The sequence below is a fragment of the Clarias gariepinus genome, chromosome 14 (genome assembly GCF_024256425.1).
Source record: "Clarias gariepinus isolate MV-2021 ecotype Netherlands chromosome 14, CGAR_prim_01v2, whole genome shotgun sequence".
Taxonomy (NCBI): Eukaryota; Metazoa; Chordata; class Actinopteri; order Siluriformes; family Clariidae; genus Clarias; species Clarias gariepinus.
Window position 1 is genome coordinate 5720414 of NC_071113.1, and position 111572 is coordinate 5831985.

The 111572-nt window shown below is 37.9% G+C and overlaps 4 protein-coding genes across 7 annotated transcripts; 3 read left to right on the forward strand and 1 right to left on the reverse strand.

The window, feature by feature from the left end:
* The first annotated feature begins 1659 nt into the window (after positions 1-1659).
* Positions 1660-21558, forward strand: vstm4b (V-set and transmembrane domain containing 4b). Of its 2 annotated transcripts, XM_053510931.1 has the most exons (9): positions 1660-1812; positions 3022-3420; positions 10998-11051; positions 11284-11391; positions 18308-18341; positions 18426-18547; positions 18649-18713; positions 20859-20980; positions 21107-21558. In XM_053510931.1, exons 1-9 carry the CDS (start codon positions 1761-1763, stop codon positions 21327-21329), a joined length of 1179 nt encoding a protein of 392 aa, XP_053366906.1. In that variant the 5' UTR covers positions 1660-1760; the 3' UTR covers positions 21330-21558. The 2 variants fall into 2 exon arrangements, with proteins under 2 accessions (XP_053366906.1, XP_053366907.1); XM_053510932.1 differs by having other exon boundaries at positions 1661-1812; positions 20859-21200.
* A 10575-nt stretch (positions 21559-32133) lies between these two features.
* Positions 32134-33004, forward strand: lrrc18b (leucine rich repeat containing 18b). The gene has a single exon (XM_053512249.1). The coding sequence runs from the start codon at positions 32134-32136 to the stop codon at positions 32899-32901; it is 768 nt and encodes a 255-aa protein (XP_053368224.1). The 3' UTR covers positions 32902-33004.
* A 6583-nt stretch (positions 33005-39587) lies between these two features.
* si:dkey-191m6.4 (rho GTPase-activating protein 22) lies at positions 39588-69048 on the forward strand. Of its 2 annotated transcripts, XM_053510856.1 has the most exons (10): positions 39588-39923; positions 45370-45569; positions 51722-51809; positions 62186-62314; positions 65019-65226; positions 65962-66094; positions 66224-66297; positions 66387-66508; positions 66666-67533; positions 67674-69048. In XM_053510856.1, exons 1-10 carry the CDS (start codon positions 39881-39883, stop codon positions 67894-67896), a joined length of 2088 nt encoding a protein of 695 aa, XP_053366831.1. In that variant the 5' UTR covers positions 39588-39880; the 3' UTR covers positions 67897-69048. The 2 variants fall into 2 exon arrangements, with proteins under 2 accessions (XP_053366831.1, XP_053366832.1); XM_053510857.1 differs by lacking the exons at positions 39588-39923; positions 45370-45569; positions 51722-51809; positions 62186-62314 and adding an exon at positions 64339-64825.
* A 206-nt stretch (positions 69049-69254) lies between these two features.
* mapk8b (mitogen-activated protein kinase 8b) lies at positions 69255-102414 on the reverse strand. Of its 2 annotated transcripts, none has more exons than XM_053511244.1 (12): positions 102264-102414; positions 90928-91107; positions 90700-90829; positions 88979-89037; positions 84662-84800; positions 79615-79780; positions 78017-78088; positions 76407-76589; positions 75959-76083; positions 74928-74991; positions 74549-74626; positions 69255-72464 (listed from the first exon to the last, which is right to left on the reverse strand). In XM_053511244.1, the coding sequence occupies exons 2-12, from the start codon at positions 91047-91049 to the stop codon at positions 72316-72318; spliced, it is 1287 nt and encodes a 428-aa protein (XP_053367219.1). In that variant the 5' UTR covers positions 91050-91107; positions 102264-102414; the 3' UTR covers positions 69255-72315. The 2 variants fall into 2 exon arrangements, with proteins under 2 accessions (XP_053367219.1, XP_053367220.1); XM_053511245.1 differs by having other exon boundaries at positions 72307-72469.
* Positions 102415-111572: the final 9158 nt, after the last annotated feature.

Here is a 111572-nt window from a genome sequence, read left to right on the forward strand (position 1 = left end):
TTTAGCAACAATATATTTCTTATCTTGGCAATACTTCTGAGGTAAAAGAATGCTATCCTGGTAATATTATCTACATGAGCTTCAAATGAAAGGCTGGAATCAATAATTACACCAAGGTCTTTCACTGTTGCATTTGATGGAACAGAAAGGCCATCTAAAGTTACGGTGTGATCTAAAACTTTACTCCTAGCTGTATGCGGTCCTATGACTAAAACTTCTGTCTTATCCGGATTTAGCAGAAGGAAGTTAATTAGCATCCAATTTCTTATGTCCTGCACACATTGCTCAATTTTAGTAAGCTGTTTTTTCTCATCAGGTTTTGCTGAGACATATAACTGTGTATCGTCAGCATAACAATGAAAACTAATACCATGCTTACGGATTATGTTGCCCAGAGGGAGCATGTAAAGGGAAAAAAGCAATGGACCTAAAACTGAACCCTGCGGAACGCCAAACTCCACTAGAGAACATGCAGAATAATTACCATTTAAGTCTACATACTGATAACGATGGGTCAGATAGGATCTGAGCCAGGAGAGGGCTGTACCCTTAATTCCTACTACATTTTCTAATCTGTGAAGAAGAATAGCGTGATCAACGGTGTCAAAAGCTGCACTGAGGTCAAGTAATACAAGCATAGTTACACAACCCTGATCAGAGGCCAATAGGATGTCATTTACTACTTTAACGAGTGCTGTCTCTGTACTGTGATGAGGCCTAAATCCTGACTGATACAGTTCATGTATGCCATTTCTATGTAGATATCTTTTCCAGAATCTTAGAGATAAAGGGGAGGTTTGATATTGGCCTGAAATTGGACAGCTGACAGGGGTCGAGGTCAGGTTTCTTAATTATTGGTTTGATAACTGCTAATTTAAAATATTTTGGAACATAACCAATGCTGAGTGAAGAATTAATTATTCTCAACAGGGGTTCTGTTATTGCTGGTACTATCTGTTTAAGAAAATGTGTCGGTACAGGATCTAATATACAGGTTGATGAATTTGCAGAAGAGATGAGTGAAATTAGTTCATTCTCTTCAAGGGGAGTAAAGTATTCTAGGTTCTGGTCTGACATGGCTAGATTAACATCTGCATCAATTACATTGTTCGGTTTCAAAACCTTAATTTTATGCCTAATATTTACAATTTTATTATTAAAACGTTCATGAAGTCCTCACTATTGCATGATGTTGTTGTGGAGATTTCTGCAGTGGTCTTATTTCTGGTTAATTTGGCTATTAAATATTTGGGTATTAAATAAAAATCTAGGATTTTTAGGGTAAATATTGCCAGGAGCTGTGTCACTGATTACCAACAGTCTTAACTTTCACTGTATGCTACAAGATCTGGAGGTCACAGCGTGATGGTCACTGACAGCAGCAGCAAAGCTGAACTGAGCTTCAACTCTATTCCTGGACTGCTCTCCAAAACCAAAAGTAAGGTAGGCTTTAACTAAACTGCCATGCAAGAGAAAGTCATTGAGGGTTAGTGAGGGCAATCTGTGTGTGCCAAACGTGTGTGTGTGTGTGTGTGTGGTGTGTGTGGGAGAGAGAGAGAGAGAGAAAGAGAGAGAGAGAGAGAGAGAGAGCTGCCTGTGTTTGAGCAATAGGAGGAGGAGCGAGGGTGTACACCAAGAAGAAACAGAACATGCCCTGACTCAGGTTTCAGAGTGAAAAAAGGGAGAAAAGAAAAGAGACTGGACGAGGCGCCTTTCTGTGGCAACGCTGAACTTTTTTATGGAGCCAGTCAGACTGGAGAATGAAGATCTGTGCAGGGTTAACAGTTTTCCTGACTAGCATTTTCTTCAGAGGTAAGTAAATTCTGATAAATAAAAAAATATATACACTTGTGCTAGAGTTTGTAATGAATTTAATGTTTTAATAGCATTAAATGGGCCACTAAATGTTAAATGGGCCCCTACTGAATTAACTAAATATTCTGTGTTTTAGTTTGGTCCTCTAGATCTGTCTGAAGCTGTTTAATTTAAACCTCACTGAAACTCATGAGACTTTAAATATGAACTTTTTTTTAAATACTTCTAAGTTGGCACTGCAGAACTTATTCATATAAACTTTGCAAAAACATGAACAGCTCCGCAGAAAGACTTTCCTGAAGCAGAAAGTGACTCTCTTGCTGTTGACTTTATTGTGGCTTGTGACTCCTCCCTAACCAGAATACTGTATTTACCACACTGTAACACACACGCTCAAGCCAAATTCATACTGGTGTAGGTGTATGTAACCATAATACCTGTTGCTATTAATGGAATCAGAGCATTAGGGCATTTTCAGGATCCTGTGTTTACTTCTTTGACTTAAAAAAAGAAAGTGCCCAGAGTCTGCGGAAAAATTTAAAATAGTTTTTAAATAGAAAAGCCAGATGTCTGAGCACAAAACAGTAGGCAGCCATGACAGGGTGAATGAAACTATTACTTATTTATAATGTTCATGTATGTCTGATGTCCAAGACAAAAAAAAATTTTATATGATCCACCAGTTTGTGTTCATATTTGATATTTTAGAGCATTAAAATGATTTTTCTAGGACAGGAAAGTCCTAGAAAATGATGATGAATGCTGGAGTAAAAAAAAAACAAAAAAAAAACGGATGCTTGGTCGTTGTTTTTTTTTTCTTGTTGTTATTTTTTTTTTTTTTTTGCATTATTCAGTTAATATTGTTATAAACTACAGTATATCCACTGAAATGTTGAGATTTTTTAAAAGGTTATCAAAGTAAATGTGATTTATGGTGTTAATATCAAATACTGGCATATGGTCTGAAAAGTATATAAAAAAGTATTTATTTTTGTTACTGTAATTGTCAAAAATAAATGTATTATATACTCATGAACAATGAACATTTAGCTCTCCTGGGAATAAAATATTTTCTTACATTGAATACCCAACCACACACACACACACACATCATTTCAATTTACAGGCATTTTTTCATTTTCTACTTGTTTCCTCCACTTTAATTTAGCTATTTTCTAACCTAGCTAAACTTTTCCATATCTCCAGATGTTTGCACAGCCATTAATGCCACAGTCACTCCATCTCCGTTCCTGGTGGCTGTTGAGGGTGAAAACGCCACTCTTTCATGTCAGGTGAACCAGCAGCACAAATCAGACACGGCTCTTGCGCTACGCTGGATTTTCCATCCCGCGTCTGGAGGAGACGAGCAGCTCCTTGCCAAAGTGAACACGAGGAAGGCCAAATTCTATGGAAACTACAGCAAGAGTTTCCCCACTCCTAAGATCAAGTTAATAGTAGTGAAGCAGGGCAAGATCTACAACCTCTTGATCATCAACATTACTAGATATGACAGAGGCTTGTACAGCTGCAAAGTGCAGGAGTTTAAGAAGCATCAGGAAAGATGGAAATCGTCAGCCAACTTCACAACAGCTACGGAACTTAAAGGTAAGAGTCTGGAGTTAGTTTTAATTATTTTGCATACACTTTTTGACCAAACTGACTTACAAGTGAGAATGCCCTGATCCTGAAGGTGACAAAGGACCTGCTCAAGAACCTGGCAAGTCTTATAGTTTGAATTTGATGCTTGTTCAGTCAATTTGAAATGAACCTTAGTGTGTTTTAACCCATAGTGTAGTTTTTTTAAAAAGCAAAACAATCACAGTCTGGTATGTTGCTCATGCTGGGACAAGATGATCTCCAAAGGTGAGATGAGGATCTACCCAGCAGTCAGAGTGTCTACAGTAAACGGTGGCAATGGCAGCGGTGGCTAAGAGGGGCACAGAGGTGGCTTAGGGAAGGGGAAAATGGCTCAGACGTTAAGGCACAGAGTTACTGATCAGAAGGTCAATGGTTTGACCCCAGCTCTGCTAGGTTTTTTGGCCCTTGAGCAAGGCCCTTAACCCTATCTGCTCCTGGGGAGCTGTGTCATGGCTGACTCTGATTGACTATGATTTGACCCCAGTTACACTGGGATATGTGACGAAAGAATTTTAATGTGCAGTAATGTATATTTCACAAATAAAACCTTAACTTAATGAGATTGTCTCAATCTGCTTTGATGAAAAATATAATCTTCAATGAAAAAGTGAATTGACCCAATTGTATATATCGGGTATTTGTAGATATGAGACACTAAATGGTTTGGGTTCTTAATCCTTTAGTGATTTTTGTGATTGCTATACACTTTGGACACCCTTTCTAATTCCATGGTCTTTCCTGATTTTTACTTCTTTCTACATTGGTCTTGGTCTTGTTTCTTGGGATGGTCTTTATGAGAGCCAGTTTCAAGTGAAGGAATGTTTCCACTATATATAAACAAAATATATAGTTTAGACTGTCTGAGAGAGAGGCATAAGGCTTTTAAGTCTAAGTTTCCCTATATTCAATTCAAAAACTTGGAAGCCACAAAAACAGTGAAATCTGCCTATATGTGTACTGTATTAAAGGCACAGCATGAAAAGGTGCTGTGAATGTTATAGACTAAACATGCGCCAAAAAACTACTTGTTTTACTCTCGTTAACAATGTTTAAGAAGACTGAACGAACAATGGTGCAATGGTGTACCATACGTCCATGACCTTACATACATAACTGGGTTGGATGTTTGTAATTAAAGAGTCAAATAAAAAAGTGATCTGATCCTGAGTGAGCTGAAGTAGTGTCAAGAAGTTGTAAGAAGTTTGGTGAGGATTTTTTTTTTTTTTTTTTTTTTTTCATGTGTGTGTGTGAGTTTGCTGTGGTATAGAGGATGTGGTTGGGATTTAAGTACATAGTAGCAGAGAGGGTGTAGGAAAGCCCAATAATGTTAGTGGGCAGGGTAACAACACGAGGGGGCGTTCTGTGGAAGAAACCCAGGAAGCAAAGTTAGACCCATCAAAGTTAGACCCTGAATCATCTACACAATATCTATTTTTGAGGTCTACATTTTTGGTTGTACAAGCAAAAAACACCAAGAGCATTTGTGGGCTGGATAACAACACATTGTTGAGAAGGGTTTTAGTGGAAGAATTACCCTAAATTTGTACCTCTAGTACTTTATCCTGTATACGGGGTCATCAGGGGCCTGGAGCCCAGGAAGGGATGCCAATCCATCACACAAAGACATGCTTATACACACACAACTGGCAATTTGGGATTGCCAGTTAGCCTAACCTCCATGTCTTTGTACTGTGGGAGGAAACCAGAGTTGAAATGCGGGAATCAAACCTGGATCCTGGAGGCCTTAAGGCAAAATGCAGAATCAGTGGACAGACTAATAGATCCATCAGCAGTCCACACTACAGAACACTGCTGTATACGTCATACATGACAGAACCAAACGACTACAGAAATCTCCTGAGTTTATTATACAGTAGTTGCCTGTTGTTGATGCAGGATATTGAAGCTTCCTCCTTACTGGTAGAAAACCGCTACTGTATGTACAGATGTACATTTAGTTTCCTCCACCATGCCCATGAATGCAAGGCTTTTTTGCTTAAAACTGAATCTTGAACAATATTTGTAAATAGTAAGGACACCTGAACAGTACTAATAGTGATGGAGGTGGTTGTGTTTTTGGCCAATCCCAGGAATATTTGTGCACAATAAATTGACAGTCATCTTTGCAGAGTATAAATCAAATACTCCCGCTTATGGTGCAGGTTATACTTCAGACAGATACCTAAGTACTGAAAAAGTTGATAAAATTCTGTCCAGCCATCAATGTATGACGTTCCCACAGTCTGATGCATGCACAGAACGCTGTGAAAACTTTTGTTTTTTAATCTGGCACATAACTTCTCATAACTTCACTTCTACTTAACATCTTGATTTAATTCCTGGCATACAGTAGGTTAAACTTCAGTCAAAAACCTGAGTACTGCAAAAGATTCCTTAAATTCTGTCCAGCCAGTTTTGTGTGATGCTGTGACAAAATTTGGCTAAACTGAAAAACTAAATATTTTTTATATCATTAAAAGAGTGAGTACAGACAAAACCTTGCTTTTAGTTATATACAGTAGAAGATGAACATGAAGTATATGCGTAAACATAACAAAATATGTTTTCAAATAGGTTTTAAATTTTTACAAAAACATTTTTTTAAATTTGTTTTGTTGTAATTTTCTATTTAGAAATTAAATTTGGTTGGATTAAAGATATTTTCAATTGTCGAAATGCAATTTTGCAGTGCAGTGCTATACTGTAATATGTAAAAAAATTTTGGTAAGACACAGGTGGTAACCCTTACTTTAACTATCTACTGTATTTGAGTAGCACTGTCTTTGTGTCCCCGATACACTGCAGTGAAACAACGCAGTGCACATAACCTGGAGAATAAAGTGATCATCTAACATCTAAATAGTGAAAATCTAAACTTATTTAAATCCTAAAGAGGGAAAGGGTTGCTCTGATGTACACACACCCACACACACACACACACACATAGACAGAGTGCTGCTGACACTAGACTGTGGGGTGAATGTACAGTAGGCACTTTCCCTGATACTGCATGATACTGCACTGATCTCAGGGATTAATAGACACAAATGCAGTGTAGACAATAAAACCTCCTCTGTTCACCATAATTAATTAATAAAACACAGAATTGAGTTTGAAAAATAACAGAAACAAATCAAACACAATTAAATAGCTGCTATCTGGCTATGACTAGCAAAATGCGATACTAATTCCATAATGAATATACACTTAATCATTATTCAGTTACTAACTTATTTATTTAAATTATAATGCATTACTGAATAATATTTTACATCTAAATGTACATCTAAAAAAAAAAAATCTAAAACCACCTTACACATTACTCATTTGCCCTTTTATTGATTATATTAGACTTCCTCTTTTTTGATTGGCCAGACTGTCAATATTACTGACTGTGTACTGTTACAGCGGTGTCAGTGCAGCCGTGATTTTACAGAACCTCAGGAATATCATATGTGACCCATTACATTAAATCACATATTAAGTCACATTTTTGTTGATTCGACTTCCGGTGTGTATATTTTCAGGTTCCTGGGTCGATTAGTAGATTTAAATGTCAGGTTTATAACTATATCATGTTTGCTGCTGAGATATGGCCAATCTCCCTCATGAACAGTTAAACATCATTCTGTCAATAAATGTATGTGCAAGATTGTGTACAGTACCACAGTGCAATATACTGTATAATACCACAGATTTCAGATATTTACATAATTTATTTAAAAGTATCTTAAACCCTACCCCATTAGATGTCAACCCCCTTTTTTTTGTGTCGTGCTGTTTTGTCTTGTCATTAGTTTTTTGTTCTGGAAGCTTGGTCACTAAAACAAATCCCTTGTACGTACAAGCGTACTTGGCAATAAAACTCCTTCTGATTCTGATTCTAAGTTTTTATACAAGAGAGGATCTGAATTTAAATGAGGATATAGTAAAGACAAAGGTAAGCCTCAGCCTCAGGAGGTGCCTGCAACATTAAAAATTGGTTTTATAAAGAAAAAAGTCTATCACAGTCTACCCAGCTTAAAAAGTTTTCACTGAAGAGCTTTAATCCTTAAAACTCAAGTGGCACAGATATCCACCGGCAATACCGCGTTGAGCTATAATGATTTTAAAAATAAAATGCTACTATGGAAGCCTTTACATTGTGTGTTAATGGCAAAGCTTTAGATTTCAAACTGTATATTTGGGTTTTTGATGATGTCTTAAAAATGTAGAACTCTCAAAAGAAGCATATTATTATTATTATTATTATTATTATTATTATTATTATTATTATTATTATTATTATTATTTTGGTCATAGAGACAACCAAAAAAAACAACAATTAAACATGTGATTATTTTTATCTGTGCTATTTATTTGCCTATAGGACCATTTTTTTTGTTGCCTGTTTTGTGCTGAAAATCATGTCATTCTACTGTACTGTATACTAAACAATCCTAAGCCCTATATATGTTTATATGTTATATTTATATGTTTTTAAAAACACCAAAAAATAATGGCTAAAATGCTTTGAGCTTTAAGAGCTACATTAATGTTTGGATTAAAACTTTTTTAATTCTGTTAAAGGATGAGGAAGATACGTGTTTTTTTTTTTTTTTACTTTTAAAAATGGTGATACTTTAAAAAATTTTTTATAAATTTGACTTGTTGCACTCTGAGTATTGACGAACCTACTGTATGTGATTAAATAACTGACTTGATATGATGGATCACAAATTATAAAAAATACTTAAGATGATTTATGTAAACTACAAATACTTTAGGTGTTTTCTTAAAAATCTATGAATGTAAATTTTAGTTGTTCTTTCTCATGTAGTTTTGTATTGAATTATGCACCAATTATCCATTAAAAGACAGATTCATACTGTCTGTTTACCGAAGCTCTGAATTACATATTTTTTTGCACTTACAACTACAAAGTGGGCCAGAGCCCATGGATGTTTCCATGTTTATCAGTTGCTGTCAGTTAACTGTGATGAATGATGTATATACTGTATTTCTTCCCAGTGACCGACAATGACTCAACAAGCAAATACATACATATTTTAAATCATCTTGAAGCAAATGCCAGCACAGCATGACTTATTTAAAGTGTTTATTAAACAGTGATACTGTACTGTTTCATGGACATTTTCTTTGACTTTTCCCAGTCCGATGTCACAAATTACAACCTTTATTTGAATGCAGCATTATTCTCCTTTAAAAAAAAAAAAAATGATGCAGCTGCATTTACTGATGCGCTTTGAGAGAGACTCTGTCTTACAGAGTGACTTTTGGCATCTCCTTTTTGTTTCCAGACTTCATACTGAATGAATGCTGTGGTAGACCGTTTAGTATCTTGGTCTCATTTCATGCAAATATGTGCTGTGTGACTGAAGAGAAAGAGTCTCTATTCATTTTCCCATTCTGTCACGCATAAATTAAAACCCAAAATAAGTGTATTATTAAGCAGGCCATGAATAGTGACATACATAACAAAAAATGTACCATGGCTTATGATCTCCGTTTTAAGAGAAAGTGCACTGCTCTTTTACATAGTCATTGCTGCATTCAATAATATATCCCTCATACATTATTTAAAAACAAATGACATAAAACGCAACATTAGATGCTGATTTGATACAGTGGGAATAGTGTCAATAGAGGTTATGGGAAGACAGGATGAATTTAATGTGTTTAAAAAGAATTTTAAATTGTATAATGTTGGATTTCAGGCAAATGAGGTCCGAACAAAATGCTACAGTTGGATGTTTGCACACTAATTGGCTTAATTGAATATTGATTGTCAAAGTAAACATGAAATTATTAAGGATACTTTTATAATAATATCAAATATTAAAGTGAAGTATTAATTAACTCATTAATAATAATAATAATAAATGATTAATAATCATAATAATAATAATAATAATAATAATAATAATAATAATTATTATTATTATTATTATTATTTATTAATAGTAGTAAATAAATAATGAAGTTATTTCTGAAGTGCATTCTACTTGTTATTTTTATTTCTTTTTTTTTGTAAACTGGTTAATCAGCTTATATTATTACTCACTCACACACTCACCTTCTATACCGCTTTATCCTATATTCAGGGTCGCGGGGGTATGAAGCCTATTCCAGGAGGCTTAGTGGACAAGGCAGGGTACACCCTGGACAGGGTGCCAATCCACCGCAGGGCATATTTTATTACTGTTTAGGTTTATTCTAGTATTAATTATGTAAGGAATAAAACACTCAATCAATCACAATATTAATGGAAAATAATTAAATCGAGGATTTGGCCCAATGCACAGCAATGTTACCTCCCAAAAAGGAGAACATATCCCAGAATATCCCAAATTATTTTTTTTCTCTTATAATAACAATAGTTTAAGAAATATTTAGCAACAAAATGTCATACGATTTATTAAGTTGTAATTCAGTTACATTTATTGTTATGAAATGTCCATGGTTTATATAATAACTTTCTGCTATAAACACAAAAAAAATCTGATTTTATCCCATAAATTATAATGCGAATCATGTATAGCATAGCATTCACTATGCCAATTTCTGCTATAATATTAATATCAGCTATAATATTAAAACACAAAAGCCCAATATTGTAAAAGTCCCTCTTGAGAGCATGGACCTAACAAGACCTCTGTTGGTGAGCTGTGGTGTTTGGTGCATTCTATCAGTGCTTTATCAGATTTGGAGGCCAGATCAACAACCTTGAACTCTTTCTTGGGAAGCACCGTCTGCAGCAGGCTGTGATGCAGAGTGCTCTGGTACCTTTCTATCAATTCAGTGCTGCATTGGCTTTTCTATGGGGTTGGACTGGATGGGACACCCTTTGGTCCCTGCATGCATGGGTGAGCCTTGGGTTCCCATGATCCTGTAACCAGTTTACTGGTATATAATTGCTAATCAATGTTATTCAATTCACCTGGCAGTGGTGTCAGTCTGGTGTTGAAGAAGTAGAAGAAGTGTACTGCTGTTATATACAGTATTTTTGTATTTATTTGGTATGAGCTGTTTAACACCGCTAGTACTATTGGTAGCAATGTTTACTAAAATTGTAACATTGCTGCCATTATTGTATATTTTATAACAAAGGGTTCAAACCACTAATAATTCAAACAAATCTAAAGCACATTTTAGAACATGATTTATGCTTGTATTATTGTACATTCTATAGAATTGATTCAACAGCGGGGTCATTGCTAAATGGTAAACAGCACATGAGACTGAACTGGCCATACATCAAAGTTTCAGCTTTCTCCCCATTGATGGTGTCAAGCCATCAATGGGGCAGGCTAACCTTGTTATCAGCTGCTGACAGGGCTTAGGAGTATTTCGGAGTCTTCCAGTGGGAGTCGACCATGACAAGCTGCTCGGCCAAGAACGAACGCATCCATAGGAAGGGATAGCCTTCACACGGGCATCTTAGGCACAGGAGCCTGTAATTAACTTAACCACGAGTGCCATGCAATTACCAGGTCTATGGAGCCGCAGTGATGAGTGTACATTTCTCCCTGTTCTTTCTGCAGTGCACTTCCTTCCATCAACCAATGCCAAGGATGGGCTTTGGAGCCTGTTTGAAGGTAAGCCACAGGATTTATTCTTACCCATCCTGTCCTGGACAAAAATAGTGCAGCGCTCCAAATAATATAACACCCATTGAGGTGGACGAAGTTTCTCTTTTGAAACCTGAGAATGTAAATTTTACTCTTTCTCCCCACAGTACTCTAGTTTCAATGCTATGTGAAACTCTTGTGGTCATTGAAAAGTCTCAAGCTACGGTTCATGTTCAAGTTCACTGTGTGTGTGTTTCAGATGTATATCTATGTGCGGTGCTGATTTGCTGTGTTGGGCTTCTGTGCATGTGTATGTTTACCGTGGCTGTAGGCTGCCAGTATGTGCGAAAGAAGAGGCATTTAAAAGGTACAAGCTATTTTTTATTTACAATGTGTATAAATATAAGATGGGATAAAATGGAGAGACAAGAAAAGTCTGAAGTTTGGAAAGTTCAGTTTGAAGTTTTAGGTTTTAGTAAAGTTTAACCTTTTATTCACTTTTTTTAGCTGTACAATCATGGGATTTTAAAACTGCACCTGTGCTTTGTGTTAATACGGTTTACTTTTCCTGAACAGGTTAGCCATAAATACATTAGAACTCTAGTCAATTGGGATATAATGGAAATTAAAATATAAAATCATTTTGACAGTCCATGAAAGTCCTACCATAACTACTCTTACTATAGCTCCTATACCGATACTAGTGAAATAATGATGATATATACATATACAGTACATAAGAAGCCTTTGACTGAATAATTACTGCAGGGATTAATACATTTCAGCTGGCAACACATCTTTAAAGCCCATTGCAGTAAGAAGTTTCTCTTTTCTTAAGTAACCATGTCAGAAGATATATCGTCTCGGGTTACTTTGCTGTAACCCTGTTCCCTGAAAAGGCGGGAACGAGATGCTGCGTGAAAACGCTATGGGAACATCTTGTCATGTTGCCGGTTGTGAAGCATGTGTGTACCAAACACGCCAAATTTTTGGCTTTTATAACCTCGGTCAGGTGACGTCATGTGATAGGACGCACCTGCAGGTTATAAATAGGAGTGAACCGGAAACATTCCTCAGATTGATTTGTCTGAACGGACGTCCGGTCACATAGGCAGTGCGGCATTGGGACGCAGCATCTCGTTCCCGCCTTTTCAGGGAACAGGGTTACAGCAAAGTAACCCGAGACGTTCCCTTTCAAAGGCTACACTCGATGCTGCGTGAAAACGCTATGGGAACGAGAGTGCCAACGCCGCCGCACTGCGAGTGTCTGGACTCCAAGGTTGTGTAGCGTGTGCGCACAAGGCCGAGAAGGTCTCAGAACTATGTCTGGGTAGCTGACTCGAGGACCCGTGAGCCCGGAGTAGCATGAACATCCAAGCTATAAATGTAATTAATGTGTGCGGAGAGGACAACCCTCCGTGTCACACACTTGCTGCAGGGGAATACCTCTTGCTAGTGCAATAGATGAGGTGATCCCCCTGGTTGAATGAGCCCTGATTCCTAGAGGCGAAGTGAGCCCACGCGCCTCATAGGAGAGGGCAATAAGCCCAGTGTAGTGGGGGCCACCCCCCGTTGCGGCCCCAGACCATGTAAAAGCTGCTTTGACTTACGCCACTAGCTGATGCGGTGGACGTAAATCTAAAGAGCACGTACTGGACAAAGTAAGTGAAGTCTTGCTGCAAGGGAATACCTCTTGCTAGTGCAATTGATGAGGCGATTCCCCTGGTTGAATGAACCCTGATTCCTAGAGGCGAAGTGAGCCCACGCGCCTCATAGGAGAGGGCAATAGCATCTCTCACGCCGCTTGCGGCTTCAAAACATGTAAAAGCTGCTCTGACTTACGCCACTGGCTAATGCGGTGGACATAAATCTGAAGAGCACGTACTGGGCACAGTAAGTGAAGTCTCTCCTGCTCCGAAGCTGTAAAGGCGGAGGACAGATGGCTTCAAAACAATAGGATACATATTGGCAAATGTGTGCGGAGAGGACCAACCCTCCGTATTACAGACTTGCTGCAAAGGAATACCTCTTGCTAGTGCAATTAATGAGGCGATTCCCCTGGTTGAATGAACCCTGATTCCTAGAGGCGAAGTGAACCCACGCGCCTCATAGGAGAGGGCAATAGCATCTCTACGTAGCTTGCGGCTTCAAAACATGTAAAAACTGCTCTGACTTACGCCACTGGCTAATGCGGTGGACGTAAATCTGAAGAGCACGTACTGGACACAGTAAGTGAAGTCTCTCCTGCTCCGAAGCTGTAAAGGCGGAGGACAGAAGGCTTCAAAACAATAGGATGCATATTGGCAAATGTGTGCGGAGAGGACCAACTCTCCGCATCACAGACTTGCTGCAAAGGAATACCTCTTGCTAGTGCAATTGATGAGGCGATTCCCGTGGTTGAATGAACCCTGATTCCTAGAGGCGAAGTGAACCCACGCGCCTCATAGGAGAGGGCAATAGCATCTCTCACGCAGCTTGCGGCTTCAAACATGTAAAAGCTGCTCTGACTTACGCCACTGGCTAATGCGGTGGATGTAAATCTGAAGAGCATGTACTGGACACAGTAAGTGATGTCTCTCCTGCTCCGAAGCTGTAAAGGCGGAGGACAGAAGGCTTAAAAACAATAGGATGCATGTTGGCAAATGTGTGTGGAGAGGACCAACCCTCCGTGTCACATACTTGCTGCAAGGGAATACCTCTTGCTAATGCAATTGATGAGGCGATTCCCCTGGTTGAATGAGCCCTGATTCCTAGAGGCGAAGTGAGCCCACGCGCCTCATAGGAGAGGGCAATAGTTGTCCGATCCTCTTAGAGAGGTAACACCACTTAAAATAGTCTTAATTACGCTGGCTGGAAGACCAGCTTGACTTAGAGTCAGAGAGTAGTAAAGGGGACATTTGCTGATCTTGCGAGGCAAAGAGGTCCACCTACGCTACATGAAATTTTCCAAGAATGTAAATCGCCCTGAGGGACAGGAATCTGGTGCGCTAGCTATTTAGCGGCGCGAGCACAGTCCGCCCTGGCGATTAATATACGAGACTGCCATAGTGTTGTCCACCCGCACTAGGACATGGTAGTCTCAACTGCTGGAGGAAGTGCTTTAGGGCCTGAAATAGAGCCATGATTTTGAGGCAATTGAGTGCCGCGCAAAAAGATGGCCTCTCCAGCTCCCTTGGGCTGGACGGTCATTTAAGACTGCACCCCAGCCCATGAGGGAAGCGTCTGTCGTTAGCATCTGCGACGACAAGACGAACTTAGAGTGGGACCCAGAGTCAGAAACCGGGGTCTGAACCACATAGGAAGGGTACGAAGCACCTGGCGCGTAGCCCTTATTGGGGATTGGCCCTAGAGTAAAATCCCCTGGTTCTTAGCCACAACTAAAATGCTCTCATGTGCAGAAGGTCCAAAGGTGTCACCGTGGATACAGCTGCCATGAGAGCTAAGATCTCTAAAAGTGATGGTCACTTTCTGGTCTAGCTTGATTTCCTTGATGGTGTTGAGAATGGATTCGACACGAGCGGGAGACAGCTGTGCCCGCTTACGCTCAAATTCCATGTGACACCCAAAAATGTTGTCCTCTAAACAGGAAAGAGCATGCTTTCATGGCATTGGATCTCAATCCTAGGAAACAAAGATTAGCTAGAACGACATGCTGATGTCGAAGCGCTAGCTACTGAGACTGGGCCGGCCAGTCATGTAATTCAATACGGATGCTCTGGAGTCGTAAGAGCCAGAAATACATCCATGTATTTTGTGTATGTGCGGGTGAAAAAGCTAGACCAAATGGAAGGACCCGATACTGGTAAGCTTCGCCCCCGAAAGCGAACCTCAGGAACCTCCTGTGTTATGGCAATATTTCCATTGATTTATTTTTAGATAGCGGTAAAGCCCGCAAAATCTAAAAAATTGGACGCAGCCCCCCCCCGTTCCTCTTGCACTTTCCGGTTTCATGGAAGTGGAGACCACGCCATTGAAACGCGGAGGGTGATGTGAGAACTGAATCCTGTAGTTTCTCTGTACAGTGCTTAGTGCCCAAGGAGATATACTTGGCAGTAGCTTTCACGCTGCCAGTTTCTCAGAAAGGGGCAAAGCTCAGCGGCTTGGTTAAACGGGGGGGGGGGGGGGGGGGATGTTAGATGTTCGGCATCCTGAAACACGGCAGGAAAAACCCGAAGAACTAACATTTTATTGGAGACTGGAGTTGCCCGAAACACCAGTGGTGGCGGAGCAAGAACACCAACCTCCTGGGGGTGCCAGGGAGAACACTTTATTCTTTAAAAGGAATTCTGCGTGCCTCTCCCCATTGGGGGGCCACCCCCCACGGTCCTGGGCACATGAACCTCAGGGCTTCTTTGTGAAGACAATATAGTCTGACCTCTTTTGAGGCGGATTGCGTGACGCACCCCAATCTTGCGACGGGGTGCCCAGCTCAAAAACACTCTCCTTGTGTGTTTCATGCCTCGCAACAGTCAGACCCGGTCGAGACTGGGTGGCCGACAGTCCCGACTCTTGAGCAAGGCGGGGAAGGAATTTCCCGAAGGCTTGTTATACAAACTTCGCCTCATGAACCTAGTGGCGACCGAGTTAACGACATCGCCAAGTAGGCCGGGAGGCGAGATGGGGCATCGAGGAGGAATACACGATCCTTCTCCTTAATGCCCCTGAGATTCAACCACGAGTGCCTCTCCGCGGAGACCATAGCAGCCATAAAACGGCCGATAGCACGAGCCGTCTGCTTTGTTGCACGAAGAGACAAGTCTGTGGCCCGGCGTAAATCCAATACGCCTTACCTTGCAGAGCCCCGCCAGTACTCAAGTCTCTCAGCAGGTCAGCCTGGTAGGCGTGCAAAACCGCCATGGTGTGCAATGCGCCAACCTGACCTGCTGCCTGAAAAGCTTTTCCCTCCAGGGAAGATAAAAAGTCTACACAACTTGAAAGGAAATAATAGCTTTTCAGGAAGGATGATGTCCCAGAAGAGAGATAGCCTGGAAGCGTCTCTTCTATCTGGGTGTCATCATATAACTCCGCGTTTCTACCTCAATTATATTTAAATAAATAAATAAGTTGATGGCAGGAAAACACGGGATGAATACAGCTTACTCCATGAAAGGGTTAACTTATATGGAGATTGCTAAGAAAAGGGGAGGGAGCGTCGTTGAGGCTCCGCCCCCGGCCACCCGACAGAACCTGCCGTCTATGTTTTTTTTTTTTTATTATTATTTTTAAGTGCTTAGAGCCTATTACCATCTCCGCGGAAGCAAGAGAGGATGTTTATCCTTGCCCATTCACAAAAAGCGCGGCGCGCGCTTGCGAGCGGACAGAGGGATTTCCCGATCCGATGAGAACGCGAAAGAAAGGAGTTTTAAATCCGTCTCTCACTGCTCTGCCGGATGCACGAGTTTAAGCTCCAGGAATGCGCGGCGGCTCGAAGATTCTCAAGGAATGCGAGGCGCGCGCGTAGCACTTAATCGAAGCAGTAAAGTGTAGAGATCGCCCTCCGATATGGTTTATACACACGGAGGGACATCTCGTTTAAACTCTGCCATTATCGGTGAGTTAAACACTTATTTTTGCTGGTTAGACACAACACGCTCACAACTAGACAAGGTGAAGACAAGAATCTGAGGAATGTTTCCGGTTCACTCCTATTTATAACCTGCAGGTGCGTCCTATCAGATGACGTCACCTGACCGAGGTTATAAAAGCCAAAAATTTGGCGTGTTTGGTACACACATGCTTCACAACCGGCAACATGACAAGATGTTCCCATAGCGTTTTCACGCAGCATCGAGTGTAGCCTTTGAAAGGGAACTAATGACTGTATAAAAGACGACACTGTTTTACAAAACGTTCAAAAAACGTGCAAATTATTTTTTTAAAACGTGCAAATTATTGGCCTGCAACAAGCAAAAACTAAGGAGATTGCTGAAATTACTGGAATTGGCTTAAGCACTTTCCATCACATAATTAAAACCTGGAAGAATAGTGCAGGAACATCATCATTGTGTAGGAAATGTGGACTGGAGTGCATTTAGAAGCTTGCTGAAATTATATCATAAAAACTGACTGTATGAATCACATTTGTTGTGGGGTTGGGGATGAATAGGAAACACCTTGTTGGTGGGACCTATTTAAAAAATCCAACACTTCAATTTGGTAGAAGATTGGTCTTTGGAGCCATGAAAAAGGTCATGTGGTCCGATAAGTTCTCCAGAGCGATAGGCACATCAGGATAAAAAGGGAACAACATGAAACAATGCATCCAACTTAGAAAGTGCCCACTGTAAAAGACTGTGGATGTTGTTTCAGTTGGTCAGCAAAGTTATAAAATAAAGTCAGATAACCAGAATCTACTGAATGACCAGGTCATCACATCTATGGAGTTTTTCGTCCCTGATGACAGGCATATTACAGGATTACAGTGTCAAGGATGATTGAGCTCGACTTGTGTAAGAGAGGTTCTGGGAGCATAAGGAATCATTTTCACACATGACTAGACAAATACACAGTCCCACATTGAAAGGTTCTGGGAGGTGCTGAAGAAGACTTTATGGAGTGGTTTATGGAGTGACTGTTATCAATCAAAAGCAGCATTCATTTTGCAGTTAGTGCTCGCATCTCAGAACCCCACTCAAACTCAAACTCAAACGAATTGGTTATAGATAACCTGAAAATATGACCTTCTTAAAAATGTAAGCCTACTCCATTTGTTCTTGCCTGAATATAAATGCAGAACAATCTGACCATGAGAAGTACACCAGGTGATACTTAAGTTTTCTTTGATTTATCAAACCCAGGACTAGTAGATTGTCAATTATTATAATTTTGTTTTGTTTTTTGCACCTCGCTTGACAGAAAGCAGGCGGGCAAAAATGTACAAACTGCTCATGTTTTGTTCTACTATTGATCCTTTGTGATTTGATGTAATAAGAATGTAGATGCCAGGGAAACAGGTTTTTAAACCATTTCATATTCATACTACTTCCATACTGTTATTTTGCAAACTTCTGGCTGTATTTATTATTATTATTATTATTATTATTATTATTATTATTATTGTTGTTGTTGTTGTTGTTGTTGTTATTATTGTTGTTATTATTATTTTTGTTGTTGTTGTTATTGTTGGTGTTGTTGTTATTATTATTATTGTTGTTGTTATTATTATTATTATTGTTGTTATTATTATTATTGTTATTATTATTATTATTATTATTATTATTATTATTGTTGTTGTTGTTGTTGTTGTTGTTATTATTAACTTTATTTGGGTTCTATTTGTTCAGAAAATTATCATTTGGTGAAGAGTCCACAAAACAGGTGAGTTTGTTTAACAGAAGAAATTAATGTGTTAGTTGAAGATCATGAAGCATAATCATTAATGTGATTCTTGTCTCTGCTCAGTTCTGGAGAAACAGTCACTAGTGTGGTTAGCCTATCTCCAGCTCTTCCCAAGAAGCAAAAGAATTACAAGACAAAGAAAAAAATCGAACAGGTGGAAACACCTCCAGAGATCCCAGCTAAAGGTAAACATAGCACTTCTGTCTCTTAATTTATTGTGTAAAGTCTTTTATTTTTGACATCCTTATCCTTTTAACTTACTCATTACCAATACTTTATTTCCCAGCACCCATTGCTGACCGACTGAGAAAGCCAAAACTTTTAAAACCTCAACCAAGAAAGATTGTTTTGGTAAGTTGACTGAAAATAGCTAACCCTTATTCACTTTTTACTCGCAATGGAAGGCAAGTTTCTTTAAAAAAAAAAAAAAAAACCCAATTAACCATGATTATTAGTATATAAATAATCACAACACTACTAACTTACTGAAATCTCAAAACAAAGGGTTTTGATAAAATGTCCATAACAATGGCAATCAAAAGATGAAACTAATTTGCTAATTTTAATGCATTATTATTTCTACCAGTTCCATCAGTGAAATTGTATAAAGTTATGGCTAAGTACCATGTTATCGGTGCCTAACAACTAACATACTGTATTAACGCATGTTAACATCTAACAATAAACATCATGTAACTATTTACGCAGTCAAGCTGTCTGTATGTAGACTTTACAAACTTATCTCCAGTAACAGGTCCTTGTAATAGGCAAAAAGGTTTTCCATCACAGCAAAGTCTTCAGAAAAGAGGATGTTGTAGCTCTAAATGTGTCCTCTCGAGGCGTTGGCTAGCTAAGCATTCAGCCGGTTCAGCCATGCTTCCAAGTTACCATGGCAACTAGCGACTGCCTGTGGTTAGGACAAAAGCTGCATTTGCCATATTAATTAATGCACAAGGCTGGTGAGAAAAATATTGATTAATAGATTGTATCTTGTTTTTGTTGTAAGCAATAACAAGAGTTATCAGCCTCAGACATCACCAACGAACAAAAAGCACCTCAGATTAGAGCCATTATGAAGGATTTACAGAGCAGAAGTAACAGACACAATATTGACTGTCCAAAGGAGATCATTGCAGATTTTGGACGCCTTCAGCATGGCTTTACAGTGTAGAAAGAAAACAACCATGGAGTTAGAAAGTCATCTAAAACTTTTGAGCGGTAGTGATATATATCGAACAACCATTTCTAGGGTTTACAAAGAATGGTGTGAAAAGGAAAAAACATCCAGTATGCGGCAGTCCTGTGGGCGAAAATGCCTTGTTGATGCTAGAGGTCAGAGGAGAATGGGCCGACTGATTCAAGCAGATGGAAGAGCAACTTTGACTGAAATAGTCACTCGTTACAACTGAGGTATGCAGCAAAGCATTTGTGAAGCCACAACACGCACAACCTTGAGGCTGATGGGCTACAACAGCAGAAGACCCCACTGGGTACCACTCATCTCCACTACAAATAGGAAAAAGAGGCTACAATTTGCACTAGCTCACCAAAATTGGACAGTTGAAGACTGGAAAAATGTTGCCTGGTCTGATGAGTCTCGATTTTCTGCTGAGACATTCAAATGGTAGAGTCAGAATTTGGCGTAAACAGAATGAGAACATGGATCCATCATGCCTTGTTACCACTGTGCAGGCTGGTGGTGGTTGTGGTGTAATGGTGTGGGGGATGTTTTCTTGGCACACTTTAGGCCCCTCAGTGCCAATTGGGCATCGTTTAAATGCCACGGGCTACCTGAGCACTGTTTCTGACCACGTCCATCCCTTTATGACCACCATGTACCCATCCTCTGATGGCTACTTTCAGCAGGATAATACACCATGTCACAAAGCTCGAATCATTTCAAATTGGTTTCTTGAACATGACAATGAGTTCACTGTAATAAAATGGCCCCCACAGTCACCAGATCTTAACCCAATAGAGCATCTTTGGGATGTGGTGGAACGGGAGCTTCGTGCCCTGGATGTGCATCCCACAAATCTCCATCAACTGCAAGATGCTATCCTATCAACATGGGCCAACATTTCTAAAGAATGCTTTCAGCACCTTGTTGAATCAATGCCACGTAGAATTAAGGCAGCTCTGAAGGTGAAAGGGGGTCAAACACCGTATTAGTATGGTGTTCCTAATAATCCTTTAGGTAAGAGTATACAGTATATATATATATATATATATATATATATATATATATATATATATATATATATATATATATATATATATACAGATAGATAGATAGATAGATAGATAGATAGATAGATAGATCTTTTATTAATTTAATTGCTGTGGTGAAGAGCCTTCTGTTTTGGGAGAATAAGGTAGTGATACTTCAACTCCCTGTGGTGTTTAATTCCTAACATATTGAATATGACCAATATATTGTACCTGGTTTATAGTTATTGGTTTGTTGATGACATCAGGATTTCTCTGATCTTACAGCCGAAGATTGCAGAGGAGAGCCTAACTTACGCAGAACTCGAACTGGTTAAACCTCTTCCAGATGCCAAAGCTTCAAAGACAGGAACTGTGTATGCCCAAATCCTTTTCGAGGACAAAATGGTGTAGGATGAAATTGCTTTGCGTTACTATTGATTATTTATAATACTTGTTACCAGATTTGTTTCATACAATGTTGAATTATATTTCTTTTTTCACATTTTTGAATTATTTCTATTATTTCTTGAAAGACTCAAGCACTCTGCATTTAGACTGCTACCCAAGATATCCAGCAGACTGATGAAAGATAGTGGTAAAGAACATTCCACTGTGTTTTGTCCGACACATCTCATAGCTGTACTGTATAAACAACCATTTTTAGCCATTGACTGCCCTGTAACTACTCTTGTTATCAGACGCCCCTTTCATCTGTGTGCCAAGATCAAATCCCTGCTCTGGCTATGCACAAATTAGTAAGACAAGGTAGACTTTGATTGCTAGTTGGAGCTGAAGAACCAGACGTAAGCGCAAAATACAAAAAAATAAAAAAGTTTGCTTTAATCACTGTTGGCTAGTGTATGTTTAGTGCATGCTAAGCTAATGTACGAGCAAAATACTGACTAAAATTAAAATGCTGATGACTTTCATATCTGTATCCACCAGTGTTTAGGGACCAGTATCAAAATCGCCTTACATGCCATTGAACATACTGTAGCGTTTTTCACCGCCACGAAGGGATTAGGAGAGACGAGTGAGCTTCCTTGCTGCCCAATGCAAATGGCTGGGAGTATTTTATTCAGCATAGCACATAAACGGCACATTCACAAGTCACACAATCACAAGACACACTTCTAACTCACACACACACACCCTGGCCGAAGCCACTAATCCAACCACCTTTCCTCGACAGGGTGAACACCTAACAACCCCTCCCGCAAAGCATGATGGTTACTAGTCCCAAAACCCCGCCCACGCCACAATACATTTACATTATGTAATATATATATGAAATATGTGTATAACCTGTATATACACTTAGAAGACAGTTTCTTTCATGCTAAATAGAAGGAGCTTGCAAGCTTAAAAATCAAAACATGTGCAGTTGTAACCAATGACAATACAAAACAGGACACTCTCGATTAAAAAGGGTGTTTTTTTGTGGCACTTTGGGGACACCCTTATCATTTTTACTTGAAATGTGCAAATAGTATACCTTCAACTGGAATGTAATGGCCTTTTAAAGTAATGTATTAAAGGTTCCATATTTTACTGTGTTTTTAAAAAGTTAAGTCTTACAGGTCTCCCCAACAGAGCTAAGCAAAAAGCCTTAGCTCCTTATATGAGGTCACGTTAGGGGCAAGTTCTAACTGTTTTTTTTTCCTATCCCTGTCAAAATAAAGGTCCACATTTGAGAATCACCCTGACAAAAAAGAAAGGTACTATTTAGTACCCATATTTTCTGTGAGTGAGTACTGTAACATAGTGTTACAATACAAATTCAAGATTTTGCACAAACATGTACAGTATAACTAGACATTAAATGTGACTGTAAATGACATGTGAAACTTTTGGGATTGACAGATGGGAAGCACTGTTACTGAGTACTTTAACTAGAACTCATCTGCATATTTAGTTTTTCCATGATTTATTATTGAATATGTTTTATTAGTCTATTGGCCTCCACTCTGGAACGACTTCATGCTCCAAACAAACAGAACCCAACATGGAAACTCTCATGAGATGCCGTTAACCCTTTTCATTTAGAAACGAGTACTGACATAGCAAATCTTTTGTCTGGGAAACTTATTTAACTGTGAAAATGAAAAAAACTTCTCCAAACCACACCGAGCGTAATAAAAGACCACTATGTGCACCACTAATAAGTACCAGCTGTAAATTCAGCACAACAAGGCCATCCTCAGCTCACACTAACAGAACGCGTCGTGCCGATCTCTCTCTCACCAGCCTTACACTTACAGGAGAATTTCACAAAATTTTCAAAGAATATGAGATTGTAAATAATGCAAATTGTATAAACTTGTTGACATGGTACCCAGATTAACTTGATTAATGTATATTTTATATGTGTTTGGTATGTATTGTTTCTTATTTGTATTTTTTTTTTTTATGAAAAATGGCTCACTTTTTTAAAGTGAGAAAGATGACTATGGTTGATTTATTGCCAAATGACAACAAATACAGAAAATTGTATCAATTTATTGAATGCAGTTGTATTTATTAAGCATTTCACAATATAAGAACATCCATCCATCAATCCATCCATTGTACTCCTTATCATGTGGGTCACGGGTACATAAAGCTTATCCTAGAGAATTCGAGGCAGGGGGCACGAAATGGAGTGCCAACCCACTGCAAGCACACATGGGGAAACTTGGAAAAACCCACCAATCGCTAGGGGGGAGGGGCTGCAAACTCCACACAAACAGATCGGCAGCAAAATCCTAAACCCCAACCTTGGAGGTGCCAGATGACAGGATTAGCTACTGTCATACTCATTATAAATTCATGATAAAGAAATATAACACATTAACAATTAACACAAGTTAACTCCGTTTACACTAATGCAGCTGTAGAACCACAAAAAGTTCATGAAGAGATAAACAATAAAGGTAAAGTCCATCATGTATACTCATGAATTTTCACCTTAAGGACTGAATTCCTAATTTTTGCCATCTGTCTAAAGTTGTGCACATGTCTAGGAGCCGTTCATTACTTGTTCCATCAGTGGAAAGTGACTTTACACATTTTTTGTGAGTTTTATTTGCATTTTTTGCGAGGTTTGGTGAAGACATAGCACCATGGGTCCCAAGTGTGTTTGCAAGGACGGTAGCAAGAAAAAAACGGAGCCACTTTCAGTCTGGTTTTTTAATCAGCCGGTGCCAAGACGGATTACAAATTAAGGTTAAGTGAGGTTTAATATCTGTTTATTTAATATTTTACTTCATTTACATGTCTTGATATTTAAATGTTTCGATTGTTTTTATATGCAAAAATAGGACTGTGGTGTTGGAAATTGATAATTTTGCAAAAATAAAGATGATCTGCATTTACATTATTACTTATAATAAAGAAAGTGCTGTTGACATGACTCCACCTCATGACTGAAAATCTTCACAGATATTATTTCCTATAGGAAAATGTTGAATGGCTGAAATTCGTAATTCCACTGTGTAAGTCCCAAAATGAGTTCCTAAGAAGTTATGTGTGTTTCAAATGTGGTTGTCATCCTTAAACGTTATTTCCATTGGATTTTGTTCAACCATGAAATTACAGCTGAAATCTGGTTGTAGACACCTGTGCCAATTTAATAACAACATTAAATGTAACTAGATACAGTTGTTTAAAAATGCACGATGTAATATTCATTAATAAATGTAAAACATGTAAGCATTGGTAAATCATTGTGGCATAAGAGGAATAAAAAAAAATCAATATACTGTATGCTGTTTTAGAGAAATGAATCCTCTTCAGGGTGGTAATGGCCTCGAGACCACCCTGATGTGGATTATGTTTCTTTACCAGCAAATGCTGTTGTGTTTTATTCCTTACAATATGAATCATACATTCCATAATAGTATCTTCCAAGATGGTGACATCAGTGTATGAAAGACAGCATGGCACCGTGATGCATGGTGGTGGTAAATCCGTCCACAGAAAGGAAAAACACACACACGCGCTCGCACACACACACACACACATGAATTTTTAGAGTAAACACCAAAAGTAGAATAATGTGTCACGATTGAGTTATTTAAAAATTCCCAAAATAAAACCTTTCAATTTTGACACCAGTAACAGTAATAAAGTAAACAAAGCAGGTGGAGGATGGTTCTGTCTCACTGCATAATTAGAGGGTGTTACAGAGAGAAAGCATGAAACATAAAATCCACATCCTTTTGCTGTCTAAATAAATTCACCCTAACCTCTAAAGCTGCCAGCTTTTAACCAAAATGTCTCAAAGACAAATTTAGTTTTCTACAAACCTGATTTTTTTAAGTTTGAAAAAATATGGGAATTATGGAAGTCATAATAAGCAGCTCAGGAATCGAGGACGACATGCATCTACTGTAGACTGTTCTCTATACTGAACACTTAAAGTGGGTGGTGAGATGAACTTCTTCTAGATGTCTGTACAGCCGTGATGGTTCTTGGTTAGTAACCTAGTAACCCAGTGTAAGGATCTGTCCAATGATGGAAACTTTAAAGCACTTTTGTAAGTCACTCTGCATAAGACCGTCTGTCAAATACCTTAATGTTAATCTAAAGAAAGTGAAAACATTATTTGGTGTGACCCCCCATTGTCTAAAAAACCAAACCTGTTGTCAAATCTTCTAGGTACATTTACACTTATAGTTTTTGATTGGCAAATCGGCAGTTAGATGTTCCAAGCATCTTGGATTACTAACCACAGAGCTTCTGTGGAAAAAGGCAGCCCCAAGTCTTTCTGTCTTTTTAAGTTATCCCAGACAGACTTGATGATGTAGAGATCAGGCTCTGTGAGGGACAAACCATCACTTACAGGACTCCTTGTTCTTCTTTACACAGCAGAAGGTTCTTAATTACTATGGCCGTATGTTTGGGGTCGTAGTCTTGCTGCAGAATCAATTTAAATTGTTTTGCCATTTTTTCCTGCACCCCAGTTCCTATGTACTGGTATGGTCTGGCTTTTGGGCTACAATTCTTCCATGAAGACCATTTCTGGCCAGACTTCTCCAGGCAGATGATGGATGTACCTGGGTCCCAATGGTTTCCACCAGTTCTTTGTTGATAGCACTTATGGACATCTTATGATGTCAAAGGAAATAAGCGTGATGTGTCTTTCATTTGCTGCATTACATTTCCTTGGCCGACCACTTTGTCTACGGTCCTCAACATTGCCTGTTAATTTGTGCTTTTTCAAAATAACTAGAAGAGCACATCTTAAAACCCAAGTCTGCTTTGAAACCATTGCCTGGGAGAGACCTTGATGATGCGGTATATAACATCCTTGTGTCTTCTACAACGTCACCTTAGCAGCAGAGTTTGGCTGTTCCTTACAAGTTTTAAGCCGACTACACAGATGTTTTTCTTTCTGTTTTCTGAATTTGATAATTATTAGAACCTGCTTGGTATAATTGTTAATCATACACTTGATTCTGTCCTACAAAATCTTTAATTTTGCATTTTTTAAATCTAATTTTTTAATCATTCTTACAGCATTTCTTTACACCTGCCTAAATGTTTTTTTTACAGTATATTTTTCACATTCACAGCTGTGGACAAAAAAAACAAAATACGGATCTTTGCTTATGTTATGATTAATTCTCATAAAATTGCACATATTTTTCTGTTTAAATAAAAAAAACTGAATCAGCTGAACACATGAATAAATAAGTACATATCCATAATATTAATGTGTATCAGTACAGTTAACATAAACTGAGTATCGATTCATGAAATGGAATAAGCCTTTGTTTTTATTTGCATAAAAACAGTCATGGTAAATATTTATTAGGATAAGCAAACTGACAAAATTATGTCAGTTTCATAGGCTCAAAGAACATCCCATATCCCAACATTGTCAATGTTTTCCATATGAGTTGATCTGACCGGAGGAGATGAGAGATGGAACATGAAAACCGAGACAATGTAATTGATTCCTCAGTGACAGAAAGAAGAAACCAGATTGTCCAAATCCACTGACATGCAAACCTGAGAGCGAGACTGAGGGAGAAATGAGAAGAGATTCAGTTCACCTTTCATAGATAAGCAACTACACTGAACAATGTACACAGAGTTGTCATACTTAGACACACACACACACACACACACACACACACACACACACACACACACACACACACACATTGTTCCACACATTATTCCACTTATTATTCCACTTATGTCAACTTAATTTATTAATTAATGACTCCTGCTATAACAGTTATACCAGTCGTTTCTTCATTTATTATTTCTTTTTCTTAAATATGATTTTTTTTAAATGCAGCTTATGATGAGAAAAAGGAAAGCTAGCTTAAAGTCTTCGCTCGTGAAGACTCAACTGTGTCTGAAAACCTAATGTTGCACCTCTACTGTACATAGTGCTAACACTGGAGACTCCTTGCAAAAAATAATAAATTACCATCTCATATATCAAAAATAAAATTAATAACCTATATTATTAATTTATATCGTAAATGAATATCAAGATTCATTTTTAAACATGTTTATAAAGTTCACCAGGGCACTCTACGGTACTGTATGTGGACTAAACAGTGGATACTTCTTAATAGTTTAAATATGAAATGCATTTATTCTTCTAAATTATTTTTCTTTTTTTTATTGTTTTCTATTACCAACAAGATTACATTGTGTATTTTCACGAATTTGTAAATGTGTATATACTGTGCCTCAAAATCGATAGAAATTGCATTGACCTGGAATCTGAGCATGGACTGATACCCGATACCAGCACTGGGACCGAGATATACCCTTAGATGTGAAGATGTGGATTTCACAGAAATACTTCTAATATGATGCACATGCTGTATAATAATCATAAGAAGAAGAAGAAGAAGAAGAAAGTATGTAACAATTTATACATTTTAACAGTGGTTATGAATGTACTGTACAAGCAAAGATATTTATTTCATTGTCAAAAATATGCTTAATCATCCCAGCCAAGGACAAAAAACTTTGGAGGGGGGGGGGGGCATTTGTTTTCTTTTCTCACTGAAATAATTATTTTGCAGAATAAAAAAACAATGTTAAATGACATTAAATTAGTAATGAGTTAATAACTAGAAATGATTAAAGTAGGAGAAACCCTCTGATGTTCCTATATGTCATTATTCCAGCGAAGTTTCAGGCCCTAAAAGCTCCAACAAGCCTGAGGACAATAAAACAAGCTTCTTTCAGGTTGCCTGGTTACTAAAGGAAACACGGCCAGCTTAAATTCTGCCACAGCACTGATCTGGATGTCTTGGAAAAAGAGAAGCAGCTAATAGTTTTTATTTTCAGGGTAGTTTGACTAAAACGTGAATAATTTATATGAAGGAACACTCAAGATTAGAGGAAGAGCTTTACAGAGGACACGGCAACTTCTCTGAGCTGGAGACGTGAAGCTGTCTAAAATAAAATCTAGAAGAGCAGGTAAGAATGCAAAATTTGACTTGATTAAAATTTGTTTTTTGTTTTTTTAATTTTTAATTTATTTTTCAATGAAGAAGGTTAAGGACCTTTCTAGTGGTTCAACTATTTCTAAAAATGTTTCCCCTTTTTCGATGCATCTCAGATAGTACAGCCTGCGTGCTCATGACTCACAATAAACAAAATGTCTTTCGGGAAAGCTGTTGAGTCCTCAAACTGAATTCTCAGATTAGTTAGAATGTGTTTATTAATGATCAGCTGCTCTGACAGTAGACTGCCTGCCAGGTTTGCTCTAATACTGTTTCTATAGTAACAGCTCATTCTCAGGGAACCGCATGAAGGACACTTCACATAAACTTATTTTGGATTAAAAATCCAAACCAATATTAAACATTAACTGTAACGATTTAGTGATAAAAAAGTTTTTTTTTTTTTCAAATTTACATGCCAAAATGTTTAATGTCTTTTTATTATTATTAGTAGTAGTAGTAGTATTAAGAATGTAATTCAATTTTACATTTATGCAAATAGGACACTTCAGGAAATGCTGTTATAAGAAAGTAATGTATAGACAATGTATTACAATTTGTTCCAATTATATATTTCTATGTTACAAAAATATCTGACTAGTACAATTAGCATCAGTACCATTAACTACATATAGACAGGTGACGAATGGAAGTAGAAAACGAGGCCTCTCTGATGCTGTGTTTGCCGTATTTATTTTTGTCAGCACGAGCCACATCCACTTGTCCCATTAAAGTGAAGCATCAAATGCAAATCAATACAAAGGTAATCTGACCTTTATCCTTTGATGAAACATCTTAGTATAATTCAATTATATTTATATATTGCTTTTAAAAATACATTATCACGTAGCAGCTTCACAGAAATCGAAACACAGATGTACATTTGAGCGATCCGGGTATATAATGACCAAGCCACTGTTAACAGGAAAACCTCCCTGAGACTGGCTGCAGTCTGGTCCGAATAATTCGATCTCTAAACTCCTTACGTGATTGCTCATGAGGATGTAAACGATGTAAATCATGCTATGCCTTTCATCGCTCCAGTGCAGTCTCAGAGATAGAACTGAAGCTGGTCTTGCTGCTTGTGGCAGATCAACACCTTACACTTTGAGGCTACATTTTATAAATTTTCTTTACATTTTTGATTTGTACCATAACTACTATACAGTGGTACCTCAGCATATGAATTTAATCCATCCTGGAGGCGAGTTCTTACATATTGCAAAAATGCATTTCTTCATAGGAAATAATATAAATGCAGATATTATTACCAATATTCCCCATTTCCAAGACTGTAATCGTATTTTTGCATGTAACAACAATCAAAACATTTAGAAAAGACATGTAAATGAAGTTAAAAATAAAATTAATAAATTTTAAACCTCACTTAACCTTATTTTATAATTACCTTTAAAAAACAAAACTGAAAGTGGCCCCCTTTTCTTCTTGCTACCATCCTTGCTAACTTTTTTAGGACCCATATTGCAATGTCTTCCCAAAAACTTGCATAAAATGAAAAAAATATGCAAAAGAATTATGTAAACCAGCTTTGCTTGGCTTCCAGAAGTACACGCAACTTAGCCAGTGTTCGGTTCAGCTGAGTTCCTTCGCTCGTACTGTACAGTATACCAAAAATGCCTTGCATGCTGAAGCAAATTTCTTGCAAAATCTTTTTTTAATAATTTAATAGAAAAAAAATTTAGGTTTTCATTGCAAAAAAAAAATTGTAAGGCTCATATACCAAGGTACCACTGTAATTTACTTAAAAGTAATAAAAAGAAATTAAGTAATCAATCTTGCATGTATATACATGTGTGTATCTAGACCAAGCAGTAGATCCTTTAAGTCCTTCAATTTGAAAGGTATTGCTCCATGGGAAAGATTTGTTTATTTAGCGCATCCCACAGATGCTTGACACAGATCTGGGAAATTTCGAGGCCAAGTCAACACCTTCAACGCTTTGTCAAGGTTTTACAACCATTTCTGAACACTGTTTGCAGTGTGTCAAGGTCCATTATCTTGCTGAAACATGCCTCTGCCATTAGGAAACGCCGTTGCCATGAAGAGGGGTATACTTGCTCGGCAACAGTGTTTAGGTATACGGTACATGTCAAAGAATTATGGCTCAATGTGCCTGCCATAACTCGGTAAACTTACCAACAGAGAGAGAGATACCACAAACAGCATGCATGATGTCTGATGATCTCTGTTGAGCAAAAAGAACATATTTAATTAGCTTCAGTGGTGATTAGCATGTTCCCAGGCAGAACGAAGAAAGGGAGTCATATGGAGACCTGGAGACTGACAGATGATAGGAAGCACAGTAACATGTTCAGGGTAAAACAAAAGTGTTCTGCAACGAGGAGGTTAATTTATACATATATGCTAGAGGACAAAAAGAGATGTAAAGTTCACAGAATATCAGAAAACCCTAACGCCATGTAATGCATGACTCAAGGTTTCTTAGCAGAATATTTCCCAAAGCAACACACTAACTCCACTAGCTAGCATTCTTCCCATAGTGCATTCTGTCACCAGGTCAAACGTTGTGCTTTAATGGCCCACTTTTGGAAGGTTCTTGCATATCAAAAACACATTATGAGACGCATTGTTTTGGAGATAACATCATCAACATCAAATAGTGAAAGTTTACTTGCTGCCTAATATTTCCGCCTCTAAACAGTTGCAACTGTAACAAGATAATCATATTTATTTTACTTGTCAGTGGATTGAATGATATGCTTGATTTGATATATACACTCACCTAAAGGATTATTAGGAACACCATACTAATACGGTGTTTGACCCCCTTTCACTTTCAGAACTGCCTTAATTCTACGTGGCTTTGATTCAACAAGGTGCTGAAAGCATTCTTTAGAAATGTTGGCCCATATTGATAGAATAGCATCTTGCAGTTGATGGAGGTTTGTGGGATGCACATCCAGGGCACGAAGCTCCCGTTCCACCACATCCCAAAGATGCTCTATTGGGTTGAGATCTGGTGACTGTGGGGGCCATTTTAGTACAGTGAACTCATTGTCATGTTCAAGAAACCAATTTGAAATAATTCGAGCTTTGTGACATGGTGTATTATCCTGCTGGAGGTAGCCATCAGAGGATGGGTACATGGTGGTCATAAATGGATGGACATGGTCAGAAACAATGCTCAGGTAGCCCGTCGCATTTAAACAATGCCCAATTGGCACTGAGGGGCCTAAAGTGTGCCAAGAAAACATCCCCCACACCATTACACCACCACCACCAGCCTGCACAGTGGTAACAAGGCATGATGGATCCATGTTCTCATTCTGTTTACGCCAAATTCTGACTCTATCATTTGAATGTCTCAACAGAAATCGAGACTCATCAGACCAGGCAACATTTTTCCAGTCTTCAACTGTCCAATTTTGGTGAGCTAGTGCAAATTGTAGCCTCTTTTTCCTATTTGTAGTGGAGATGAGTGGTACCCGGTGGGGTCTTCTGCTGTTGTAGCCCATCTGCCTCAAGGTTGTGCGTGTTGTGGCTTTACAAATGCTTTGCTGCATACCTCGATTGTAACTAGTGGTTATTTCAGTCAAAGTTGCTCTTCCATCTGCTTGAACCAGTCGGCCCATTCTCCTCTGACCTCTAGCATCAACAAGGCATTTTCGCCCACAGGACCGCCACATACTGGATGTTTTTCCCTTTTCACACCATTCTTTGTAAACCCTAGAAATGGTTGTGCGTGAAAATCCCAGTAACTGAGCAGATTGTGAAATACTCAGACCTGACACCAACAACCATGCCACGCTCAAAATTGCTTAAATCACCTTTCTTTCCCATTCTGACATTAAGTTTGGAGTTCAGGAGATTGTCTTGACGAGGACCACACCCCTAAATGCGTTGAAGCAACTGCCATGTGATGGGTTGATTAGATAATTGCATTAATGAGAAATTGAACTGGTGTTCCTAATAATCCTTTAAGTGAGTGTATATACTATGTAAATGAACATTTGTAAATTTTCCATTCAGAATTACAGGATGAGAACAAAGAAAGCATGTTTGGATATTAGTACCACATCACCACTGACCTGATGTTATGTTTCTGTTTCTTAAGAAAGATGGCAAAGGGTAAAAAGAAGTCGCACGAACCCAAAGGCCGAAAAATCACGCTTAAGATGGCCAAGAATGCTGTAAAGCTGACAGTTGATGGCAAGCGACGTTTAGACCTCAGCAACATGGGGATCACCACTTTCCCTAAGTGCATCCTTAAACTATGTGATGTTGATGAACTGGACCTGAGCCGCAACATGCTAAAGAAAATTCCGGACACGATCAACAAGTTCATCAACCTGCGTCTGTTAGACCTGCACAGCAACCATCTGGAGCAGCTCCCAGAGAGCGTTGGTCACCTGCAGAAGCTCCAGGACCTTAATGTGTGTAACAACATGCTAACCACCTACGGGATCCCACATACACTGGGCATCCTTAGGAATCTGAAGAAACTCAACCTGGGCATGAACCACATGGAGACGGTTCCACCTTGCATTGCAGGACTGAAAGAGCTTTGTGAGCTTGGGCTCTTTAACAATCTTCTGACTCAGATACCCCTTTGGCTTCAAAATTTACCCAACCTTAACAGGCTCAATGTCAAGTGCAACCCACTACCTTTAGAAAATCCACCAAAACTGGACCCTATTCAAAGGGTAGAATGTCTCTACTTGGTCAGGAAGAACTGCCTCTGTAATGAATGCCTCAAGAACTGTACGGAAGAGAGAGACAGGCTGGACAAAAGACTCAGTGGAAGCTCAGTACAGAGAAAAACCATCATCGCTGGGTTAATTATGACTAACGCCACAGGGCAGGCTGATGAAGCAGTGCACAGATAAAGGCAATGCATAGAAAGCATACTAAATATATCAATGAACATAATTAAATAATTATTATACAAAACATTTTTGGTCAGAATGTGATGATAAAATGTATAGAGTAGCAGCAATAAATGTAAAGTGGTTCTTGGTAGAAGGATAAAAAAAATGCTGTGATTTAACAAATGTATTGCAGTAAATTACAATAATAGATAAGTTTAACACCACTGTAAATGAATGTCCATTTTATATTTTGGCTGGTTTGCCCAGTGGTAACTCTTCAAACCCCCCCCAAAAAAAAAAAAAGGATTTTCCATTTTGTGGCTTAGTGGAATACTGTATATAATTATTTTTCATCCTACCCTTAAGAGAAATTGCAAGAGTGTGTTTGTATTTATGTTTTTTCTGTTATAAGCTGTGAATCATTTTTCACGGATGTTCACAAACATGAGATGCACAAAACTAATAAAAATGCTTTGAAAAAATGAATGCATTTGTTGTGGCTAATTATATTGCATATGCAAAGCTCAGACACATGAAAAATCCAAGGTTAAGATCACATGTGAGATTTGAAAAATGTTTCAACCCAAATTTCCACCTTGACAGGTTTCTAGTTCACATCATGTTTCTTTCCATTGCTCATAGGCACCATCCATCCATCCATCCATCCATCCAGGAACCTCTGTAATCCAACTAGTCACCATGGAGGCCAATAGTGACTATTTTATTTATTCCCATTTTTACCCCAGTCAATATCCACATGCTCATTCACACACTACGGGTAATTTGGGAATGGCAGTTAGCCTAGTTGCATGTCTTTGAACTGTGTGAGGAAACTTTTATCATACATGGTGAGAACATGCAAACTCCACGAGCACAAACCTTGAGGTGGATTTGAATTCAGACCCTAGAGATGCAAGGCGACAGGGCTAAACACTACGCCATTGTGCCTCTACATGCTCACTAGGGATCACATTAATATAGGGGAATCAGGTGTGCCACACTAAACATACCAAACTGCAACTTGTCCCAAACATCACAAACACCACTCTCGCTCTGGAAATCTCCTGATAAACCTCGATACACTGTGACATACAAAGAAAATAGGAAAAGAATCAACCTAAGGGGGGAATATTCGACCCATTGTTATTGTGTTTTTTCTATACTAGCATGCTTAATGTGTAAGAGAAGCAGAGAGAGAGAGAGAGAGAGAGAGAAAATGAAGAGTAAATTGGGGCTTTCACTTTCTCTCACACTTTAAACAGCAGGTACAAAGGCTGCGACAGTTTTGCTGGCACGGTGTGAATGCCAGACAGTAATTATGCATTTACACCCCTGAGCTGATCGGCATTATAACTAAAGCACCATTTATCTGCACTATGATAATGTTTCTCCTTTCTGTCACTGAACTTACTGTGCAAATCAACATGATTACAATTATTTATACTTAAATGTACATACTTACTCCAATCCCATATGTAATTTGTAGGCTTCTGAAAAGCATGAGGGATTTTACTGAGTTTCATACAAACAATCTACTAACTACTTTTTACAGCAAATTTACAGCAAATTTTAACAGGAAAATAATGTTTTATGTTTAGATTATGGTTTAATGTACTAAACTATATATCATTTTAATGATGAACAATGATACGTGATTCAATAAAATTTTATTTGTATATTATTATTCATAATAAAAATTAAAAAAAACGACTTATTCATCTGAAATATTATTTTATCTTGATTACTTTCAAAATACAGACTGAGCGGTGACAATCATATCACAGTGTTTGATTTCACTTAAAGTAATAAGGATGGCATTATTGGTGCTTACAGCTTGGAAAAAAATTGCACTCCAGAACACTGCACTGATTGAGTGATGGGAATTATAGAGACCCAACTGAAAGCGAAATGCCGTCAAATTCTTATGAAGCGAACCCCTGGCCATTGTAACATTTATGTATGTTGCCCTTTTAAGAGTTGTTGTCCCTCCCCCAGTGTGAGGAGGTGTGTGTCTCTCTGTGAAGGAGAGAACGAAGTTGGAGCTCAGGTGTTCTGCTCACCCCGAAACGCTCCATTCTCTTACCCTTTTCTTTACTTTTACTTTGTTTTGTATTATAATTCGTGACGCTGAAAGAGGCCGAAAAAGGTTTTATGCTGAACGTTATTCTTGGCTCTGAGCTCTTTTTTTCCCTCGGCTATCCGGCGCAAAGTGTCACACCATATTTAAGCGACCACTTTGATCAACAGCTTTATTATGCAAAGATAGTTTGAGTTTTATATCCGCTTTTTTTTTTTTTTAACTACACTGGAATCCCACATCCCACCTCCACTGTTAAAAAGGAACTCAGTAACTTTTACTCTAAATACTTTTTTAATGAGCTACTTTTTACTTTTACTCTGAGTAGATTTTATACTGGTAACAGTACTGGTACTTTATGTACAAAAGTTTATTATTCTTTCCACTTCTGCTAATTATGTGCCGTTTTAGATTGGAAATTTACAACAGGTCACTGGAAAAACACTGATTAATGGTGCATTAATTACACAAGAGTTATTACTGGTGTTATTATTATTATTATTATTATTATTATTATTAGACTTTTGTCGACATTAACTTTCTAGCAATGTAGCAACTCTTAAATGTCTGTTCTGTAAAAAATATATATATAATTGTGCAAACTTTGATAAATGACCTTTAAAATAAACTGGTAGAAATTACTCAAACAAAACCTCACCCATGAACAGATAAAGAACTTATCATTGGGTTTCTGCCTGCAAAACTGCTCTTCACTGGATATTTCTTTGTTTTGCTCATCATTCTGTTTATACTCCAGTATTAAACTGTTGTGTGTCAGCAGTTTTGGAAATACTTAAGCTAGCCCATCTGGCACTAATGCCACAGTCACAGTCACTAAGATCACTTTATCCCCATTTCAAAATTCTGATGTGAACGATAACTGAAGCTCTTGAGCCGCATCTAATTTAGTTCATGCACTAAACAAAAGTATAGTCTAAAGGTCTAATTTAGCAACTTTAATTGGTTGATTAGATAAGTGCATGACATGCGTGAAGAACAGGTTAGTGTATTTGTTATTTGTATATCTATATGTACTGTATGTGTTTAAAATTGTTTTATTAAAAAAACACTGAAACAAAATGATATAAAACTGTTTTTTTTTTAACTATTTAGTAAACTGCTGATACAGTTAAAACGGATATCACAGAAAATTTTAGAACAATTTAAATAAATAAATATTATTATGTGAATTATGGCTCTATGGCTTCCTCCAAAACCACAAATAAAGACAAACTAAGTAAAAAAAAAAAAAAAGAAAGACAATTAGGAATAATTACGGTTGACATTCTTTTAATGATACTCTTTAGATTCGCTGTCATGCCCATGACCCCTGCGTGATGATGTAAAGACTCGGGACCCTTTTTTCGCCCCTTAGAAGGGCCCAGACGAGCCATGACACCAGAATGGTCTTACAGAACTACATTCTTTCAAAGGTGAATCCAACTTGTTGACTGAATGCCAATGTATTTTGAGTGGGCTAGTTCACAGTACCAGCATGATGGCAAAAGCAAAACCTGGCAAAAGCACAAGGTGATGACAAAGTTGCGGCAGCACAAATCTCCATTAAGACCACTCGTCTAATTTAGCAACCTCGTCTAATTTAGCATTGCCCAAGAGGAGTCCACACTTCAAGGTCACCTGCCATGTAGCACAAATGGTAGCAGCCTTCCTGTTAAGGTGTCTGTATGCATCCTCCACAGAGTCAATATTCAGCCTTACTTCTAACAACCATCCCCCAGAGCATAATCTACAGAATGAAACAAAGCTCAAGATATACAGTACCTACACATGCAACACAAGGGCCAACTATTCCCATAAAACTAACTTCAATGGCTTCTCTACAGAGCAATAAAGGACACCTTGTTTTAACCTCTACTGTAGCTTCACCAACCACACCAAGTGCTATAACCCTGATATAACACAACGTTTTAGGCCCCATGTATCATATTATTCAACAAACAAATATATTCAAGCTGGGGAGACAAAATCCAATGCAAGGCAAAGATTTCAAGGTTGTTGATCCGACCTCCAAATTTCCCAGATTTCGGTCCAACCAAGCATCCATGGAATGCCATTTCACACACACACAATGTGATGACAACATGGGACTAAACAGCTGTGTGGTCATGAGAAAACCACTTGCTTTAAAATGCTCTTATTTGCTATGAACCATAAAGACTAGACTTTTTAGCAAAGGAAAAAGGTCATGTGGTCTGATGAGACAACTAAACCTATTGCAGAACAATGGACACGTCAGGGTAAGAAAGAAATCGCATGGGGCGATGCACACTGTACAAGAATGCAGTGTTATGAGTTATGTGGTAATGAAACGAAGTCAGCTGACAACCTGAATGTACTGAATGACCAGATTACCCCTGAAGGCATGGGCCTATTTCAGGATGACAATGCCAAGATTCATTATGTTTAAACTGTGGAAAAATTGTTCTGGAAGGAATGAACAATCATTTTCACACATGAATTGGTGTACAGACTGGTTCCAATACAATAACTCAGGCAACAATTAATGCAGGGTTTGTAAAAAAAACAATGCCATCGCAAATGCACATTCAAATCAAAGGCCAAGGTCGTCCAATGAAAAATATGAGAATACATTTATTATTTTACACTAAATTGAACATCTTCTACAGTATGTAGTTATCTTAATTTCCTTGTTTTTCTGTATGTGTGTCATAATATAATAAGTTTTGTATAATGTTTGGTTCAAAAGAAACGTAGACCTAGTCATGACCAAGACCATAGCCAGTAGTGTCCAAGTCAGGACTGAATGGAAAAGGCAGGCAAGGTCAAGACAAGATCAACAGCAAACATGGCCGAAACCATTTCAAGATGAAGAGCCTATGTTTACTTTTATATGCAACAAGAAGCACTACACTCACTCATGACACTTTACCCTGCATACATGGTGGCGGGAGGCCAGGAGCCTATTCCAGGAGACTTGGGGCACAAGGCTGGATAGACCCTGGATGGGGAGCCAATTCATTGCAGGGCATACACATATACAGTACACACTCACACACTCATTCACACAATTTTGGACTGTGAGAGGAAAACAGAGTACCCGAAGGAAACCCACAAAGCACAGGGAGAATATGCAAACTCTGTGTACACACACCCTGAGATGTGAAGATCTGAAACTTGAGAGTTACAACGCTATTAAACAATAAAAAATTTTTTTTTTAAACTGATTAGTCAGAAGGTATAAGCAGCTCAAACTGGAAGGCAAATTCATGTCGATATGAATAATGTCATCTGTATAATATATATTCCATCCATTCATCTGGGGAACTCTAGGACTAGAGACCATGGAGGCCAATGGTGACAATTGTCTTTATTCCCATTTAAACCACTGTGGTAGGACCTGCGGTGAACATTCAGACACACTCCTAATTACACACTCTGGGCACTTCGGAGGCACCAATTAGCCTGATCTGCATGTCTTTGGATCGTGGGAGGAAGCCGGAGTACCCGGAGGAAAGCCACCAAACGGCATGCACACAGACCCCGAGGCGGGAATTGAAAACGGACCCTGGAGGTGCAAGGCCACTAACCTAACGTGTCACCCACCTAATGGAACATTTTATCATTGACATAGTGAGGGATTCTGTTTGGAGATGAACAGTCAGTACGGTTGGTTTCCTGTCAATGTTTTCATGACAGAGGATGGTGCACTTTACAATTTCTTAGTAACATGTCATGCTGTTTTTTTTATTTTCAAATAGAGAGAATGAAAGAATAGGGTTGGTGTGAAAATGACTGTACTGTATGTGGCAGCTTCATTTTCCTATAACAGCACACCTCCTGGTGTTATACAGTCTTTACATAATGACTGGCTGGGTGTACACCTGTGCTGGCTTAATCATGTGACACTGGCTAACTTAGCATGCAACATCCATATCGAATCTTTACAGGGTACCATGGCAACTAGCCCACTACCTGTGTCTAGGTCCAAAACTGCAATGTAGCATAATAAATCACATGGCAATGTAGTATGACGTCTCACGGTGAGGAATAATTTGGCAATAAGTGAAATGTTAATTGTCAAAATGTCACATATTGTTTGGGAAATATTCAAGATATCGAATACATGCTTGGTTATTAATTTGATTCCTCTAAATTTCTGCTCCAAAATTCTGGATTCTGATTTTGGGGGGGGAGAACATGCCAGCTGCCATGGGTTTGAGTGCTGAAGGAGCCATTATTGCTCTCTCATTTCAGTTGCCTCCTCCCCCACCCGGACTATAAGAGGAGCAGCTGTTTTCCATACGGTTGATTCAATTGCACCAGGGCTATTATTCTAACATCCTGGAGTTGGTCTTCTGATATTCCCAAAAATGTATTCCTTTAGAAAAGAAAAAAAAATGTTCTAAAGGTTGTGGGGACCATTATTTTTTATCAGCCTCTTTGCTATGAGAAGAAAAAAGAAATGTGAGAGGATAAGTAGAGAAAGAGAACAAATGGAGAAAAAAAAAAAGAGAAGAGCACGAGGAGATCCCTGGAGAGCAAACCAAGCTGAGCTCACATGCCTGTGGCCAATTAGACGTCAAGCTTATTGTCGCAATAGTACACACACACACGCACACACACGCACACTGAGTGGTCAGTGAAGAGAGGCTGGATGAATAATGCACCAAAGGGTGGGTGTGGAGAGCTTATGAGGGTGTGTGTAAGCGTGCGTATAAGCGTGTATGAGGGATCCCTCCCCCGCTTCACTATGAGGTCAGCAGTAGAACATCGGTGCTGGGAGAGAAGACAGAAAACCGGGTGAACCAGAAAAGGAAGCTGCAGCATAGAAGGGACAGGAGGACAGAGAGAGAGAGAGAGAGAGAGAGAGAGAGAGAGAGAGAGAGAGAGAGAGATCTGGTGGAATACTATGCTGAGCAGGGAGTGACGGCTGCAGTGATGACGGCTATGCTGAGTCCTAAGATCAAGCAGACCAGGAGAGGTACAGTATGCATGCGTTCCTCATCACATCACACATCACACACCATTCACTCTGGTCGCTCTGCATCTCCTGTTCTTCTGCCCTGTCTTCGTTCTTGCATCATTTAATCACACTGTGCTGCACTGCTGATGATAAAATCCTGTGCTGTGAGACTCGGCTCATGTTGCTTTGATGAATCCGTGCTCATGTCATGACGTTATTTGACACGGCATCGATGTGATAACGACATTATTCCTGATCTCATACGGTATACTAAGCATGTAGTGAATGCAATCTTGTTTATTTCTGCATCTTGCTAATTTAAAGATGAAGAATACCGGCTATGAGATGATGATAGGATGTGCAGAGATGGAGCTGAAGTTAAGGCTGATACAGTATGATGTGTTATTCTATCATCTATAATGCAAAAGGGAAATTAAATATGGATGTCTTGGGCTTTAGGGCTCATTATATTATAAACCATTCAGAAATTACACTACAAACTATCATGTTTCTTTTTTATTATTATTATTTTTTTTAGTCGTGACATACGGACGAGCAGGATTGAATAAGAAACAAGCCTTAATTTAGAATCTGCTTGAATCGTTTTTATTGTGTGGTGGCTGACCACGAATACACAGGCGAGGTTACACCTCTCAGCAGCTGGGCACATCCCTCCTTTACACACACACACACATTCCTAGCAAGGACCTTGTACAGACATTATTATTTATGTTTTTATTTCCACTCATGTAAATCTTAACATCAGTTGTGCAGAATAATCATTCAGGTTTTATTATTATCTTTATTATACCAAAATGTTTTTTTTTTTCATTTGGTTCACAAACCTCCCCACACCCACACTCCCTCTCACCCACACATCCACACACCCACCCACACACAACAGGTCTGTCTTCATTAACCATCAGCTGCACAGTTTCTGGCAAATGTACCGGAAAACGCAACGCCTGCCATGGAAGCAATCGGCGTGAGGAATATTGATGACACTGGATTTTAAATACAAAGGCTAGAAAAATGCAGACACAAAACGCAACATATATATTAAGCTGGATTGGTTCATTACATCATCATTCACTCATTATTTATATCGCTTTATCCTGTATTCAGGGTCACGGGGGCCTGGAGCCTATCCCAGGAGACTTTGGGCACGGGGCGGGCTACACCCTGGACAGCGTGCCAATTCATCGGCACGCACACACTCACACACATACACACTCATTCATACACTGCAGGTAATTTGAAAACGCCAATTAACCTAATTTGCATGTCTTTGTACTGTGGGAGAAAACCGGGTGCCTGGAGGAAACTCCATGCACACAGATCACATGGCGGGAATCGAACCCAGAACCTGGAGCTGCAAGGCGACTACTAATCCACCATTATGTAATGAATTAATATGAACACAACACTTTCTGGTGGAAGAGGCAGAGTGTTAAATCCAACAGCATCTAATTCTAGTTGTCTAGATGAAGAAATAGCACGAAAAAAATTAAGATTTGAGTCAGAGTTAGATTAAAGCACTGGAGCTTCCCAGAAGAAAGCACCAACCTCAGTCACAAACAAAAGTAATTCCATAGCAACACTATTATAATGTTATTGCTACAGACAGATAAATAAAATGTCCCTGATCATATGGTAAAAGTTTTAAAAGGGAAAAAATGAATTGTAATCCTGATTGTGTTGCCTTGTTTTATAAAAGTGAAATTTTTTACGGCCCATATCCTAAAAACACCCATGACAGATGGGGAAGGTATGAATCATCACACCGAAAGTCTCCAAAAATGAAATAGTGTGCTGTTGTTCTGTGTTGCACACCGACTTCCAAACTGGCACAAAACTAAAAAAGGGCCGCGGTGCAAACACCCCTGCTACAAATTTATAGGCCAGAAAGAACAGTAAGGGACGTATTGCGTAAAATATATATATAAATCTGTCTATCTGCAAATCAGTATTGTGCAACAGTTGTAAATAAACTCTGTTTTTACATCTGCTTTAGACATCGGAAAATACGCACATCAGCAAAACCTGACACGAACTAATGCACCTCATCGTGATTATGTTCCAAGGTTTTATCCAGGAAATTAATAAAACACCCTGGATACACAGCTTTGCCACAAGATGACTAGCATTAGAACATTTCAACATGTGGGTAGAAATAACAAATACCTATCATCACTAAGGTGGCATGGTGGTTTAGTGGTTAGCAACATTGCCTCGCACCTCCAGGGCCCGGGTTCGATTCAGGCCTTAGGGTCTGTGTGCATGGTGTTTGCGTGTTCTCCCTGTGCTTGGTGTGTTTCCTCCAGGTACTCCGGTTACCTCTTACAAATCAAAGATGATGTGTGCGTGTGTGTGTGTGTGTGTGTGCCCTGCGTTGGATTGGCACCCGTCCAGAGTGTACCCCACCACGTGCCCTAAGACTCTCTGGATAGGTTTTTAAGCCCCCACGATCAACACATGGTTAAAGTGGTATAGGTTATGAGTGAGTGAGTAATTTCACAAATTATAAACAGGGGCAATTTCTTTACCCTAAAAAATAGAGGGTTGGGTAATAAGCTATTAAGCTATAATGTGGTTTTGGGTGCTGAGGGTGCTGTGCTTTGGATGCTAAAATGTCAATCACTTCACCGGTCAGTGGTCATAATGTTATGGCTGATCGGGTCATAATGCATCTATTGACCAACCCTACGTAGATCAGTAAATGTCACACACGTGGCCAGAGACTCGCTTGCTTACATACAGTATTATATAGATCATGAATAAACGATGGTAATTCATTCACTACATAATTCAAGCAACTTGTACTCTGTGTTATGTTCCGTTTTTTATGGAGTTCAGCAGACGCCATTATCCAGAGCAACTCATTATACTGTACATGTGAGCAGTTGAGGGGTAAGGGCCTTGCTTAAGGGCCCAACAGTGGTACCTTGGTGGTGGTCGAGTTGGAAAGTGGGACCAACGCCTTAGCCACCAGACAACCCTCACCCCTTATCATGCTAAATCCTGGACCTAAACTGCCTTAAGGGTACTTACAGTAGCACATGCACTTAGTCAAGTGAAATGTAGAATACACTACACTACACTTACTTACACACTCTCTCTCTCACACACACACAATGAAATTACGATCAGCGCTGCATCCGATTTATTGATTTTATTATTTTTTTCAAAGCTGTTTTATTTCCTCAAACTCATTCTGTGCTCACGACACGACATGTAGAAATATTGACACGTGATACTTCACAAGGCTTTTTTCTCCCCTTTTTCAGCCAATTCCTTTTCTGTAAATGCTTAAGTGATAGCCGTTCAATTCTACGGCAAAACCCCGGCTCCAATCAAAGAGAATGTTTCTCGAGGCACATGAGTTAAAGTGTCAAATAAAAGAAAAGGAGACAGAGACAGGAGAAAACATTTCTTTTTGAAAGCCACACGATGCATTGATCGAGTGTCTGAAGCCCAGAGGCAAAAGGCAGACTCTTGTGCAGGATTGATTTCCATAAATTATACATGATGAGTGTGTCCTCAGAGCCCCTGTGGGTCAGGCGAGTGCAGCCTTTCACTGTTCATAACTGGAACAATTTGCTTCTCATCTTCTCCATTAACCATCATATCTGGACATGATATCTTCTAAACTTTCATGGCTTGTTCTACAGTATGGTGATTTCTTAAAACATTGTCTAAATGACTACAAAATAGGGCGGTAATGATATCAGTATGACAGTATCCCAGAAGTTTTTGATGGGTGAAAATAATCTACAGCATAATATGACATTTAAAACCATACCATGTAGAAACGTCCTTGTTCTTTTATGGTATTATAGATTGATGGCACGTTGGCATAGTGGTTATTACAGTACTGTCACCTTAGACGTCTAGGGTCCGGGTTCATGTGCGCATGGAGTTTGCTTGCTTTCCCCGTGCTTGGTGGGTTTCCTCCGTCCGGGTAACCTCGGTTTCCTCCCACAGTCCAAAGACGTGCACATTGGGTTAACTGGCATTGCTTGTACTGTGTGAATGAGTGCGTGAGTGTTGAGCGGAGGTCCCACCACGGTTGTAAAAATGGCAATAAATACAGTGGTCACCACTGGCCTCCACGGTCCCTAGTTGGACTATGGATATTTCTAGCTGGATGCATGGATAGATGGAGGCCAGAGATTTAAATCTATTTGTTTGGGAACTAAAATGACGTAAGGAAGTATACCGTATATCTACAGTGCTTAAAAATCTAAGCTTTGTCCAACATCAAAGGACAATAAACAGCATCATTAGGTCAGCACTGCAACCTCAACAATACCCAGGGGGCATTATTAGGGTTGAAAACAGCATCGAGAAAATACACAGATATTTGGACAGAAGCTACTGTATAACAAAAATTTTATTCTAAACACAATTTTCTCAGATATGGGTACTCCACCTGGCTTCACAAAGCTGCAGCAGATAAGATTAGGAAATAAGAAAAAACATATTGTTTAAGATCAGGTTAAGTAATGATGTTATTCATTCTAGCCTTGCTTATGATTAAATTTTTTAATCATGTACAAAGTCAATCTTTTTTATAACTTCTATGAACTGTGAAGTGTGAGTTAAGGTTGCTTTGCGGTAACCTAAGAAATAATTTATCTAAAAACAAAAAATGTTTTATGGACAGCTGAAAGAAATAAACAGGGCGTACAAGTCAAACTGGGATTTGTACAGTACGCCTTGTTAATGAACTCATGAAACCAATTCATATTTAAAGAAGACTTTCAGTACAATACATCAATGAGACTCTTAGCCGCAGTAAAAAAAAATTTAACAGTTCGCCGTGTCACTGCAGTGATTCATATAAATATACACAGAATGGAACGCCTGATTCTTGAAAATCAATACGTACAGTAACTTGTAGCCAAGTTGTGCAAGAGACACATCTGTGTTGGAGCCATTAAAGGAGTTCCTGGGAGGCCAGCGTTTCAGACCTGAAGCAGGCAGTCATGATCATGGCTCCAGAATAAGAAAACTTTCTACCTTGATGGTATCTAAGCCCTAGTGAAACACTGGGATTAGTGCATTAGTGTAGCACGGGATTATATAGAGAAATAAAGGGAGTTTTTACTCTCAGAACTGTGTTCTGTTATTCTACGCAATCAAAAGTCCAGAGTTGACTTTGAACACCTCTTGAACTAAAATCCTGTGTCAGGGCTGACTTTGAACAATGTGACCAGCAAGTTATTTGATGTGAATCTACATTTTGAAAATTGTTTAAATACTTATTAAACGAATAAACATTTACCTTTATTGCAGCTGTAGTTATTATCCATTTTAACATAGCAGAATTAAAGTATAAGTTGTCACAAGGTCATGTTTAATTGTAAAAAATAATCACAGTATTCTTTCCGTAGACCATCTGTGAATGTAATCTTCATATGCAGTAAACGTCTTAGTAATTGTCTCCTGTTTTTACTTACAGCCAGGTCAAAGAGCATGGTGATGGGTGAGGTGAGCCATGGCTCGGGTGGCTCCACATCTCCAGGACTCCATGAGGGAGTGCTCAAGGCCGGCTGGCTCAAGAAGCAGAGAAGCATCATGAAGAACTGGCAGCTGCGTTGGTTCGTGCTGCGCTCCGATTATCTCTATTTCTACAAGGACGAGGAGGAAACAAAGCCTCAGGTACATGACTAATAAAAATGCCTATGAAGCAGTACAATAGTGGGTTAAAGTTTGCTGAATTCCTACAGTGATTTAGGCCAGACAGTTTATTGTATAATTATGACTCAATAGCGTCCCTGGGATCAAACTCGGGTCTGGGAAATCTTCCAAAAGCAGCAGCAGCAACGTGAGTGGCATTGTTTAGTCTCTGCGTATACTATGGCAGGACAGTGCCAAAATATCTGCTTTCATCAGATTGTGAAACGAAACAGTAATATGTTTTGCAATCTTTTGTCCTTTTGTTCCTCTCAAATTGTCATGGGATGTGTCTCAAATAAAAAATAATAATAATTCGATCACACATTCAAATGTAATAGGACCATCGGTTAGAGTTAATACTCAACACTAGAATCATACGCAAGAATGTGATCGCAATGTGATAAGATTTTTTTTATTTCCGAGTTATTGCTGAACTCGTCAAGATGCAATACTAAAATACTGCAACAACATGTGACATTTCTACGATTCATTTATACGTATGTGGCTGGTCTACAGTACATGTGATTCCAAGAAACATTTCACAATATCAGCACACAGTATCTGAATGAATGCAACAAAAGATGAGTTTGTTGGTCTTCATCATGGTTCCATTGATACATCAAGCCACCCCATGTATGTTCATGACCCCCAGTCTATGCTGCCTGTTCTCTGGTCTATGGGTGTGTGAAGGACAAGTTAAATCTAATTAAATGTCTATTATTTACATTCACAGCACTGAGCAGATGCCCTTATATGCAGCAACTCAAAGATGTGGTTAAGTAGAAAACGATAGCTATAACAAAGAAAACAGACCTGATCATTTGGACATTATTGGAGACAAAGTTTTCCCCGTTATTGGAAAGAAAACAGGAGAAAAAATGGATCTTCTTACTAAAACATACAGTTTGCTGGTGTTTAGATTCAGATGATGGACTGCCACCTATGATAAAGACGTCCACCAGATATGCTGGTATAAGGTTTGTTCAAAATGCCCTCCAAAATCAGCACACAGAACTGTTAAATACTTATGTTGAGGTCTAATTAAAGGATGTGCTTTAGATTAGATGTGCTGGCTGTTTTAGATGTGACAGCCTTGGTGTTGGTGGTATAGTGTTGTCTTTGTGAGAAGTGAGACCAAGGGGTCTAAGGTGCTGCCTTAAGGCTCCAGTCTCACCAGGTACTGTATGGGTTCGAATCTGACTGCTGCCAGTTTTCCTTAGGGATCAATAAAATACTCTGAGATCCCCTCTAGACAAAGTCAGTATTGTAATGAGCAAGTGGATGAGATCATGACATGGAAAATACTGTAGGTAATAATTTATGGTGGTAAAATGACTGGGTAGAACATTGACTCATCTAGTGATACACTTTCAAAACCCAACAATCCAAGCCAATTAGTTTACTGGATCTCACATACACTCATACACAGTAGTGAGCTTCTTCATGTCTGTGCTGGCAAATCCAACGGCAGCCGACGCGATGTTCAGCTGAAGAGCTCTGTCATGTCATAAGACGGCTCCGGGTAGACGTCCTTTGTAGAAGGCCCTTGTATATTATATCTATTTAACTTAACAAGAGCTCCTAGTGTTTTGTTTCAGGTTACAACATTGCCTGAAGTCTCTTTATAAACCCCTTGTAGCATTAATACTTCCAGTGCGGTCAGAATAAGTCTAAGATAAAATCTGTCTCCAACACATTGTTTAATTTGCGAGATTTATTTTTCTTTTTTAATCTCTTAGTTACTATCAGGCATGTTTTGGTATGAAATGCTTAGCGATTGTGTTTACAGTGTGAAGTAGAAGTGCCCATGCATGCATTTTTAATTCTCAAAAACTATGGCCAAATATTGCAAATGTAGCCAAGGTCTAATCTCTGTAATGCGCCACCACAGCAATGGCTTCTGGTCTAATCCCTTCCTTAGCAGCACATCAATTTGGGTGTGTCTGGCACAGTAATAAGGGAGATCATATTTCTGGTTTACATTATGGGTTCTTGACTTGGGTCTGATAATTTGTAGGGTTTCTTCAACCTAATAATATGATCAATGGGGTCTGGGCAATGGCAGTATTGCGTGGTCAGGATTAAAACTTTGAGCTGATCCTTGGAGAATTCACTGAACTGAACACCATTTCAAAAGATTCATCATGCTTTTGCTTTATATTTTCCAAATATTCTTTTGAGAAAACAGGGTGATTTGGCAAAATTACAGTACCCAGCCACCATGTGCTCAACATTCCTCATCTTCAGTAAGTGCTTTTGACCAGAGCCTATCCCCATAACACTGCACATGAATACACCCTGACCTGTTTGAACTTGATTTTTCCATTATGCCTAAAAAGTCAGTAACAATAGGCCTTTGGATTGCTGCGCTATTCCCACCCGCGTTTCAACACACTCATTACTTTTTCCAACATGAGTTACTTACCAAATCTCTCAATGCAAGGGTGATGTGTTTGGCATCAGCTTGTTTAACTTTAAACGTTAAACCATTATCATGGATTTAAAATGTCAAGAAGTTGTGTATAAAGAACACAATATGCTGAAGATAAAGAAGATATACTGTCAATGGGATCTCAAATACTAAACTTCAGGGGGGTGAAAACTCGCTCTAACACTAGTAGATATTTGGTGGTTTCATGTGCTATACTGTAGATGGCTCATGTTCATAACCTCTGAAAGGGGAATAAACTTGGATGAGCATGTTATACAAAGTACTGTGTGAAGCTGGAACCTGGTATGCAGCGAGGTGATTAAATGGGTAATGAGAGATGCCTGACAGATTTCGATAATTGGTGAGGGCTGGTTTTGTTCGAATCCTCCAAGTGTAGACATGAAAAAGCAGATTCTGGATATTAAGATTTAGATTATGGAAGTATTCTGAAATGCTAACATTTAATGTTGTAGTTATGACGGATTGGCATGTCTTTTGAGGAACAGATAAGTGATATCAAGTTTGCTCCATCTAAACATCTCATCTCACTGCATTGTGTCTAAAGGAGGTGGATGATCAGGAATGAGTACTACAAAAAATCCTTTTGGTCTTCATGTACAGACTACACATTTTTCTTCTATCTAAATCATCACATTTCTTTAAAGATGCTTTAATTTCAAAAGTGTCTATTAAAATAAAATACATTGACAATGATATTTATAACAATTAGATGTCCTTTTGTGCTTCTGAAATAGCAATTGAGCATATTTATCTAGCAAGGATGTGTTTTAGCACACTCTGGAACACTTTAATCTACAGCTAAAACTGTACATCTGGATAGAATGTAAAATATATTTGTTTACTATTACACCAATAAGCCATAACATTAAAACTATTAACGGTTTGGGTTCCCTTTGTCCCACCAGGACACCTCTGACCCCTCTGGCTGTGGCTCCACGGGGCCTCTGTCTGTATGGTGTCTGGCACTAGGTGGCTGGCAGTGGATGCTGTGGGTCGAGGAGTGGGATCTCCGTGGTTTGGACTGTTTGATGGGTTCTTGATCAGTGGACTTGTTCTCTTTGTCTGTGGGACCCTGTGCGCAGTGGGCTGTGCTGTGCAGGGTGTTCTGGTGCCTTTCTATCATGACCATCACTGATGCTACATTGGCTTTTCTCTGGGTTCAGACGAGATAGGCTGGTCTTTGGCCCCTTGGGCGTGGGTGAGGCATGGGTGTCTGTTGCCAGTTTGCTGGTGACCTGGCAGCGGTTTAGTCCGTGTGCAAACTGGTAACTAATATACTAATATATACATTTATATTTTTGTGTTTTATACAAAAAAGTTTTCAGTACTTTTTAGGCATATTTGCTTTTTAGGCTTAATTGTTGTGAATATTAAATATAACCCTAACCCAAAGTATAAATAAATATCTAAATATCTAAGATCTATACGTACAATGTGTTTTTTCTTTTTCTCTTTTAAGAAGTTATAATGTGGCATGGCAGCTATTCACAATTTACATTTGCATGATGGAATACATCAACCACACATTTAAATGGTCTGTTTCGGCTCCAGACAGCGGGTTGAACATGCCCAGTGCCATTCCCAGATGATTGACATTTTCCTCAGAATACAAATACAGACATTACCAACTGTCAGTGTTCTGCAGCCCAATCAATAACATTCGGGTTTTTGTTAGCAACTCATTCTGCTTGCCTGAAGTGTGTGATAGACAGTTCTTCTCATCAGAGCCTGTCAATAATCTACCAGTAACAAATGCTTCGCTCACCAGGATGTGTGTGCAAATGTCAAACCAGGCTGCCTTCCTGCCTTTAATCAATAAAATTCCAAGTGGTGAGCCGTGCAGGCAAATCACATGCTGTGATGAAAGGAGGCAGAGGATGCACCATCTTCACCCCGCACCTACTGTAGTCTATCCACTCTGCGAGGACTGTGAATTGTTATCAATCTACATTGGATTCTAAACCAAACGACTGTTAAGAGCGCAGCTCTGCTATTGATTAGAAGGCTTTAAAAAGGATTCTTAAGCGTGGCCTGTTTCCACTGAAGTACTGTTGTGTTATGTATTATCTCTTACATAATGTATTATGTAACTCTGACAGAAGGAAATGGAAAATGATCACAGAAAATAAAACGAATACTTTAGTTTAAGCTTAGAGGCTGTTTGGTGGTCAGCTCACAGCTCCAGCGTCACTAGATTGAGTCTGTTTCCAGTGTACTGTCTGTGTGGAGGTTCTCGTGTTGTCCCATCATTAGCCTCCAGGCCCATATGTCTTTTTAATGCCTCTCACTGGGGCCAATTCAGATTGGTAGTTTTGGTATTGACAATCTTTCTCATTGCACTCTGCATGGGCCTTTTCTTGAACAAAATTTTGCATATCACGTCCTCATATCACCTTTCTACACTTTTCTTTATTGCTTTATAAATCTTAGTTTTATCTTAATACGACAGTGTGCAGATGTCTTGCGCCACCCCTAATTTATCTATACTGTATTCTGCTTCCAAGGAGCCAGATCTTCTTGTATTTTTAATGTAGTATTGAGATAAAGTTGTCCAGGATGGACCTTTTGGCTCTTAATATTGTTAACATTAGTTGCAAATGTCATTCACCATGAGTTTGTAATGTGTCTTTTGTCTGGGTGCAGCCATAACCATCCTTACTGTGTTTCTGTACTTTCACCAGTGGATTTAAAATGTTCCTTTAGGATCAATAACATTTATCCATCTATCAATTTAGCTAGTGTATTCCTGCCTCATGCCTAGTGTTTCTGTGTTTAAAATAGATAGATAGATAGATAGATAGATAGATAGATAGATAGATAGATAGATAGATAGATAGATAGATAGATTCAAATTTAAATCTTTTTTGTCACATACACAGTCATTCACAGTACGATATGCAGTGAAATGTTTATACGACCACCAGTGACCTTATAAAAGAGAATTAAAGTTTATTTAATAAATATGAATAAAAGAAATAAGATAAAAAAAATTACATTTGACTAGGATTAAAATAGAAATAAAAATAGAAATATACTTTACAATAGAAAATTTAGATAGATAGATAGATAGATAGATAGATAGATAGATAGATAGATAGATAGATAGATAGATAGATACTTTATTAATCACAAAGGGAAATTGTATAACAATATATATTTAATTTATTATATAATTGTATTAAAAGTGAATCTAAACAAAATTAATTAGAAAATATAAATTCAATTTTAAAACCTATGTATTTTTTTAAACGCAATAAACAGCCCGTTACCGTTTATACTGAATGTTTCTATGCATATTGAAGTATTATCTTTGTCTGGTTAAATCATGGAACATCAATGACAACCAGCGATGAACTAATGTGAAATACAGTCTGTGTAAGCATATTATTTTCTGCCATAATCTGATGTTTAAAATGGATTTACCACTTTGTTTGCTGGAATAGCGAATAGGCTTGATAAGGTGCCAGTGCAAACTCTTCAGTAAATCACAGTGAATTGATGGGACACTTCTTTAACGATGATCATTAAAGGACTCAAATTAAACCAGACTGACAGTTTAGCGAGGTTCATTAACGTTGCTTATTTTGCATTAAAGTAATCAAATTAAGTAAATAAAAATGTAATTGCATTTTAAACATGTGTGTTTTTAAAATATACCGATGGATTTGTTTTATTATTGCAGGGTTGTATCTCACTCAAGGGGAGCCAAGTGAATGAGCTTACAGCTAATCCTGAGGAACCAGGCCGTTATCTGTTTGAGATCGTACCAGGTAAGAAAAATAAATGTCATTCATTTTAAAATAAAAAATCTTAACATGATCTGAAATAGATAGAATAAAACCTATTGTTGTTGTTGTTTTGTTTTTTTAAAACAGTAATCAGATTTATGGTGCTTGGTCTATTTTATATTCCAGTCAGTTTCTCCTGAGAGTAAATATGAAAAATGAAACGCAAAGGTGATCTTAGTCTCTGTCACAGTCCCTCCCACCTGCACACATACACACACAGCAGACTTCACGACATTCCCAAGCATAGGAATATTGATCATATGTGAGCTGAAGATAAACAACACACGTATATTTCTCCTGTCTAATAAATTTTAATGTGGGTCTGTTTCAAAGGGATAAACAAAACACGGGGATTATACAGTTTCACCATTATTGCAGCAGTGCTGGGGAATAGAATCTATTATTTTTTTCTTATAACCAGGTACATTTACAGCTGTACCTTGGCATACAAATTTAATACGTTACTGAGGCGAGCTCTTAGGGTGGTTTTGTATTGTGAAACGCATTTTCCCATAGGAAATAATGTAAATGCAGATAATCTGTTCCAGCCACCCAAAAATATTACAGATATGATCAATTTTAAAACATTTAGAAAAAACGTGTAAATTAAACAGTTTTAAATAAATAGACATTAAACTTAACCTTAATTTATGATTCCTGCTTAAAAAACAAACAAAACTGAAAGCGGCTCCCTTTTCTTTTTGCTACCGTCCTTGCAGACATTCTTGGGACACAGGGTGCTATATCTTCACTAAATTTTACACAGAATGCAAAAATAAATAAATAAATGTAAATTTGACCTGTTTGGCTTGCCAAGTTTTGAACGGCTCCCAAACATATGCCCAACTTTTGGTTCGGCTCGGTTCCATCACTCTTATCCCAAAAATGCTTCGCATGCTGAATTAAATTTAAGAAACCCATGATTTTTTTTTGTATGCCGAGGTACTACTGTACTGTATATTTGACTGACTGCCTTATCCAGAATGACTTACAGAAGAGTCTCTTTCAAAAACACATCCTCATGCTAGTTCACTTGGTCATGGACTAAAAGTACCATTAAACATCAAAAACCTGTAAATACAGTATGAACAAATGTAAAAAAAAATTTGTTTGTCTTTAGGTTTGTCTAGCCATTGAAGTAATGATAACTTTTATCCTACCTGACATATCCATCTAACTAGGTGCGAGGTCAGAGAAGAGCCACATTGCTCTCCTTATACTGTAAATAATTATACCTACTGTACCTGATGTACCTGATACAGTACCACAGCAGCGTTAGATACTGTACTCCAGGCTGTTCACGTAAAGAATGTTAAATAATTGTCGATATAAGCAGCTCTGACAGAACATCCAGCTCTGGGAAAGTAACAGGTTTATGTTAATACACTGATTATCATATTTCCATAATTACACTACAGAACGGGACTTTTATGACAGATGTGCCATACTTAAACATGCTTTAGTATCTGCGTACAGTACTTATTTATATGGTAAATTTTTTTGTAAGGAGTTGATTATTTATTTAGAATTTTTGGAAGAAGTCTCCAGTGTCAGTGCCCTTGTAACAGTCAGGAGTCAAGCTGTGACTTGAAGTTTGTCCATCTACCTTTCATGTCAGAGAATCGCTAAGCCACATGGCTTGCTTGTGTCCTGGGAAATGATGGGTCCATTTGAGTGACGCTAGAGAATCAGAGTGTGGTGCAGAGCAGAACTTGTAAAGGTTGTAAAACTGTCCTATAACTGCATTCTGGATTAGCTAGATAGCACACAGACCTGCCTGGAGCAATGTGCAACTAAGTCCTGAATTGACAAAAGAATGAATAAGTGGCTTAGTGCCTCTGGTGTTAAGAACTGTCCTGGTCCTGCTCATGTCATAGAGGAGAAACTGACATGAGAGAATCAGTTTCATGGAATAAAAAATCCAAAGGAAAGTTGTTTTTTTATGGCTGTTTAGGGTTTAATGTATTGTAATATCATGACGTCCATCCATTATGAGACTTTGACCAATATTCCAAGTCAAGTCCATTGCCTGGGTTTTACCATGACTGAAGGGGTTTATGCACTACATTATGATCATATTTCACCTGTATGCTGACAATAACCACTCATAATCAGCTTACACACGTATGTCTCTACAACCCCTCACAGTGTTTTGTAGGATATTAAATTTGCTCTAAGCCCTTGTGAAAACACTTTACTTATTCTCCTTCTTTCCCTCTAGTAATCCAATTAAAACTGAAATATTCTGTTTCACAGTCCTGAAAAGAGCAGCGTATACTGTTAAGGGTCAGCAGCCAATTCAAACGGAACTCAGGGCGTCCATTCAATGGAAACAAACTAGAGTTATATTTTTGTAATTTAAACCTGTAGACACCTGTAATATTGGCAAATTAGGTCAAATTAATATTAGATTTAAGATGATAATTTAAAAAAATTATGAAATACAGTAATTATACCTATAAACTGATGTACCTTATTCCACAGCGCTGTTAGATTCCCCAGGCAGTTCATGTGAAGAATGTTGAATAATTGTCGATATCAGCAGCTCTGACAGAACATCCAGCTGCAGGCCAAGTAACAGGTTTATGTTAATGCACTCGTTATCATAGTTTAGCATTTCCACAGTTACAATACAGAAAAGGACTTTCATGACAGTTTGCCATACTTAAACATGCTTAAGTATATGTATATTTGTTGACATAGTTAAGTGTCTTGTAAGGTGATGATTATTTATATAGCATTATTGGAAGGAGTCTCCAGTGCCAGTGCCTTGTGACAGTCAGAAGTCAAGCAGTAACCTGAAGTTTGCATGTTTTCTAGTGAGATAACGACTGTTTACACCTCTTACAATATAGGTAATAACAGGGACTAGTTAACCAGAGTACTTGGATGAAACTCACCCAGGGGTGCGTTTCCCAAAAGCATCGTTAGCCAACTATGGTCGCAAGTTCCGTCGTTACCAACATAGTTCAACAATTCGGTGTTTCTCGAAACCCTAGTTCAAACGAACATTCGCAAACAGCGTCGCAAACTTACGTGGTTGGAACTACAGCCTTCGACCTGTGGTTAGAAGCATAGTCTCCTGCCGCGACTGGGTGTGTTCTATTCACAGTTAACGACTCTACGCACTATAAGTTTCTAAATATTTTCCCAACCACTTTGAGCGATTTGGAAAACTTGGTGTTTTGGTGCTCAGATATTAGGCTATTCATTTTCAGTTATTTTAATTACAAATTCACTTTGAAACGATATAACAGCGATACCATCGCAATTATTCCCCCTTCGAAGTGCCCTACGAAAGCATTATTTATGTTCCGGTTGGAACACAGCCTTGGTTTCGTTTGTGCGAAGAAAAGGTGAGTTTTTAAGTGAGTTTTTTTGTTGTGCTCTCAGAAGTAGACGTAGAATACGGACTATTCATAGGTTTAAAAAAATAAAAATTATATATATATATATATATATATATATATATATATCCTCATCAGAAGTGTCATCTTCCTCATTCACAGCAGAACCAGAAAGACCCCCTCTTCCTCATCAAAAAGCGGGAAATTTTCCTCGACTGCAATGTTGTGGAGAATTGCAGTAACTATTACATAGCAGCTTTTGGAGGGGTTCAGTTTCAGGCCACCACTGGACTTGTTTGTTTGGTCACACTTGCAAAGTCCTTCCACTTGTTTCTGACTCCCTCTGGGCTTCTCTCATACCCATTTCCAGAAGCATTCATTTTTTGTGCGATTTCATTCCATGTTTTTTTTTTTTTTTTTTTTTCAGAATTTGTAAATGTGTTTTTTAATTTGGAGAAAAGCAAGATTTGATTGCTCTTTTGTAGTAAATTGCTGTTTCCGTTTCATTTTTTCACATCAACTCTCATTAAAACATGGCTGTATGTAAAGGGATTTATATAGGAAATGATCTTGAGCAAAATAGGTAACAGGTGTTCACAACACAATCCCAGCATTTTCAAAACCCATAATTTCTTTTTATTTTAATTGTACTTATGTATCAATAACAAATAAAAATGAGTTCTAATGAAATATAACTAAAAGTTATAGACTTTATTATTCGAAAAGAGCACATTTAAACTGTGTATGCCTATATAAGTTTTATTGTACAAATAATGAATGTTGCGTTCGGGACATTATTACACCACTTCTACGTAACGTCACTGCGAAAACGCATTGAATGCGAGCCGAAGAGAGAAAAAAAACACTTTACAGTAGGGGGCGATATGTGCTTATGGCACTACTCCGCCATTGTATCGAAGAAGAAGAAGAACGACAGATTAAACCAACATGGTTTTAACGATGGAAGTGTGACACAGATACTATGGTGTTGGGAAACAGTCGTGACTAGTTAGTTATTTTCTTCAACGTTGCATCGTACAATGGTGGTTAAGTAAAGAGCTACATCGTTGTACGGGAAACGCACCCCAGCATGGTTAGAACATGCAAACTCCACACACACACAGACTCAAAGTGGAAATCGAACCCAGACCCTGGAGATGCAAGGCCACTGTTAACCACTAAGCTACCGTGCTACCATTTCATAGACAGTGCAGACAGGTCATTTTAACTGAAATAATGATTAATTTATCACCATTTTTTAATTAAGAACAGAGTTTCCACTCCGAGGCGAGGGGTGTTCAAGTCAAACAAGGACTTGGGATAAAATCTCTTGTAAATGAAAGATGCAAAATATACAGAATACTTCTTTAAAATATAATTAAAAACAAACTAATGTGATAAAGCTGAACTGAAAATTTTCAAGACGTGCTGTTATTGGAAAATAATCAACATGGGAGTGTGAGTGAGAAAAAGACTGAAGCAGAGGTGGGGGTGGGAGAGCTGAAGATGCTGTGATTTGAGTGACAAGAATAGACAGGATTAGGAATTAGAAATCAGATTTAGATGCTTTGGACATGTATAGAAGGAGGAGAATGTTAGATATGGAGCTGGCAGGCAGAAGGAGGAGAGGAAAGCCCAAGAGGAGGTTTCATAGATGTGGAGAGGTAGGATATACAGGAGGTTGGAAATTACGAAGGAAGATGTGGTGGACAGAGTTAGATGGAGACAAATGGTCTGCTGTGGCAAGCCCTAATGGGAGCAGCTGCAGACGGTATAATTTATTTATCATGTACCATCAGTTCTCATTGTGTTTATTTTTACTATATAACAGACACAGATATATAATTTTTATGATGGGACCTCGACCAGATGTGTTCAGAAGAACATTACACTGAGTATGCTGGTCTGATAGAGACAGTGTAGAGAACCACACGGAGACAAAAAGATACAGATCAGAGTCAAACAGTGGATAACATGCACTTTGTATAACATTAAGCATTATAACACAAAGTTTATACTGTATGTATTACATCATGTTAGAGTTGTATTAGAAGTTTAAAGGTTTTACTTGCTGATTGGTTTGTGTTTTTGTAGAGTCTGAAATGATAAGATATTAAATTTCACTTGACAATGTAGTGCTAATGGAATACACAGAGAAAGCCTTGAGGAATGATTAAATGAGAAGTGATATCTGAAAGGGAATATGTTTAGTTGTCCCACTGCTACAGCGATTGAATCTCATTTTCACACTCTACGGAACGAAGTCGATTTAAACTCAAGCACAGATGTTCCTATCATGATGTCCTGGAGTTACTGGCTCTGGATCATTTTCTTTCTCTCTCATTACAACACACACACACACAGTCTAACATTTTTAGTTTTTTAACAATTAATGTTCCTTTGCTTTTTATAGTAACATCTTCTACTTGTTATTGTCTCTGCCAGACTGGCTCCATACTCTCACAGAGCACATTCGACCTCAGGGTCACTATATTAACCTGTTCATAAGTAAAGCCTACCAGCATGAATATACAGTATGTTGATGAACTACAAACTGCACATTCTTTTATCCATACATTTTGCAAATTTCTAAAACAGGGTCACACTTATCAGTCGAATTGTCTAGTTCATGCAGTGATTTTAATTAGCATATTAATTAATTCACCTGAAAGGCTCATGCATTTCAAATTGATGTCATGCAGCTGGTAATTAATTATTAAAGTCAGAATTTGCCATAAACAAAATTAATGCCTTTATGACAGCCCCACTAAAAATGATTAATATGCAAGCGGGGTTCAAGTCGAACCAGGCTTTTGATTGTGCCGAATAACAGAACGTCCTTTATTTCTCAATATAATCTCTTGTTACGCTAATGCAATTATCCCAAAGTTTCACTAGTGCTTGGACACCATCAAGAAACGTCGAAATAATGTTTTCTCAGTGCACCAGAGCAATTATCAGACCTGCCTGCTTTATGCTTGAAACGCTCACCTCCCAGGACCTCTAGTACTATGACTTGTGAGCTAATACAATATCAGGACATTTGATCCCTAAGTAACTCTTTTAGACTTTTTTATTACTTGAGTAATATTTTTATCAGGGTATCGCTACTTTTACTCAAGTAGTTGATTTGTGTTCTTTGCCCATCCATCTATCCATCTAGGAACCTCTATTGTCCAACTAGGGACCATGGAGGACAGTGGGGACCATTGTATTTATTTCCATTTTTACAACCATGATAGGACCTCTGGTCAACATTCACACTCACATTTTGTGCAATTTTGGAAAAGCCAAATTGGCTTAATCTGTGTGCCTTTGGACTGCGGGGGGAAGCCAGGGATAATGCAAGGTGCAAGGCAACAGTGCTAACCACTAAGCCACCGTGCCGCCATACTTTGCTCAGCACTGGTCATATTAACCCACTACAAATAAGTGATTGGACGTAAAAACATTATTCAAGAGAGTTAGAACCCTACAACACCCCTTTACTGCCTGGAAATTATAGCACTGTTTTAATTATATGCGTCCCGTATAGGACACAATGGCACCGCTCAGTGACGAGGGGCGGTGAAACCAGTGGGAAAAGCCTGCTGGCTGATAGGAATTTCCCTCAAAATGCAGGCTTTAAACTTACTGTGACATTGATGCATATGCATAAAGTGAGTGAGAAGAGGACAGCAGGAAATAAAGGACCACAACAGGCTTGGGGGAAAAGGAGTCTGGTCCAGGGAAGTGCATTCAAATGAATTGGTCTGTGATTTTCAACTAAATATGCATTTGTTAAAGCTCAGGTATAGTTTGAGGGATTGACAGAGCAGATTGTATAAATGTAGACGAAGAAGTAAAGGGTATATGAAGGCAAAAAGTGCTTGAAACCTTTCAATGGCATGCGAACAGCATTTAATTTAAAGCGTCGTCTGAACAACTAGCCAGTCCATTGAAGTAAGCAATAGCTTGTGAACAAAGACTTGTTCTTTGACTTTTGGATAAAAATTATTTGGCACAAACAGCTTTAAATGTTTTCCACTGAGCCAGCTTGATTCATATCATTTGGGGGTTGGGGTACGAGACACACAAGTCCAGACTTCACTCAGCACAGAATGGGGCATAACTGCTGCAAAAGAAGAAGGAACAAACAACTACAAGGTACAGTTAATATAACCAATAATATTTATAGAGGTGATCGTTGTATAGCAACTGATGACCCGTGAAGCGTAGTTAACTCTTTAGATCTTACAGCCATAACACTGTAGTGCTCATTTTAAAGTCTTTATTATGTCTGATATATTACATCTGATTAATAGAACATTTATAAAACAATATGCAAATCCAGACAGAAAGCTTGAGCTGTGCTTAATATTTTTCATTGATTATTTTTTATTGATAATTGTCTGCTAACAATTCTGCACTGGACTGTAAATAAGAGATTGAATTTTTTTATTTGAGTTTCACAAATATCAAGTTAACATTCTTCATATGACCAGAGAGAGAGACTGTAATATATACATACAGTATAAGACTTAAGCATATTATTTTATACTTTTTTATGTTCTCTAATATAGTATGTGAATAAAAAAGGCCAACTTGTTCCAAAAATTTATTTAGCAAAAAAAACTCTATTTTTTGTCGTGTTCTCTTCATGACCATTTGATTTCTTTTGGGTTTTCCAGTTTCCTCCAACCCTTCAAAATCATATCGTCTTACGCATAAGTCGATCTAAATATGAATGTGTGCTCATGGTGCTCTGTCATACATTTTTAACCAGTGCCTATCTCATATCCAGTATACTCCACCTCAACCCCGCCCAGAATAAAGCCTTACTGAAAATGAAGGAATTAATTGATTCATTAATTGAGCCCTTTTCCGATAAAGCATCACTGAACAGAACACTAAACCCTGTAATTACCCGTAATAATCTATCAGCCAATTAAATTATAAAAACTACATGACAGTGTACCCAATGAACTCGTTGTAATAGATGTCGGCAAAGGAAACACCAAATATAGATTTGATTTAGTTTTCATAGATGTTTTTTTTCATACATGACTTCTGGGACATTCCTATCCTAACATAATAAATGCCATTTTCTGTTTTTTACACAAATAATTATTCTCAGGTACACAAGGCTGTCTGTAATAACATGTTAAAACTACTTTATAACCTTATTATAGAACCTTTTTTAAATCTTTCATGTTTTAAGCAAAGAATGTAAGGTGAAGATACTCACTGTGCAACACACTGGCTGCTTGAGTGGGTTAAATGTGTTTAAATGTTTTTTGGAGAATGTTTAAGCTAAGACAATGACATTTATATTCTGTTAATACCATTGTACTCACTCCAGCAGCAATAAATGACACACATGAATCACATAATCAACTTTCTGTGACATGGGACATTATGTAATTTGGATGATGTTTAAATACCACGCTATATACAGTACTTACAGTATATATCCCAAATTTATAATATGCATGAGTGATTTTTTGTAAAACACTGTGTGTGGGGTAAGCTGATGCATTTGTGTTGACTGAAGGCTGTAGGACATGTGGTTGATTAATGCACAAACAAATGTTAACAGTGCAATACCTATTCTATGATATACAGTATGTATAAATATGAAATATATCTGTATTTGTTTTAATGATCTTCAACAATCTTTGCTCTTACCAGTTTCTGTTGATTTATTCACTGCACCAAAACTGTGGATAAAAAAAAAACTTAAATTCACACTTACATAAGCCAAACAGTTTGGACAAAATATTTTTCCCACAACATGCCTGTGACTCAAAAAAAAAACATGCAGAATATATTCTCTATCAGTTTGCAATGCTTCTCGTTTAATTTGTCAAAATGTTCATTTATTCTAAATCACACAGGCTGTAATTGTGTGCATTGCATAACACATCACAGAGGACAGATGGCATGCAAAAGGCAGCACCAGAGTGAGAAATGGACAACTCTGTGTCTGTGATATGGCCGTGCATTCCATTCACATTTTTTTCAGTTCATAATATTAAATGATCTTGTCAATCTTTTTAATTTATTTGCATCTTTGATCATTTTGTTTGAAATTGCCAGAGATCTTTGACTGAATGTTCAGAAACCTCAGTGATACCCAGTAATATCACAATTTACAGTAATATACTGTCAGTATAGTGTTGCAACCTATTACATGGAGAGAGCGCCATCTCCTGGTGAAATATCAACCTATTACCTTTATAGATAGATAGATAGATAGATAGATAGATAGATAGATAGATAGATAGATAGATAGATAGATTTGAATATTTGACTAGTGGTTGACGAGTATTAAAGATGATACCATGTGGATTAAAATTTAGCAAATACAAATAAATAGAAATAAACTGGCTGCATGTTGGTGTGTGTGTGTGTGTGTGTGTGTGTGTGTGTGTGTGTGTGTGTGTGCGTGCGTGCGTGCGTGTGTGTGTGGCTAACATTTTCCCTGTTCTTGACAGTTTCCTCCCTCACCCTAGTGTGTGTCAGCATGGAGGCTTAGCGGTTAGCACTGTCACCATGCACCTCCAGAGTCTGGGTTTGATTCCCATCTTGGGTCTATGTGTATGGAGTTTGTTCTCCCGTGGGTTCCTCCGAGTACTCCGGTTTCCTTCCACAGTTCAAAGACATGTAGATTAGGCTTTTCCAAATTGCCCGAAGTGTGTGAATGGGAGTGTGTGTGTGTGCTTTGCAATGAATTGGCACCCTTTCCAGGGTGTACCCCACCTCATGCCCTAGATCTTCTGGGATGGGCTTGAGGGCCCGCAGTATAGACAATGAGTGCGAATAAGTGTGAGTGCTTGTGCCCCGTGATAGATTTGCTTCAGCCCTCCTGTGAACCTGTACAGGATAAGCAGGAAAAAGAATGAGAGAAAGAGTGAGTGTAAATGAATTGCTCATTTGTTAAAATCCTTAAAACTCAAAAACTGTATAAATTGAAAGTAAAATATATTCTTCCATTCAACTTTTTTTGGTGTTTTTTCATCTGTTTCACAGGTGCAGCTGGTGAAAAAGACAAGACCCCTGTGAGCCATGAGACATTTTTGCTGATGGCCAACTCCCAGAATGACCTGGACGATTGGGTGAAGGCGATCAGACGAGTTATATGGGCTCCTTTAGGAGGAGGTAAATACCTGGAGAAAGCAGTTCTGATGTGGCCTAAGGCAGAGCATCCAGTGTCGCCTGCTCACCTGACCATAATAATCATGCCCATTATAACTGCACCATCAGGTTTGGCTGTTGTGCTTCGGAGCGATATGGATCTTAAATACACCATAGATTTAAACTAAAAGCTCCACCCCATTAACAGGGGCAGCATTTACATGCATTGACACACACACACACACATTGATCTATTGATCCTGGAAAGCAGTATGTTTTGTAAAACAGCACTTTTCAGAAACCAATATCAAAAGAAAGCTGCTAGATATTGCATGCAGAAAAGGGTCAGAAAAACAAAATTAATATTTGTTGTGACGACTGTTTAGTCTTGCAATATATCCATCTGTGCATTTTTTTTCCAGGTAATTAGCTACTCAATTGACTTATTGAGCTACTAATTAAGTAACTGAAGTGGTCTTTTATACACTGTAATGTTTCTGGGATAAAAATACTGCATTTTTTCTGTAACATTTAATTTTATGTTAGGAATCCTAAAATGTTTTTGTACAGACTTAATAATGAAGGCATACAATAATAATGATATGCCTTAATAAAAACATTTGTAATAAAAAACAAAGGGTGCCTATGGCCTATGCACATAGTCTACATCATATGTCACAGTTTCCCCTTTTCATGGGCTTTATCCTGATACACTAGAAACAAAAGCTTGTACACACATGACCTTGCAGTGATTAATATTCATAAAAGGACTGTGTGTGCAAAATGGCATGCATGAACTAAATAATTTTTTTACCCACTGGCCACTTCACATGCAGTAAATTAGTTAATCAGCCAATCATATGGCAGCAACTTAGGCATGAAGACACGGTCAAGACAATCTGGTTTAACTCAAACTGGGCATCAAAATGGGAAAGAAGGGTGATTTAAGTGATTTTAAACGCGGCTCGGCTGTTGGTGCCGGACGGCCTGGTCTGAGTATTTTTTTAAACTTATGATCTACTGGGATTTTCAAACACAACCATCTTTAGGGTTTACATACTGTAAAATGGTCCGAAAAAGAAAAGATATCCAGTGAGGGCAGTTCTCTGGGTGAAACGCCATGTTGATGCCAAAGGCCAGAGGAGAATGGCCAGACTGGTTTGTGCTGATAGAAAGGCACAAACCAGTAACTCAAAAACATCCCGTTACAACTAAGGTATGCTGAAGAGTATCTCGGAACACACAACATGTTGGACCTTAAAGCAGATGGGCTACAGCAGCAGAAGTCCTGCTGTAGAAGTGTGCTGCTCCTGTCAGCTAAGAACAGGAACCTGAGACTAACAATCACATGGACTCACTCACTATGACATTCAGATTAAAGGGTCTGAATTTGTAGTAAACAAGATGAAAGCATGGATCCATCCTGCCTTGTATCAATGCTTCAGGGTGGTGGTGGTGTAACGGTGTGAGGGAGATTTTCTTGGCACACTTTGGCACACTTTAGTGCCAATTGAGCAGCATTTAAGCATCGTCCAATTCAGCCTACGTGCGTATTGTTGATGACCATATCCTCCCTTTTATGACCACAGGATAACTCATCATGTTACCAAGCTAAAATCATCTCACTCTGGTTTCTGGACAATGAGTTCATTGTACCAAAACAGCCTCTACAGTCACCAGATCTCAATCCAATAGAGCACCTTTGGGATGAGGTGGAACAGAAGATTCACGTCATGGATGTGAAGCCAATAAAATCTGCAGCATCTGTGTGCTGCACGTCAATATGGTCCAAAATTACTAAGGAATGTTTTCAGCACCTAATTTCAGAATGAGAGCAGTTCTGAAGACAAAAGGAGGGGTTCCATCAAACCATATATATACTGTTTGGACCCCCTGTTGTCTTTTGAAATTTTAACTCTATTTATACCTTCAGTGGCATTGGACTTGTACAGCTACGAAAATAATAATACATTAAGCATAGAATTTGTGTGGACCAAATATAGCATACCTTCCATGAGAGGACTGGAGAGATATTCTCTTACCATCTAGTGTCAGGAATGTTTCTGACTTCCCCTCTTACAGAAATAGCACTGACGCCATGGGTTCTTTAGCCAGCCGGTGATGTTCCTCAAAGGAATAACCTGGAGCATTACATAATAACAACTAAACCTCTAGTTTGTTTTTTCTTTTCTGTTTTTTTTTTTTTCTTTTTGGATTTTTCTTTCGATACTTAATGTCTGCTTTTGAGCTTTGATCGAACTGTCTCCTTCAACGTGCCAGTGTGTGCTATTTCTATCTCACTCGTCGAGACAAGGCGAGCACCATGCGACACACAGGAATGGGATACCAACAACCAGATGTTCAAGAAAATCAAAAATATGCCATTTTTTGTGGCTGAAAAACAGGTGTTCTTTTGTAGTTCGTGTTCCTCTTTGAGCTACCATGATTTTTGCCCAGTCTATGGCAACTGTGTTTGTGCTTCACACCGGCTGTATCATCAGAACTGTGGTCGGGACGTCACATGGAGAAGAGCAGGTTTTTCACAGGCTTTTTTCAAATGCTGTTAAAAGCTATTTAGATCGGGCATTCTGTCATATTGAAATTGCTGAAACTTAATAGGCTAAAGAGTTTCTGGGCATGAACAAGCCAAATACTGTATTCATGGGTATAAATATGTATACAAATCTAATAGCATAGACTGTCTTCTGTTTCATACCATGTTCGACAGGAATCTTTGGACAAGGCCTGGAGGACACAGTTCAGTACGAAAAAAAATTTGGTGTTCGACTCGCCCCCCTGTTAGTCGAGCAGTGTGTGAATTTCATTAGGGAACGAGGACTCGATGAGGAGGGTCTCTTTAGGATGCCAGGCCAGGCCAACCTGGTCAAAGAGCTTCAGGATGCTTTTGACTGTGGAGAGAAACCTCAGTTTGACAGGTAAAGGATTTTTTTATATCACTTTTTGTTCCAGGATTTGTGTCCTGATTTGTGTCCACATTCACTAATCACCAAAATGATAGGGCTGTAGTTGGTTAGATCTTAATTATACTGTAGGTTCTTGTCTCTCCAGAGTTTTGCATGTTCCTCCCCAAGTCTACATGGTTTCCTCCAGGCTGTTTCTCTCCACATACCAAAACCATTTTAGCAGCTTAACTGGCCAAACTAAATTAATAATAGGTGTAATTAAGTGTGTGAATGTACAGTATTTGTTCATAGTGTCTTAACCAAACCTGGTTATTTAAGGGGCGTTCAAAACAAACCCAGGATGAATGAAGGCGTAAAATTGACAATTGACATATTCAGAAGACCTCAAAGCAAAGCAATATGGTGATGAGGCGGTAAAACATTTGAATGGTGAAAAAAAATGGCTCTAAGCCATTTCACCCTTTCTGCCGTTGAAGGAGTTCCTGGGAGGCCGGTAAGACTTAATCAGGCAGTCCAATCATGACTCCGGTGTACTGAGAAAACTTACTACAGTACCTAGTTCTGTTATTCTGTACAATCATAAGCCCTTGTTTGACTTGAACACCCCTCGTATTTCCTCATCACACCCAATATACCCGAGATCATGACCCAGATTTTGTTATAAGGGTTACTTAAGATGGATGAATGAATGAACGATGATGACTAATGTTCATAAACTATCATAACAAACACTTTAACTCTTCCTAGTAACACTGACGTCCACACTGTGGCTTCCCTGCTGAAGCTCTACCTCAGAGAGCTGCCTGAGCCTGTCATCCCCTTCTGCAAGTATGAGGATTTTCTTACTTGTGCCCAGCTTCTGGCCAAAGATGAAGAGGAGGCAAGTTTTGATCCGTAGTGGTTTGCTGGCACTATCACACATATCCACATTTGTATTATTATGTGCAAATTGCTGTGGGTGATGGTCTTTGTTCTGCACATTTACCTTTTATGCCACCACCACTTATAGGGACTGCAAGAATTAGGACAGCAAGTGAAGACTCTTCCCTCGGCTAACTACAATCTCTTAAAATATATTTGCAAGTATGTCCACAGTACGGGTTTTAAAAGTTACAATACTGAACCAGTTTTGCTTCAGTCTAGTAAAATATTAATTGTGTCTGAACTTTAAGGTTCCTTGATGAAGTACAGTCACACTCTATTGAAAACAAAATGAGTGTACAGAACCTGGCCACTGTGTTTGGACCAAACATTTTACGTCCCAACATGGAAGACCCAGTAGTTATTATGGAAGGTATGTTTTGGTCATCGACCCTAATTGTGCATGTCAGAATTTAATTTGATCTAATGATAACCATCTTGTCAATGTATCAATGTAGACCACAGTTTGTAGTATTTTTTTTACTTTGTCACCGTTCAAATAAAGCTACTTTTCTCATTTCATTTGGCAGGAACCTCTCTGGTTCAGCATCTCATGACTGTACTTATCAGCAAACATGATCAACTGTATCCTGATCAGGAGTTGGAACCACCTGAAGTCTCCATGGAGGTGAGATCTCAGCACCATCAGCAGTCCAACCTAATTGGCTGGATCTCTGAGGAAGATCTCCAAAGCCTGACACCTCCTGGGAAAAACCCCAACATAAGTGACCATCCCAGCAGCAGCAGTACGTCATCTTTGGATGGTATCCCAGCAGTCCCGTCTCCAAAATCAGGCCCTCAAGGAAAAGCTGAGACAGCCATCAGTCCAAGCAAGCAAGCAAAAACTTTACCTTCCTGGAAATACACATTCAAAGGTTCCTCACCCCGACCCCAACCTGCAAAAACTGCCGGTCCATCGGCAGATGTGGCCAATGTCTCCAGTGGAAACTGGCTCATGAACGGACTCTCGTCACTAAGAGGGCATCGTCGTACTTCCACAGGGGAACGTGCAAAGGATTCTGGGTCGTCCCAAAGACTTTCAACCTATGACAACGTTACTGTTCCCAATGTAGACAGCCCTCAGTGGTCCAACTTATCTTGTGAAATCTCAGTGTCTGGGAGTGACAACATGGAGTCAGACCCAAGAACAGAGTCGGATGAAAATTCCTTAGATCCTGACCAGCCTGTGGATGATGTCAGTTGCATAGAGCAAGAAGATGCCAGTGGGAATATGGTGTCAACCTGCAGCAGTGACACCAATATACACAATACTGTGCCAGTCATCACAGTCATGGCCGAGGACACTGATGAAAGCTCGTCATCACTGGTCAGTGTGGTAGCAGCACTGAAAGATGAACTGAAGAGTCAGAAACTGGTTTACGAAACTAGGATCAACAAGTAAGTATTAAACCATTTCATATGTCCTCTTTTACACGTAATCAAGAAACTACTAATTAAAATGTAAAAAAGAAAAAGATATCCTGGTCCTAAAAAGTTTTAACGTTTCCTTGATTCTTTTTCTCCCCCCAACTCTGCAGGCTGGAAGAGTCAAGTGCACTGCTTCGTGCTCAGATGGAAAGATTGGAGCATGACATGGAACAGGAAAGGAAGAAACAAAGAATGCTGGAAATCAAACTGAGGAACTCTGAAAGGGCCCGGGAGGATGCCGAAAACCGTAACCGGCTCCTGGAGAAAGAAATGGAGGACTTCTTTTCTACACTCGGGGACCTGGCTCTTGGAAGTAGAACAAGTGACATTTAGCGATATTTCAATGTGTTTAGGACATGATGGAAATCATCCACAAACCAGTCTGTGGGCAGTACAGTCTCTGCATTTCCTCAGGTCTCTCTAGAAAGGCATGGACTGAAATTCCATGTTTATTCCATGACTATTTCTCTAACCTCATATTACTTGATTGTCTTGACCAGGACCTACAGGATGACAGAAGATATATCAATGAGATACAAGGCCTTACTCACCAAGGTCTACAACAATATCACTGTGGATGTTTGTGCAGTGGATTCCTGCCAGGAATGCCAGGCTGTTTACCCAGTTGTTTACACTTACAGCTGTTTTGTCCAGGTATAGAGACCGTTTCCCAACTAATGCAACAAAGACCATTCATAACCAAAGCCTATGTAAATTGCTGCCATTATTCAGTTTGGAAACATAAAAGTCTCACTTCTGCCCTAAAAAAAAAAAAAGAAAGAAAAAAAAAAAGAATTGTAATGACAGTGCCTTTGTGGAGGTTTTGTGTTGAAAACGTATCACCTGACTTGCTTGACTAGTATAGTTCCAAGTTTTGGAAGGTATATTGGAAACATTTCATGTCATGTATAATATTAAAGTCAGTGTTATGAAAAGACGCGTTATAAAATGCATCATTAAATGGGAAATGGTAATGCTCAGATTTTATGAGATATTTAAGAAAGTGATTAGAGGTTAATATAATGTTATAAGAATGTGTTCAATGTTGATTGTTTTACTGATTGATTGGAATTTATTTTATAGTGTGAAAAGTCCTTTTGAAAACACGCTGTGTGTATTTCACGTGTGATGATTCGGTCCAAATCAGGAACGAGAACCCTTTTTGTTACAAGTGATTAATAAGCAGTCAATATTTATAAATCTGCATTACAACCATAAACAATAAATATACGCAACACACAGTCATATTTGCTATAAACTTTTTGTTGATTTGCGCCCAGTGCTTCAGATACTGATAAATCTTTTTCAGTAGCTCCTCCCACTAAATTCTATTTCTGAATAGAATTAGAACACATCTTTTCATGGCTGTCGAGCATATAAGGACATAAACAATCCATCTCAACGTGCTTAAGTGTTATTTATATTTTTGAAACCCTGACCAGTTAATGTGGTGCTATTGTTCTGTACACAGATATGTGCAATTAAATGGAAAATTTAATAATTTAGAGACGTGGTGGTGTTTTTTTCCTTTTCTTTTTACACAACACTATTTTTTTTTTTTTTTTTTACAAATTAAGTTTACAGGCCAATGAACTCTGATTCCAATCAAGAGCGCGCAGCTTTAAAAGATGAAATGCTAAACTAAGCCTAATGCAGAATACTAACAAACCACACAATAAAACAAAAGGAAGCATATTTCCAACAGAAGTATTTATTTGCAGTACATGTTTTAACATTGGCTTGGTGAGATCCCAGTGCATTTATTCTAGTAGTGCACTTCTGATAGTCTGTATGCAGGAAAGAGCACACAGAGTAAGGGTTTTGCATTGCCAGTATTGCTAGCAAAGATTACAGACTAGCTTACACAAGGTTTTTTTTTTTTTTCTTTCAGCCTTACTAAAATGATCCATTATAATTCATACACCTCTGTCTTGTTCCAGCTCATCAGTTTTTGTGACACAATTTAACCCCAGTCACAGAAAACTAAAAAAAAAAAAAAAATTAAATTTATGAATTTAGCATTTTATTTTAGTTGAATTAAACTGAACTGAATTGACAGTACCAAACATTTCTCTACCATTGGGAACATACAGCTAACATCCTGTAGCTAGATACACTTACAAGAAAGCACACAGAGCAGAGGGTATTGCACATGAACTGTTAAAAAAAAAAAAAAAAAAAGACCAAAAATTTACATTACAGTCCTTTTACTTCTACGTGAAATATACATACTGTACAAAACTAGACGTGTTTTTATTTTTAACTATTGACAAACTTTCAAATAAATAAATAATGGAATTTGTATTAACACATCCTGGACACCTTATGGGCAGCTAAATATCCAAGAAGTTGTAGAAATTTGGAGTGAGGTAGTTGATCAATGTGTACTTTAATTAGAATTATAATATCGTTGCAATGTGATAGAATTGTAATTGCGCCATCACATTTCGAAGAAGTAAAAGAAAAGCAAATTCATCCAAAGATGAAATTTCATCAGAAAAAAAAAAACAAATCATCAAATGCTGCCTCCAGAAAGAAGGCCAAGACATAAGAGCACTTAGAAAAAAATAAAATAAAAATAAAAAGAATGAAAAGCTAACCACAAACCAGTAGAAACCTGTGCTGTAACATGATTAAAGAGTTGGCTGGCCATTCAGCGTTCTGTCTTATTCAGCCTCCTGCCAGGCACCACATACATAAACCCCTCGCTAACGTGACGTTTTACATTCTACCATACCGCCCCCAAAAAACCATCTCCACCACAACCATCAACACTAGCTTTTCTTCGAACTTTGAATCCAAAGGACATATTAACTATTATCCACAAACATCTACATTTTAACTACCTTTATACGTCCTGTTTAAAACTATCCTATTAAAACCAAAAGGTTGTCACGTTAATCATGATACACATGACACACCATCAATCCAACAGTCGTTGAATCAGTCATACAGAGTTTAAAAACAAAAATAAAATAAAATAAAAAAAGGCCACACTCCTTACATCATGCGAACTGTGATCTGCTGCGGAATTTCAAAGACATAATGTATGTTGTTTGCAAATGAATGACACAGGCACTTTCATAAAGAACATGAAAATGGAAAAAAATATATATGGTTTAGGATTTAGCACTAACAGACTTTAAGCATTTAAACTAATCTAGTCACTGGTCTGCCGAGTCCATTACTCTGGATGTAGTTGGTGAAAGGGCAATAAGAGCTCGTAACTCGAGTTTGCTGTGATAAATTGAAAACTATTCATCTTTACAGAAATAATAAAAATAATGTGACACTTTTCATTAAGGTTCCCTTTATTTAATATTAACAATAATTTAAAACATAAACTTCAGCATTATGTTCACAGTTATAGCATGTTATTAAATTATTAGAATTTATTGAACTCTGGTGTTCAGAATACAAATGATAAATTAATTTTCTTCCCATGTTCATGCTGCTCACATCACTGTCTGTACTATTTTACTCAGTGATGGTATAAACATCTCTTAATGCAGGTGTTATTTTAAATTGGCTATTTATTAAAAAAATAATAATGCAAGTGTCATTTTATGCTGGAGTTTATGCTTTGTTCATAGCAATGTGTATTAAATAATGACTTTTAATGGCCTCTTAATGTAAAGTGTGACTAACAAAACAACATCTGAGTGAGAGTTTTCATAAAATCTTACAGAATATGTCACTACATCCTGAAAATTATTTCAAATCATAGCTAACATTCTTTTCTATACAGTTATTCATACATTTCACTGAATTCACATTGTATTACTTTTATTTAAAGTCTTAAACAAAAGCTGACTCAAACATTCTCTGGGCGCTGGAATAGACTGTATCCAAACGATGCATTCTAACCGGCCCAGAATACCCAGAATGCACTGTGCCAGAGATATGACCTATATTGTAAATAGAGTTTTACAAACGTTCCATGTCAAATATCCACAACAAACTGATCACCTAACAAAAGCCTTTCAACATTCCAGAGCCAAGCTGTACAAATCACTGAAGACCAAAAAAAGAAATTAAAATAATAATATAATCTTTAATTTAATTTATAATATTTACTGTTGATTAGATTTTAACATTAAAACCTGTACAGTATGGATCCCATACACAGCCATATGTGAAATAAAAAGGTGTCTTGAGTCTATAAAGTCCTGTAGCAAAAAAAAAAAAAAAAAAAAAACTAAGTAGGTTAAAATGCCTATTATAAATAATTTTTTAAAATAGTGAAAGAACTGAGTAAATTGGTTATGACCTGATCGCAGCATTAAGTCATGCGAGAAAGACTCTAAGGTAATATTTGTTTATTAAACAAATATTTTGGAAATTCATTCAAGATGCATTGTACTTAACTCTAAAACAGTAACAGAATGGAAGAGCTGAGTCTTTAACAGGACGCACCATTCCGCTAAACTGCAATAAACTTGGCTCACAGCAATCTCGAAATTCAAAGCATCTTCAGATATAAATTTAGCCTACGACAAATGAACGACATGGCATTGAGGAGATGCAGCGGTAGTTTCAGTCGGACACTAAATCGAGTTCCCCCTCTCTCAAAAAAACAAACAACCAAAAAAAAGCAACCAAAGTAACGCTGGTTTGGTGTAAAAGCTTCTTAAGGTGCTTTTTAAAAACTCCCACCTTACTCTGACTTTTTCCCCTGACCAAAACTAAACAAGTCAGTCTGAAAACAGATGGAGGAACGTCACGGAGGTGAGAAGAAAAACGGGGTGATGGTCAACTGCAGCAGCCGACTTGCCCGGTGGAGGAAGAGGAAAACAAAGTCTCCAAGCTGCTTTCTGTCTCTGAGGACAGCGTGGGGACAGTGGAGACGGAGGACGAAGAGGATGTGGAGCTCTGCTGGGAGACGCTGGTCACTGCTGCACCTGTGCTATGAATAACAAAGGGAAAAAAAAGCAAACTATCAGATGGGAAACTGCATCTAAGGTCAGTGGAGTGATACGGTATATATGGGGTGGACACACCACCAACCTGACTGCAACATTCTATGAGATCATCAAATGATGGGGGGGGGCGGGGGCGGGGGTGATTTAAAATAAAAATCGATTCCGTTAAATATTGTGATTCCACTGTATGGCAATTAATGTATCGCCACGCTTGATTTATAAAAATCATGTATTTTTAAATTATGCATGATTGCATTTGTGGTGATGATTTGGTGCCATTTATTGGTAATCCTACCGAGATATATGGAATAGGTGAAGCACTCTTAACTATTCACACACTGGAAAGCAGCACAACTTCCTGTGTGATAGGACCAAAGTTTTTTTTAGATTTGTAATGAAATCTGACAACAAAAAAAAAGAAAAAAATCAGGAATATTTATAATTAGACTATTAAAAGAAAAAAAAACTGCCAATTAGAATCAAATCGCAATACAAAACATATTTGCAAGGAACAATGAGCGGGCCCAAGCACGATTCATTGGGTGCATTTTGCCAACAACTCAAAATAACTGACTTCCTGTTGAGTTGAGCCCATGACATGCAATGAGAAAGGTGTTTTGAGCAAGTATGAACTGTATGAAGTATTCAGCAAAATCTCATGTGAGGTCCTGCATGCTATGCCCGGGGCCCTGCTGCTCAGACTTCCTAATGGCAGCAAATTCCAATCTGTCTGCTGATTTTTATTAGTTTTTGAGCATGTTAAGACCTCTAAAAAGCCCCGGATGCTGGAAAAAATATTTTTTAGAAAAACAAGAAGGCCCTCAAACACTATGACGACATAGTGCTTGGGCCCAATTAAATCAGCACCTAGGTTACATGATGATATTGTTTTGAGCGGTCCCTGGTGATTTGGTGCCCTACCCAAAAGCCACGAACAGACTGAAATTAGCCACCAAAGCTTTTTTCAGCTAAGAAATAGATGCAACAGTAACAGTAAGAAAATGTTGAGGTAAAAATCTAAAAAAATAAAAATCACTGCTACTAGAGAAGGAAAGGCAACCCACTTCAGTATCCACGTAAAAAAAAAAAAAAAAAAAAAAACATGGACAGCATCTAGTAAGGCCTGCCGTGCTATGGTCAATGAGGTCACGAAAAAAAAAAAAAAAAAAAAAAACAAGGAGAAAGACGTGGATCAGGTCCAACGACATTTCAATTTACTTGTAATATGCAGCTAATATACACATATAAAAACTATAAAAGAACACATTTAGCATTAGTTAATTAAGTAACAACAACAGCAGTCAGTTATTATAAAAGGTCAGCTGTTCTGAAATAGTTTTTGCAAGAACAGTATTGTCGAGTTTGTTTGTAAAACCCATCAAGCACCATGATGAAACTGTCTCACATGAAGAACTTCCCAGGAAAGCAAGACCAAAAGTTACCTCTGCTGCAGAGAAGTTCAAATAGAGTTACCTGTTACCTCAGAGATCACCAATTAACAAACAGCACCTCAGATTAGAGTCATTATGAAGGCTTTACAGATATTGAGTAGCAGACTTTTCATTGTCAACTGCTCAAAGCAGATTATTTCATATGTTGGACGTCTTTAGCATTGTTTTACAGTGTACAAGTCTGACCTCATAAATGCTCTACAGCATAAATGGACACGAATTCCCACACAAACACTCCAAAACCTTGTGGACTGCCTTCCAAGAAGAGTGGAAGCTGTTATAGCTGCAAAAGGTGGACCGTCTTATTGAAGTATATGTATTTGGATACAATGTCATGTGCTCAGTAAATTGTAGTCATGTTTGGTCAGTCCATTGCTTTATGTGGGATTTACAGATGCTCTACTCAATTACTAATTCTATTTTGAAATTTCCTAGTACGCATTCATCAATACAATGAAATGTATGGACAGTGTAGATGACCTGGGGTTTGTACAACATTTTTGTGCTACCCTGAGAGATCTAAACCCACTTTACAAAACAGTTGGGCCATTTCGACATGAATAAAAACTAAAAAGCTATTAGAGAAAAGCAGAACATAAGGGTCAAACTAACCTACTGTAGCCGGTTGTCCACGGATTACACCGTTTTTCGAGCGCTCCTCCCAGTCCAGCACCTCTTTATATATCAGCTCTGATGAAGAAGTAGAAAGTTTCAGTAGAGACAACAAACGATTTGGGCAACAATCAAAAGAGGAATAATTCTGTAAAACTGCTACACAACATTGATCATTGTTAAAAGAACAATATAAGTAAATTGAATTGAATTAATTCTCTGCACGATGAAACTAACATTTAAAATATTTTCTAAAGTTAAATGATGTGTAAATTTTGTCAGTTCAATGTTGACAAAGTGAGAGGTTCAGTATCTCTTCAGGCAGTGAATACACACAGCATTTCTCCTCAATAATAAAGTTAGCAATAAAAGTTAACACCTTTCCACTCATCCACAGTGTGTTCCCTCTCATCCAGCTGTTTGTCTGTGATCAGTGGAGGAGGCTGGAACAAAAAACAGCAACTTAATCATCTCCAAAACATCTTGTTTTCTATTTTAACTCTATGGTCAGTAGATCGATCCGGAGCTTAGGTTGCTGTCAGGGTGAAGTTCTGCATGTTTCCCAAAACAAGGCTCATAAGCTTCTATGAAACTAATAATAAATATTAAAATTTACTGTATACACATGATTATTATAATAAATTATGAATTTTAATAATTCCTTATTGATGGCCACAGGATGTTACAAGATGGCCAGTTGCTCTATTAGACCTATTTAAAATTAAGCCACATCCTTTTCACACTTTGCTTTGACTTTCCTGTTAATTAAAAGCTGCTGTAAATGTGTGTGTATGTTTCTGCACACCCCTACTTATCCCAGGATTCCAAACAAAAGTGCACTGAAAAAAATAGATAAATAAATAATCGATTCAATTAACCAACAAAAAATGATTTCAGTTTAACATCACATAGCTCTAATTTTTAAAGCCATGTAAAATCACTCCAACAAGTCCAGAAACTCATTGGAGCTGAAACTGATGGGTTAGAGTTTACTACGAATACTAAGTCAACTGATATCACTCACTCACTTGTTTAAATTTAATTTAGCAGAATAACAATGTTTTTATAGGAAATTAAATATATTAATGTATTCAAGTGATGTTCAAATAAAACCAGGACTTTTAATTTTTACAGAATAACAATAAAGTGCTACACTAATGCACTTATCCCAGTGTTTCACTATTGCTTGGAAAACATCGAAATAGAAATATTTCTCAGTACACCGGAGTCATTGACTGATTCACGTCTGAAACGCTGGCCTCCCAGCTTTTTTTAAAAAAGTCACTCAGTCAATGAGTGTGTAAAAATGTCCTGTCAACTCCACCCCAAAAAGACATTCTGGCAAAACCCAACCAATGACAAAATAAAAAAATATATATATATTAAAAAAATTAAAATAAAAATACCTACCGCTTCAACCTCACTGGGATCATACCACACATTGATGTAGGGATGCTGCAGGGCCTCGTCCACAGAGATCCGCTTGGATGCATCTATAACCAGCATTTTGGACAGAAGGTCTCGAGCTTGGCTTGCTGCAGGTAGAGGGGGGAAAAAAGTAACAAAAAAAGTGTACATGATATACTATATTGCCTGCAAATTATTTGCTCAATCATTCTCAAACAAAAAGCTGCATAAAGCCAAACCAACTTATAATTCACTGAACTGCATAGACTGAGGTTGGTGATAGAACACATCAGTACATGGCTCAGATGTGTCAATATTGCTATTAACCAAAACAAAAATGGGCATTAAGCAGTAAGACAAGACCATGTCACTGAGTTAGACCTAGAATCAAGTAGCTCTTAATCCAGAACATTTCAACAGACACTTGCTGAGAACAGTTAAACATGCTCACCTTTGAGCTTATTGTGGTCAGAGTCAGCAGGGAAGAGAACATCAGGGAAAAGCTTTTCGAAACTGTACCCTGCGTATCGGGGTCTGTTCTCCACATAGGTCCTAACGGACTGGTTCAGCTTCAGCATGAACTCCTGAGACGGCGTACCCAGCTGCTCGATCACCTTATTCCACTGGTCAATATCTAGAGTTCACTCGGTTAAAGAGAAATGTGGACAAAAGCACTGTTTGGCTGGCATTAGTCCTGGACTATGGGTAATGAGTAATGCTCTGCTTTAAGACTGCTAATCCATCACTGAGAAGTTCTTAAACTAAACTATTAATGCTTTTACTATTACTAAAAGAGAGAGAGAGAGAGAGAGATTATACATTCCAGGAAAAGAAAAATAGTATGATGTATATTATATTAATATAATAATAATAATAATAATAATAATAATAATAATAATAATAAATTATGTATCATAATTTTATCTTTATATTATATCATTAGTTGTAATGGGCTTTGTCTATAATTTACATATTTGTTTCTTTTTTTTTATACTTTTAAGGTAATGTTCAACAGATTTTGGCAAATATCCTCTTAATTATCCTCTTAATTAGATCATAAGTGCCATTTACAGATAAATACGTCTAAATACCAGTTTCAATTACACTCACATTTCAATTCATTTCAATCTTAATCATACTCATCAAACTGTATGTGGCAAAATAAATGGAATGTGATTTTATTTTATAAAGCCCTAATGTAATTCAATATTACTGATGATTATCAAAGTGTATGTGAATAGATGCAAAAATCTTTTCAAGGTTTGGGAAACCATGCTTTTGAGATTTGCTTTTATCAGTTTTGTTTAGTTTGTTTACCTAAATTAAGTTTAAAAAGTAATTAACTCTGTGTGTATGTAGGAAAAACCAAGTTACCTGAAAATTTAATCACGTCCTACTTACAGAGAGACACTGTAACCCCCCCCTCCAAAAAAAACAAAAAAAAAACAAACAAAAAAAACAATCAAACATTCACCTAGCAATGTTTTTACACTTGAAAAGTAGAGTTGTAAATAGCATCACATGATTAAATATTCTCAGCCAAAAGTAGACGAGTTCCCTTTGTGTCTGATTCCTCTAAAGTTTTCCTCATCATGTCATCATCAGGGATCCAGAGTCAAGAGTCCTTTAAAACTGCTCCGTGACCATTTTTATTGCCAAAAGCTCTTAAAAATATTGTACAATCATTCTGCCTCAGAAAAAGGGTACTATAAAAAAAAAATCTTCACAAGTCCAATACTATAACGACATTCATGTTTATGATGGATGTCTTGCAGTGGATTTTATCTCATGACTGTTTAAGCTTGAATGTTTTTGATTTTGCTATTTTGATGCTTTATTTAAAATTATACTTGTAAGTTTAAAGTGATAATGCTGTTTTGCAGATGAAGATCATCCAGGCCTGGGGCTTTACGCTGGAATAAAGGACATTCACTGCTCATTTCAAGCCGTAGTTTCCACTTACTGGTAAAAGAAAAACATACAGTAGACTGGGATTAAACCAAAAAGACACACAAATACTGACACACAAATGGTACAACAATGACGACCAGGTAAGGATACGATCAGTGCCTGGAAACAGCACACTGCCTCTGACCATTTCGGCCATAATGCAGCCAACAGACCAGACATCAACTGAAAAAATGAAATGACAACCAAATTAAGAACGCACACAAAAAAATAAAAATTATGCATACCGCAACTAAAATCATACACTTGATGCAGACAAATAAACAGGATGCAGAAAAGTGATGTGGAAGTGATGTGAGAAAGAAAGAAAAAAAAAAGGGACAAGACATCATCATGCAAATCTGTCATAATCAAGGAGGGGGAAAACATTCAAGTAAGAGCTTAAAAAAACACAGTGCTGAAACTGGAGTGCGATGGCAGATAAGGTACTGCATTCAATCTGGACACATGGGCACGGATGTACTGATGATCCATAAAAACACTCAATTTGGGGGGGAATTTTAAAAACAATGTATTTTCATTATTATGATGAGTTTTCATAATCCTGAATGTCTGTGTTATAATCTAAATAATGTTTAACATATACATTATATTATGTTTGTTAGGTCAGTTAATTGGGTTAGCTTTTTGTCTAAACAGTTTATAGTTAATTTAATGTTGTTGAACTTCCATGAAACGATGTTAGTTTCATAGTTAGTAATATTTTTTTTTTAACACTTTCTAGACTTTATTTCAAATCCACTGATCGGAACCACTTGCCATGTAAGTCTGTGTATACATCATTGCTCTTAACATGAAAATCAAGACTAATCAGAAACGAGAATTTAATGTCTTTGTGGTCTGTAATCTATCCTCTTCTTTTGTTTAGCTGAATGATGATGCTGTATAAGCTCCCCAAAATCATCAAGTACAGAAGAACTGCACTGGATGACGACCAAAAAACAAAACCGAGAGCTCGAGCCATCACAAGGATACAATCCCTTCCTGGGAAAAGGATTTTGTGGCGAACCATTTCTGCCATTATGCAGCCCACAGCCCATATATCCACTTAAACATATGTAGCATAGGAGGAAGAACAGAACAGTGTGTATGAGAAAAAAGCATCCATGGTCCGGGATTGTTTATCTGTTTTTGTAAATGTCACCATGTAAGGCATTAAGTCATCCTTTGTCCAAATTTCCTATATCTTTAAGTGGGGTTGGACCAAGAGCGTAGGTATTACATCCCACTTCTTAGTACGTCCCCAACTAAAAAGCTTTTTAGAAATGAAAAATGTAACGTTCTTGAGGCAGGTGGATCTAACAAGCAGGAGCCATGCAAAGATGATTCGACTGACTCTGAAACACTGGAACGACACTTGCTTGCCTGAATCCATAGAAATTGTTGACAAAATATCTACAATTTTGGTGATTATAATATTTTTGGTAAAGCTCTAGAGCCGATCCTTCAGCATTAGTGAAAGCCCTGCCTTTACACAGTTGTAAAAGGTTAAGTGTTAGAGACAGGCGAATCCAATCAGCAGAAGGCATGCAGAAATGATATGACTGTCTCTGCCACACACACCAACAAAAAGTTCCAATAACGCATTAGCCAACCCTTTCATAACGTTCAGTATTGTGTTAAGTGGTGGTAGAGAGAAATTTACTGGGCATGCTGCAAGGCTGGACTGAACCGCTGGTCTCGGCACTCACCGTTAGCCTGGTAGCCCATGCCTAAGATGACCTCTGGCGCACGGTAATAGCGCGTCACTACGTAGGGGGTCATGAGGAGCCCAGTTGCAGCTGTGCGAGCCAAGCCGAAATCCAGGATCTTCAATGTGCAGTCTGACTTCACCACAATGTTGCTTGGCTTCAGGTCCTGCACGGAAAGATGAGAAAAGAATGGAGGCTTTAGGATAACATGCAACTCCTACTGATGAAAAAAGGTAAAACAAGCAGATAGTACAATATGAAAGAATCTATTGTAAATCTATTTTAAAATATAGTCACACTGCAGCTGCTACTTATCTTTTATACGCCATATTTTTATATTTATCTTTTCCTACCCATATATTAGGATATATTTATATACCCAGCCAGCTAAAAAAAAAAAAAGTCACCATTTCAGAAGAGGTCAAATTATTGGCTTGCAATCAGGTAACCAAGATATTTAAGGAGATTTAAAATGTATGGAATTGGCTTGAGAACTGTCCAAGCGGTGTTAGGCACCGTAAGCCGCCGCGAGTGACCGCACGACGTTGCAAGACGTTCTGCAAGGTGCTCTGCAAGGTGCTCGAGCTTCCCCGAAGACCGACGTGTGGAAAGATGGAAACGTAATCACAGTGAATCATGATAAACCGCATGGGTGAGACAGGGGTATTAGTAGTTAACAGATTATGGGCCAAACTTCGCTGAGTGATGATGGTAGAATAATTATAATGGTCTTGACTAAAACAACATGCATGAGAAATTATAAAGGAGTTTTAATTTTCTGGAATAAAAAAGTACTCGAACTAGTTAGTTTTATCAGAAAGTAACACTATAATGTAACTGATTACTATTTAATGACAGTAATTTTGTAATACAATTAGTTACTTTAAAAAGTAACGTACCCCAACACTGTTCCATACACACACAATGTGACGAGAACTCAAATAATTGGTACTAGCACAACAGCTGTATGGCCCAGAAAACCCCTTGTTTGTGTGGAAAAAAAAAAAAAAAAACATAAAGCAACTGGGCAACATAAAGATTGGACTTTGGGGCAATTCAAAGCGGTCACATGGTCCAGACTGACCCTATTCCAGGGTGATGTGTGTGTCAAGGTAAGAAGTGAAGCTCATGAAGTGATGCACGCATACTGTCCACTGTACAGGCCTCTGGAGGCAGTTTTATGATCTGGGGTTGGTTCAGTTGCTCAGGTCTAGACTCAGCAACGTTATGAGGCGATAAAATGAAGTCAGCTGTCGACCTGAACGTACTAAATGACCAGAGTATCACATCTATGTCTAGTGTTTTTAGTCCCTCCTGATACAGCCATATTCCAGAATTCAAATCGTGAAAGAGTGCTTCCGGGAGCATGAGGAATCATTTTCACACATGAATCCACCACCACACTGTGGACAGTTGGCATGTGCCACATTATTATTGGCCAGGCAGCGCATGTATAGTATAGGTGTATATATATATAGACAGGTGTTCAAGTCAAACTGGGACTTTTGATAGTACAGAATAACAGAAGACAGTTATGAGGGTTATAAAAACTTCTTTTATTTTTCTATAATCCTCTGATAAACTAATGCACTTACAGTTGTGTTCAAAATTATTCAACCCCCACTGAAATTGAGTGTTTTGGCCAGTTTGACATTAGTTTTGATCATTTCAGTCATCTTGTTTACAATTAAATCAAAGAGGCACTTGTAAGTCAGACAAATATAACAACATTTATAATGAAATAACCTCAAATGTCTTTTCTGTGCTCACATCATTATCAGTTTTATTCAACCCCCAAGTGACATTCATTCTTAGTACTTAGTACAACATCCTTTTCCAGTCATAACAGCTTTTAAACATGAAGCATAGCTTGACACGTGGTTTGCAGCGTCTATGGGTATCTTAGCCCATTCTTCATGGGCAAAAGCCTCCAGTTCAGTCAAATTCTTAGGCTTGCGCGCTGCAACTGCTTTCTTTAAGTCCCACTTAAGGTTCTCAATCGGATTTAAGTCTGGTGACTGCGATGGCCACTCCAAAATGTTCCAGCCTTTAATCTGCAACCATGCTCTAGTGGACTTGGCGGTATGCTTGGGATCATTGTCCTGTTGAAAGGTCCAACGTCTCCCAAGCCTCAGGTTTGTGACGGACTGCATCACATTTTCTTCCAATATCTCCTGGTACTGAAAATAATTCATGGTACCTTGCACACGCTGAAGCTTCCCTGTACCTGCAGAAGCAAAACAGCTCCAAAGCATTTACATTTACATTTAGGCATTTGGCAGACGCTCTTATCCAGAGCGACTTACAAAAAGTGCTTTAATGTTTACAACATTGGATACATACTTACACTGGGTTAACTAGGTTAATAACTAAGTACCATTAGTCCAACACATCTGAGTTTTTTTTTGTTTTTTTGTTTTTTCGGGGGGGTGTTAGTCCAAGTACTGGAGAAACAGATGCGTCTTGAGTCGTCGTTTAAAGATAGTCAAAGTCTCTGATGTACGGACATCTAGAGGAAGTTCATTCCACCACCTAGGTGACAGAACAGAAAAGAGCCTGGATGAATGCCGCCCTCGATCCCTGAGAGATGGTGGGATGAGGCGAGCAGTGCTGGAGGATCGGAGGGAACGTGGTGCAGTTCGTGGTGTAATTAGCGCAGAGAGGTAAGTGGGTGCTGGGCCATTTTTAGCTTTGTAGGCAAGCATCAGTGTTTTGAATTTGATGCGGGCAGCTACAGGAAGCCAGTGCAGGGAGCGGAGGAGTGGGGTGGTGTGGGAAAACTTGGGAAGGTTAAAAACGAGTCGTGCTGCTGCATTCTGGATCAGTTGCAGAGGACGAATCGTGGACAAAGGCAGGCCTGCCAGGAGTGAGTTGCAGTAGTCCAGTCTTGAAATAACAAGGGACTGAAGTAGCCTGTGAAGAAAGAAATGGGCGAATTCTTCTGATATTGTAAAGAAGAAATCGACAAGAGCGAGTAAGGTTAGCGATGTGTGGGGAAAATGACAGATGATTGTCCACGGTTACCCCGAGATTGCGGGCAGTGGTTGAGGGAGTGATTTGGTTGTTGTCCATGGATATCACAAGGTCTTGACCTGGAGATGAGTCACAAGGGATAAACAACAGTTCGGTTTTACTGAGATTGAGCTTCAGCTGATGAGCAGCTATCCAAATAGCTTTGGATATCCAAATATCCAAAGCATGATTGACCCCCCGCCATGCTTCACAGTAGGCAAGGTGTTCTTTTCTTCACAGGCCTTGTTCTTCCTTCTCCAAACATAGTGTTGATCCATGGGCCCAAACAGTTCTAATTTTGTTTCATCAGTCCACAGAACACTATCCCAAAACTTTTGTGGTTTGTCCACATGACTTTTGGCATACTGCAGTCGACTCTTCTTATTCTTTGGAGACAGCAAGGGGGTGCGCCTGGGAGTTCTGGCATGGAGGCCTTCATTACACAGTGTGCGTCTTATTGTCTGAGTTGAAACTTCAGTACCCGCATTTGACAAATCTTTTTTCAGTTCCTCAGCAGTCACACGGGGACTTTTCTCCACTTTGCGCTTCAGGTAGCGCACAAGAGTCGAGGTCATCATCTTTCTGCCACGACCAGGTAGCTTTTCAACAGTGCCCTTTGCCTGAAATTGTGAATGATGCTTCCTATGGTGTCTCTTGGAATGTTTAACATCCTTGCAATCTTCTTATAGCCATTGCCCTTCCTGTGTAGAGAAATCACTTCTTCTCTTGTCTTCCTGGACCATTCTCTTGACTTCACCATGTTTGTAAACACACCAGTAAATGTCGAGAAGGAGCTGAGTATCACAGTCATTTTAAATCTGCCTAATTGGTGCTTATTATGTTTGATTGCTGTTCCTTGACGTCCACAGATGTTTTCAATACCTGATCGAAAACACTTGAATGAACCTCTGTTTTTAAAAGTGGTAGTCTTTAAGGGGTTGAATAATTGTGTCAATGAAGAAATCACAAAAAACAACATTTAATACTGTATTACAAAAACAATTGATGTCATTTTAGCTGCATTTGGTTCTTTAAAAAGTCCTTGTAAGATTTCATTCTGAACACAATTACAAATGTACACTGAATTCCCTAAAACCCTTTACAGCATTGGGGGTTGAATAATTTTGAACACAACTGTATAGCAGGGTTAGAGCTTGGATAAAATCAAGCTAAAACGTTTTCTCAGTACGCCTGGGCCGTGATCGGACTGCCTGCTTCTGCTCATCATCACATTAGATCATGCCGGTTTGAACACCCTTCATATTTTTATATGACAGGCAAGCAGAAATTATAAATAAATGAATAAATAAATAAATGAATTAACAAACAAACAAACAATTTAATAAATGTCATTTCAAACTGCGTCTAATTGACCTTTTGGCCTAAAACACAGTGAAGTCAAAGAACGAAATATGTTTCTGTTTTAAGTTAAAAGCCGCACTGTCGTCTCTTGACTTAAACAGTCTCTGTTCAGTAATGAAATAAACGCTGATTTAATCTGTCAGCGTTGTTGGATACGGTTCACGTCATTATTGTATTTTTTGCCTTTATTTGTAGCCTTGTTGTTGGTGCAAGTGAGGCTGGTTTGGGTATTTCAGAAAGTGCAGATCTCCTGGGATTTACACACAACACACACACACACACCACAGTCCCCAGAGTTTTATATATAGAAAATTGTGTGAAAAGCAAAAATCCATTCTCTGAGTGGAGGGACCCTCTGCACGATTATTTGTTTGTCACACCGTTCTGTGTAAACTCTGGGGACTGTGGTGTGTGAAAAGCCCAGTAAATCAGCAGTTTTAGAAATCCTCAAACCAGACCATCTAACAACGACAACCACACAGTGGGTAAAGCCACGGAGGTGAAATGATGACTGTGTGTGTGTGTGTGTGTGTGTGTGTGTGTGTGAGATTGTTTAAGTAGATCCTCGAATAGTGATAAATGTGTATATATATATGTATGTAGACACAAACTTTAGAATTCCTACTTGGGGCAACAACTAAAGAGACAAACACTCTGTGTTGCGCAGCCTCACCCTGTGTATAATGCCAGCTGCGTGCAGATGTTTGATGCCACAGAGCATCTGGTAAAGCAGATAAGAGAGTCGCTCGTGGTCCAGCTCCATCTGAATCACCTGACAGAGATTAGCATCCATCAGCTCCATGACCAGGTAACTGCAAATCACACACACACAAACACACACACACGGGAGTTAAATTGAAATGATAGTGAGGTAAGTGTGAAAAGTATACACAATGAGGAGAATATGGATACATAGTGTGTGTGTGTTGGGGGGGGGGGGCGTTAGTGTGAATAAAGCTTTATTAAGGAGGACTGGAAATAAAAACCCGACTCACAGCACAGTCACTAATTATCCTCTAAAAGACAAAGTCACTAACTATCCACATTCACTTTAGATGTGAATCCTTTACTACTAACCTGACTCTCATGTCCTTCGTGAATAAAGCCACGCCCCCGCCACTACAAAGGCTGTCTCTGATTCAAGTAGCTGTTTTGCTTGAATTAAGACTACAATGTTCCCACACTTGGGAGTTTTGGCGCTATTACTCACATCACTCCAGTAAGCCCCACACCTACACCTCAGTGTTTCCACCGTTCGGAAAAAGAAACGAGCGCAATGACGTCATCAACAAATCGACCGACTAAAATTAAATTCGATGGCAACTATTTTGATTTCCGATTTTAGTCGATTTATTGTTGCTCTCCTTCATAAACTATTATTCAACTGTTTTACTTAAACAAAACAAAGAGTAACTATTAATCAAAAAACAAGTTGTCTGATAAGGGTGACAAAAAACTTTTTGAATTGGAAAAAATTAAGACTGAACATTTTGATCGGTCACCATATTGGATTTGGGCTGTTTTGTTGAAAGCAAGAGATAAAGACTTGGCAGTGGATTGATCTTTTCATCAAGATAATGACCACAAAACTGCATCCAAGTCAACAGAGAAATGGTTGAAGGAACACCCAATCAATGTCCTGAAATGAGCATCTAATCCCCTGGAGGAGGAAACACAACTAAGCAAATCTAAGAACTGCTTGACGTGAAGAAGAAATCCAGGATTCTGACCAACATCTCCAACTAGAGGTCTGCATTCCTGCGGCTCTCCCGCGGGACCCGGCAAGATTTTTTGCGGCGCGGGAATAAATTTACAAACAAAACGCGGTAGCGGTTGGAAACTGGTGTAATTTAAACGGGAGCGGTCAGTCTAATAATATACCGATCCCGATGTCCTTTCTGAACAGCATATCTGCGCTTTATTCATTCTTATCGAGCACCTGTATGACTTGCGCTCATGACTGCGCTGCACGCATGGACTGCGACATGCATTTTATTGGCAAGGTCTGTGCACGCAGGATTTGCTTAACGGTCACCAGAGGGGGCTGTATTGAGGATGGCAGAGCAAAGTGTGGATGCGCCGTCCTCGAAGGACGTTCAGCTTACGTCCTTCAAGGTCAGTTTACCGTCAAGAAACCCACATCGGGCAATTCTGTAATTTTTGCTTTCAGCGACACCTTTCCTAAGCTGTTGACAAAAAATGTCACATTTATATTTTGAATAAAAATAATAAATATGCTACAATTTTGTACATTGTTTCTACAATTTTCCCCCTGCAACACATTTTCCGTATTAACCATTCTTGTCAAAAAGAATAAAAATAAAATATATTGTTGTACAACCCACAGTTTTTTTTTGTTATCCCTCTCTTTCGGTTTAAATGTGAGATTCTGGAAATAGATAGACATTTAGCGGGAGCGGTCGGGTCGGTAAGAAAATTATTCTAAGCGGGCAGCGGGTGAACAAAGAGTGATATATAGCGGACGCAGGTGCGTGTGGGATAAAACCTCGTGGGAGCGGGACTAAAAAAAAAACAGTCCTGAGCAGACCTCTATCTCCAACCTCGTCACACAGTAAAACAGTTCTTCAGAAAAAATATATCAACTTCATACGTTCAACCGAGAACTACTACAGAGTACATTTTTATTAAAGGTTGAAATAATTTTTGAGTTACATATGAAGTATTGTGCAAAAGCCTTGAGCCAACCCTCATTTCTTCCTATTAAATTAATTAAAACAATGTCTAGTGTAGATTACACAGTGTCTAAAGATACAATTAAAAAAAATCGGTCTATGTAACAACCTCAGCAGCAACCTCATTTCCCCTCTTGTCTGTTCCAACCACCAGAATACTAATTACTGAACAATTGGAGCATGGTTACCCGGCTGTGTGTGATAATGTCACGTTTAACGCGGATAATAATATGACTAAGTGAACTAAAAGCTCCTAGATGGTTGTGTAGAAGTTGTGTATACTGTACAAGGGGGAAAAAGTATTTATTCAGCCACCAATTGTGTAAGTTCTCCCACTTAAAAGGATGAGAGAGGCCTGTAATTTTCATCATAGGTATACCTCAACTATGAGAGACAAAATAAAAAGAAGAAGAAAAAAAAAACACATTGTAGAATTTTTAAAGAATGTATTTGCAAATTATGGTGGAAAATAAGTATTTGTTCAATAACAAAATTTCATCTTTATACTTTATTATTTACCCTTTGTTGACAATGACAGAGGTACAACTAGGTAACATGGACTTTAACTGCCTCCAAAGATTTTCTATGCGGTTGAGATCTGAAGACTGGCTAGGCCACTCCAGGACCTTGAAATGCAACGTTTCATCTTCAATGCCCTTGCTTATATAAGGAGGTTTTCACTCAAAATCTCACGATACATGAGCCCATTCATTCTTTCCTTTACACGGATCAGTCGTCCTGGTCCCTTTGCAGAAAAACAGACTCAAAGCATGATGCCCCACCCCATGCTTTACAGTAGGTATGGTATTCTTTGGATGAAACTCAACATTCTTTCTCCTCCAAACACAAAGTTCTATTTTGGTTTCATCTAACCATATGACATTCTCCCAACCCTCTTCTGGATCATCCAAATGCTCTCTAGCAAACTTTAGATGGGCCTGGACATGTACTGGCTTAAGCAGGGGGACACATCTGGCAATGCAGGATTTGAGTCCCTGGTGGCGCAGTGTGTTACTTATGGTAGCCTTTGTTACTTTGGTCCCAGCACTTTGCAGGTCATTCACTAGGTCCCCCCGTGTGGTTCTGGGATTTTTAAACACAGTTCTTGTGATCTTTTTGACCCCACGGGGTGAGATCTTGCGGGAGCCCCAGATCGAGGGAGATGTACGTCTTGCATTTTCTAATAATTGCTCCCAAAGTTGATTTCTTCACATTAAGCTGCGCACCTACTGTAGATTCAGTCTTCCCAGCCTGGTGCAGGTCTACAGTTTTGTTTCTGGAGTCCTTTGACAGCTCTTTGGTCTTGGCCATAGTGGAGTTTGGAGTGTGACTGTTTGAGGTTGTGGACAGGTGTCTTTTATACTGATAACAGATGCCATTAATAAAGGAAATGAGTGGAGGACGGAGCAGCCTTTGTCCTCTAAAGAAGTTGTTACAGGTCTGTGAGAGCCAGAAATCTTGTTTGTTTGTAGGTGACCAAATATTTATTTTACAGAAGAACTTACAAATTAATTCATTAAAAATTCTACAATGTGATTTTCTGGATTTTTTTTTCTTATTTTGTCTCTCACAGTTGAGGTATACCTACTATGATGAAAATTACAGGCCTCTCTCATCTCTTTAAGTGGGGGAACTTACACAATTAGTGGCTGACTAAAGACTTTTTTGCCCCAATGTACCTTAAAGGGGAACTATTTTTACAAGAATACATTAAATGTAAGATGTGGGAGTGGTGGCTTAAGCGGCTAAAGCTCTAGACTATTTTTAGATCTGAGAATCTGGGTTCCTGTGTTGGTGAGTTGCCACACCTCATACTACCCAGCCACTGCATGCGGTGCCAGTCCCATTTGAGAGATTTTAATCTAACATTTGTTAAATGTTAATTTAAACTGCATAATCTGTTTTTCATGCATTTTTTTATACCAACATGACACAGTTATAATACAAGTAAATCTGAGTATTTTAAAATTGTGACTAATTATAGACCACGACTCTGCATAACTAGATAAAAAATTTTAATTGATTGACAGCACTAATTAAAAATTTAAATATAAAAAACAAGGGGTGGGGGGTTAAGACTTTTACACAGAACTGCACGTCTCTGATTGAACATCATTACTAAAAATAACAGACACAAACACATCCATCCATTATCGTGTTCACTTTATTTCCTCCCATGACATGCACCTGAAGGCAAAATACACTCTCAGTATCTAGAGGCATTCACGTGTGAACAAACTCTCTCACGTTACAAACACGTTTCACAAATGAAGAGTCAAAAATAATGGAAAACTCACACGTCTTGAAACTCTTCAAGTGTTTTCTGTGGTGTAAAGACATTTAGGAGTCCAATTATCTGCAAAGCAAAAGGAGACAGGTTAAAGAGAGTGTGACACTATTATAAGCGTACTGCTTTTGATGTCTTCTTTAAACCTAATGGATAAGAATTTAAATAATCAATAACTCTACACTCAGACCAGCAATTACAAATCAGTGGAAGTGCACTTTAACATCTGGATAATGGATCAATAGTGCTAGGAAAGAGCAGCATAAATAAGGGCACTTAATGATGTTTATTTAATGAAATTACAGTATGTCTTAAACTAGAGTTTTAACAAGACGTACCACAAAAAAAAAAAAAAATATTGTCCAAAACACAATATTGGTGCTAATATTATGTATTATTTTTTTATAATGTTATACATACTGTATAATACAGAAAATGTGTGAGCCAAAGAAGCTACTTCTAAAGTTTTTGGGAGTTACATGGGAGTGACCAATCTCGCTTCCCTAAAAATTTCAAGTTGCAAACTTTAGCCATTTTAGAAAGATGATTTTATACGTGTCCCAAAGTTTTTCAGTGTTACACTGTCTCACTTCAAACAATAATCATTTAAAATAGAAATTATTCACATTCCTCTATGAGTATTTATATTAAAGTTAATGTAAGCTTCTAGAAGCATATGACCTGTAAAAATTGTTGCTTAAATTAAAGCATTCCGTTCAAAATTAAAGATTTTTTTCCCCAAATTGTTTTTGCTTAGGGCATGAGGCGGCCACACACACTCACACTCTTATTCACACACTACGGGCAATTTGGAAATGCCAATTAGCCTAACCTGCATATCTTTGTACTGTGGGAGGAAACCGGAGTACCTGAAGGAAACCCACCAAGCACGGAAAGAACATGCAAACTTCATGCACACAGAGACGGGAATCGAGCCTGGCCGGGAATCGAACCCGGACCCTGGAGGTGCAAGGCGACAGTGCTAACCACTACATCACTGTGCCGCTGCCAGTAACTACTGTTAGCAGATATTCCATCAAAATTTCAGGGCAACATCAGCGTTTGTATGAGAGATGGTTTTTGGGCAAAAGCTTAAAAGGCAAAAAAATATATGTAGCTATGTCAAATTCATGTTGCAATTAATGTTGCATGCTGCAAAATCTTAACAATTTTACATTTTAGTAGAATAATAAACAGATTTATGTCTTTTCATGTGGAATCTAAATGGTCCAAGTTTCATCTGAATGACAGTTAAGATCGTTAGAATTTTAAATTCGAATTTAAAAAAAGTAACCGACACTACAGACATAAAAGGGCAGGAAATTGTATTTAGCGAATGTGTTTCTTTTAATCTAATAAACATATAAATGTGTATGAGTATTTACAAAAAAAAAAAATAAAGAAGTGCGGATCGGGAGAATAATAAGAAGCATTAAGTATTATTAAAAATAGTGTTATATACTCAGCAAAAAAAGAAACGTCCTCTGACTTTCAACTGTTTTTACTTTCAGTAAACTTAATGTGTAAATATTTGTACGAACACTAAAAGAGTCGACACCATAGGACATAAACTAAAAATGTTCCACAATGTGTTGGTTTCACAACACCATGTTTTGGACATTTGTATCTTTTAGAGCTTCTAAAAAAATAATCCAGCAATGTTTAAGCAGGTATACAATGCATACATATATACAGTACTACGCACATGGCACACTTTAAAACTCTGCTTACATTCTTGTGGTTGACACATTTCATGAGCACCAGCTCTCTGTACGCCCGTTTGGCATGGGTCTGGTTCTGGAAGGGCCGACTGAGTTTCTTAATAGCGACATTTCTCTCCAAGATGTGGTCATATGCTGAGCTATATTAAAAAAAAAAAAAAAAAAACATGAGTTTAACTCATCAAATGATTTTCCATTGTTGTTCTTAGTAATTGTCTGTGAGACCAAAGTTACTTACCAGACGATGCCTTGTGCTCCAGAGCCGATGGGTCTTAAGTTCTGGTACCGCTTCAGGACGGTAAATGTGGAATCTCCTACATCTATACTGTAATACTCTTTCTCACGCTTATTCCTGTTCATGGTGCTATTCGTGGTAAGTGTGTGCTGGGCATTCAAATAGATCCCACCCACACCAGACCTGAAAGACAGAAAGGAAAGATCAATGCACTGTGGAGAAGCTGACTGTTGGAGGGGAAACATTACAGCAGACAGTGCTCTGTTTTAGCAGAGGAAACAGTAACAGTCTAAACACTAGGTGTGAACAGAGTAGGTTTGTAGAAAGCGTCCTACCTACTATAGACGAGATTTGCATTTAACTGATGTTAGCAGAAATAATAATAATGATTCGTGATTTTGTAAAAGGGCTATTAAAATTAAAACAGGCTCAGAGTTATTGTCCAAACCCCCCGTACAGTCCTGAGCTCGCTCCAAAGACTTTGGTAACATGTTTTTTTGCCATTAAAGGAGTTCCTGGGAGGCCAGTGTTTCAGACATGAATCAGACAGTCAGTCTGGCTTACTGAGAAACCTTTCTACCCTGATGAAATCCAAGCACTTCTCAAACACTGAGATAAGAGTATTAGTGTAGCAGGGGATTATATAGAGAAACAAAGGAAGTTTTTAATTACTCTTATAACTCTGTTCTGTGCAATAAAAAGTCCCGGTTTGATTTGAACACCTCTTACATCTCCAAGAGAATAAAATAAGACCACAAGCTTATTTATTTATTAAATCAGTTAAATAGTTAGTTAATTAAATACTTAATTATTAAAGTTTCTTATGGGTTTGCTTAAAGGTTTATAGTTTTTCTAAATGAAGATTTATTTATGACTAATCGCTCTGTGTTAAAGCCTTAAAAGCTTCCACTATGAGATGAAATCTCCAGGGCGGTATAATCACTGAACGCTTTTCCACTAATGTGATTTAAATCACCTAGATTGTGTGGTGGACATAAAGACATGCACATTACACACTCGCGCACGGTCGAGACTCACACACGGCAGTGTTTTCCCTAAAGAGAGCCCTAATGAGGTGTGGCTGATCTGCAAAGAATTTTCACAAAATAAATGGGAATGATTTGTTTTAAAAGAAAAAACCCAAAGAAGAGAAATAATACATAATAATTAGTGCTGTCAATCGATTTAAAAAAATTAACTAATTAATCGCACAATTTTTTGCAATTAATCGCGATTAATCACAATGAAACTTTTTGGATATGTAAATGTAAATAATTAATGTAAACTCAAGACAATAAAACTATTTAAATTCAAATATGATTGTTTATTGGAATTTTTGTTTAACTTGTAACACAGATTTTCTCATGTAAACAACATACCTGCAATAAACCATCAATATTCTCCAAATTAACTGTTGGCTTAAAAGCCATATTTATTAAAGAAATAAAAACACAGGTATGTGCCATTTGTGTCATTTGAATTTCAAAACAATCAATGCAATTTACATTGGCGAGGCCCTGTAGAAGTGATATGTCAAAGACGAATTACTTCTGTGGTATTTAAATTCGGCTTTGCAAAATGTACAGATTACTTTTCTTTTATCCACAGAACCATCCGGCAGAGTTTTATACTGAAACTTTCCGTCTAAAAGTCCTTCCTTGGTCTTATCCATACTTCTTTGCACGTTGAACACACGTTGGCCACAACAGAAAAAAAAAAACAACTGCAACCGCGTTAATTGCGTTAAATTTTTTTTATGCGTTAAATATTTCAAATTAATCGCATGCGTTAACGCACTAATTTTGACAGCACTAATAATAATACATAATAATAATAATTATTATTATTATTATTGGTAATAAAATTACAAATAATATAAATAGTGAAAAAAATATTTTTTTGCGATGACGCATGCAGCGAGAATTTTCTGCTCTGCTAAAACAAAATTGGAGGTATAGCGGTAAATTTTAATAAATACGTGAAAGTGAAGCACATGGCATCCCAAACTTTTTATTCTTTTCTTTTTTTAAGTCAACCAGACATCGAGTACACACAGTTCCTCAGCTTATGGTTCCTCTTTGTTTGGTCTGTTTGCAAAGTATGCAAAGGAAAGGCATATCAAGGAAACACTATAAACTTGTTTACACAACAGGACGACACCATAAAATGTTCACACGGTGCATGAGCGTTCACTAAAGCTGCACTAATCTTTCTTAAATCACAATTGTGATTCTTCTCCACAGAAATTGAGATTATGGCATAATTCTCGCATACAATTCTAATTTTTTTCCCAACCAAACCATTTTTTGCACTCAAGCAATTAAAAAATAAAAATAAAAAAGTGCTCTTCACACAAATCTTTCAAGTGTCTTCAAAAGAAAAATGAAAAAAAAAGTCACATTTTCTTATTTTAGAAAATAATGTAAAAGCTATTATACAGAAACAGAATATAAATAATAACAACTAATAAAATAACAAATAAAGAACATCTGTGCTTTTTTGGACACTACAGCCAAAATTCACCATATACACCACCGCTCAATCAGTTTGGGATCACCTTCTAACTCAATGTTCTTTCCAGATTTTTATTTCATTCTACATTTTAAATTTTGAAGTCGTTCAAAAGTTACAATAACAGTGGGATAAACATTATTTGCAGAAATAGTTATGCCACAGTGTAAGTTTAAGATTTGATATTATTTGTTTGGTGGAGACATTATTTATACTGTGATCTGGCAACCCTGAAATACAGAAAAAGCAAACAAATACCTTGTGTGCAGGCAAAAATAATAAAATAAAAATTAAATTTTTATTTAATAATTTTAAGAAATTAATAAAAAAAAAAGTTCTTGCTCATGAATTCCCACAGTATATAAGTCCAAATAAATAACCCCACACAATGTCTAAAACCTTGATATTATTCATCAATTTTTAAATGCCAAACCGCGAAGAGAGATCCACCCAGATTAAAGACCAAGTGTGACCTTTACACTTCTGATTATTTATGTTTTTTTTTTTTCAACAGTTTGTTTAAACTGTTTTGGTTTCAATGATGTGTCTCACACATCTACTTTTTCAGGACTGTCTTGTTCTCTGTTTATAATTGAAAAGTTGTTAATTGTTAATACACTCAAACATAAAAAAATGAGGAATCAATAAAAACTTTATTTTAATAAAAACAGTGAACGACATTTCAGCCAGGTCTCCAGAGTTTTACCCCTAAGAATCTGAATTCAGATAACCTGCAGCAAGCTATTTGTGCTTAATTTGCAATTAAGCTTTACTCCATTGCACACACAAGTTAAAGACAAAAAGAAATTCAGGATTTGGCTCAAAATTTAGTCATTGCACACAATTTCACACATCTGGCTACATAAGAATGAACCGTCCTTTTAAAAACTGAACACAGCTTTATGAAAGCCTCTCATAATTTAGATGTTTCTATGTGATCCTACAGACCTGAAAGACAGAAAGGCACACTCTAAACAATTTACACATTGCCATCCTGTGTGGTAGAAGTGAATTACAGTATTTTATAAGTTTGTTTAGAAATAATAATTATGGCAGATGACAGAGATACGTGCTGCTCAGTTAAATGTGGATTTTTTTTTGATGATTTAATTTGGTTAAAGTTATAAATAACTGTGGTATTTGAATTGAGTTTGTATCGTTAAATGCCGAGTTTTAATTTTAGGTGAGAAAACTAATGTTTCATTGATACATTTAATGACTTATTAAACTTTTTTTAAAGGTTTAAAATTGTAACAACGTAATATCGCGTCCGATGTTTATAAAATCGTGATACTTAAAGAATCATAATTTCAATCAAAACAGCACCGAGGTATTAGGATTATATCGTATCAGGTGGTGACTGGTGATTCACGTCCCTATAATTTAGTAATAACTTCTGTCTGACGTAAACCCTAATGATGGCTGTAGATATTCTCACAATCTAACGCTTAAACTTGCTCAAAGTATGCTTACGTTTTCTTCTTCGCATGAGGCACCTGGATATTATAGATTTAAGCCTTAAAAATTTTCAAAAAATCTAAAATATGACCCTGATTTTTACACTGAAGAGCTTTCCAACACATGTAGCACTGCTCGACCCTACAGTATACAGTTCCTCATGTCATCTCAGGGAGATTCTCCTTGTCACGTCCTCATGTCTGGCTTGTGAAATCAGGGAAAAATTTAAACCTGTATCTGTACCCGGATATGTGTAAAGCTGTTCATTGTTAGAAGTGCAATATGACTAAAACTGACCTTACAGCATGCACATTTTGTGAGTCATTAAGAAAAAAAAGTCTATATATAATAAAAGGTAGAGGCACTGTGTCGTTAAGAAGTGTATCCAGGGAAACGTATTTAAACTAAGAACTAAAACTTGGAAAACAATTGGGATGGGTTTGTCTTATACTTGTGTATACTTTATGAAAAGAAAAAATAACAGCAGAATCAGTGACTGTGTAGGTTTGATTGACATGGAAACAAAGTGTTTTCTTAAACCAACAACACAACAGTATATCATTATTTTCCATCAAGTCTCTTCAAGTTCTGCTTACAAAGGGCGATCATAAAAAAAATCTTATTAAAATAAAAAAAAAGCAAAAAATTTGCCGCAATTATGTCTGTGGAAATGAGTTTAGTCGTGAACATTTCTTTTTGTTTAAAAAACCCGTATGATGCTGTTGGACAAGGTCAAGGCAGAGCGTCGTGGAGCGCTCACGGAGGGGGCTCGCCTTCTTCATGAAATGGTGAAACTTGCGGCTGACTTACTGTATGGTCAAAAATTTTGGCATTCTGAGGTGGAACTTTTCCTCAAGAGACAAAAAAAAATTCTTTAAAGACAGTCTTCACCAGTTTATCTATCGTTTGGAGAAGTGTGTGTGTCGCCTTAGGTGGAGGATACGTAGAGAAGGACTAAGCATATGACTAGGGCTGAAACGATTCCTCGAGTTATTCGATTACAAAAAATGATTGAGGCAAAATCTTCTGCCTTAAAGCTTCTTTTAATAAATGTTAAAAGCTTGCGTTATGTTTTTGCGCAATTATTTGTTTGGCGTGACACAGCGCGCTTCCAGATGCAAGCCGCCATTAAACACCACAAAGCGGAAGAAGAAGCAAACAGTTTGCTGTGTATTGATTTGAGGGAGCGTTCTGTTGCGGGCTGGAAAATGGAAAGAAGCGATAAAAATATCAGTGAGCCAAAAGATGAAGAAATCAACAAGAGAAAACGACAGAAATTGTCAATAAAGGCTTATATGTTATGCCTGAGATGTAGATTTTGAAACTTTTAGTTCTGAAAGTTTAGTTGCAAAACGTAGTGTTTTTTTATAATTATTTTTTTAAATGTATGCCTTAGTTTTGTTTTTTTTTTGTCCTTAAAGTCATTTAAAATACCTTTTTTTTTTTTTTTTTAGAAGAATGTATGGCACTGTAATGCACTTAATTCATCTCAGTCAACTTTAATACTCCGTTCTCACCTACGTGGTTTCGCGCAGGAAGTACGGTTCATCTTGATTCACCGCGAGTTTTGGCGCTGCGATTATGTTTGCATCTTTCCACGCAAAATTTTTTGCTGCCTTAAAAACATCTTTAATTTTTGGTGGACCTTGGTATGTTGACATGGGCCCTAATGCGATCCTAATGCTAATCCAATCGGAATAAATCTGCATCGTATAAACACTACACTCTGACCAGTCTGACCCGATCGTGAATAATTGGAATGAATTTTCTAATCAGAGAAGCCGTTGTTCCAGCAGGGAAAACATTTTTCCCTTCCCTTCCTGATCGGTAACTCATTTCCGGCGGTGTTTACTTTCTTCCACTGGGTCTCTGTCTGAGGGTGGAGCTTTGACCAACATTTTACACGTGGTAAAGCATCTAACCAATCAGGGAGGAGACCGGATTAACCTGAGAAAGTTTGGAAGCCTGAACTTTAAAAGACTAACAAAATCTGTTATGTTTTAAGCAGATTAAATGCTTGATGTGTCAAAAAAAGTGATAATAAATTTATCAGCTCAACTTCTCGATCGATAATCTTATTGAGTTCAATTATACTAAAGGAATATTGTTCTTGTAGAAGTAGTATGTACGCACGTATGAACTATGCTGTGTGATTATCATACTGTAAGATTTTTCATATCACTTTCTCCTTCCTAAGTGTAATTACTGTCGCAATTTAATGATTTTTTTTCCTCCCTTGTTTTCCCCTTAATTCAGTCAGCGCTGATCTGATTCTCAGCTACTAGTGTGTGTGTATGTGTGTGTGTGTGTGTAAATGCTAACATACACATCCTCTGCAACGCTAATGCAGCATCTCTGTTTATTAGAGGAGACACAAATCGCAAACTGGTAGGAATGTGTTCATTTCAGTCTGATAAACTCTCAGACAGACAGCAGGGCCGGGCATGCTCACTCACACACACACACACACACACACACACACACACAAAATGCTGTGGACGGCTGTGGGATTCTGAAGAAACAAGTAAGACTCTTGGGCATCGCTACTACTCATGAGCGTCTCTTTAGGATATTAACGTAACCGTAGATGAATAAAATTAACAATTGATTTAACCAACCGATCTTGAGGCGTATTTAACCTTGGTACAAAATAAATCCTATGCAGAGTTAAACACTGTAATTAAAGGTGTTTTCCAAGCATTAGCAGCGCAATAACAGTAACAGCAGCACAGGTATTTATCACTTCGACAAACCTGTCCACACACGTCCTTATTCCCGTTTTAATCCGGCCTTGCACGAGTTCTCTACGAGCTCCATGCAGAAATACGTTTCTTTTCATAAAAACATTTTTAAAAATACAGTTCATGCAAAGCAGGAAAAAGGGCCGCGTAGACGACCGCGTCCTCCACAGTTTAGAGTATTGTCTTTATTTCCTATGCCATCTACGTACACATAAAGCGATAACAATAACCCTCTACCATAAAATAACACTATGTTTGCCTATACATCCTGTAAACCATCTCTCACACACAATCTTTCATTCTGCTTTTCCTGCATCATTTGCATTATTCATGTAATCAAACGCACCGAGCTCTTGGTGTGGTGCATTTCCAAGTTTCATCCACTAACGTCAGAGCTGCACGTACGCGGCTAGACAAGACCAAGACGTACCAGGAGTTTCATTATTATCTGTCGCCGCACCACACCGTACGTCTCTATTCAAGAAAAACAAGACGAAGCACAGGAGCGGTTCAGAAAGTGCTAAAACATGAATGAAGACACACCCTTAGCTCTCCTTCTCCGCATGCAAGTGTGTGTGTGAGAGAGTGAGAGAGAGAGAGAGAGAGAGAGAGAGAGAGAGAGAGAGAGAGACTAAATGTACTTTGCTATTCTGTTACCTTTTAAGGTAAATCAGTGTTACTCACAGTTGTCTATTGTCATCTTTACTCGATCACTGTGTGAAAACAAAAACAATAAATAAAAAAAAAGACTCCTGTAACAGCCAGGATTAGATTCTGCCCTCACCCTGGGTGTCACGCCTCTGTATGTATGTATATTTAAAAATGAATTATGATGAAAGAGTGAATAATAAAAACAGAGATTAAGTCTGTTTAGACACGTCATAATCAGAGGGATTAATGTAATGTAGTAAGATTTACTGTGTGGAAATGAAGACCTGGCACAATCGAAAGCAACCGAGTGTTTATTTTCCAGCAAATCCATTTAGTTCGGAATTAATTTAGTGTGAAATATATATATATATTTTTATGTGTCATTAATTGTTCAACCCTTGTAGTGATTAGAATCTGGAATCTGGGATCTGGCATAAGGATTAGGGAGAGATCAGATAACCAACCATCTTGGTAATAGCTGCATTGTGAACATAATGTAATGTGTTGTAATGCACCTGCATTGCAGACCTACAATGACCCTGCAATACAACTTTACAAAAACAACAACAACAAAAAATACAGAAAAAAGAAAAAAAGGGAAAGGTGATGTGATTATAATGCATTGATAAATAAAAGACCTGAACATGAACATGGCATGTTTGGATCCTCTCATCTCCGAAAACCCAAAAACATGCATGGATGGGGACTGGGAACATTAAATTCGTGGGATAGGAATCACCAGGGACGACCGATATGGAATTATGATGATACCTATATGTGAGTAAAGTTGGATTGTGGTCTGTAAGTATCAAGGTTTTATAATATATCAGGATTTTATATCATTTTGATCTTTTTTTTTTCTCCAGTAAGCATGTTACCGGTTTAGTCTAATTAAAATTTCTTTCTTTAAAGTATAAAAATATCATAAAAATTCTGAAAAATCATACCATCCAAACAGTTATAAAAATCACGATATTTACAGACTCCCAATACAAATCGAATCATTACCAGGGGATCGTGACAGCATCGTATCGGAACGAGATCCCTAGTAAACTAATTCGTTTCCCCTGTACAGGATGCTTTGCTGGCTGCACATCATGTTTGAACAGTTTAGAGCACCACCTACAGGATTAAACAGGAATCCACAAACTGTAGCAGGGCTACGGATTTAAAAGTTACAAAAGTCCGGTCAATAAAGTTTTTATTCAAGCGTGAGTTTTTGGCATTCAATTTAAACTTTCCATTGCATTTTAATAATATTTATAGTTTATTGTTATACGGAATGTACGGAATACAAACAACAATCATTAACCAGTCTTTAGGGAATCTTCATTTGCAACGCTGCTGGGCTGTAAGTGAATGTGAAAGCACTCTGGTTGCTCCGTCATACCGGGCTCTCAGTTCTGGTATTTTTCCACGCCCTCACTTTGGACTGCTGCAGATACGTTTTGCTCAAACGACCAGTGTTTTGTCTCATAGTGAAGCTTCACATGACTGTTTGTTATCATCATCACCACGGTTTCAGAACATATGAGACAAACTGGTTTTAAACTTCCCACAGAAAGAATAAACATACATCGATCTGTCCGTTCATCTTTAAACGTTCAGTTTTCATAGTCTACTTTCCTTTTCCTGCCCCCCCCCCCCTCACCGTACACTCTGTGTATATACAGTAAACCATCGCGTGATTAGTTTTGTTGAGCGACGCACAAAGTCGCGTACACATTGAGGGGAAAAAGCGCTAGATTTCTAGTATATTGATTATCCTCATTTACCAGAAAAGCATCAGGATGCGGATAGAACTGTCGCTCGGTCTGGACATCTTTCTTTTTACGGACGTTTAGTGATGCCTGACCTATAGGATTATACAGCAAGAGCATCTCAAAGGCCAACAGATATTATTTTCCTATTCAAAAAACCTATGTGGAGATTCATTAAAGAATTATGATAAGTAACTGAATATTTTCACCTCCATCTCAATTAAATTCATCCCTGGTGTGAGGGAGTGTGTGACTGGGTTTTGCCCCTGCCCCACGCATGGTGTTCCCAAAACAGGCTCATCTGCAGCCCTGATTGGGATAACGTTTACCGGAGTCGGATGTATGAGTGATTAAACAAGCTCTCCCAGTCTTTACAGCTCACCCCATGCACTGCTATTAACTGTCTGAAGCCGTCAGTTGATTTCATTAGTATTGCGGGTTTTTAAACGATAGTGATTGTCGCAAAGCAGCTTTACAGAATCAAAAGACAATCAGGGAAACAAATATGAAATATGTGAGAAACTAAATGAATCAAAATGAACAGATCGTCCAGAGGACGATGGTGGCAAGGAAAAACTTCCTGAGATGGCAATAGGAAAAAACCCTGAGAGGAACCTTGACCTTGGGTCACAGAGGCAAAGAAATATCACCGACAATACACGATCACGCGTTTTATTTTTGTTTTCAGTTGTTTCTGTAACAAAAAGGTAATAATAATAATAATAATAATAATAATAATCTCATTTTAAGAGTTTAAAATTTTTTGCGACATCATTTCCATATTCTTGTAGTAGCATAATGTACATGTCATAGACGTAATGCTAACATTTGTTCTACCCGACATATGTGCAAACCCAAATGCACAGTTTAAAATCTAAAGCCTCTCATTAACACACACTGGTCATTGACCTGTGCTGTGTAGCTGGGTTTTTACGGATTAGATGAAATCCAGTTTCGTTATTGGACGCTCAGGTATAAAACTGCAATATAGAAATGCAATATACAAATTCACATTTCATGCAAACTTAAATAATTCTTTTGACTGTGTAAAGCTGCTTTGCGGCAATGAAAATTGCTAAAAGCGCTATACAAATAAAATTGAATTGAATTGAATTGAATATAGGAAGGAACCTTAAGAGGAATCGGACTCGACAGGGAACCCATCCTCATTTGGGTGATAACAGATAGAAGGAATTACTTCGCAGTCATGCTCGTTTTCAGTCTGTTGCAACGATTGAGCGACTGCAGTCACAGACAGTCAGAGAACAGACGTCAGCCGAGTCTAAGACCGTCTTCATGGTGAAGTGAAACTGTCCGCAGTCACCACGCACATCCAGAGCAAGAAGATCTCTGACCAAAAGCGAGTCGACAGGATGAGTCCGGAGGGTAGATGAGGTCTGGATCACTGGGAGCACCATGTTTTAGGCGATTTTAACTATTGATTCTTCAGTAAGATTAGTTATGACATCATGATCTTTAATGCGTAACCTGAGAGAAAGCAGATTCAGGTTTTCTACTAAAAAAAATCAATTCCAGTGTGAATGCTCATGAGAAATCCAAAGGCCTCATGATTTCAGGAGATTGTGATTCTTAACTCTTTCTGTGTGTGTGTGTGTGTGTGTGTGTGTGTGTGTGTGTGATACTGCCAAGCATTTGACATCCATAGCTGGAAGATCTCAGGTGACCTGCTTTGCTCTTGTTTCTTTGTGTCCTGTATGTGTGTGTGTGTGTGTGTGTGTGTGTGTGTATATTGTCCACCATTTCACTAGAAATCAATCTGTAATGTCTAACAGTCACGATATAACTCACATTTAGCAGACAAACAGTCTTGTTTGGGATAAACTCTGGGTTATGACAGACTAAATGAGCTCCTAATGAGGTAAATACCGGGTAAAAACAATACCGTGTTGCTCAATTAATACCATTTTGACTTAAATGTGTCTAAAAACACAGCAGCTGTAAAGACATTTGCAGACTTTCGGGCTTGTTTAGCTAAACCGCTAGGTTACAACATTAACGCTGGCTGAATTCCAAATGGCTTCCCATTGAACTTACTATCTAGTGCACTTCGCCTTTACAAGCCCTTCCTGTACACCCGTACTAGGGCGCCGGTGTAGGGAACAATCACGCCGTTTGGGATCCAGCCTGCAACAACGAGCCCAATACCCTTCCTCAAAACAAAGTCCTGGAAAAAAAACATCATATCATATCTACTTACACTCTTAGCGATATTCCCAAAGAAGGTCAGCGTCAAAAGAAATATGCCGTCCTCCGTCTCTAAACAGACACACGGGAATATTTGAGTTATTTTCCGCTGTGCTTTGAGCCGCAAAACCCTGGAGCCTGCTGCGTTTCCGTCCCCAGGCCAGGATCTGAGACTTGCGCAGTACGTCACTCGGTCTTGCGTTGTGATGACGTAGACAGTTTCTGTGCTTTCTGAAGGCGTACAGGAAATGTTTGTCCTGAAAGGTTCTCTGACTGTTGAAACCAAGATATACACATATAATTGTTGTTTTAACACTCTGGTGTAAATACCAAGTCATAATTTACATAAACCTCAACAAAAAACACAGTAAAGCTATAGTGTAGTCAGCCTCGATCTGACACAAATATTAGTCTTTGCAAAGTCTGCTGCTTCAGTGTTTTTAAGATTTTTTTTTTTTAGATATTACTATGGTATAGTGAAGTATAATTACAAGCATTTTATAAGTGTACTAACAGTTGCATTAAATTTGTGAAAAAAGTCAATATTTGCAGTGCAGTATTTTCCTGGCATGTTGTCAATCATCTTCTGGGCCACATCCTGACTGATGGCGCAGCCCATTCTTACATATCCTTGGAGTTTGTCAAAATTAGTGGGTTTTTGTTTCTGTTCTGACCACGGACCCAAAATGTCCATGCTTTGCTCTCAGAGCCACTTTTTGCCTTATGGTGAGGAGCTCCATTATGCTGGAAAAGGCTGTTTATTCGTCACTCAACTCTTCTTTGAAGAAGTTGCTCTTGGTGGATGTTTTTGTACCATTCTTTATTCATGGCTGTGTTCTTAGGCAAAATTGTAAGTGAGCCCACTTCCTTGGCCGAGAGAAAACCCACACATGAATGGCGTCAGGATGCTTTTTACTCTCGCCATGACACAGGACTGATGGTAGCGCTCACCGCTTCTTCACTGGACAAGCTTTTTTTTCCAGGTGCCACAAAACAACCGGAAAGGTAATTTGTCCCAGAAAATGACTTTACCCCAGTCCTTAGCAGTCCAATCCCTGTACCTTTTTGCAAAATATCAGTCTGTCCCTGATGTTTTTCTGACCGACAGACTGGAGAAGCAGTTTTTTTGCTGCCCTTCTTAAAATGTATGAAGGTGTTACCATCAGTCCTGTGTCATGCCATCAGGAAAGCACACTGAGACTGTTGCGACAATTATGATTATGCTTATGAAAAATATATTTTAAAAATAACAATTAAAATTATGATGATTATTACTACAATTATGACTACGATAACCCGCTTCCACAATCTTTATTTTTACAAATAGCACCTTCTTAAATATTCAATTAAATCCAATTCAGATTAATTTATATACTAGCGTAAATGCCCATCGTTGACAGTCAAAGAGTTTGTAGGCAAATAGTCAGTAGATTATTTAATCTGGCACATAACTGTTCATAACATCACTTTTACTCAATAATCTGGTGTCACTTATAGTACGGTGCAGGTTAAACTTCAGGCAGATATCCTAGTATCCAAGACAGACATACAGACAGAAAATATTCTGAGGTTTCGGGTCTTCCAATGTATGAAACGTAAAGATATCTTTAAAAAAGTTGACCAATGTACATACGAAAGCTTTCCTGTACTTATATGAATATTTAAATATCCCGTAATATCTAGCACTAGCATGATGGATAGAATAATTTAACAGAGTAGCAGAAGATAAGTACATTAATTACAAATTCAATAAACAGACATGCTTATTCAGAGTTTCATTATTTCATCAGCAGGCCTCATTTGTACCTGTGAATTTCTTGTTGTGCTTATTTCTTGCTGAAATAATCAGCTTTTGTTAAACCCAACTCTCTTTCTTCCTTCTGTTGCAGCCTCAGGCAAATTCTTACTTCATGCTTCAAATAAACTTGTCCCACCCCATCCTGCCAACCCACATTTACCCAGTCCCACCCTGTTCTGCCACCCCAATTTTGCCACTTGTCCCCTCCCATCCTGCCACTACACTTTAACCCCCACCCTCGATGATAGAGATGAAACAATATGATTCCTTTATCTCAAGTGTCAAATAACTGTTCAAACTGTTCAGCTGTTCAAACTCCAGTCTTTAAGATTAAAACTATAAGACTATGGATCTTTATATAAGAACACGGGCTTTCTTTTTTATTTTTATGATCCACTGAGACAATTAGGGGCAGCTTTAAAAATTGTCCACTTTTGTCTCATTTTTCATTTTTTATTTTCTATATCTTTCAGAAATTCAATTTAATTTAGTTGATTTTTATTTATATAGAGCTTTTGGTCATTATTGCAAAGCAGCTTCGCAGATTTAAAAAATCATGCAAAAAAATTAGAAAAAAATTATAGAATTCTTTATAAATGTTTATTTTCGATGAGCAAGCAGAAGGTGATGGTGGTAACAAAAAACTCATTATATAAAAATAGGAAGAAGCATTAAGAAAACCCAGACTTAACAGGAACCCATCCTCATTTGAGTGATATCTGATAGTAAGACTATATGTTTATGTGCTATAAGGCTGAAAGTTTAATATAATACGAAAGGTGTTTAAGTTGATGTATAAAGTCCACTTTAATTAATAGTAACTTTTTGTGGGAATTTCAAGCCTAAACGACCTATTTAGCCACTGCAGTCACAAGTCATCACAAACAAACTGCCTGAATCAGCCAAGTCCAACACCATCTTCAATGTCATCAAGTGAAACGGTCCTCGCTCATCATAAATATTAGTATTTAGTAATACCATGTACCCAGTAGATTTTTTTAAAGAATATAATAAATACGCTGTGTTTATTCGCTCATTTCATTTCTTTTTCCAAACAACAGTCTCCACTCATTATCACAGTGCTGTACTCGCCAGTATAATGTTTTTCGCACTAACCCTGTTGTTGACCTTGCTGCTATGGACTTATGTATGTGCATGTAACTTGTAAAGTCTTGGTGCACACTCCCCCAAAAGCCACTGTGTAATTCGAACCCTCATCATATCACAGGATGATTCTCCTTCAGCAGCTGTATCCACAGGCCAGTACCCCAATGTATGAAAGGGGGAAATCTGACCTCTCCAATAAACTGACATACTGGACGAGGATTCAAGTCTATAAAAAAAGATAGCTTTTACTGCCAACATGCAGTCACAGAGAAAATATTCATCAAGGTTGAGGTGAGCTTTATGAGTTAGTGAAATACATAAACAACACTAACATAAAATTTGCTGTCTTTTTCTATCTGTGTTGCATTTTTTTTATCATCTATTTATGTGTATACCTAAGATAATAATTAGGTAGTTAATTAGTTAGTGTAGACCTTTCTGACATTTGTTTTAATTCAGGTACACTTATTGTATTAGTACTGTACATGAATCTAAATCATTTGTTCCTCCAAGTCCTTGATTTATTTCTCACTCATTTTAATTCATTCAAAGAAATCAGAATGTAGCAAAGATAAAATGGAGTTAGACAATGAGAAATTGTAATCTAATAAACCTTTGGAATGTGTTGTGTTAGCGTTTAATTTCCTGTGTAAGTAATGCTACGTTTAACAAATCTTCCTGATGAAATCTTATCACTACATAACTTACAATTCAATAGGAAATTTATGACTTACAAAATATAAACCATCCAGATAACTGTATGGTGTTAATGTTTAAATTAATAATTAAATCTTTAATATTAATAAAATAAATATTACAGTATATGTAAATATTATATGTTAGTACCGTTATTTAGTTTAAATAGGTTTGCCATCCAGTGGTGGCATTAAATTAGTCAAGATGATGATGATCTTAGATCACAGTTTTTTATTGAGTGAATTAAATCTAATAAGACATTAACATTTACTTTGAGGCATTTGGTAGACGAGACTTTCTTACCCAGAGTGACTTACATTCATTGAATAGATACTTACACTGGGGTACTAAGTGCCATCAGTCAAACACAGTTGGGAAGGCCTTTTTTTATTGGGTGAAGGTGAAATCAAGTGTTTTAAGTACATAGGGTTACAATAAGGTGTTATTAGGGGCCACGTTTTAGTTAAAGAAGAGAAATCTTTTATAGTCTGATGTTTAAGGCGCGTTTGTGGATGTGCAGTGTTCCTCACAGGTGTAGAACATACTGGCGGTGGTAGCCAGCGGAGCGGGCCGGCATCACCTGGCAGCACAAAAGTGGTCTGTTACAGTACATACAACAAACAACAAATACATACAGCCTTTAACACATTATTTTAATTTATTTGATATTTTTATTAATTTCAGAATTCAAAGATCCAACATACTAACCCTCCCCTCTATCTACCCGTATGAAAAGAGTAAGATGAGGTAAATCAAAACAAAGATGGCACTGTGTGTCACAGCACTTAATCTTCCTCCAAAGAGCTCCAATGCCTGTGCATATGAGAATGCCTCTGGTGCTGGTGCATTTATCAGAAATTCACAGACATGCAGCCGAATGCTCACCTTTTCAAATTCAAATTCAAATTTTATTTGTCACATACACAGTCATACACAGTACGATATGCAGTGAAATGCTTATACGACCGCCGGTGACCTTAAAAAGAAAATAAAAAACTATATATAAGGAATACATATTAATAAAAAAAGAAAGAAAATACAAAAGAAAATAAATGCAACTAGTAAAATAAACAAACTGTACAAATAAGGGCATAATAAAAATATTACAAAATATAGAATATAGGAATATAGGGGGGGAATATATATATAAACAGGCAGATAAACATGTATTGTATAAAGTTGTATAAAGTGACTTATGAAAAGTGACACGTGCAATTGCTTCAGATATGTAAATATGTATTGCATGAATGTGTCCATGATTGTCCAGTCAGTGTCAATGTTTAAAAGATATTACTCCTGTGTGTGAGAGACCGTATTGCCTGCGGGAAGAAGCTCCTCCTCAGAATGTGATCACTACTGAGGTGAGGGCTACAGGGCGGTAGTCATTGAGAGAAGCAGGATGGGGTTTCTTCGGGACAGGAACAATGATGGAAACTTTGAAGCATGTGGGGATCACCGACTGAGATAAAGAGATGTTGAATATCTCAGTGAACACAGATGCTAGCTAGTCTGCGCAGGCTCTTTGGATACTTTTAATGTCTTTCTCAGGTCAGTTTAGACCTCAAAAACAGATCACAGAAAACACTGTATATTTACTGCAGAATGTTACATTTCAGCACTAAACAAAGTAAAATGCATGAAATAAATGCATAAAAATTAGGAATGTAATATTAGCTAAAGTAAGTCAGTCTTGCTAGCCAGCGTTACCCGAAGCAGAAGCTACTACCAAAGTAAAGGAGTTACTCTACATGGCCTGAGTTGTTATCCACCATGCCACATCGTCAGAGAATGTATCTTTTATTGTTGTTATAGTTATTGCAGCACAAGGTTCACATGCTTTTGCTATTGAGTTATGTTCCTCAAAAATTGAAAACTAACTTTTATATTTTATGGCATTTGTTTAATTTAATTCTTTTTGTTGCATGCAGGTTAATTCTATATGAATGCTCTTCCTGTTTATATATTTGCTAACCAATAGCTAGATAATAAATCTGACGTTATGTGATAAACTGAAAAAAATTTTAAAACAGGAAGTATATGAAAGATTAAAAAAGTGATAAAAAAATCATTGCTTGGCACTCAAATGCAAATAAATCTACAGGACATGTGGATCACATCTGACTTGGATAAGCTTGGGTTTAAAGTGCAGACCAGAACCAGTTGATCCGACTAGGATTTGGTTCTGTGCCACATTTGGACCAGATGTGAGAATGTGAGAGTCCTGGATCTGAGCTGGACCTGTTCTGGCCTAGATTCACATCAGATGTACAAAACGTATCCGTGCCAGTTTTGGCCCGTGTGCATGAATAAGCTGGGCTGAATCTGTTTACTAAATCTGTTACATATGTTGGAAGTTTTGGGTCAGATTAGACCACGTGTGCGGTAAGAAGATTTTAAACCTTCTCCAAGTTCTTTGGGTGTTTTAAAACAATTGCCTACTGGTTTAATGCGCATGATGCATGAAAACGATGCAGTCAGGATCAAATTTATTACTATTTTTGTTTTAATGAGAAAGTAAGTAAATATTTATATTGGTCTGTAATAGTTCTAAGTTGGACCAGACACTAAGATCTTACTTGACTGAACTCAGCTGAAAGATAATTTCCTACCTCCCAGCCTCCTCAGCACGCCTGGCCATTTCTGCTTAAAAGGTTAAGGGAAATAAACACTGTTAGGGGAAAAAAGTATTCAGTAAAAATTTTTAACTCTTCACATATCATGTCCAAATGTTTTACACCTCTAGACTTGCATAGATTGTTTTTCTACGTTGTTTAAAAAAAAAAAGAAAAAAAAGAAACAGTCACCTGTGGAGACGGCATATGAAATATTTATTGATGGACCAATTGCATACTGCAGAACATCTGTGACAGAAAGTACATTTTTGTCGATATGTATCTTTTATGAGCTCCGTATACTGTAACTCAGTTTAGGGTTGTTGTGCTGCTAGAAGATGATCTCAAGTCTTTTGCAGACTCTTACAGGTTTTTTTTTAAGATTACCCTGTATTTGTCTCCATCCATCTTCTCATCAACTCTGACTGGCTTTCCTGTCCCAACTAAAGAAAAGCCCCACATCCCCACTACATGATGCTGCCACCACCATGCACGTTGTTAGTTTTCCACCATACATGGCAATTAAATTTTAGGCCAAAAAGTTGGTCTCCTCTGACCAGAGTATCTTTGCAGCTCCTTCAGAGTTAGTATGGGCCTCTTGGCTGCTTCTCAAATTAATGTTCTCCTTGTCTGGCCTGTCAGTTTACTGTAGGTAGACGGCCGTGTCTTGGTAGGTTTGCAGATGTGCCATACTCTTTCCATTTTCAGATAATGGATGGAACAGTGCTCAGTGAGATCTTCAAAGCTTGGGATTTTTTTTTATAACCTAACCCTTCTTTAAACTTCTCCACAACATTATCCCTGACCTGGCTGGTGTGTTCCTTGGGCTTCATGATGTTGTTTGTTTACCAATGTTCATTAACAGACTTGAGGGCTTTACAGAACTGTTGTATTTATACCGAGATTAAATTACACACAGGTGGATTCTATTTACTAATTACTGTAGGTGACTTCTGAACTTAAAAAAAAAAAAAAAATTGAAAACCATTTATCATTTTCCTTCCACAGGTATGTGCCACTTTGTTTTGGTCTTTCACATAAAACCACAATGAAATACATCTAGTGTACGCTTGTGGTTGTAATGTGACAAAATGTGGAAAAGTTCATAGTATATGCATTTTTGCAATTCACTGTGCTGTGTTTTGTATATTTGCTTTCTAAATTTACATTTTAATAAAGAAGACTTTCATACAGTATGTACTTTGGGGAGAGTGTTCTCCCCTAAAGGTCATGGAGAAAGGCAACTCCAGAGGATTTGGCTACAGTACATCAGCGATTGGGAGAAGGTCATCTGCTGCAGAAGCCACAATGGCCATTAAGGAAATTAATGTCAACGTACAGTATGTAGCCCCATCTACAAGCAGACAGGAGCACAATCCTAACCTCGTCCCAACAGAAGACGGAAAGTCAGCACAAGGACACAGTGTGAGTCACAGCTATCCTTTATTACTGTATCTTACAGAATGGGAATTGTTGCCCACGACCTACAGTAGGGAGCCTCCCAATCAAGAAAACACACACTAAGTCTGTAAGATTACTTTTGACTGCAGTAATAAGATTAAGAATAGTGTTATTATTAGGAGTCAAGGGTAATACAGTTTTTCAGATATTATTGCGTAGGAAATAATACCTATTATTTAAACTTTTAAAGGATGAATAAATAAACACTGCCTTTTGACCTGAACTTTGCTTACACAGGCAGGGGTTTTAATTAGGAAAATGAGTTAACATTGATTGATTTGATTTGCATTGTCTTATGAAGCCCTGTTCACAATTTTCTTTTTCTTTTTTTTTCTTTTTTTTTTACATAAATGCATGTATAATAGTAATGCTTTGCATGCTTTTAATTATTCACTTTTTCCAAATAACCGAATAATTCCAATAAAAATTGTGGAAGGGGAAAAAAAGACATAAAGAAAGAAAAAAAACAACAAGAAAATTTTAAATTGAAAAAAGGACAATTATCCTTACCTGTTTGCTTAGTTAAATCTAGGTGGTGACATTTTTTTTTTGGCCGGACAGTGAATAGCAACTGCTTTATTAATATCCAACATTGTAGTGTATGTCATCCTCAATGTACTGTACTGTTAAATTGTTATTTGCAACAGATTTGCATTACATAATGCGGCATCAATGATTATAGCAATAATATTCATCAGGAAGTATAAAACTTTATACACATATACCAACAAATAGATTTAATGCAATAGATTTAATTAAAAAACATCTACAGTAATATTTAGACTTGTTATTAGATTATTGTGAAAATTTACACTCATTCATGCAACCTCCATGCTTTTCCAGGAAGGATGAGTACATTTGTGAGCCTGTTGCTGTGCTGGAGTCCCGAGGGTCCGCTCTGGACGAGGATGAGGTCTGGACGATCCTGCTTACTGCAGCAGAAACCTTAACAAGCATCTCAAATGACGATAAAGAAATCCAAACATTAGAGATGCACATGGAGATTTAAAAAATAATAAGTTCATATTTCTCTACACAGCAAGTTACATAAAAAGTAATTTTTCTGTACAGTATACTGTATATGAGAAAAATTTACTAACATTTGATTGAACAAACTATATAGTCTGTCAAGAAACATTTTATGCACTTCTTTATCTATTGCACCAGCTAGCACATTTCCAAATCAATCTTTGAACTGCAAGCTCAGTGTCATGACCCACTACATCCTCCTCTACCTGTTGAAGTCAAACCAGGACTTGTGATAAAATTTCTGGTGAATGAAAAAAGCGATTAGCGTTTACAGAAGACTTTAAGCACAGAACGGTGATGAGATTCTTATCTGGAGTAAAACATTTGAATGGTGCAAACGTTTTAAAGACGGCCGTACGTTTGTGAATTACGATCCCGACCAAGCTGGCTCAGAGCCCACTGTAGTTGTTCTTTTGAAAATTCAGAAAAGGGAATGTCTGATCCTTAAAAATTGATGGATCAATTGAGGAGACCCATCTGTCTGTGAGAACTGTACGGACAATCATACACTAACACTACTTGCACATAACAGGAACTCGGCTGGTAGTTATAGCCACTTCACCTGTACGGTCCTGCACTCGCTCCAAGACAAGTCCATTTCTACATGTTTGGATCATTT

Bases quoted from the DNA above. Each gene is read 5' to 3' on its own strand.
- vstm4b (XM_053510931.1), top strand. From the start codon at position 1,761: ATGAAGATCTGTGCAGGGTTAACAGTTTTCCTGACTAGCATTTTCTTC. The intron at 18,342-18,425 runs GTGAGTTTGTTT...GTCTCTGCTCAG, and splicing joins GTGAAGAGTCCACAAAACAG to TTCTGGAGAAACAGTCACTA. The intron at 20,981-21,106 runs GTAGGATGAAAT...ATTTCTTGAAAG, and splicing joins CTTTTCGAGGACAAAATGGT to ACTCAAGCACTCTGCATTTA.
- lrrc18b (XM_053512249.1), top strand. From the start codon at position 32,134: ATGGCAAAGGGTAAAAAGAAGTCGCACGAACCCAAAGGCCGAAAAATC.
- si:dkey-191m6.4 (XM_053510856.1), top strand. From the start codon at position 39,881: ATGACGGCTATGCTGAGTCCTAAGATCAAGCAGACCAGGAGAG. The intron at 65,227-65,961 runs GTAAAGGATTTT...AACTCTTCCTAG, and splicing joins GAGAAACCTCAGTTTGACAG to TAACACTGACGTCCACACTG. The intron at 67,534-67,673 runs GTAAGTATTAAA...CCAACTCTGCAG, and splicing joins TACGAAACTAGGATCAACAA to GCTGGAAGAGTCAAGTGCAC.
- mapk8b (XM_053511244.1), bottom strand. From the start codon at position 91,049: ATGAACAGGAATAAGCGTGAGAAAGAGTATTACAGTATAGATGTAGGA. The intron at 84,801-88,978 runs GTGAGTTTTCCA...TGTGATTTGCAG, and splicing joins CTTGAAGAGTTTCAAGACGT to TTACCTGGTCATGGAGCTGA. The intron at 72,465-74,548 runs GTTAGTTTGACC...TTCATAGCACAG, and splicing joins TGGACAACCGGCTACAGTAG to GTGCAGCAGTGACCAGCGTC.